General features: G+C 54.3%; 8 protein-coding genes and 1 non-coding gene across 19 annotated transcripts; 6 read left to right on the forward strand and 3 right to left on the reverse strand.

The window, feature by feature from the left end:
* Nucleotides 1-997: 997 nt before the first annotated feature.
* On the reverse strand, nucleotides 998-9,610 carry LOC100091870 (sialic acid-binding Ig-like lectin 13). 7 transcript variants are annotated; one of them, XM_029064600.2, is made up of 10 exons: nucleotides 9,513-9,596; nucleotides 9,314-9,368; nucleotides 7,007-7,188; nucleotides 6,108-6,482; nucleotides 5,653-5,952; nucleotides 5,006-5,053; nucleotides 4,538-4,816; nucleotides 2,767-2,872; nucleotides 1,977-2,088; nucleotides 998-1,311 (listed from the first exon to the last, which is right to left on the reverse strand). In XM_029064600.2, exons 3-10 carry the CDS (start codon nucleotides 7,062-7,064, stop codon nucleotides 1,114-1,116), a joined length of 1,476 nt encoding a protein of 491 aa, XP_028920433.1. In that variant the 5' UTR covers nucleotides 7,065-7,188; nucleotides 9,314-9,368; nucleotides 9,513-9,596; the 3' UTR covers nucleotides 998-1,113. The 7 variants fall into 7 exon arrangements, with proteins under 7 accessions (XP_028920433.1, XP_028920436.1, XP_028920432.1 ...); XM_029064603.2 differs by having other exon boundaries at nucleotides 998-1,308; nucleotides 9,486-9,593; XM_029064599.2 differs by having other exon boundaries at nucleotides 9,486-9,592.
* Nucleotides 9,611-20,453: 10,843 nt separating this feature from the next.
* On the reverse strand, nucleotides 20,454-34,888 carry LOC100075607 (beta-1,4-galactosyltransferase 3-like). Of its 4 annotated transcripts, XM_029066745.2 has the most exons (8): nucleotides 34,843-34,866; nucleotides 24,077-24,145; nucleotides 23,271-23,697; nucleotides 22,735-22,970; nucleotides 22,266-22,453; nucleotides 21,708-21,830; nucleotides 21,330-21,434; nucleotides 20,454-20,828 (listed from the first exon to the last, which is right to left on the reverse strand). In XM_029066745.2, exons 3-8 carry the CDS (start codon nucleotides 23,557-23,559, stop codon nucleotides 20,678-20,680), a joined length of 1,092 nt encoding a protein of 363 aa, XP_028922578.1. In that variant the 5' UTR covers nucleotides 23,560-23,697; nucleotides 24,077-24,145; nucleotides 34,843-34,866; the 3' UTR covers nucleotides 20,454-20,677. The 4 variants fall into 4 exon arrangements, with proteins under 4 accessions (XP_028922578.1, XP_028922579.1, XP_028922580.1 ...); XM_029066746.2 differs by lacking the exon at nucleotides 24,077-24,145 and having other exon boundaries at nucleotides 34,843-34,888; XM_029066747.2 differs by lacking the exons at nucleotides 24,077-24,145; nucleotides 34,843-34,866 and adding an exon at nucleotides 31,763-31,813.
* Nucleotides 34,889-37,968: 3,080 nt separating this feature from the next.
* On the forward strand, nucleotides 37,969-42,450 carry CTU1 (cytosolic thiouridylase subunit 1). Its single transcript, XM_003429483.4, has 3 exons — nucleotides 37,969-38,038; nucleotides 39,014-39,512; nucleotides 40,884-42,450. Exons 2-3 carry the CDS (start codon nucleotides 39,014-39,016, stop codon nucleotides 41,456-41,458), a joined length of 1,074 nt encoding a protein of 357 aa, XP_003429531.1. The 5' UTR covers nucleotides 37,969-38,038; the 3' UTR covers nucleotides 41,459-42,450.
* KLK14 (kallikrein related peptidase 14) lies at nucleotides 42,063-50,741 on the forward strand. The gene is made up of 6 exons (XM_039912184.1): nucleotides 42,063-42,121; nucleotides 47,928-48,004; nucleotides 48,249-48,411; nucleotides 48,921-49,174; nucleotides 49,842-49,978; nucleotides 50,511-50,741. Exons 1-6 carry the CDS (start codon nucleotides 42,063-42,065, stop codon nucleotides 50,661-50,663), a joined length of 843 nt encoding a protein of 280 aa, XP_039768118.1. The 3' UTR covers nucleotides 50,664-50,741.
* An 11,708-nt stretch (nucleotides 50,742-62,449) lies between these two features.
* LOC114812460 lies at nucleotides 62,450-62,587 on the reverse strand. The gene has a single exon (XR_003760112.1). It is a non-coding gene; the product is annotated as a small nucleolar RNA SNORA7 (small nucleolar RNA).
* A 5,765-nt stretch (nucleotides 62,588-68,352) lies between these two features.
* Nucleotides 68,353-75,261, forward strand: KLK13 (kallikrein related peptidase 13). The gene is made up of 5 exons (XM_029065918.2): nucleotides 68,353-68,392; nucleotides 69,224-69,413; nucleotides 71,374-71,645; nucleotides 73,069-73,205; nucleotides 75,056-75,261. The coding sequence occupies exons 1-5, from the start codon at nucleotides 68,353-68,355 to the stop codon at nucleotides 75,206-75,208; spliced, it is 792 nt and encodes a 263-aa protein (XP_028921751.1). The 3' UTR covers nucleotides 75,209-75,261.
* A 9,673-nt stretch (nucleotides 75,262-84,934) lies between these two features.
* On the forward strand, nucleotides 84,935-91,208 carry KLK12 (kallikrein related peptidase 12). Of its 2 annotated transcripts, none has more exons than XM_029065920.1 (6): nucleotides 84,935-85,211; nucleotides 86,463-86,527; nucleotides 86,918-87,074; nucleotides 89,208-89,467; nucleotides 90,473-90,606; nucleotides 90,885-91,208. In XM_029065920.1, exons 2-6 carry the CDS (start codon nucleotides 86,485-86,487, stop codon nucleotides 91,038-91,040), a joined length of 750 nt encoding a protein of 249 aa, XP_028921753.1. In that variant the 5' UTR covers nucleotides 84,935-85,211; nucleotides 86,463-86,484; the 3' UTR covers nucleotides 91,041-91,208. The 2 variants fall into 2 exon arrangements, with proteins under 2 accessions (XP_028921753.1, XP_028921755.1); XM_029065922.1 differs by having other exon boundaries at nucleotides 84,935-85,072.
* Nucleotides 91,209-100,084: 8,876 nt separating this feature from the next.
* Nucleotides 100,085-114,845, forward strand: KLK11 (kallikrein related peptidase 11). The gene is made up of 6 exons (XM_029066171.2): nucleotides 100,085-100,200; nucleotides 102,671-102,750; nucleotides 108,928-109,084; nucleotides 110,899-111,164; nucleotides 113,861-113,997; nucleotides 114,395-114,845. The coding sequence occupies exons 2-6, from the start codon at nucleotides 102,705-102,707 to the stop codon at nucleotides 114,545-114,547; spliced, it is 759 nt and encodes a 252-aa protein (XP_028922004.1). The 5' UTR covers nucleotides 100,085-100,200; nucleotides 102,671-102,704; the 3' UTR covers nucleotides 114,548-114,845.
* A 7,167-nt stretch (nucleotides 114,846-122,012) lies between these two features.
* Nucleotides 122,013-126,960, forward strand: KLK10 (kallikrein related peptidase 10). Its single transcript, XM_029066693.2, has 5 exons — nucleotides 122,013-122,073; nucleotides 123,043-123,193; nucleotides 124,382-124,659; nucleotides 126,319-126,452; nucleotides 126,680-126,960. The coding sequence occupies exons 1-5, from the start codon at nucleotides 122,013-122,015 to the stop codon at nucleotides 126,830-126,832; spliced, it is 777 nt and encodes a 258-aa protein (XP_028922526.1). The 3' UTR covers nucleotides 126,833-126,960.
* The last annotated feature ends 6,062 nt before the right edge of the window (nucleotides 126,961-133,022 follow it).

Here is a 133,022-nt window from a genome sequence, read left to right on the forward strand (position 1 = left end):
CTGGAAACCTCCATGACACCCCTGGCTCTTCTCTAGGCTTCTCTCTGCCATTTGAGATGTAGCTCTGGCCTTGGCCTTGCCCTGTCCTCGATCCTGGGCACAGTCTCAATCTGGGGCCTGAGCCTCTCCTGGGTAGACTGCTGTGACTGTCTTCTCTATCTCCTCCTCCTCCTCTTTTTTTTTTTTGGTGGTATTTGTTAAGGGCTTACTATGTGCCAGACGCTATTCTAAGTGCTGAGTAGATACCAGACAATCCGACTGGACACGGTCCATGTCTCACATGGGGCTCACGGTTTTAATCCCCATTTTACAGATGAGGTGACTAAGGCACAGAGAAGGGATGTAATATTCCCAAAGTCACACAGCATATAAGTGGTGGAGCAGGGATTAGAACCCAGTTCCTTCTATCTTCCAGGTCCGGCCATATCCATTAGGCCACACTCTTTCTCCTCCTATTCATCATTCTCTTTTTTCTTCTCCTCATCCTCGTCCTCTTCCTTCTCCTTCTCATCCTTTCTTCTCTCCCCGTCACCTGCCCCTCGCTACCACCAAGCCAGCCTCCAGCCTGCCTCTCCAGTGCCGATTCCTGCCTTGGCTATGGGACCACCAGCCCCTCCCCTAGGACCTTGGACGATTCACTTCATTTCTCTGTGCTTCAGTTACCTCATCTATAAAATGGGTCTTAAGACTGGGGGGAAAGCCCCATTTTATAGATGAGGTAACTGAAGCACAGAGAAATGAAGTGAATCGTCCAAGGTCACCCAGCAGACAAGTGGCAGAGCTGGGATTAGAACCCAATGTCCTCTGATTCCCAAGCCCATGCTTTTGCCACTAGGCCACGCTGCTTCTCTCCAGAACCAGGGAGTCTTCCTGCCCCTGCCCTCTGCCCCCTGGGGTCTGGGGGTGGCTGCCGGAAGCAGTAAGGAGCAGGAAGCCTGGGTGCTGGAGAAGAACCCTGACTTGGGGATGGGAGGATTCAAACAATCACAGCGACGGCTGCATCCAGTTCATTTTTATTCCTCGTCTATCCCAGCCTTGCCCGGCCTGGTCTGGCCTGGACCCCCAGCAAGCGCCCCTCCCACCACACTGCCCCATCCCCCCACCCCCGGCCCCTCATTGGAACTTAATCTCCGAGTACTCAGTTATCTCTCCAGACTGGATAGTGTCCTGGAGCTGCCGGGGCTGGAAGGTCAGGGACGCATAGTACTGCAGCTCCTCCGCCTCCTCCCCATCCCCTTCCTTAGCGGGGTCGGGCTCGGCGTAGGACGGGAGCTCCAGAGTGCCGTCCGGCCGGGACTCCTGGAACTCCTTCTGCCAAAAGAGAATCCATCAGTCAGTCAGTCCATTGTATTTATTAAGCACTTACTGCGAACGCTTGGGAGAGTACACTAGAACCATAAATAGACACATTCCCTACCCACAACAATATTACAGTCTAGAAAGGAAGACAAACGTTAATATAAATACATAAACGACAGATATGGACATAAGTGCTGTGGGGCTGGGAGGGGCATGAATAAAAGGAGCAAGTCAGGGCAGTGAAGAAGGGAGTGGAAGAAGGGGAAAGGAGGGTTTAGTCAGGGAAGGCCTCTTGGAGGAGATGTGCCTTCAAGAAGGCTTTGAAGTGGGAGAGAGTCTGTCGGATATGAAGAGGGAGGGCGTTCCAGGTAAGAGGCAGGGTGTGAGCAAAAGGTCGGCGGCAAGATAGACAAGACTGAGGTTCAGTGAGAAGGTTGGCATTAAAGGAGAGAAGTGTGCAGGCTGGGTTTGTAATAGGAAAGCATCAAGGTGAGGTAAGAGGGGGCAAGGTGACTGAGAGTTTTAGCCAGACCCAAAGGTCAGGAGCAGGGGGTCAGGAGCAGGGGGCCAGAGACGGGGATGGGGTGGGAACTGAGGGTCCTGGAGGATCTGGGCTCTGAGAAGCCTGGGCTAGTGGAGGGGGTGGGGCTGGACGAGCAGGACCCCCAGTCACTCACCGGCAGTGGGATAGTCTTGGATACCAGATTGATGCTATCGGCCTTGGCGATGCCCTGGACCTTGAAGGTCACTGGCTCTGGGGTGGCCAGCTTCGCTCTGAGAGTCTTCACACTGGGGGAAGGAGCCCTGGGTCCATCTCTCGGTCCGAGCCCGCTCCCCCGCCAGCCCCATCTCTCCCTCCCCCAGCTATTCTCTTTGCCCACCCAGCCAGCGGGGCTGGAGGTCCGGGCCCCGGCTCATGCCCCCAAGGGCCCGGAATCCGCCTGGTCTCCCAGCCATGGGAGCTCCTTTTTTTTTTTTAATGGAATTAGTTAAGCACTTACTATGTGCCAGACACTGTACTAAACGCTGGGGTAGATGCAGGCTAATTAGGCTGGACACAGTCCCTGTCCCACATGGGGCTCACAGTCTTAATCCCCATTTTACAGATGAGGTAACTGAGGCTCAGAGTGATTCGCCCAAGGTCACACTGCAGACAAATGACAGCGATGGGTTTAGAACCCAGGTCCTCTGACTCCCAGGCCATGCCTCTATCCACAGACCATGCTCCCTTTCAGTCAATCTATAATATTTAATGAGTGCTAACTGTGTGCTGAGCACTGTACTCAGTGCTTGGGAGAATACAATAAAACAGACACGTTACCTGCCCACCACAAGCCTATAATCTAGAGGGGTAGTCTCAAGCTGAGAGTCTCATCCCCTCAAATGGCGCCCCTCGTGTGGTGGGCTCGGACGATCGGACAGGCGGTTGGATGGACGGACGGACAGAGGGACGGGGTGGAGACTCACATGAGGAGGATGAGGCAGAGGAAGATGAGGGTGGTGACCCCGACTCCACCGGCGGCCCCCAGGATCAGCCCCTTGCCATAGGATCCAGAGTGGCCCAGAGACTTCCCTGCACCCAGGGGAGAAATGAGACGAGCCCTCGCCCCCTTCCACAGCCCAGATCCCTGCCCGGCCCCGACATCTCATTCATTTATTCAGTAGTATTTATTGAGTGCTTACTATGTGCAGAGCACTGTACTAAGCACTTGGAATGAACAAGTCGGCAACAGCTAGAGACAGTCCCTCCCGTTTGATGGGCTTACAGTCTAATCGAGGGAGACAGGCAGACAAGAACAGTGGCAATAAATAGACTCAAGGGGAAGAACATCTCATAAAAACAATGGCAACTAAATAGAATCAGGGTGATGCACATCTCATTAAACAAAATAAACAAAATAAATAGGGTGATAAAGATATATACAGTCGAGCGGATGAGTACGGTGCTGAGGGGGTGGGACGGGAGAGGGGGAGGAGGAGAGGGAAAGGGGGGAGAAGAGGGTTTAGCTGCGGAGAGGTGAAGGGGGGTAGAGGGAGCAGAGGGAAAAAGGGGGGAGCTCAGTCTGGGAAGACCTCTTGGAGGAGGTGAGTTTTAAGTAGGGATTTGAAGAGGGGAAGAGAATTCGATTGTCTGAGGTGAGGAGGGAGGGCATTCCAGGACCGCGGGAGGACATGGCCCAGGGGTCGACAGAGGGATAGGCGAGACCGAGGGACGGTGAGGAGATGGGCGGCGGAGGAGCGGAGCGTGCGGGGTGGGCGGTAGAAAGAGAGAAGGGAGGAGAGGTAGGAGGGGTCAAGGTGATGGAGACCCTTGAAGCCTAGTCTCTTCCTCCCACTGCCCCAAGGAACATACAAGGTAATCAGGTGGATACGAAGGGTAGAAACAAGGCAATCAGGTTGGACACAGTCCCCGTCCCATATGGCCTCCCAGGCTTAATCCTCAGAAGAGGTAACTGAGGCACAGAGAAGTGAAGTGACTTGTCCAAGGTCACACAGCAGACAGGCTGCAGAGCCTGGGTTAGAATTCAGGCCCTCTGACTCCCAGGCCCAAGCTCTTTCCACTAGACATTGTCGTTTTTCCTTCTCTTGGAGGAGATGTGACCTTAATAGGGCTTTGAAGGTGGGAAGACTGGAGGTCAGGTATATATGGAGGGGGAAGGAGTTTCAGGGCAGAGGGAGGATGTAGGCAAAGGGTTTGGGGGGCGAGATAGATGACCTCGGGGCACCATGAACAAGGTGATGCTAGAAGAGCAAAGTGAGCAGGCTGAGCTGGAATAGTAGTGAGGTGAGCTAGAAGTGGGAGAGCTGACAGTGCTTTAAAGTTGGTGGGAAAGAGTTTCTGTGTGAGGTGGAGGTGGACGGGAAACCGCTGGAGGTTCTCAAATAATAATAATGGTACTTAAGTGCTTACTATGTACTAAGCACTGTTCTAAGGGCTGGGGTAGGTATAAATTAAGCAGGTTTGACACAGTCCCTGTCCCACCTGGGACTCACGCTCTTAATCCCCATTTTCCAGATGAGGCAACCGAGGCCCAGAGAAGTGAAGTGACTTGCCAAAGTTCACACAGCAGACATGTGGTGGAGCCGGAATTAGAACCCAGGTCCTTTTGACTCCCAGGCCCGTGCTCTAACCACTACACCACGCTGCTTCTCCATTTGGGGGAGATGTGGCCTGAACGTTTTTCGTGGACTGAGGGCTTTAAGGGTCCCCGCCACCCTCCCCGATCCTAGAACCTACCTGGACTCTCACTCTGCAGCACCAAGGTGAGGGAGACGAGGCGGGTACCCCCATGCGGGTGGTGAGCTCGGCAGACGTACTCTCCTCCGTCGCCGGACCCCAGCCGGGCCAGCTCCAGCTCCAGGCCCTGGGGGCCCTGGCGTGGGGAGAGGCTTAATCCCAAACCGACCCTTGTCCAGCTCAGTGTGGCCGGGGGGTGGGCGGGCGCGGAGCAGACCAGGCGCAGGGTCCCGCCCTCCGGGACCGTCAGGGATGATGCATTGTCGGGGGAGGTGGGCACTGCAGGGAGAGACCAGCTGCAGCCAGAGCCTGGCGGGAGAGGCCCCGGTCCCACCGTTGCCCTCTGACCCCCGATCGGGGACCCGGGCCCAGTCCCCCCTCCATCCCCCTCCACCACATCCGTTCAGCCCACTCTTTCACCTGTGGGTGCGCACACACACACACACACACACACACTCATACCCCTACCTGTGCTGTTCCCCAGGTAAACGCGGATCGTCGGCGGTGCGGGGAGATCTGCAACACCACCAGGCACCCTTTTTTTTTTGGTTGTTGTTTTATGGTGTTTGTTAAGCGCTTTCTGTGTATCCTCTAGACTGTAAGTTCTTTGTGGACAGGGAATGTGTCTTGTTATACTGTTAGATTGCACTCACCCAAGCGCTTACTACGGGGCTCTGCACACAGTAAGCACCCAGTGAATATGATCGATTGACTGACTGACCAACAAAGGGCTTGGGTTGTAAGCCCGGCTTCGTCACTTGTCTGCTTTGTGACCTGGGACTAAGTCACTTAACTTCTCCTTGCCTCGGTTCCCTCATCTGTAAAATGGGGATGAAGATTCTGAGCCCTGTGTGGGACAGGAACTGTGTCCAACCAGATTATCTTGTATCTACCCCAGCACTTAGTGCCTGGCAGGTAGAAATAATAACTATGGTATTTGTTAAGCGCTTAGTATGTGCCAAGCACTGTTCTAAGTGCTGGACACTGTTCGAAAGGGTTAACAAATACCATCATTATTATTAATTAGTATTATTCCTACCTGATCTCACCTCCCCTCCCCGATCCCCCCACTGATCCACCCTCTCCGCCCCCTGCCCCCCAGGCCCCGGGCTCACACGTGACGCTGAGCCGGACGGTTGTCTGTATGGTGATATCGGTTCCGGGGAAGGTCACCCGGCAGGTGAGGTTGGAGCCGTGGTCCTTCGAGCCAGGGGTGAAGGAGAGCACAGAGGAGGGAGGGGGGCCGGGGCTGTTGGTCAGTGAGGGGTCTCTCCTGGGGGAGAGGACTGTACCCGTCCACGAGAAGGTCGGGAGCACCTCGCTTTTGCAGTTCCCCGGGGCCAAGCAGGTCATAGTCGCTGGACAGCCGGCCCGTAGGGTCTCTGTTCCCCGGACTTCGGGCTCTTGAGTCAGAGCTGGATCCGGATGGGTGCGGAGAAGGAGGAGGTGGCCAAGAAGCAGCTTAGCTCACCCTCTGGGACCCCTCCTTGCCCTTCCCTCCCCCCTGGGGGTGTCCCACCACCCACCTCCCCTTCCCCCATCCTCCAACCCCCATCCATTTGGTCCTTACCAGTCACCTCTACAGAGACCTCAGTATTTTTATAACTATACTTGATCTCTCCCTTCTGCAGCCTGAAGTAGTAGATGCCGGCGTCTTCTTTCCGGACGTTACTGATGCTCAGGGTGCACTTCTTTTTCTGCAGGTCTCCGATGAGGCGGAACCGGCCCCGGGTCTCCTCCCTCAGCTCCTTCGTGGGGTCAGTCGCTGCCACGGCGGGACTGGAGCTCTCGTCCCTGATCCGGAACCAGTAGCCATGGGCAATTTGGGAGTTCCATTTGTAGTTGGGATAGGTGAAGGTGCAAGGGATGGAGACACAGAGGGCCTCCTGCACCGTCACTGACTGCAGAACCTGCAGCGTGAACCCAGAAAACTGGGAAAGGGACCCTAATGGAAAGAGAGGGGACACTGAGGCAGAGCCCTCTCCCTACTGCTACCCAGATCCCCTCCCCTCTTCGGTTGATGTCCCCAACCTGCTCTAGACTGTCAGTTCGTTGTGGGTAGGGAATGTGACTACTGTTGAATTGTCCACTCCCGAGTGCTTAACACAGTAATGCTAGAGCCCAGGCCTGGTAGTCAGAAGGTCATGGGTTCTAATCCCACTCTGCCACTTTTCTGCTGGTTGACCTTAAGTCACTTCACTTCTCTGGACCTCAGTTCCCTCATCTGTAAAATGGGGCTTGAGACTGTGAGCCCCACTTGGGACAGGGACTGTGTCCAACTCGATTTGCTTGTACCCACCGCCAGTGCTTAGAACGGTGCTCGGCACATAGTAAGCACTTACAGAATACCATTCTCATTATTATTATTATTATTACAGTGCTCTGCACACAGTAAGTGCTCAATAAATAGGATCGAATGAATGCCATGTCTGCTCTCTGCCCCCGGGCTGGGCCCTTGTCTGCACTTACCCCTGCAGAGAAGGGACAGCAGGGACAGGAGGGGCAGCAGGGGAGGCAGCAGCATCATCCCCAGACCTCGTCCCAGCGGCAGTTCAGATGGCGACTCCCATTTCTCTGGTCTGGCCCGGCCCGGCTCAGGAAGAGGTAGCCCAGGGACGGAGCGTGGGGCAGAGCTCTGGGCTGGTCGGGGGCTGGGGGGGAATAATAATAATAATGATAATAATGATAGTATTTGTTAAGGGCTTACTATTTGCCAAGCACTGTTCTTAGCACTGGGGATAGATACAAGGTAATCGATCAGGTTGTCCCACATGGGTCTCACGGTCTTAATCTCCATTTTAAAGATAAGGTAACTGAGGCACAGAGAAGTTAAGTGACCTGCCCAAAGTCATACAGCTGATAAGTGGTGGGGAAGAGACCGGGGAAGACGGGGGCTTTGGTGAGATGGGGTGGGGGGGGGTGGGTTTGGCTTCCCCAGATCTTCCGACCCCAGCCCACCGAGCCCTGGTCGAGGGAGGACCCTGGCCGGGTTGGCACCCAGGGGCCGGGCTGGCACCCATGGGGCAGGGAGGGGGAGGGCACATCTGGCCCTGAGAGGCCCGGGGCCAGGACGGTGGACTCGGGCCCAAGGGGAGGGGGAAGGACCGGGGGAGCCGGAGGGAAAAACGCCGGGTTGGGAAAGGAGCTGGGGAGCAGGAGGGAAAGGAGAGAGGGAGCGGGAAGGGAAAGTGCGAGGCGGTGGGAAGGGAAGGCGCCGGGGAGTGGGAGGGGAAAGTGCCGGGAAACAGAAGGTGGAGGGTTGGGGGAGCGGGAGGGGAAAGTGCAGGGAAGCAGAAGAAGGATTCGGGGAGCGGGAAGGGAAAGCGCGGGGAAGCAGAAAGTAAAGGATTGAGGGAGCGGGAGGGAAAAGGGTAGGGAAGCCGAAGGTGGAGGATTGGGGGAGCGGGAGGGGAAAGCGCAGGGAGGCAGAAGAAGGATTCAGGAAGCGGGAAGGGAAAGTACGGGGAAACAGAAGGTGAAGGGTTAGGGAATGGGAGGGGAAGGATGGGAGAGCGAGGGGAAAGTGCTGGAGAACTGGAGCCAAGGGTTCGGGCAGCGGGAGGGGAAGGTGCGGGGGAACAGGAGGTGAAACATCGGGGAGCGGAAGAGGAAGGTGCGAGGAACGGGGGGAAGATGCGGGGAAGCGGGAGGAGAAAGTGAGGGGGAGTGGGAGGTGAAGGCTTGAGGAGCGGTACGGGAAGATGCGGGGGAAAGGGAGGAGGAAAAATGTGGGGGAGCGGGCCGGGAAGGGTGGGGAAAGGGAGGGGAAAGCCCAGGGGAGCGGGAGAGGAAAGATGAGGAGCGGGAGGGGAAGATGCGGGGGGAGCGGGAGGGAACGGGTGGAAGGAAAGGCGCCTGCGGGACGGATGGTGGAGGAAAGCTGTTATCCCGGGACAGGAGGGGCGGGAAGGAAACGAGACTGTCCCGGGCCAGGAGCATCCCCGGCTCACCTCGGCCCCCGGGGAGACCCCAGCCCGCTCCCACCTGAGCCCTCTGCCTCCGTCCTCACCCGAGCTCTGCCCCCACCGGCTCACCCCAACCCCCGACCCTGCCCCTCCTCCCACCTCGGGCTCCTTCTCCCTTTCTGCCCCCTTTGCCCCACCCCCGGATGCCCGGGCCCCTTCCCCATTCCTGCCCCGTTTGCCCCATCCCCGGTTGCCTGGGTCCCTTCCCCTTCCCCACCCAGGTGTCCGGATGGCCGCGGCCCCGGGGACGGAGAGGGTGACTCCATTCATTCAATCGTATTTATTGAGCGCTTACGGTGTGCAGAGCACTGTACTAAGCGCTTACCTCTGGGCTTCAGTCGCCTCATCTGCAAAATGGGACTCGAGCCCCTCGAGCCCCACGACGGACAGGGACTGTGTCCGACTCGATTCTCTTGTACCCACCCCAGAGCTCAGTTCAGTGCCTGGCACAGAGGAATCGCTTACCAAATACCATCGGAGAGGGTGACTCACTTCACTTCTCTGGACCTCACTTGCCTCATCTGCAAAATGAGGGTTGAGAGCGCGAGCCCCAAGAGGGACAGGGACTGTGTCCGACTCGATTCGTTCGTACCCACCCCAGCGCTCAGTGCAGTGCCTGGCACAGAGGAAGCGCTTACCAAATACCATCGGAGGGGGTGACTCCCTTCACTTCTCTGGACCTCACTTGCCTCATCTGCAAAATGGGGGTTGAGATCGCGAGCCCCTCGACGGACAGGGACTGTGTCCGACTCGATTCGCTCGTACCCACCCCAGCGCTCAGTACAGTGCCTCGCCCAGAGGAAGCGCTTACCAAATACCATCGGAGGAGGTGGCTCCCTTCACTTCTCCGGCCTCAGTCGCCTCATCTGCAAAATGGGGGTTGAGATCGCGAGCCCCTCGACGGACAGGGACTGTCTCCGACTCGATTCGCTCGTACCCACCCCAGCGCTCAGTACAGTGCCTGGCCCAGAGGAAGCGCTTACCAAATACCGTCGGAAGGGAAGACTCACCCGGGGCAGGACGGAGCGGCGAGGCAGCGGAGGGGACAAGAGGCAGAGGGGTCTGGAAGGGACTCACCCTTGGGCACCCAATAGAGAGGGAAGTGGACAATGTCGTAACCAGGGGATCCAGAACACGGTCTTCCCCTTTGGGGTGGGGGCGGGGGCGGCCGGGCCCAGCGCTCCCGCCCCCGTCGGGATCTTAGCCAGTGTTCACACCTTGTGCGCAGCACCACGCTGAGCTCTTGCCGTTGGACAGTTGAGTAAGGGTCATCCTAGCCGGCGTCCACACCTTGTGCGTAGCACCACGCTGAGTTCTCGCTGGTGGGCAGTTGAGTAGGGGAGACGGCGCCTGCCCTCAAGAAGCATACGGTTGCTTCGTTCGATTTATCGAGCGCTCACTGGGTGCAGAGCACTGTACTAAGCGCTTGGGAGAGGACACTACAAAAGTGGACGCATTCCCTGCCCACACAGAACAGCAGCAGAGAAGCTTAGTGGCAAGAGCACGGGCTTGGGAGTCAGAGGTCGTGGGTTCTAATCCCGGCTCCGCCACTTGTCGGCTGGGTGACTTTGGGCAAGTCACTTCACTTCTCTGTGCCTCAGTTACCTCATCTGTGAAATGGGGATTAAGACCGTGGGCCCCAAATGAGACAACCTGATTACTTTGTGTCTACCCCACTGCTTGGAACAGTGCTTGGCACATAGTAAGCGCTTAACAAATAACATCATTATTATTCTCTGTGCCTCGGTTGCCTCATCTGCAAAATGGGGATTAAGATCGTGGGCCCCAAGTGGGACAAGCTGATTACCTTGTATCTACTCCAGTGCTTAGAACAGTGCTGGGCACATAGTAAGCGCTTAAGAAATACCATCATTATTATTATTATTATTACAAGGAGCTTATGGTCTAGAGGGATCTAGACTGTAGATAGTAGATCTGGAAAGACACACACGGGCCCAAGCCACATGCTAGCGAAGAAGAAAGAAAAAGCCACTGAGAGAACATGTTTGGAAGGAGAAACAGCTGAGTAACCAAGTGTTAGCTAAAGTATTCATTCATTTGATCGTATTTATTGAGCGCTTATGGTGTGCAGAGCACTGTACTAAGCGCTTGGGGAAGTACAAAACAGTAATAAAGAGAGACAACCCCTGACCACAACAAGCTCAGAGTCTAGAGGATGTGGAAAATATCTGTGAGTGCTGATGCGGTGAGAAAATATACATGAGTGGAAGGTGATCTTTGGGTGGATTTGATATGGGAAGGTGGAGCTTAATCTGGGAAAGTTTTCCGGAGGAGGTATGATTTTAGGAGGGTTTAGCAGGGTCTCTCAGTGCTCTGCACACAGTAAGCGCTCGATACATATGATCGAATGAATGATAGAGCTCAGAATGGGCATCGGAAGGACCCGGGTTCTCCTACCGGCTCCACCACTTGTCTGCTTTGTGACCTTACACAGGTCGCCTAACTTCTCTGTGCCTCAGTTTCCTCATCTGTAAAATGGAGATTCAGACTGTGAGTCCCATGTGGAACTGTGTCCAACCTGATTAGCTTGTATCTACCTCAGTGCTTAGTACAGTGCCTGGCACATAGAAAGTGCTTAGTAAATACCACTTTTAAAAGTGGTGAGAACTTGTGCTGGTAAAACCAAGGTTGGAGAGTGTTTTTAGGAGAAGGGAGTGGGCAACAGTGTCAAAGATAGTGAGCGGTCAAGGAAGTTTAATAGGGAATAGAGCCCATTAGATTATTATTATTATTATTATTTTTGTGGTATTTGTTAAGTACTCACTATGTGCCAGGCACTGGGGTAGAAACAAAATAATCAGGTTGGACACAGTCCCTTTCCCACACGGGGCTCACGTTCTTAATCATCATTTTACGGATGAGGAAACTGAGGCCTAGAGAAGTAAAGTGGCTTGCCCAAGATCACACAGCAGACAAGTGGCAGCGCCGGCATTAAAACCCGGGTCCTCTGACTCCCAGGCCCGTGTTCCTTCCATTAGGCCATGCTGCTTCTCATCTGGCAAGAAGATTAGTGGGGACCTTGAGGATATATTTCCAGTTCAGGACGTGACGAGGTCTTCAGGGGCAAGAGAGGGAAGTGGTGAGGACAGAAGGGAATTCAAAATCTGGAACTTTCCGTCCCCCTCCCTGGGCTCCAACATGGCAGAACAGCCTGACCCCTGGCTTTCCGCTCTGCTCCCCTGCCCACGCCTCCAAATCAGCCCTCTCAGGCTGATGCTTCCAAGAGACCTTAGAACAGTGTTCTGCAAATAGTAAGCGCTTAACAAATACCAACATTATTATTAGCAAGGCGAGGAAGCTGTGGTCTGCTCAGAGGTCAATTTCCCATAACTTCTCCTTTGAATGCTATCAGATCTTCATTCGGCCAACCCCATACTCTCCTCGTTCTCCTCCTAACCTCTCCAACTGTTACTTCTCTGTTTCATTCCTCTTCCACCATTGCTTCCCTTGCTCTTCAATCAGTCAGTCAATCAATCAAGCAGTCAATCGTATTAGTGCTTACTTTGTGCAGAACACTGTATTAAGTGCTTGGGAGAGACTGTAAGCTCGTTGTGGGCAGAGAATATGTCTGTTTATTGTTATATTGTACTCTCCCAAGCGCTTAGTACAGGGCTTTGCCTACAGTAAGCACTCAATACGATTGAATTGAATTACAATACAACAGAGTTGGTAGACCCCTTCCCTGCCCCAAAGGAGCTTACAGTTTCCCCCCTCCACACTAATAATAATCATGACGGTACTTGTTAAGTGCTTACGATGTGTCAAACACTGTTCTAAGCACTGGGGAAGATACAAGTTGATCAGTTTGGACACAGTCCCTATCCCACCTGGGGCTCCCGGTCTAAGTAGAAGGTAGTAAAATTTAATCCCCATTTTACAGATGACAGAACTGAGGCACAGAGAAGTTGAGTGACTTTCCCAAGGTCACGCAACAGACATGCGGCAGAGCTGGGATTAGAACCCAGGTTTCTGACTGCCAGGCCCATGCTGCTTCTCTTCTCTTCTTTCTCTCTCTTTCTCCAGGAGTTCATTCATTCCCATGTTTCAGTTTGAACCTCTATGGGGGTGATTCATCAACAATCCATCCCTCCAGCCCTCACTTCTCTCCAGCTCTCTAATCCTCCTTCTCCTCTTGCCTTCAGGACACCTCCCCTTTGACATCCCACTGTTACCTCAAACTTTCCATCATCCCTTAACTTTCAGTGTCCCTCCTTAACTTTCCCATCTCCATCGACACCACCACCATCCTCCTTCTCCCTAAACCCAGAACACTTGGAATGTCTTCGACTCTTCATTGCAATTCTGTTCTCAAATCCAAACTACTGTTAAGACCTGCTGAACTGTCCTCAGAAATATTTCACGGCTCTTTTTTCTCCATGCAAATTAGCCACCACCCTGGCTTAAGCGCTTGTCAATTCATAACTGTACTATTGGATTGGCCTCCTCGGCGGTCTCCCTGACTCCAGACCTCTCCCCACTTCATATTCCACCATTCTGTTGCCTGGGATCATCTTCCTGAAATAATTATATGTTAAGCGCTTACTATAATAATAATAATGGTATTTGTTAAGCGCTTACTATGTGCCAGGCACTATTCATTCATTCATTTATTCAATCAATCGTGTTTATTGAGTGCTTACTGTGTGCAGAGCACTGTCTACACAGTTGGAAAGTGGAATTCGGTAACAAATAGAGACCATCCCTACCCAACAACAGGCTCACAGTTTAGAAGATATACTAAGCTCTGGGGTGGATACAAAGTAATCGGGTTGGATACAGTTCCTGTCCCACATGGGGATCACTCTTAATCCCCATTTTACAGATGAGGCAACAGAGGCCCAGAGAAGTGAAGTACCTTGCCCAAGGTCACACAGCAGACACATGGCGGAGCAGGGATTAGAACCCAGCTCCTTCTGACTTCCAGGCCCATGCTCTATCCACTAGGCCATGCTGCTTCTTAGCTCATGTCTCCTCTGCTCACAACCCTCCAATCTTTGCCCATCTCCCTCAGCCTCGATCAAAGACTCCTTTATCTTTGGCTTCAAAGCCTTCCACCAGCTTCCTCTTTTACCTATCAACTCTCCTCCCCGCCCCTCCCTGCTGGCATTCTTTACTCCTCTCAAACCTACCTTCTGGCTACCCTCTGACTCTCCCCCTATTTCCCAAACTTAAAAGTCCCTCCTCCCTCCAATCCCCCAGACCTCCTAAAATCCCCCCTTCTCCAAAAACCTTCCCAAACACATCATCAACACCATGAATCAACAACCCTTCAGCCGCCTCTTGCACTTACAAGTTGTATTTACTCCCATCCTCAGCATTTGTCTACACGTGCACATCCGATGGAACATTTCATTTTATTTATCAACCACCGACTAAATGAATATTCCCTCATATCAATAATACTAACCACTGAATGAGTGACTATCACTCAATCATATATAGTGAATGCTTACTCTGTGCAGAGCACTGTACTCAGCGCTTGTCATGCCGTCGAGTCGTGTCTGACCCATAGCGACGCCGTGGACGCATCTCTCCCGGAATGCCCCACTTCCACCTGCAATCGTTCTGATCGTGTATTCATAGAGTTTTCTTGGTTAAAATACAGAAGTGGTTTACCATCATCGCCTCCTTCCGCGCAGTAGGCTTGAATCTCCGCCCTTGTTTCTCTCCCACGCCGCTGCTGCCCAGCACGGGTGAGTTTTGATGTGGAACAGATGGCCTTCCACTCTCTAACCACTGCCCAAGCTAGGAATGGAACGGACGGGCCTCTGCTTGACTCTCCCTCCTGTAGCCGAGAATGGTAGAGGACTGGAAACTCTCCAGGGGCCACCCTGAGAGGGGAACCCGGGGCTTAGGAGAGGACAATATAAGAGAGTTGGTAGATACCTTCTCATATTTCTATGTGTCTCCCCCATTTTAGAGGAAGCACCTTATGGGCAGAAAATGTATCTTTCTTCTGCTGTACTTTCCCAAGTGCTATTACAGTGTATTTTAATACTTGTCAGCTGTGTGACTTTGGGCAAGTCACTTAACTTCTCGGTGCCTCAGTTACCTCATCTGTAAAATGGGGATAAAGACTGTGAGCCCCACCTGGGACAATCTGATTCTCCTGTGTCTACCCCAGTGCTTAGAACAGTGCTCGGCACATAGTAAGTGCTTAACAAATACCAACATTATTATTATTATTATTATTGCACCCAGTGGCGCTCAAAAATATCACTACTACTCATCCTCTTCCTACTACTACTGCTCCAGCATAACCTAGGGGACAGAGCACGTGCCTGGGAGTCAGAAGGTCATGAGTTTGAATCATGGCTCTGCCACTTGTCCGCAGCGGGAACTTGGGCAAGGCACTTAACTTCCCTTTGCCTCAGTTACCTCATCTGTAAAATGGGGATTAAGACTGTGAGCCCCATGAGGGACAAGGGCTGTGTCCAACCTGATTTGCCTGTTTCCACCCCAGGGCTTAGTACAGTGCCTGGCACATAGTAAGTACTTAAATACCACAATTATTATTTTATTATTATTACTACTACTACAAGTGCTTAGTACATTGCATTGCACTCAGGAGACCCTCAACAAATTCAATTGTTACCACTTCTAGAGGGAGATGGTCTTCTAGATCGCAAGCCCGGTGTGAGAAGGGATGGTCTGTATTACTGAATTGTACTTTCCAAGCGCTTAGTACAGTGCTCTGCACACAGTAAGTGCTCAATAAATATGATTAAATGAATGCCTGGGATAGGGGAGTCCTGGCCTCTGAGCAGTTGGCAACTTTCCCATGAGGTCTCATTCCCTGCATTCATTCATTCATTCATTCATTCATTCATTCAATAGTATTTATTGAGCGCTTACTATGTGCAGAGCACTGTACTAAGCGCTTGGGATGAACAGGTCGGCAACAGATAGAGACAGTCCCTGCCGTTTGACGGGCTTACAGTCTAATCGGGGGAGACGGACAGACAAGAACAATGGCACTAAACAGCGTCAAGGGGAAGAACATCTCGTAAAAACAATGGCAACTAAATAGAATCAAGGCGATGTACAATTCATTAACAAAATAAATAGGGTAACGAAAATATATACAGTTGAGCGGACGGGTACAGTGCTGTGGGGATGGGAAGGGAGAGGTGGAGGAGCAGAGGGAAAAGGGGAAAATGAGGCTTTAGCTGCGGAGAGGTAAAGGGGGGATGGCAGAGGGAGTAGAGGGGGAAGAGGAGCTCAGTCTGGGAAGGCCTCTTGGAGGAGGTGATTTTTAAGTAAGGTTTTGAAGAGGGAAAGAGAATCAGTTTGGCGGAGGTGAGGAGGGAGGGCGTTCCGGGACCGCGGGAGGACGTGACCCGGGGGTCGACGGCGGGATGGGCGAGACCGAGGGACGGCGAGGAGGTGGGCGGCGGAGGAGCGGAGCGTGCGGGGTGGGCGGTAGAAAGAGAGAAGGGAGGAGAGGTAGGAAGGGGCAAGGTGATGGAGAGCCTCGAAGCCTAGAGTGAGGAGTTTTTGTTTGGAGCGGAGGTCGATAGGCAACCACTGGAGTCGTTTAAGAAGGGGAGTGACATGCCCAGATCGTTTCTGCGGGAAGATGAGCCGGGCAGCGGAGTGAAGAATAGACCGGAGCGGGGCGAGAGAGGAGGAAGGGAGGTCAGAGAGAAGGCTGACACAGTAGTCTAGCCGGGATATGACGAGAGCCCGTAATAGTAAGGTAGCCGTTTGGGTGGAGAGGAAAGGGCGGATCTTGGCGATGTTGTAGAGGTGAAACCGGCAGGTCTTGGTAACGGATAGGATGTGTGGGGTGAACGAGAGGGACGAGTCAAGGATGACACCGAGATTGCGCGCCTGCGGGACGGGAAGGATGGTCGTGCCATCCACGGTGATGGAGAAGTCTGGGAGCGGACCGGGCTTGGGAGGGAAGATGAGGAGCTCAGTCTCGCTCATGTTGAGTTTTAGGTGGCGGGCCGACATCCAGGTGGAGACGTCCCGGAGGCAGGAGGAGATGCGAGCCTGAAGGGAGGGGGAGAGGACAGGGGCGGAGATGTAGATCTGCGTGTCATCTGCGTAGAGATGGTAGTCGAAGCCGTGAGAGCGGATGAGTTCACCGAGGGAGTGAGTGTAAATGGAGAACAGAAGAGGGCCAAGAACTGACCCTTGAGGAACTCCAACAGTTAAAGGATGGGAGGGGGAGGAGGCTCCAGCGTAGGAGACCGAGAATGATCGGCCAGAGAGGTAAGAGGAGAACCAGGAGAGGACAGAGTCCGTGAAGCCAAGGTGAGATAAGGTATGGAGGAGGAGGGGATGGTCGACAGTGTCAAAGGCAGCAGAGAGGTCAAGGAGGATCAGAATGGAGTAGGAGCCATTGGATTTGGCAAGAAGGAGGTCATGGGTGACCTTAGAGAGAGCAGTCTCGGTAGAGTGGCGGGGACGGAAGCGTGCATCCACCACTGAGAGGTCTCAGGGAGGTTTAATTTGCCCCTCCTCCTGTTCAGGCTAGGAAAAATGCATGCCCAAAGTCACACAGCTGGCAAGCGGCGGAGCCGGGATTAGAATCCACGACCTCTGACTCCCAAGCCCAGGCTCTTTCCATTGAGCCACACTGCTGCTCATGGTTAACCCCATCTGATCACAGGAGGGAGGGGTCAGTGCCCTCTCCCTGAGGTGGCGGGGAGGAGGGCGCATAGTGGCCTGATGTCAGCACAGGGCTCTTCCCTATTTCAAGGGGTTTAGCACAGGCTGGGCCAGTTGTGGCTAGACCATAAGCTCATTAAGGGAACAGGTCTGCTAATTCCGTTGGATTGTACTCTCCCGAGCGCTTAGTACAGTGCTCTGCACATAGTAAGTGTTCAATAAATACAATTAATTGATTTATCGCTATAGTCGAGAAGCAGTGTGACCAAGTGGATAGAGCACGGGCCCGGGAATCAAAAGGACCTGGGTTCTAATCCCATCTCTGGTACTTGTTTGCTGTGAGACCTTGGGCAAGTCACTTCACTTCATTCAATAGTATTTATTGAACGCTTACTATGTGCAGAGCACTGTACTAAGCGTTTGGAATGTACAATTCGGCAACAGAGACAATCCCTGCCCAACGACGGTCATTCTCGGTCTCCTTCGCTGGAGCCTCCTCCCCCTCCCATCCTTTAACTGTTGGAGTTCCTCAAGGGTCAGTTCTTGGCCCTCTTCTGTTCTCCATTTACACTCACTCCCTCGGTGAACTCATCCGCTCTCACGGCTTTGACTACCATCTCTACGCAGATGACACGCAGATCTACATCTCCGCCCCTGTCCTCTCCCCCTCCCTTCAGGCTCCGCCCCTGTCCTCTCCCCCTCCCTTCGGGCTCGCATCTCCTCCTGCCTCCGGGACGTCTCCACCTGGATGTCGGCCCGCCACCTAAAACTCAACATGAGCGAGACTGAGCTCCTCATCTTCCCTCCCAAACCCGGTCCTCTCCCAGACTTCTCTATCGCCGTGGATGGCACGACCATCCTTCCCGTCTCTCGGGCCCGCGATCTCGGTGTCATCCTTGACTCGTCTCTCTCGTTCACCCCACGCATCCTATCCGTTACCGAGACCTGCCGGTTTCACCTCTACGATATCGCCAAGATCCGCCCTTTCCTCTCCACCCAGACGGCTACCTTACCGCTACGGGCTCTCGTTATATCCCGGCTAGACTACTGTGTCAGCCTTCTCTCTGACCTCCCTTCCTCCTCTCTCGCCCCACTCCGGTCTATTCTTCACTCCACTGCCCGGCTCATCTTCCCGCAGAAACGATCTGGGCCTGTCACTCCCCTTCTTAAACGACTCCAGCGGTTGCCTATCGACCTCCGCTCCAAACAAAAACTCCTCACTCTAGGCTTCGAGGCTCTCCGTCACCTCGCCCCTTCCTACCTCTCCTCCCTTCTCTCTTTCCACCGCCCACCCCGCACGCTCCGCTCCTCCGCCGCCCACCTCCTCGCCGTCCCTCGGTCTCGCCTATCCCGCCGTCAACCCCCGGGCCACGTCCTCCCGCGGTCCCGGAACGCCCTCCCTCCTCACCTCTGTCAAACTGATTCTTGTCCCCTCTTCACAACCCTACTTAAAACTCACCTCCTCCAAGAGGCCTTCCCAGACTGAGCTCCTCTTCTCCCTCTACTCCCTCTGCCACCCCCCTTTACCTCTCCGCAGCTAAACCCCCTTTTTCCCCTTTTCCCTCTGCTCCTCCACCTCTCTCTTCCCATCCCCACAGCACTGTACTTGCCCGCTCGACTGTATATATTTTCATTACCCTATTTATTTTGTTAATGAATTGTACATCGCCTCGATTCTATTTAGTTGCCATCGGTTTTTACGAGATGTTCTTCCCCTCGACTCTATTTATTGCCATCGTTCTCGTCTGTCCATCTCCCCCGATTAGACCGTAAGCCCGTCAAACGGCAGGGACCGTCTCTATCTGTTGCCGACTTGTTCATCCCAAGCGCTTAGTACAGTGCTCTGCACATAGTAAGCGCTCAATAAATACTATTGAATGAATGAATGAATGAATGAATCACAGTCTAAACGGGCTCACAGTCTTCACTTCTCTGTGCCTCAATTACCTCATCTGTAAAATGCGGGACAGGGATTGCGTCCAACCCAATTTGCTTGTATCCACACAGGCGCTTAGTACAGTGCCTGACACATAGTGTTTAACAAATACCAGTTACTATTACAGTACTCTGAACTAAGCACTCAATAAATACGATTGATTGATTCACCTCCACTTCGGAATCACACGGGATCCTCCGTTTCCCCAGCTTCCAATTTGTTCGGGACGTTTTGGGGGACCGAAGCGTGCCCCAAGGCACCCAGGATGGTCGACTCGCTCGTAGATGGTTGTTGGGTCCCTTGAGGGAGGGATTGGCTGGTCTTCTCTGCCCCGGGGCTCCAGGAGGCTGGTTGAGGCCGGGATAGCAGGATAGCTTACTTCCTGCCAGGGCTAGGCCATCAGTTTGAGCACATTCCATGTCCCTTGTGGGGCACACAGCTTTAAATCCTCATATTACAGATGAATGAACTGAGGCACAGAGATGTGAAGTAACTTGCCCAAGATCACTAAGCAGACAAATGGCAATACCAGAATTACAACCCAGGTCCTCTGACTCCCAGGCCCGGGCTCTTTCCACTAGGCCATGCTGCTTCTTTATTGGATTGGGCTGGGAGGCCTGCCCTGGAGGGTGTTAGCACTTAGCTGAATTTCTCCTTTCCAGCTCCGACCTCGGCTGGGGAGAGGTGTCAGAGGTGTGTGTGGGACGTGTGTGTGTGTGTGTGGGCGCATGTATGTGGTTCGGGGGGGCAGACCTGGTCCCGTGGGGAGATGTTTCCTCTTCTTCTTGAGGAAATCTGAACACTTCAAGACTTAGTGACCCTAAGGCCTGTGCCTGGAGACCCAGGGAGGGGATGGAGAGGGGAGGACCAAATTTTCCTAGACAGTTTGCCCACTGACCCCTGTGCGCCTGATCCACCCTCACCCCCGAGACTCAGCCCCGGCTGGTTGCCTGGCGGTGGAGAATGATGGACCAAGGTGGTCAGCTAGGGTGCAATCAGAGGTTCTCTCCCACCACTTCCAGAAGGAGTCCTGCTTGCTCCTCACCCATCTCCAGGGCCACAGGAAGCCCAAAATACAGCCGTGAGATTGGAGGGGTATTGGCAGAGGAGCCCTGGCACCTCTATCTTCACCCATCTTCACCCAGCTAAGAGGCTTGGCGTTGGGAGGGAAGTGGGACAGAGTCCCCACCTGCCCCCCACCCACGTGAGGGAGCGGCCGCAGTTCAGAGTCCAACCCAATGGCTCCCAGAACGAGGCAGGGAGCAGGGTACAGAGTGGTCACCCCAGTCTTCCACCTCGCCTTGGCCGCACGTCGGGGTGGGGCTCTCTGGAACCTGGAGTGGAGTTGGGGAAGAAGCAGCAGAGGTGGCAATCGGAGAGTAAAATAAATTGCACTTTAATAAGAAACCGAATGGAAACAAAGGGAGGGCGAGGACGCTGCAGCTCAGAGCCTCCCACCTCCCAGTCCTTCCGGCCCAAGTTCCGCTGGGAGAGGAGGGGGCCACGCTTCCCCCACCCCCCGCCAACTCTGGGGAGTCTTTGGTCTGCAGGGGCCAGGAAGGGCCAGTGGAGCGGTCGCGGGGGGTGGGAGGGGAGGGGTCAGGACCGGGTCCGGGGACCACGGTCGGTGCCGATGTCCACCGTGAGGTTGGTGTACAGGGGCTGCCGCTTCTTGGTGAGCAGCGTGTACTCGAGTGTGTTCATGCCGTCCTGGCGCCACGTCCGCCGGGTCTTGGCCAGAAGGTTAAACCTGACGGAGGGAGGTCGGGTCACGGTGGCCCGCCCGGGGACGGCTTACCTGAACCTTCCTGCTCCCCCCTCCCCGCCCCCCAACAGATGTTGGTAATAAGACAGAGCTGCCAGGGAAAGGGAGAAGCCTGTTATGGGGCAGGGACTGTCTCTACCTGTTGCTGAACTGTCCATTCCAAATGCTTAGTACAGTGCTCTGCACATGGTAAGCGCTCAATAAATACTATTGAATGAATGAGAGGGACACGGGATTTGGGGTAGTGGGAAGATGATTGTATTTGGGGAGCCCCAGCCCTCTGGCTCTCTGGGGTCTGAGCTCTCTGTCCCAAAGTGAGCTCAGGCCTACTTCCAGCCTGGCAGGATCCTCCAGCCCCGGGCAGGAAAAGCAGCCAGAAGAGGGCGCTCTGGCCCCAACCGATGGGCACCAGGGAAGGGATTGGGGAGGGGGCCACAGACCCGTCCTCCTCCCCGCAACCGACCCGGGGTCCCCGGCCACACTCACCTTCTGGGGTTCTGCTCGTTGCCTTTGTCGTGCCCGTGCTTGATCATGCGGTAACGACCCAGCTGCATCGACGGCCGAGAGATCAGCATCCCGCTCAGCGCCACCCTGGGGGGGCCGGCAGGCTGAGACCCCGGCCCAATTCTCCCCCCTCCCACCCCTGGCGCCCCGCTCCCCACCATGTCCTACTTGCCGTCTCTCTCCTCTACCTCTGACTAGTTGTCACAGCCCTCCCCCTCTCCAGCTCCAATCTGACGGCAATATCATCATCCAGGCCCTTACCTCATAATCCCCTCACCTCTCCCAGCTCCCACTCGATGGCCATGTAGCGCCTCATCCCCCTCCACTACCCCGAGGGTGAGGACATCATCCGGCCCCCACCTGATGGCAATGTCGTCGTCCTCGCCCCCCCAGCCCCAGTAGTTGTTGGGGAAGCCGTTCATCCGCATGTAGTGTTCAGGGCTCAGGGCGGACACACCGCCGAAGTACGACTTGTACGGAAGCCTGGGGGGAGAGAGGAAAGGGTGGCCTTCGGACCCCAGTCACCGTCCGGGCCCCCGGGTCCCACCCCGGCTGGCTCCGGTGGGCGGGAGGAAAGGAAGGAGGAAGGGAGGGGGCCCGGTAGTTACCTCTCAGCTGCCTACCTCCAACAGGAGCCATCCCTCCCTAAGGCACACCTAGGCCGCAGTGGCCCCCACGCTATCGGTCCCCCTACCCCCATGGAAAATCCCCACCAGCTGCCCCAGGTCCTAGGGGACCCCGCCTCAGTTGCGAGTTGAGGCCCATGGACCTGGGGCGCCTCCCCCCACCTCCATCTCTGCGACCTGCAGGACCCTGGTCAACACCGGTCACCCCCATTCCCAGGAGCCCGGCAGGAGGGGTAAGCAATGGGTTCTCGGCTCCCCTCGGCCAACCCCCCAACCCTCACAGGAGCCTCACTTGTAGCCAAACTTGTCCATGGCAATGGCCACGTGCTTGGGGAAGGCGTCGCAGGTGTACAGGTTGCGGTCGTCCTCGGGGATGAGGTCGACGTCGTGGAAGAACAGACAGTCCCAGTCTTCGTCCTTCATGGCCTCCCGGAAGCCCACGTTCAGCAGTTTTGCCCGATTGAAGGTGTAGTTGGCGGCCTGGCGAGGGAGAGCAGGGGTGTTAGGTCTCCAGGCAGGGAGATGGACAAGGTGGGAGCTCGGATGGCGGGGCGGCCGGGACCCGACACTGTCACCAGCAGAGACCGCTGTAAATTGTAAGCTCCTTGAGGGTGGAGATTATCTCTCCTATCAAAGTCCCTCAAGTGCTCGGCCCTCAGTAGGTGCTCAGCCCACACTATTGCTGGGTTGACTCGGGGGGGGGACCATGGGGTGGGGGTGCAGGGGGCCCTGTGGTCGCAGGGTGGGGTGGGGCAGAGCACCTGGTGGACAATGTAGATGCCGTAGCGGAGCTGCTGGCGCTGCAGGAAGGGGTGCAGGTGGTACAGCAGCAGCTTGAGGTGCTGCTCCCGGCCGCGGTGTGGGATGATCACGGCCGTGCGGTGTCGCGGGTCGCAGTCCGGGGGCTGGTACTGGCCCCCTGGCTGCACCAGGGGGTTCCTCTGCACGATATCCTGGAGCATCAGCCCGGGGGGGAACGTCACCCGTAGGGGGCCACCTGAGGGCCCAACCGGAAGGCAAAGGGAGGTGAGGAACGGTCCAGAAGCCCCCGACCCAAAGACCAGACTGTGGGGAGGCTAGGGGGGGAAAAAGGAGGTGGGGAACGGTCAAGAAGCCCCACCCCCACTCTACCGTCTGGGGGTAAGCAAACATCAGCCCTGCCCGTGCCCTCCCTTGGCCCCACGCGGGACGATGCCCTGGGTGCAAGGCTGAGGGGGCTTCCTGGTTCTAGTCTTGTCAGGCAGCTTTCCTCTTCCCCCCGCCCCGGCCCCTCCCCCAGCAGCGGTCCCCTCCTCACTGAGGTAGGGCGAGGTCTTGGGGCAGTAGGGCAGTTGTTCTGTGGGCCTCCCGGGCGGCCGCAGGAGGACGCTGAGGTTGGCGTAGACATCTCCTGGTCTAGAGGCGTTGTGGTGGCGGCCCCTGGGCAGAGCTTCCCTGGCTCCGGCCCCGCCCCCGCCCCGGGTGAAGATGCCCAGAAAGTAGGTGACGCGACGGCGGGACCCCTCGCGGGAGAGCAGTGCCAGCAGCACCAGCTGCAGTCCCGCCAGCAGCAGCAGGATGCGGGCTCTGGCCGGGAGCATGGGCATGCCGGGGGGCCGGGGGGCAGCGCTGATAGCCTCAGCTCTGTCCCCCCTGCCCCATCACCCACCCCCCTGTGGCTGGCCCACAGACAACACGTCCTACTGGCAGATGGGGGCTCAGCTCTGGGATCTGGCCGGGAGAACCTGTGGAGAGAAGGGGGAAGGTTCGCTGGAGGACTTGCCACTCCCGGTGTACTCCTGGGGAGCCCAGGAATGACCTGCTGGCAGGTGCGGCGGCTGGAGGGGGAGGGAGGACCCAGGGATGGTGGTGGGACCCTGTGGGGCTGATCCCTGCGTCCTGGGCCCCTGCACCCAACCCTCGATAAGTGCAGCCCGGTTTCTCCAGCGCCCAAGGGGGCCCTGCTTTGAACTCACAAGGAGAAGTGGAGGTGATGGGGGGTGGCGGGGAAGCTACAGGCTCTCTGAAGAGACCACCCCTACCAGCCTGAGCTTCTGACCCATCCTGGAAGCGGTGACCCCCAACTCCCTGCCCCTCGGGGTGCCCCGTTTCCTCCCAGCTCACCCCAGCTGTTGGCAGCTCCCTCTGGACACTGGCTCTCTGGAGCTGAGTAAACTGTGAGCTCCTTGACCCCTGGAAACATGAGCACTTGAGTCTTCCCCTGAAGAACGGGACCAGGGCTGGCCAATCACAGTTGTCCCTCCGTCCTCCCCCCCTCCCTGCTTTTCTGTGCCCCACCATTCCAGTCCCTTCTCCGTTGGGGGGAGGCAGAATTGGGAGGGAGCCTGAAGGGGCGGGGAGAATTCCTTTGAGGTTGGTGTCCCTATCTCAGAGTGGCGAGGCCACCCGGGTCCTAGTTGCCCCCATCCTCCTGGGAGAAGCTGGGGATGGGCAACCAGCTGCTGCCCTGCCATAGCAGGACAGAGGGCAACCCAGGAGCAGAGGGAAGCAAGAGGGCACCTGGGAGCAGAAGGTCTGCCAACCCAGGAGGGAGCCCTGGAGAAGAGAGGCAGAGGGGCCCCTTCTCCCTACCCTCAGGGCCCCTCTGGCCCAGTGGAGGATGGAATTTACCTGGAAAACAAAGAAAGGGGAGGAACCTGCTGAGCCAGTTAAGTAGGATGAAGACAGTGGGGGTGAAGGTCAAACCCAGTTCCCCCCCACAACTCCCCAAGCAGGATGGGGTGTGTGTCTGGGTGGGGGGAGGTGGCAGGGGTGCACACATATGCACGTGTGTAAACATTCATGCACACACACACACCACATATACACAGCCTTTCACATCTCCTCCCCCCATGGCCAGCGGTTGGCACTTCTACCGTCTCTGGACCCAGGAGCCCTGCCCTCCTGGGCCCTGCCACCACCCTCCCACCCCAGGCCGGCCTATCTCCCAGACCGGCCAGTTCAGCATCCCAGCCCCCGGCTTGGCAAGCAGCCCCAGCAAGGCAGGGGGCCCCCGGAAGGACAGGGGGCTTTCCCTGCTTCAGTTCCTTCTCCTCAACTGAGGCCCTACGGGTGCAGGGAACCATGGGTGGGGCTGGGAGGTGTGGGCACAGTCCCCCATGTCCGACTATCTCGAGGCTCCAAGGGATGCCCCTCCCAAACGCCAAGGGACCTGCACCCTCACCCCAGACCGGGGAAGACTGCAGCGGTCCCGCTAAGGATTCGCTAAGGAAGTCTGCCCTCTCACCACCTCCAACTTCCCCTCGACCTGGGGCCCTGAGGACTCCAGCTCTGAACCGAACCAGAACAGGGGGCCGGTGGGCTCCCTCCCCCTCGCCTCACGGCCCCGCTCGGTAATGGGGGGCTCCCTGCTCTCTTCTCCCCTGGGCGGTCCATCCACCCACGCATCCCCTCTCCTGTACAGAAGCACAATGATTGACCCCCCACCTCCACACCCACACACGCATACCAAATCCCCCTTCCTGCAGCTCTGTTGGCCTAAAAATAAAAATGCCCAGCAACGTCGTGTGTATTTTTGGAGAGAAACAAGGCCGGGGTTACCCTGTGCCGACTTCCCCTCCAGTCACAAAGCCGCCGAGACCTGGGGGGTGTGGGGGAACGGTAGGGGCTGGGGGGAGGGAGAAGGAAGTGGTTGTTCTTGGGCAGGCCTGGGGGACAGGAGCAGATTGTTTCTCTGGGCCTCCTCGGCCTGGGGTCCCACCCACACCAGCCCGTCCCAAAACAGGAGACACCTTTGGCAGGAAACAAAAAGCTGATAATCAGATTCTCCGATGCGTTGGGCAGGTTCCTCCCTGCGCTCCAGGCTTGTTTCTAGAAGCCATGGGGGAGGGTCCGGGACCCCACAAGCACTCTGGTTGGAGGTCTTAATAGTGTCCTCGTTCTCCTTCAGGGAGGAGGACAAGGGGGTGGAAACTGAGGCTCAAAGAGGCAGAAGGAGTCACTTTGGAAGAGAATGGAAGAACCCAGTCATCTTCCCTCATTCCTGCCCACTGCCCGTCCCCACTCCCTCCACCAGAGAGGGGAGAACCGTCCTGTCCCCACCCTGCCATAGAGTTCTCCAAGGAGGCTGTGCATAGGCACCAGGGGCCTGGCTCCCATTTGTGCCCGCCCCCTTCCCTCCCATATCCCGAAGCCTGGGCTGAGTCCCTCCCACCACACCCCAGGATCTGTCCCGGTTTCTGTTGACATTTCGGCTGAGCTGGCAGCGTCTAGGTCACCACGTCAGCCCACACACGACACACGGAAATGCCCCAGGGTGGGTGGAGGTGGAGGGGGCACAGTGTTCTGGTGGCCCCAGTCCCAACACATCCGCCAGCACTACCTGATGGGGCAACAGGAAATACCACAGGGCTGGGCCACCTGGTTGGGGGACGGGAGGGGAGAGATGTGGGAGGGGAAAGGGGAAATGGGAGAAGGAGGAGGAAGAATAGAGCACATTCCCCATCCCGTGGCTTTCATCCTGCCCCTTGAAACTTGGGGCCAGGTGAGCCACTGCTAGTCTCGGGGGGGGGGGGGGGCATCTGATGCCAAGGCCCCAGGTCCCAGGTCTTCCAATTACCCTGCAGGAGCTCACGTTCCCTAACTCACAAAACTATCTATCCTCCATACCCAAACAACCTTCCCCTGATGAACAGATTGATGCTCTCAACACCATCCTCTCTACTGAACCCAACTCACACACTTCCTTATCCTTCCGTCGATCTCGTACCAGTAACCCACAGCCCTGGATCACCTCCACGGCCTGCCTCCTTCGCTGTTGTGCACCAGCCGCTGAGCGCTGCAGGCAGAAATCTAGATATCAGGCCGACCTCATCCGCTTCAAGTTTATCCTTACTTTTTTTTTTAACTCTACCCTCTCCTCTGGCTGACAAAATTATCTCTCCATTCTTATTGATATCCATTCCCATTGCCCTTAGCAGTTGTTCCAGGCGTATTTAACTCCCTCCTCAAACCCCAAGTCCCCCCCTGATTTCACCCATCCCTTGCTCCTAATGATCTGGCCACCTACTTTATTGAGAAAATTGAAACTATCAGGCATGATCTCCCTAAAATCTCCCCTGCCCCTTCTTCAATTCTCCCATCTTTCCCAGCAGTATCTCAAGATATCTTCTGTCTCCTCTCAAAATCCCCATGTGTTTCTGACCCCTTTCTCCTTCCCTAACTGCCATCTTCAACTGTTCCCTCCCCAGTGGCTTCGTCTCCACTGCTCTCAAACATGTCTATGTCTCCCCTATCCTAAAAAATCCTCCCTTGACTCCACTGCTCCCTCCAGTTATCGCCCCATCTCCCTCCTACCATTCCTCTCCAAACTCCTTGAGTGAGGTGTCTACACCCGCCATCTCAAATTCCTCTCCTCCAATTCTTTCCTTGACGCCCCCCCCTCCAATCTGGCTTCCCTCCCCTTCACTCCACAGAAACCATCCTCTCAAGGTCATCAATGATGTCCTTCTTGCCAAATCGAACGGCCTCTACTCCATTCTAATCCTCCTTGACTGCTCGGCTGCCTTCAACATTGTTGACCCTTCCCTCCTTCTGGAAACATTATCCACACTCGACTTGACTGACAAGTGTCCTCTCCTGGTTCTTCTCCCATCTCTCGGACTGCTCAGTCTCAGTCTCTTTCGCGCACTCCTCTTCTGCCTCCCACCCCCTACCTGTGGGTATCCCTCAAGTTTCAGTTCTGGGTTCCCTCCTATCCTCCATTTACATCCACTCCCTTGGAGAAATCATTCACTCACATGGCTTCAACTACCACTTCTAGGCGGATGACAAACAAATCTACATTTCCAGCCCTGATCTCTCTCCCTCTCTGCAATCTCACATTTACTCCTGCCTTCAAGATATCCTTACTTAGATGTCCTCCCATCACCTCAAACTTAACATGTCTAAAACAGAAGTCTTTATTTTCCCATCCAAACCCTGTCCTTTCCCATCACTATAGATGGCACCACCATCCTTCCTGTCCCACAGGCCGATAACCTTGGCCTTATCCTCTCTCTCACTCAACCCACATAAAACAGATCGACAACAGTGCTAAAATCCACCTTTTCCTCGCCATCCAAATTGCTACCATATTAGTCCAACCACTTATCCTATCCCGCCTTGATTACTATATCAACCTCCTTCCATCCCTGCCTCCTGTCTCTCCCCACTCTGCTGCCCAGATAATTTTTCTACAGTAATGTTCAGATCAAGTTTGCCCACTCCTCCAGAACCTCCAGTGGCTGCCCATCCACCCCCACATCATGCAGAAGCTCCTCACCATCTCCTTTAAAGCAATCACCTTGCCCCCTCCTACCTCACTGGCTACCCTTCTACTACAACCCAGCCTGCACACCTGGCTCCTTTAATGCTAACTTTCTCCCTGAGCCTCGATCTTGTCTATCTCACCACCGATCTCTCCCCCACTTCCTGCCTCTGGTCTGGAACACCCTCCCTCTTATCAGACAGATAATGACTCTCCCCCACTTCAAAGCCTTATTGAAGGCACATTTCCTCTAATAGGCCTTCCCTCTTCCCCCATTCCCTTCTTCATCACCCCACTTGCTCCTTTTAGTCATAACCCCAACCCCACAGCACTTATGTACACATCTGTAATTTTATTTATAGTAACATCTGATTCCCCCTCTAGACTGTAAGCTTGTTGTGGGTGGGGAATGTGTCTGTTATACTGCTCTCTCCCAAACACTTAGAACAGTGCTCTGCACACAGTAAGCGCTCAATAAATACAGTTCACTATTGAGTGCCTGCGTCATGCAGAGCACTGAGAACTTAGGATCCCTGCCCTCAAGGGAGCTTACACTCCCAACTTTGTTGTATTGTCCTCTCCCAAGCACTCAGTATAATGCGCTGCACACAGTAAATACTCAGTAAATATCACTGACTGACTACACTGTTGTAGACACTGATGTAAGTTGTAGTTGGTGGGATGAAAAAAATAACACCAACTTGATTTTCTAGATGAAGCACTTTCATCCCCCAAACATTTCCTCATTATTCGGGTCAGTTTTTCCCACACAACAGCCCTGTAAAGTCGGGAAAGGCAGGGATTACCCTACATCCAGGTCCGGTTGGTCAATCCAGATGCTGACCCTTCCAGGAAGGGGGAGGAGAGGGGCTTCATCGCAGCTCCATAGCGGGGGTTTGGGGGCCTGGAAGCTAAAGGGCTGGCTGATTTTATGACTGGTAATCACAGGCTTAGTAGGGAAGATAACCAGGCAGTTTAAACTGTCACTTCTTGGCCAGCTACCAACTCAGGCCGCTCAGCTATACCCCCCTCAGGCCAGCTCTCAGAGTCCTCCTGCACAGCTCTGTTCTTCGGAGCTGAGCAGCTCAGACTCTCATCGTGCCCTGGGAATCGTCTCTTCCAGACCACCTGCCATCTGCCTTCCCGGCCAAACGTTCCCTACCGGATAGGCCGGGCAGGAGGGCCTGGAAACCTGGGGCTGGGGCCTGGCGAGGGGGCAGGCACCACTCTGGCCAGGGGGCACCGTGTCACTGGGGGCTGAACCGGACAACCTGGGGACAGAGGGAGGGAGGCCTGGCCTCGGCCCTGGACTTCCTAGCTGCAGGCCCTGCCCCCAACCTAATAACGACGGTATTTGTTAAGCGCCGACTATGTGTCAAGCACTGTTCTAAGTGCTGAGGTCGATACAAGGTAATCAGGTTGTCCCACGTGGGGCTCAAGGTCTTCATCCCCATTTTACAGATGAGGGAACTGAGGCCCAGAGAAGTCAAGTGACTTGCCCAAAGTCACACAGCTGAAAAGTGGCAGAGCCAGGATTAGAACCCATGACCTCTGACTCCCAAACCTGAGCTCTTTCCACTAAGCCAAGCTGCTTCTTTGACACTCATCATGGGCAAGGGAATGAGTCTGTTTATTGTTATACTGTACTCTACCACGTGCTTAGTACAGTGCTTTCCACACAGTAAGTGCTCAATAAACATGAGTGAGTGACACCCCATCACCCTCCGCCCCCACATCTGGGAACTGACAGCAGGTCAGTTCACCTGGTACCTCAGTGGGGGTCATGGGGACCAAAATGGCCTCCTCTTAATGTGTCCCTTGCCTGCTTCCCACTCTTCCCACCTCCACCCACAGCACGGACTCCCATATGGAAGGCCAAGATGGAGGGGGATCAGGATCCCAGGACAATGAAATCCCCAAGTTCCTACCCGCACAGCGATCCCTCCTTCCCTGAGCCCTCTGGCCCCACCCTGGAAACCATCGCAGTTCAGCCTGGCTTTTCTAGGCAACTATTTTCCTCTCCCTAGGGAGAGGCCGGAGAGCACTAGCGTGTCTTTCGCCTGCTGGGAATGGCAGGCGGAGCCCTCCCCTCTCCCTCTGCTTCCTCAGATGGACTCCCCCACCCTCAACTCCTGGACTCCAGTTACCTTGGAGTCCCTTTCCCAAGGTCAGGATGTCCCATGAGGGATTTCCCGGGCGGCGACAGGCCACTGGAGGAGAAAGCATTCCCATCCTCTCCCTCTCTGACAGACTATCAGTTTCCCTGCCTTCAAAGCCCTACGAAAATCATATCTCCTCCAAGAAGTCTTCCTTGACTAGGCCATCATTTCTCCTAATCCCCTGCCTTTCCGTGTCACCTACACACTTAGATCTGTACCCCTTAAGACCTTGATATTCATCCCACCACCACAGCACTTAGAGGGATACACTCTATACCCTCCCATTTTCCCTTTCATATTTATTTTAACATGTATCTCCTCTTCTAGATTGTAAACTCCTTGTGGGTCGAGAACGTGACTACCAACTTTATTCTACTGTTCTCTCCCAAGCGCTAGTACAACACTCTGTACCCAGTAAGTGCTCAACAAATACGACGGATTGATTGATTGCTTCTCACTGTCTCACCCTTCAGCTCTTCCTCTCCAGAGGGTTCGACTCTCCACCATCTGGCAAGGGGAAGTGGGGGCGGGTGGCAAAGAGCTCCCGGAAGCATGAGCAGTTCCAGCCTTATGGGAGCTGTAGGAGCTCAGAGCAGCTGTGCCAGGTGGCGGGACTCCTGAGAGAAGCCTCGTACAGTGGAGCCCGCCCAGGCTCAGGGCACCAATCCCCTCCGGCCACAGATGGGGTCCGTGGGCTCGAGGGACAGCGGGGAGTGGGCGGATTGCAGGCTGGGGCACACCGATGTCCGGGGTGAGGGAAAACTGAGTCGCTGCCACAGACCCGGCTTCTGCCCCTTTCCCCATCCCCCTTTACTCTCTGACTTCCTGTGTTTCCTCACAGATCCTGCCCCTATTTGACAAACTGTACCCCCAACACCACGCGTCGCTCACCGCACAACACCACGCGTCGCTCACCGCACAGGCCTCCAGGACCCCTCCTCTCAACCCTCAGGACTTCTTCCCCAGCACCTGCCTCCTTCTGGACCCCCCCACCCCCCCATTCTAGGCCATTTTGAATGTGGGAGGGGAATTATCTAATTAGCTGGGGAAGTGGTCCCTGAATCTCTCCCAAGGGGCCCCCCAACTCTGCCCCCCGGACCTGACGAGGCACTAGAAAGAAGAGAAAATTGTCGGCAGAAGATCATAAGGTGAGAAAGACGCAAGACCATGCCAGAATTTGAACTCGATTCCCCCGAAGGCACAGGCCCCAGCCCCTCCCTCGCCACCATCACCATTCCATCCTTCCAGGCCGGTGCCGGAACCCAGGCGTCTTGTTTCCCCCATGGGGCCGAAGCCCACTCTCCCAGATGCTCTGGGGGCACGGATTCCTCCACCTCCTCCCTCCCCTCCGGAGCCCCAGTGTGCTCACTCTGGAACCAGTACCTGGGGTGGGTGAGGAGGTCCAGTTGCTGCTGCCTCTGGCCAGGACTGGGACCTGGATTTCTCAGAAGGGGACGGTGGAAGAAAAGGAGATGGACAGGGGAGGAAGGGGGGGGTGCCGTTCCCAAGGGGAGGGGCATCAGCTAACCAACCACGATGCCCTGAGCCCCACCCCAGGCGTGAGGGTTGCCAGGCAACAATCAAGAGACTTTCACTTGTGGGAAGGAGCAGCACAGGGATGCACTAAGGACACCCACACCACACACACACACACACACATATACACAAACATACCAGTGATGCACTGCCATAGACCCTTCAAAATAACTGTGTTGTTTGTCAAGGGCTTACTCTGTGCCAAGTGCCATACTTTGTGCCCTTTGCGCAGATATACCCACACCCACCTCAGCCTCAGCAAATGCCCCTCCGCTCTCCAACAGGGCGCTTTTTACCCTACAGTCTCTCATCTTGTCCAAGGATGAAATGGGGCACCACTACTTGGAGAGTGGGGTTTCACCTCACAACAGAGAAGGTGATGAGATATGCTGCCATCTGAGGCCCGGGATGGTGAATACTGGTGGAGTCTTCCAAAGAGGGCAGGGAGACCCTGACCATGGGGCAAACCCACACACCTGTCCGGGGCCGGCGGAGTCCCCAGGAAGTGCCATAGCTGAGTATTCCAGCACTGCCACCAAACAGGCTCCCCGGATGAAAGGAGCAGGGACAGGGAGGAGGGTCATAATCCCCCAACCAGTCACCGGTACTATTTCCTGATAGGCCACCATTAATAATAGTAATAACATAATAATTATAGTGGTACTTGTGAAGTGGGTTTTATACACCAAGCACTGTATTAAGCAGAGGGGCAGACTCACTTGGGGCTCACAGTTTATGTACGAGGAAGAACAGGTACTGAATGTCCATTTCGCAGATGAGGGAACCGAGGCCCAGAGAAGTAAAGTGCCCAAGGTCATCCAGCACACAAGTGGCGGAGCCAGGACTAGAACTTAGTTGATAGAGCACGGACTTGGGAATCAGAAGGTCATGGGTTCTAGTCCCAGCTCCGCCACTTGTCTGCTGTGTGAACTTGGGGAAGTCACTTCACTTCTCTGGGCCTTAGTTACCTCTTCTGTAAAATGGGGAACAAGGCTGTGGGCACCATGTGGGACAGGCACTGTATCCAGCCCAAACTGCTTGTATCCACCACAGTGCCTAGCATATAGTAAGTGCCTAACAAATACCATTATTGTTGTTATTATTATTAATCTGAATCTCTGGCCCGGGTTCTTTCCACTAGGCCAGGCTGCTTCTCCTCCACTGCCCTGCATGCTTGACCCCAATTCAGATTCCCATGAAGACCCTTTGCTGCCCACCCCGCTTTGCCCTGGCCTCCTTCCTCGGCCCTTTTCCCTTCCCCTCGGCTGGATCCAGTCATCGGAAGCTGAGGCTTCTCCCCCTTTCTGTGTTTCCACCCAACCGACCCTCTCTTCCCCTCGGGGGAGTTCTCCAGGGCCCCATTGCAAGGCATGTGGACCCAAACTGGGCCATTACATAAGCTGGACTGGAGGCTCAGAGGGTGGGGAGAGCTGGCAGGGAGAGAAGAAAAGGGATGGTGGGGGGGGGACAGCAAAACAGGAGTGGGAGGATAGAAACTGGTCTGATGGAGGTCGGAGAGGAGGGGCTAAGGGGAAGGGAGCCTAGGTGAAGTGGAAAGGATGGGGGGTCTTAAGTGAGGGGAGGCTGAAGGAAAGGGGACCTGGGTGGGGGGAAGCATAAGGGGGGAGACTTGAGGGAAGGGGGGGCTTGAGAGGGGAGGCCTGAGGGGGAAGGCTGGAGAGCAGGGGGGCTTGAAGGAAGAGACTTGAGGAGAGAGGGGCTTGAGGGGGGAGACCCAAGGGAAGGGGGTGTCTGGGGGGAGGGGACACTTGAAGGGGGGACTTGAGGGTGGAGACCAGGATAAAAGCTTCAGGGGGAAGGCCTGAGGGAAGGGGACCTTGAGGGGGAAGTCCTGAGCGGGGACACCTGAGGGGGGGACTTGAGCGGTGGTGTCTGGGGGGCTTGAAGGTAGGGGGGCACCTGAGGGGGGAGACTTAAGGGAAGGGGGGTTTGAGGGTGGGAGGGGGGAGACTTGAGGGGGTGCCTGGGGGGGGCTTGAAGGTGGGGGGGGGGTGCCTGAGAGGGGAGACTGGAGATGGGAGACTTTTGAGGGGGGTGTTGGGGGGCTTGAGGGTGTGAGGGTTGGAAGAGGGAGACTTGAGAGGGAGTGTCGGGGGGGGGGGGGCTTGAAGGTAGGGGGCACCTGAGGGGGGAGACTTGAAGGGGCTGTCTGGGGGGGACTTGAGGGTGGGAGGGGGGAAACTTGAGAGGGGGTGTCTGGGGGGGCTGGAAGGTAGGGGGGCACCTGAGGGGGGAGACTTGCTGGAGGGGGGAAACTTGAGGGGGGTGTTTGGGGGGGCATGAAGGTGGGGGGGGCGCCTGAGGGGAGAGACTTGAGGGTAGGGAGTTTGAGGGGGGGAGGGCTGGAGGGGGGGAGGGCTGGAGGGGGGAGACTTGAGGGGGGCTTTTGGGGGGGGCATGAAGGTGGGGGGCGCCTGAGGGGAGAGCTTTAAGGGTAGGGGGTTTGAGGGGGGAGGGCTGGAGGGGGGAGACTTAAGGGGGGCTTTGGGGGGGGCATGAAGGTAGGGGGGCGCCTGCGGGGAGAGCCTTGAGGGCAGGGGGTTTGAGGGGGGAGGGCTGGAGGGGGGAGACTTAAGGGGGGCTTTGGGGGGGGCATGAAGGTGGGGGGGCGCCTGAGGGGAGAGCCTTGAGGGCAGGGGGTTTGAGGGGGGAGGGCTGGAGGGGGAGACTTGAGGGGGGCTTTTGGGGGGCTTGAGGGTGGGAGGGCTGGAGAAGGGAGACTTGGGGGGTATCTGGGGGGGGGGCGACTTGAGGGTGGGGGGCGCCCGAACTTGAGGATGGGGGCGTTGAGAGCGGGGCGAGGCCCGGGGCGCGGGGGCTTCTGGGGGCCGCGGGGGGTTGTGGGCCCGGGTTCGGACGAGGACGGGGGGGGGGGGGAGGGGGGGAGGGGATGGCGGCTCCCTCACCTGGCGGGGGCGGCGGCGGCGACGGGGGTCTCCCCTCGCTCCGGCTCTCTCCCTCTCCCGGTTGTGACCCCGCGGGGGGGGGGGGAGGGGGAGGGTCGGGGGTCTCTACTTCCGCTTCCGGTGAGGCGGCGGCCAGGGTGGCTCCCCTCCCCCCCCCCACCGGGCGCCTAACGGACGGAGCTCGCGACCCTTCTCTTCAGTCATTCATTCATGCAGGCAGGCATGCATCCATCCATTCATTCATCCATTCATGCATCCGCACCCGCTGCTAAGAAGCAGCGTGGCTTCAGTGGAGAGAGCCCCGGGCCTGGGAGGCAGAGGCCGTGGGTTCGAATCAGTAGTACTTCTTGAGCGCCTACTCTGTGCAGAGCACTGGACTAAGCGCTTGGAATGGGCCATTCGGCAACAGAGAGTCATTCATTCATCCAGTAGTATTTATTGAGCGTTTACTTTGTGCAGAGCACTGGACCTAGCGCGGGAAATGGGCAATTCGGCAACAGATAGTCATTCAATAGGGTTTCTTGAGCGCTTACTCTGTGCAGAGCACTGGACTAAGCGCTTGGAAGGGACCATTCGGCAACAGATATTCATCCATTCATCCAGTAGTATTTATTGAGCGCTTACTCTGTGCAGAGCACTGGACTAAGCGCTCGAAATGGACAACTCGGCGACAGATAGAGACCATCCCTGCCCAATGACGGGCTCACAGTCTAATCGGGGGAGACAGACAAAAACAATAGCAATAAATAGACTCAAGGGGATGGACACCTCATTAACAAAATAAATAGGGTAATAACGATATATACAAATAAGCAAATGAGCACAGTGCTGAGGGGAGGGGAAACCCGCCTCCGCCGCTTCTCAGCTCTCTGACTTGGGGCAAGTCACTTCTCTGGGCCTCAGTTACCTCATCTGGAAAATGGGGGCGAAGACTGTGAGCCCCACGGGGGACAACCTGACCATGTAGCCCCCCAGCGCTTAAAACAGTGCTTGGCACATAAGCGCTTAACAAATACCATCATTATAATTATTGTAAACCCCCCCCTAGCGCTTAGAACAGTGCTTCGCACATAGTAAACGCTTAACAAAAGCCATTATTATTTACTGAGCGCTTACTGTGTGCAGAGCATTGAACTAAGCGTTTGGGAAAGTGCACTTGGATCACCTTGGATCCCTCTCAGCGCTTAGAACGGTGCTTCGCACATAGTAAGTGCTTAACAATGTCATTATTATTATTATTATTATTATCTACTGAGCGCTTACTGTGTGCAGAGCATTGAACTAAGCGTTTGGGAAAGTGCACTTGGATCACCTTGTATCCCTCCCAGCGCTTAGAACAGTGTTTTGCACATAGTAAATGCTTAACAAAATGCCATCATTATTATTATTACACTACATCAATAAAGACACATTTCCTGCCCACCGCGAGTTTACTGCCTAGCTACATTCATTCATTCATTCATTCGTATTTATTGAGCACTTATTGTGTGAAGAGCACTGTACTAAGCGTTTGGAAAAGTACCCTACATCAATAAACACATTCCCTGCCCACCACGAGCTTCCAGCCTAGCTACCTTAATTCAATCGTATATACTGACCGCTTACTGTGTGCAGAGAACTGAACTAAGCGCTTGGGAAAGTACAATATATGGGATCTAATCCCAGTATCTGCCACTTGTCTGCTGTGTGACCTTGAGCAAGTCACTTAACATCCCTGTGCCTCAGTTCCCTCATCTGTACAATGGGGGATTAAGACTGTGAGGACTGTGTCCAACCCAATTATCTCGTACCTTCCCCGGCGCTTAGAACAGTGCCTGGCACATAGTAAGCTCTTAAATTCGTTTAGACTGTGAGCCCGTTACTGGGCAGGGATTGTCTCTGTTGCCAAATTGTCCGCTCCAAGCGCTTGGTCCAGTGCTGTGCACATAGTAAGCGCTCAATAAATACTACTGACTGAAATACCATAATTTTATTTTTAAATTTCTTACAATAGACACATTCCCTGCCCACCACGGCTCACTGGAAAGAGCCCGGGCTTGGGAGTCAGAGGTCACGGGTTCGAATCCCGTCTCTGCCACTTGTCAGCTGTGTGACTGTGGGCAAGTCACTTCACTGGACCTCAGTTCCCTCCTCTGGAAAATGGGGATGAAGATTGTGAGCCTCACGTGGGCCAACCTGCTAGCCCTGTATCTCCCCCAGCGCTTAGAAGAGTGCTCTGCACATAGTAAGCGCTTAACAAATACCAACATTATTATCATTACATTTTAGCGACATTCATTCATTCAAATCGTACTTCCAGGAAGGAGCAAAGAAGATGCAAAATAAGGTTGCGACTCTGACCCATCTCTCAGATCTAGGGCGTCCACGGGCTCCTGGCTCCCCTCGGGGGGTGCAGACACCCGGGAGTGGACCGAGCCTGGGTGGACGGGCCTTCCTCCGAGGGTGGGGAGGGCCGGCACCCCGATGGGTGGGCAGGGACGGGGTCCACCCTCCATCTGTCCTCCGGGATCGCCGCTCCCTCCTCGGGTCCGGACCCCCGAGCTGCCCCCTTCTAGGGAGAAGAGCGAGGACATCTGCAAACGGACGGTGCACCGGCCCGGGATGGTCCAGCGCAGAGGTCGGGACGGAGCCAGCCGCTTAGCCGCAGAGCGGTCAACAGGGGGCGCCCTCGGCTCCGCCTTCGGCCCCGCCTTCCCGGGGCACGCTGGGAGTTGTAGTCCCTGGCGAGCGCTTCTCCGGATCAATACAGGGCGAGGTCCCGCAGCCGCCCCGAGGCATCCTGGGAGTTGTAGTCCCCAGAGAGCGCCTCCCTGGATGAATGCGGGGCGAAGTAGCGTCTCTCACAGCCGCCCCGTGGCATCCTGGGAGTTGTAGTCCCCGGCCGGCGCTTCCCCGGATCAATGCCGGGAGAGGTAGCGTCTCTCGCAGCCGCCCCGTGGCATCCTGGGAGTTGTAGTCCCCGGCCGGCGCTTCCCCGTGTGAATGCCGGGCGAGGTTGCGTCTCTCGCAGCCGCCCCGTGGCATCCTGGGAGTTGTAGTCCCCGGCCGGCGCTTCCCCGTGTGAATGCCGGGCGAGGTGGCGACTCCGGCAGGCGCCCCCGTGGCATCCTGGGAGTTGTAGGCGGGGGAAGGCCTCTTCCGGGTACGAGTTCCGCGTGGCCTGGGGGAGTGGAGGGCGAGGTCGAAGGCTCCCACGGTGAGTGACACGTTCTCCCCGCTGGCACCGGCGACAGGGGGAACTGAGTTCCTTCCTGCATTCATTCAGCCGTATTTATTGAGCGCTTACTATTTATTGAGAAGCAGCGTGGCCCAGTGGAAAGAGCCCGGGCTTGGGAGTCCGAGGTCATGGGTTCGAATTCCTGCTCTGCCACTTGTCAGCTGGGTGACTTTGGGCAAGTCACTTCACTTCTCTGTGCCTCAGTTTCCTCATCTGTAAAATGGGAATTAGGACTTTGAGCCCCCTGATTTCCTTGTATCTATCCCAGCGCTTAGAACAGTGCTCAGCACACAGTAAGCGCTTAACAAATACTATTATTATTATTGCCCCAGTGCTTAGTACAGTGCCTGGCACTTAGCGCGTAACAAATACCAGAATTATTAAGTGGTTGGGAGCGAGGGGTCAGGAGCGAGGGGTCAGGGGCACAGGGAGGAGATTCATTCATTCAGTCGTATTTTTTGAGCGCTTACTGTGTGCGGAGCACTGTACTAAGCGCTTGGAAAATACAGTTCGGCAACAGAGACGATCCTTACCCAACAACGGGCGTACAGTTTAGATGATGGGAGTGAGAATAGTATTTTTTTATTCAGTAGTATTTATTGAGCGCTTACTATGTGCAGAGCACTGTACTAAGCGCCTGGAATGTACAAATCGGCAAGAGATAGAGACAGTCCCTGCCTTTTGACGGGCTTACAGTCTAATCGGGGGAGGCAGGCAGACAAGAACAATGGCAATAAATAGAGTCGAGGGGAAGAACATCTCATAAAAACCGATGGCAAATAAATAGAATCAGGGTGATGTACATCTCATTAAACAAAATAAATAGGGTGATGAAGATATATCCAGTCGAGCGGACGAGTACGGCGCTGAGGGGGTGGGGCGGGAGACGGGGAGGAGAGGGAAAGGGGGGAGAAGGGGAGAAGCAACTCTGACGTCCCTTTCTTCTTGTCCTAGATGCCTCCCCCACTCTGCAAAGCCTGCGGGGCCTCCCGGGCCTCCTTGCGCCGCCCCAAGACCGGGGATGCCCTGTGCCGCACCTGCTTCTGCGCGACCTTCGAGGCTGAAGTCCTGGCCACGGTGCAAGGGGCGGGGCTGCTGCCGGCTGGGCAGCGAGTGGCCGTGGGGGCGTCTGGCGGGAAGGACTCCACCGTCCTGGCGCACGTCCTCCAGCGCCTGAACACCCAGCACGGGCTGGGGCTGGACCTGCAGCTCCTTGCAGTGGACGAGGGCATCGCCGGCTACCGCGACGCCGCGCTGGCCGCCGTGACCCGCCAGAGCGCCCGCTGGGGTCTCCCCCTGACCATCGTCTCCTACCGCCAGCTGTACGGCTGGACCCTGGACGCCATCGCCCTCCAGACCGGGCGCCGCTCCAACTGCACGTTCTGCGGAGTCCTGCGGCGGCAGGCCCTGGAGCGGGGGGCCCGGCTGCTGGGGGCTGACCGCATCGTCACAGGTAGGGGGAGGAGGTGGAGGGGGCCGACCGGTGAATGATGATAATAATTGTGGTATTTGTTAAACGCTTACTATGTACCAGGCATTGTAAGCGCTGGGGGTGGATTCAAGCAAATTGTGCTGGACACGGCCCCTGTCCCGTGTAGAGCTCACAATCCTACTCCCCATATTACAGATGAGGAAACTGAGGAATGGAGAAGTTACGTGACTTGCCAAAGGTCAACATAGACAAGTGGTAGAGCTGGGATTGGAACCCATGACCTTCTGACTCCCAGGCCCGTGCTCTACCCATTTGGCCATGCTTCTTGGGGGCTGGGGAGGTGCTTGCCAGGGGGAGGACTCAAAGAGGTTGTTGGTGGGGATTCTGTAGTGAGGCGGGGAGTCAGAAGACCTGGCCTGAGGTGTGACCTTGGGCTAGTCACTTACCACTTTGGGCCTCAGTTTCTACATCTGAAAAAGGGAATAAGATACTTGCTGTCCCTTCCTTATGGGCAGTAAGCCTCAAGTGGGACAGGGATTGGGTCTGATCTGATTCTCCTAAATCTACCCCAGATAGAGAAGCAGCGTGATCTAGTGGGCAAAGCACGGGCCTGGGAGTCAGAAGGACCTGGGTTCTAATCCCGGTTCTGCCTTTTCTCTGGTGTGTGACCTTGGGCAGGTCACTTCACTTCTATGGGCCTCATCTGTAAAATGGGGAGTAAGACTGTGAGCCCCATGTGGGAGAGGGACTTTGTCCACCCTGACTAGCTTGTGTCTACCTGTAAGCCCGTCAAACGGCAGGGACTGTCTCTATCTGTTGCCGACTTGTTCATCCCAAGCGCTTAGTACAGTGCTCTGCACATAGTAAGCGCTCAGTAAATACTATTGAATACCTCAGCGCTTAGAACAGTACTTGGCACATAGTAAGCTCTTAACAAATACCATCGTTATTATTGTTATTATTAGCTCAGCACAGTGCCTGACCCAGAGTAAGCACTTATTAAATTCTCTAGACTGTAAGCTCACTATGGGCACAGAATGTCAGTTAGTTGTATTTATTGAGCACTTGCCGTGTGCAGAGCGCTGTACTAAGCACATGGGAGAGTACTATACAACAAACCTGTCTGCCATATCTGTTGTATCGTAATCTCCCAATAACTGTGGCATTAAGCGCTTACTACATGTCCAGCACTGTAGTAAGTGCTGGGGTAGGTACAAGACGGTCAGCCCCAAGTGCCTAGTACAGTGGCTCTACACACAGTGAGCACTCAGTAAATACCATCAATGATGGTGATAACCGATCTCGTCACGTGTGACAGGGGAGCAAGATGGTGATGACCTTACTTTTCGCCTCCCACTGTCCGGTGCTAACCCTTTTCCTCCACCTCCTCAGGCCACAACGCAGACGACATGGCCGAGACGGTGCTGATGAACTTCCTGCGGGGGGACGCCGGGCGGCTGGCCCGCGGCGGGGGCCTGGGCTCATCCGGCGAGGGGGGAGCCCTCCCCCGCTGCCGTCCCCTGCAATTCGCCTACGAGAAAGAGATCGTGCTCTACGCCTATTTCCAGGGCCTGGACTACTTCTCTACCGAGTGCGTCTACGCGCCGGACGCCTTCCGGGGCCGCGCCCGCGCCCTGCTCAAGGACCTGGAGGCCGCCCGGCCCAGCGCCGTCCTGGACCTGGTCCACTCGGCCGAGCGTCTCAGCCTGCGCCCCGGCACTGGCCCGCCCCCGCCCACCGCCTGCACCCGCTGCGGGAGCCTCGCCAGCCGCCCCCTGTGCCAAGCCTGCCAGCTCCTCGACGGACTCAACCGCGGGCTCCCCCGCCTAGGCATTGGCGGGGAAGCCCGGCTAGGAGACGGGGTCCGGCCAAGAGAAGGGGAGACCCCAGGGGAGGGGCAGGAATCGGGGAAGCCTCCTGGGAAGGGTGGAGAAGGTTCTCTGCTCCCAGCCACTTTGGCCTTTTAGAGGAATGGAGAATAGACTTGAGTGGGAAGAGAACCACCCCCGGGCCTTCAGTAGCCCCTCTGACTGGTTGACCTTGAACTTATTCACCAGTCTGGGACCACTTTGGCCTGTGGCGTGAAATACCTGGGCCTTGGGAGGGGGCAAGACGTCACCTCCTGCACTAGCTGCTGGTAGGAGTCATGGAGGGAGTAGAAGTTGCCCCTGGAACTTTTCCGGAAATGCCATCGGAGCTTCCCTGATCCAAAATGGGGATGCCCCATCCTTCATCCCTGCCTCGCTTCAAGGGATGGAGGCCCCACCACGGGGAGATGGCCGGCAGCCTTTGGGGGAATCCACTTCACATGGGTAAAAAGTAAAGGGACCTCCGTCACCTGAGCCCAAGAGCTCACCACCTAATGGGAGGGCCCTCAGCAGGTTGGAACGAAGCCGCTTCCAGCAAGCATCACTGGAGGAGATTAGGGACCTCCCTGACTGAAGATGGGGAAGTCGGGAGGTCCACCACGCCGTTCCCTGGGTGGACTCATTCACTAAATCCCTCACCACCGGAAGACAAGAGGCCCACGATACAGTTCCCTGGGGGAAATTGTTCGCTAAATTCCGCACCATGGGGGACGCTCAAGGGTGCTGGACAACTGCCAACAGGAGACACTTCTGCATCCAAATGTGAGTCAGCACTGGCAGTGTGTGACCAGGCGGAGAAGGTCCTGAGCTAAATGCCATGGACCCAGACAGGTCACATAGTGAAGCATTGATAATGGCACCAGCAGTCTGGGTGACTCCCAGGACCCTCTAGATCTCCATGTTATTGGGGGGAGATGGATGAAGTCTGTCCCCGCTCTGGGACGAGAGCCCCTTTCTCCTGTGTTTGTCGTCCCCGCCCCACAGCCCTGGCAGCGAGTGGATATGAGGTGGGGTGGGTTACTGACCTGCCCCAGTCAGGCATTTCTGTCATGATCTTCCCACACAAATACACGGCCGTCTGAACGGGTGAAGCCAAGTGTCCATTCTTTCTCTGAGTCCTAGCTGTCTCTCCAAGCTGCTCCACCTAACAAGGTTTCTGTGCTTTTCCCATATGCCGCCCTGGCCTCTACCGTGCCCGGGAGAGGGGCTTTGTTCATCTTTTTGCAGTCAGCCCCGGAGGCTTCAGTTCTGGTATCTCTGTTCTCTGGGAGCTGAAGAGGGTTGGAAAAGAAAAGCCAAACGATATTTAGGGCCTATAGGGGTCATAAGGGGTGTGGGGCGTTAGCGGGAAAGGGCTGGTGAAAATAAAAATAAATACTATTGAATGAATGATCTGGAAAAGCTGCTTGAAGGAGGTGGGCTTCTAATGAAGGCTAGGGGGAAGCAGCGTGGCTTAGTGGAAAGAGCACGGGCCTGGGAGTCAGAGGCCATGGGTGCTAATCCCTGCTCCACATGACTTCTCTGTGCCTCGGTTCCCTCATTTGTAAAATGGGATTCCATGATTGTGAGCTTTCTGTGGGGCAGGGAACGTGTCCAACTTGATTCTCTTGTGTCTTCCTCAGCGCTTAGAACATTGGCACATTGTAAGCACTAAAAAAACCCCACAATTATTATTAGGAATGTGGGAAGGACCTGGGGTCCTAAAGTGAGTTCCACCACTTGTCTGCTGTGGCGCCTTGGGCAAGCCACTTCACTCCTGTGCCTCACCTCATCCATAAATGGGGATTAAGACTATGAGCCCCGTGTGCACCATGGACCGAGTCCAATCTGATTAGCTTGTGTCTACCCCAGGGCTTAGTACGGTCCCTGGCACGCAGTAAGGACTTAACAAATACCATTTAAAAAACAAAGGAGAGGGTTCTGGGTGTTGGGGGAAGTGGCTTGTACAATGGGTTGGAGAGAGGAGCGTCGGGTGTGGGGGCCCCCGGAACAGGTTGGTTTGGGTGAGGCAGAGGAAGAGGAGGGCAGTTAGATGGGGTGGGGAGGAGTAAGTGGAACATAGAAGCCCGAGAGCTAAGTGGGGGCCCCGTGCAGGGGCTGGGCTGAAAGATGGAGGGACGCGACCAGGCCCGACGCTGGACGCCTGGCTCCAAACTGGCCTCCCCTGCGGTGTGGCAGGAAGGCCGCTAGGTGGCGCCCCCTCCCCGCCCAGGCTTCTGCGCAGGCGCCCTGAGGACCTGGACTGCGCCGCCGCTGCTGCCCGGGCTTCATTCATTCATTCGCATTTCGTTCATTCATTCAATAGTATTTATTGAGCGCTTACTATGGGCAGAGCACCGTACTAAGCGCTTGGAATGTACAAATCGGTAACAGATAGAGACAGTCCCTGCCCTTTGACGGGTTCACAGTCTAATCCGGGGAGACGGACAGACAGGAACAATAGCAATAAATAGAATCAAGGGGATGAACATCTCATTAAAACAATAGCAAATAAATCGAATCAAGGCGATGTACATTTCATTAACAAAACGCGTACTATAATAATGTTGGTATTTGTTAAGCGCTTACTATGTGCAGAGCACTGTTCTAAGCGCTGGGGGAGATACAGGGTCATCAGGATGTCCCACGTGAGGCTCGCAGTTAATCCTCATTTTACAGATGAGCTCACTGAGGCACAGAGAAGTGAAGTGACTTGCCCACAGTCACACAGTGGACAAGCGGCAGAGCCGGGATTCGAACCCACCGTCTCTGACTCCCAAGCCTGGCTTCTTTCCACTGAGCCTCCTGCGCATACAGTTTGCAGAGCCCTGGACTAAGCTCGTGGGAAACTACAATGCAATAGTGAACAGTGACAATCCCTTCCCACAACGAGTTCAGAGTCGGGGGGAGACAGACATCAATACAAATAAACACATAACTACAAATAAATAAAATTACATATATATGTATATATTTATAAGTGTTGTGGGGCTGGGGGGGGGGGGGGGTGCTGCCAGGGAGAGCAAAGGGAGCAAGTCAGGCAATGCAAAGGGAGTGGGAGATGAGGAAAAGTGGGGCTTAGTCTGGAAAAACTTCTTGGGGGAGATGTGGCTTCCATAAGACTTTGAAGTGGGGGAGAGTCATTGTCTGGCAGATTTGAGGAGGGAGGATGTTCCAGACCAGAGGCAGGGGTGGGCGGCGAGACAGGCGAGATGGAGGCACAGTGAGAAGTTTAGGACCAGAGGAGGGAAGTGTGTGAGCTGGGTTGTAGAATGAGAGAAGAGAGGTGAGGTAGGTGGGGGCAAGGTGATGGAGAGTTTTAAAGTCAATGGGAAGGGGGTTTGTTTGGTATTGTCTAAGTGGGTGGGAGGCTGATCAATCCACCGGGCCCGACCTCCGGCCTCGCGTGACCACAGAGCCTCCTCCCGCGCAGCAGCATGGCCCAGTGCAAAGAGTCCGGGCCTAGGTCCTTATCCCGGCCCTGTCCTTTGCTGTGTGACCTCGGCCAAGTCACTTCACTTCCCTGGACCTTCGTTTCCTCATCGGTATAATGGGGATTCAAGACCTGTTCTCCCTCCTATTTAAACTGGGAACTCTGGGTGAGACTGGGTGTCCAACCTGATTTATCTACCCCAGTCCTTAGAACAGGCTTTGACAGATGGTAAGTGCTTAACAGATGCCATAAATAATAATTATTATGATGATATTAATAATAAAAATAATAATAAAAACCCTCCCTCCCCAACTCAGCCTGTTAGTGAGAGTGGCCGGATTCTTGGGCCCAGACTCAGTGGCTTTACAGGTGGTTGATGGCGGAGCAATTATGTTAACAAGGCTGTGGCTGGCTCCGAGGCCGAGAGAGGCTACTAGAGGCTCGGTCCCTCTGTCCCTCGGTCCCTTGGTCTCTTGGTCCCCACCGGCCGCCGGACCTGGGACCCGGGGGTGGACAGGACGCTTGAGGAGCAGCCCACGCTGCTGCCCGGTGAGGAAGATGGAGCTTTACTGCTAGGACCCAGGCGTCGGCCCCCTCTAGGACAGGCTTCAGGGTAACAACGGGCAGGGATGAAGCCCAGGCTGACCAAGCAGGGCGTGGAGGTCACCAGGGACACAGGGATGGAGAAGCACCAAGGCCTAGTGAAAGGAACCCGGGTCTGGGAATCAGAAGGACCTGGGTTCTAGTCCCGGCTCTGCCACTTGTCTGCTTTGTGACCTGGGATAAGTCACTTCAAGTCACTCTACTAATTGACTTCAAGTCACTGAACTAAATGCTCAATAAGTACAACTGAATGAACTTCACTTCTCTGTCCCTCAGTTACCTTATCTGTAAAGTGGGGATTATTCATTCAGTCATTCATTTATTCGTATTTATCGAGCGCTAACCTTGTGCAAAGCACTATTCTAAGCACTTGGGAGGGTACACTATAACAGGAAACAGTCACGTTCCCTGCTCACAACAAGCTTAAAGTCTATAGGGATAAAAACTGTGATCCCCATGTGGGACAGGGACTGTGTCCAATCTGATTTACTTGCATCCACCCCAGCGCTTAGTACAGTTTCTGGCACACATGAAGCCCTTAAGAAATACTACAGAGGCCCCAGGCAGTGACTTAACCTCTCTCCTCTACAGCCCTTTCCTTTCCCAAGCCACTGAGCTGGGGACTTTGAACCCAATCATCAGTCAATCACTGGCATTTATTGAGCACTTACTGTGTGCTGAGCACAGTTACTAAGTGCTTGGGAGAGTACAATAGGACAGAGTTGATAGACATCGATTGTATTTATTGAGTACTTACTGTGTGCAGAGAACTGTACTAAGCGCCATTGAATGAATGAACTAAGCACTTAGGGAGAGAGAAGCAGCCTGGCCTAGTGGAAAGAGCACGGCCCGGGAGAGGTCATAGATTCTGCTACATGTCAGCTGGGTGACCTTGGGCCAGTCACTTAACTTCTCTGTGCCTAAGTTCCCTCATCTGTAAAATGGGGATCAAGACTGTGAGGCCCATGAGAAACATGGACTGTGTCCAACCTGATTACCTTGTATCTACTCCAGGGCTTAGAACAGTGCTTGGCACATAGCAAGCACTTAATAAATGCCACTATTATTGTTATTATTACTGTATGACAGAGTTGGTAGACACTTCCCCTGTCCACAAGGAGTTTACAGTCTAGAGGATAGGAACAGCTTGGGGCTGGGGAGATCAAGTCTGAGACCCTCTTGAGGGCAGGCCCACCCACCCCCCAACCCCTTGCTACTGAACTTTATGAACCCCGGTACCCCCACGCCCTCTCACTGTGGTGCCTTGCCCCTGGTTTTAATGTTAATGTTGGTATTTGTTAAGCGCTTACTATGTGCCAAGCACTGTTCTAAGCGCTGGAGGCTCAGCTCGTTCTAGCCATGCTTGCCTGACGGTGTCTAGCCTAGCATCTAGACTGTAAGCTCCTTTTTCTTTTTAATGCTATTTGTTGAGCGCTTCCTATGTGTCAGACACTGTACTAAGCCCTGGGATAGACACACACTAATCAGGTTGATCACAGTCCCTGTCCCACGGGGGTTTCAGAGTCTTAATCCCCATTTTACAGATGAAAGAACTGAGACACAGACAAGTGAAGTGACTTGCCCAACGTCAGACAGCAGACAAGCATCGGAGCCGGCAACAGAGCCCAGGTCTTTCTGACTCCCAGGCCCTTGCTCTATTCACTAGGCCAAGCTGCTTCTTTTGGTGAACAGGGTAGGTTTCTACTAACTTTGATGTATCGTACTCTCCTAAGCGCTCAGTATAGGGCTCTGCACACCAATTGATTGGTGGGGTCACCTCCGGCCAGCACGGGAAGGGGCCAAACCGATCTGATGGTTCCTGGGGGAATCGACCTCAATTTCCTCTCTGGAGACCCTGTGACCTCCTCCCCAGATCCACTCCAGGGGCTGCTGCTCCCCTCGTTCGCTTTCCGCCTCGGTCTCTACTCAACCAGGCCCCTCCCTTCACCCCAAGATCCCAGCCTGGACTGTGTAGTCCCTCCCCTGACTCTTCCCTTTGTCCAGTTAATCTCCCTTTAATTTCACGAGGCGGCGAGGGTGACGCGTCCCAAAAGGCCCGGCATTCCTCCCCGCTCCCTTACTCCTGAGCCCCCTCCACTTCCCAACCTAGTTTGGTCACCCTCACCCCCCAAAACCTTTCCCTCTAGGCCTTGGGCTGGGACCCTACTCTTATTAACCTGGGTTCCTTCCCAACCTCCGGTCCCCACTCCCCCAGATAGCCATCTAATAACCCCATGCTCCCTGGCTCCTGGGGAGCAGGCAAGGGACTGGAGGGCGGAGGGGAGGTGGCATTAACGAGGCGGTGGGGGTGGTGCCCTGGGCCCCATAAACGCTCTGGCGTCCCCGGCGACAGATTAAAAGCAGGGGGGGGGTGAGGGCTGGACCGGGAGGAAACACCAAGCCCTTGGACACTCTGGGAGCAGACGGGGCCACGCGGAGAGACCCACCTTCCCGAAACAGCCCCGCCACAGAAGACACCCGGGACCCCAGTGTTCTCGGCCCCCAGCCATCCCACTCTGTCTCTGTGACCCTCTCTCTGTGTCTCTGTCGTAGTTGTTTCTTCCTCTCGTGCCCCCTCCCTCTCCCCACCATGCTATCTGGGGTCTTTGCCCTCTTCCTGTTGGCCTCCGGTAAGGTCGGGGCTGAGCTGGGGAGGGCAGGAAGGGACGGGCAGAGGGTCCGCGGCTCAGGGTGGAGGGCTAGGGAGGAAGCAGGTCTTTTTGGAGAAACCTCAACACCAGTGGAAGGTGTGGGGGGCGGGGCGGGAGGGGGTTCGGATCTGGTGCTAATGCAGGGTGCGAGGTGATCTGGCGGGCCAGGGGAGAGTCGGGTCAGTCCCCCTCTCTCCCCTCGCCCTCCCGACCCTCCCCATAGCCTGGGCCCAAGAGGACGAAAACAAGATCATCGGAGGTTATGACTGCGCTCCCCACTCACAGCCCTGGCAGGCGGCTGTGCAGACCACCCTCGGCCAGCTGCGCTGCGGGGGCACCTTGCTGAGTGACCGTTGGGTCCTCACCGCCGCCCACTGCGCCTATCCGTGAGCCGGGGAGGACGGGCCAGGCGTTGGGAGGGACCCCGAGGGCCGGGGAGGGTCCCGAAATGTGGAAAGAAGGTTGGTGGTAGGGGGAGAAGGCTGGAAAGGGGGTCGGAAGGACTGTTGGGGGTGGACGGTGGGAGTTGGGACAAGAGGGCCGGGAATTAAAGGAAAATCCCCGGGGAGTCTGAGTACAAGTCCTTAGTACAGTCCTCTGAGCACAGTAAGCGCTCAGTAAATATGGCTGAATGAAATGAATGAAGGTGGGGCTCCCTAAATCAGAGGCCGGAAGGAGGGGATAGGTCTCCCCAGGGAAGATGCAGCAGCTGGAGGGAGGGAGGACAGACTCCCAGCAGGACTTCCAGTTGGGGAAAGGGTGGGAGACCCAAGGCAGTGTGGAAGGTAGGGAGGCTGGGTGGGAAGACCCCCAAGTAGGGGGAGCAGGGGCCCCGAAGCAGGGGGCAGACTGGAATGCCTCGGGGCAGACAAAGTGTTGTGCGGTGGGGATGCAGGTTTCTGCGCGTGAGCCTGGGAAAGCATGACCTTCGGTGGTGGGAGCCAACGGAGCAGCGGCGCTTGGTGGTCCGTCAGATCCCCCACCCCAGCTACAACCCCCGCACTCAGGACAGCGACCTCATGCTGCTGCGGCTGGACAGGCCCGTCCAGCTGACCCCGGCCGTGCAGCCCCTGGGCCTCTCCCCGGACTGCGCCGCGCCCGGGACCCCCTGCCGCGTGTCCGGCTGGGGCACCATCTCCTCACCCTTAGGTCAGGGTGGCCGCCGGGGCTGGATGAAAGGGGGCGGGGGGCGGCCCGGCCCGGATCCCAGGGTCTGGGGGAGCTTGGGGTATTCAGGTCCCCAGAGGAGCAGGCTTGGAGAAGCAGCACGGCCTAGTTGATCGACCGCGGACCTGAGAGTCAGAAGGACTTGGATCCTAATTCTGGCTCCTCCTCTTGTCTTCTGTGTGACCTTGAACGAGTCACTTCACTTCTCTGGACCTCAATTCCCTCATCTATAAAATGAGGATTAAGACTGTGAGCCCTCTGTGGGACAGGGACTCTGTCCAACCAAATGACCTTGGGTCAACCCCCGCGTTTAAAACACTGCCTGGTATGTAGCAAGCCCTTACTGAATACCATATATTATTATTCATTCAATCATATTTATTAAGTGCTTACTGTATGCAGAGCACTGTACTAAATGCTATTATTATTAAGTGGGCGAGGATTTGTATGTGGAGGGAGCACAGCCCCCCTGCACTGCCTTTCATGCCTCAGTTTCCCCCTTTACCCATTCCCCCACCCGGGATGGGAATCCGGAATCAGAGGAATGAGTGGGTGAAGCCGGGGTCATGCGGCCCGAGGTAGGGGTCGCCCCTCTCGGTGCCAGTCCCTGCCCCTTCCCCAGCCTCACCCGGTCCCTCCCCCTCCCCAGTCCGCTACCCTGACATCCTCCAGTGCGTCAACATCCAAATCGTGTCTGACAAGGCTTGCCAAGGGGCCTACCCCGGGGGCATCACGCCCAGCATGGTGTGCGCAGGCGACTGGCAGGGTGGCAAAGACTCTTGCCAGGTGAGAGCCGAGAGGGCGCAGCCGGGGAGAAGGCTCTTGCATCTGAGGGAGGAGACGAGGGATTGGGGGTGGGGATCGGGGGGTGTTACATTTCTCCCCTGCCCCCGCCACCCACTTTCTCTCTTTCCCTGTATGGGTGTAACCTCCCACTTTATCCCTTTTTCTCTGTGTTTGTCTCTGTCTCTGCCCCAACTTCTCTCTTTCTTTCTGTGTGTCTCTTTCCCCACATTCTCTCTTTCTCTGTATGTGTGTCTCCCCACCTTCTCTTTCTTGTGTGTCTCTTTCCCCTCCTCTCTTTCTCTGTATGTATGTCTCTGTGCGTCTCTCCCCCACTTTCTCTCTTTCTCTCTGTATGTCTCCCCACCTTCTCTCTTTTCTCCGTGTGTCTCTGGGTGTGTCTTTCCCCCCACTTTCTCTCTGTGTGTCTCTGTGTCTCTCCCTCCACCTTTTGTCTTTCTCTCTGAGTGTCTCTGTGTGTCTCCCCCCACCCCCCTACCATCTCTCTTTCTCTGTGTGCATCTCTCCCATCCAGGGTGATTCGGGAGGTCCCCTGGTGTGCAGGGGCAAACTGCAGGGGCTCGTGTCCTGGGGCTTGGAGCAGTGTGGACTCTCTAACCACCCCGGCGTCTACACCAACCTCTGTAAATTCACCCGCTGGATCCAGAACACTATGAGGGGCAAATGAATCCCCCTCCAAGCCCCGAGGGGGCCAAACTGGAGCAGAGGGTCTCCCCCGTCTCTCCCACCACCGCCCCCCTTTAAGTAAAAGGTGAGAAACCAAATTTCCGTCTCATTTTTGGGGGAGACTCAGGCCGGGGAGGTCCCACGTGGGTGGACCCAGGACTCTGGTTCCCAGCAGAGAAGAGGGGAAAGGATGTGGGGAGGGGGACAGACCCTCACTAAAACTGAAGTGGAAGATGACCCTCCAGCCTGGTCCCCCTCTCCCAGTGTCCCCCCAGCGGCTCCCCCATGACCTCCCCGTGTCCCGGCCTCTGTGGGAGGGTTCCTGGAGAGGGGGAGTTGAACTAGGGCTGGGTGGAGCCACCCAGTATAGACCAGTCCACCCAGTTCCCCATCTGGTTGAATGCTTGTTTTGGCAAAGGGAACCCAATTAGCCGTCAGACTAATTAGGCCTGTCACCCTGGCGTGAAGTGGGGTTGGGGGTGGGGGTCTTCCAGCGGGAAATTGGGGGGAAGGGGGACAGCAGGCTGATCCTGAAGTCTGGGGACCTGTCCCCCACCTACGATGGGGCGAGGAGTTGGGGGGGAGGGAGAGGAAAGGGGTGCAGTCACCTCCTCTGGAGTGCTGAGGCAGAGACAAGCCACCTGAGCCTCAGGCATGTTTCTCCATCTGTCTCTGAGCCTCACCGATCTCCCTGTCTCTTTATCTCTCTATCTCTGTGTGTCACTGAGCCTCTTTTAAAAAAAACACACAAAACTGCACTTGAGTGCTTATCGTGTGCCAAGCCCTGGGGTAGATACAAGATAATCAGGTCCATACGGTCCCTGTCCCACCTGGGGCTCCCGGTCTAATTGTGAGCTCGTTGTGGGCAGAGAATGTGTAAGAGCTCAATAAATACGATGAATATCAGTAAGTAGGAAGGAGTAAACTCACTGTGGGCAGGGAACCTGTCTACCAACTCTGTTACATTGTTCTCTCCCAAGCGCTTACTACAGTGCTCTGCACACCGTACGTGTTCAGTAAATATGACTGATAGATTGAGTAGGATTGAACCCTCATTTTACAGATGAGGAAACGGAGGCAAAGAGAAGTGAAGTGACTTACCCAAGATCACACAGCAGACAAGTGGCGTAGTCAGAATTAGAACCCAGATCCTCTGAACTGACTCCCAGGCTTTTGCTCTTCCTCTAGGCCATGCTGTTTTCATGTTTCTCGCTTTTTCTACATTTTTCTGTCTCTGGGTGGAGCTAAGTCTCAAGCTTCCAGTCTTTTTATCTATGTGCACCTGGCTCTCGTGATGGCGCAGCGGATAGAGCCCGGGCCTGGTAGTCAAGATCATGGGTTCTAATCCTAGCTCCACCACTTGTCTGCTGTGTGATCTTGGGCAAGTCACTTCGCTTCTCTGTGCCTCAGTGACCTCATCTGTAAAATGGGGATTGATGATGATGGTGATTTAGACTGTGAGCCCCATGTGGGACAGGGGACTATGTCCAACCAAATTAGCTTGTATCCACCCCAACGCTGAGTACAGTGTCTGGCACATAGTAAGCACTTAACAAATGCCATTATTATTATCATTATTATTATTTCCCTATCTCTTTATCTATCTCTGTGTGTTTCTGAGCTTCTCTTTCTTCTCTCAAGCTCCCTGTCTCTTTATGTCTCTGTCTATATGCCCCCAAGCTTCTCGGTCTCCCTGCCTCTTTATCTGTCTCTAAGCCTCTTGATCTCTCTGCCCCTTTGCCTCTGTCTCTGAGTTTCTCTGAGCCTCTTGCCCTCATTGTCTATTTATCTCTCTGTCTCCAAGCCCTCTGGATCTTTCTGCTTCTTTATTTCTGTCTCTGCATGTCTTTAAGTGTCTCCGCTTTTTTATCTCTCTATCTCTGTGGGCCTCTGAAGTTCTCTGTCTCTCTCCAACCGTTTCTCTGTCACTACATCTCCTTTTGGAGTCTATCACTAGCTCTGCAGCAGTTTCTCTGAGGCATCTTTCTGTTCCTAGCTCTCTGCAAGGTTAGTGTCCCAGTTGCTGTAGCTCGTTTCCTGGGGTCCCTTCCCCACACACAGCCCCCAGCCTCTAGGCCTGGGGCTCCCCCCCACACCAGCCCTGCTTCAAATTTAGGACAAACCCCAGGACAATATCTCTCCAGGAATCTTCTCTGGCTTCTCCGAGAGGCAGATTTATCCTCTAAAGGCGATCACCTTGGGACTTTGGGATTGGTGGGGAGTGGAGAGGGCCTTGTCTGCTTTGTGACACTGGGCGAGTCATTTCACTACTCTGTGCCTCAATTACCTCATCTGTAAAATGGTGATTAAGACCGTGAGCCCCATGCGGAACATGGACATGGGACACGTCCAACCTGATTATCTCGTATCTACCCCAGCGCTCCTTGCACATAGTAAGCACTTACCAAATACCTTTTTTAAAAAAAAAGAGAGAGAAAAAATGAAAAAAAAAAAAACCCCAATTCTTTAATCACCCTTTCCGGCAACCAGCTCAGCTCTGGTCCAACTTTGGTTGTCTCTATGCATGAGTGAGTGAGTGAGTGAGTGAGTGAGTGTGTGTGTGTGTGTGTGTGTGTGTGTGTGTGTGTGTGTGTGTCTGGCTCTGTCCTACCCCGACTCTGCCTCAAATCTCCAGCAGTACCTGGAAGACAGGTCTCGAGTGAGAGACACGGAACTGGGACCTGTGAACCAGAAAGAGGGATCGTTGGCACAGAGGAAGGAGGGTGACCCCTCTAAGGAGGGAAATTGGGTTAGGGGTCCCAGAATGGGGTCTCAGAGAAAAACAGGGGGGAGATGAGATGGGAGCTCTCTAACCCCTCTCCCTTTCCTCCCCCCTCCCACTTTCAGGTCCCCTTCCTCAGGGTCTCCTCAATTAGTGGCGATGGAGGCGGAGGTGGGGGGAAGGTGATGAAGTGAGGTGAAAGGGGGGGGTCTGCTCAGGGCAAGTGTGTGTGTGTGTGTGTGTGTGTGTGTGTGTGTGTGTGTGTGAGCTGGAAGAAGTCTGTGATTGTGATGGTCTATGAGAGGGCAGTGGGCCGTGGGGAGGGGAGGCTTGGAGGGCTGGGGGGCTGGTGGGCTGGGGGACCCGAGGGTTGGACGCCCATGTTCCAAATCCTGTCCCTTCACAATCTCTCTCCTTCCCCCTGCCCTGACCCCCGCCATCACAAGGCCTGCCCGAGCCTCCGGGGTTTCCCCTCTGGGAGAGCCCAGCTCCAGCTTGGGGGAGGAGAAGGGAAGGAGAGAAGAAGAGGGAAGGGAGAAACTGAGACCCAGAGCGGGGGTGGGGGTGGGCGAAAGCGCTCCACCCAGCCCCTCCCTATCATCACCCTGCCCATTGCTCCTGTGGGAGGGACAGGAGCGACGGTCAGTCCTGGGGGGAAGATGGAGCCGGGTGGGGCAGGGATGGGAGGGGCAGGGAAGGAGCCAGCCAGCCCCCCACCCCACCCCCTCCACACCCCGCACCCCCCAGCACCCCGCTTCAGCTCAGCCAGAAGCTTCCGGGAGCCAAGGTGGCAGGACAGGCCTCCTCACACCTCCCACCCTGGGGGACCATGAACCCCAACATCTTCCTCGCCCTCGGGCTGGCACTCCTGCTGTCTGCCGGTGAGAGATAGAGGCTGCCTGTGACTTTGTGGGTGCGTGGGTGGGTGTGTATGAGTGTGTGACTGTGTGCGCGTGTGTGTGTATGTGTGCCAGGAGGTGGGTGACGGTGTACGAGAGACATGGAGACAGAGACTGTGTGTGTGGCTGTGGGTCTCTGAGTGTGTGACTCTGTGTGTGTCTTTGCCCGCGTGGGTGACGGTGTGTAAGAGAGACGGAGAGGGGGATGTGACCGGGTGTGCGAGAGAGATGGAGACAGCAACCGTGTGTGTGTGAGCGTGTGTCTATGAGTGTGTGACTCTGTGTGTGTCTTTGCCTGAGTGGGTGATGGTGTGTGAGAGAGACAGAGAGGGGAATGTGACCGTGTGTGGGTGAGAGAGATGGAGACCGCCACTGTGTGAGTATATGTGTGTCTTTGAGCTTGTGACTGTGTGCGTGTGTATGGGTGGCGGTGTGTGAGAGAGTTGGAGAGTGTGACACTGTGTGTCTGTGTGAGAGACAGAGTGACAGAAAGAGACTGCAACTTGTGTGTGTGAGAGAGATGGAGATGGGGACTATGTGTGTGTGTCTGTGTGGGTGACTGTGTGTTTGTGGGTGACGGTGTGAGAGAGATGAAAACAGAATGTTACTCTGTGGGTGTGAGAGAGAGATGGAGAGAACGCAACTTGTGTGTGTGAGAGAGACGGAGACTGCGACTGGGTGTGTGACTGTGTGGGTGTGGGTGTGAGTGTATGAGTGTGTGACTGTGCGTGTGTCTCTGTGTGGGGGCGGTAACACTGTGTGAGAGAGATGGACAGATGTGAAAGAGAGAGAGTTGGAGATACTGCAACTATGTGTTTGAGAGAGATGGAGACTCACTGGGAGGGGGGGGTGAGTGTGTGACTGTGTGTGTGGGGGGGTGATGGTGTGTGAGAGATGGAGACTGCAACTTTATGTGTGTGTGTGAGACAGAGAGACTGCGTGTGTGACAGAGATGGAGACTGCAACTGTGTGAGAAATGGAGCGAGATTGCAACTGTGTGTGGGTGCATGTGTGTGTGTGATGGAGGAAGACTGTGAGTCTGTGTTTGCTGCTGGAAAATGTGTGTGTCTGATGGAAAGAGAATAAGACTGTGTGCATGTGTGGTGGAGGGAGACTCTAAATCGTGCACGTGCCTGTTGTGTGAGTGATGGAGAGAGACGGCGATTGTGTGTGGACGTGGTGAAGGGAGACTGTAACACACGTGTTTGTGTGTGTGTGACTGAGAGAGAATTGTGAGAGACTGCGGCTCTGTGTGTGTGTGTGATGGAGGAAGGCTGACTTGTGTATGTGTGTGTGAGAGAGAGGTGGAGACTGCATGGATGTGATGGAAGAAGACTGTGATTTTGTGTGGTTGGAGAAGGAGTGTGTGTGTGATGGAGACTACGATTGCATGTGTGGTGGAGGGAGGCTGTGACTCTTTTGTGTGTTGTGGGAGAATGTGTGTGTGATGGAGACTTTGGCTGTTTGTGATGGAGGGAGTCCACGATATTGTGTGCGTGTATGTCATTGGAGAGAGAATAATAATGTTGGTATTTGTTAAGCACTTACTATGTGCAGAGCACTGTTCTAAGTGCTGGGGTAGACACAGGGGAATCAGGTTGTCCCACGTGGGGCTCACAGTCTTAATCCCCATTTTCCAGATGAGGTAACTGAGGCCCAGAGAAGTTAAGTGACTTGCCCACAGTCACACAGCTGACAAGTGGCAGAGCGGGGATTCGAACCCATGACCACTGACTCCAAAGCCCGTGCTCTTTCCACTGAGCCACGCTGCTTCTCCACGCTGGAATGTGTATGTGTGATAATAATAATAATAATGGTATTTGTTAAGTGCTTACTATGTGCCAAGCACTGTTCTAAGCACTGGTAATAATGATATCTGTTAAGTGCTTACTATGTGCCAAGCACTGTTCTAAGCGCTGGGGTCCAAACAAGGTTATCAGGTTGTCTCATTTGGGGCTCACAGTCTTAGTCCCCATTTTACAGATGCTGTAACTGAGGCACAGAGAAGTGAAGTGACTTGCTCAAAGTCACACAGTTGACAAGTGGCAGAGCCGGGATTTGAACCCACGACCTCTGACTCCCAAGCCAGTGCTCTTTCCACGCTGAGAGACTGTGACTATAATTCTGTATGTGTGTGTGTGTGTGTGTGTGAGACAGAGACATGTTGTGCCGCTACTGAGGAAATAGGGTGACCCTGAGTGTGTGATACTGTGTGTTTGTGTGTCATCATTTGTCTATATGGCTGTATCTACACCAGGGGCTTGTGAATGGGAGTAAGGAGATGCCTGGTTCTATACTATGTGCATTTGTGTGTATGTTTAAATGCGTCACTAGGAGTATATGGCAGTAACTCCACGTGTACTGCAGTCCGGGAGACGTGGCACATGCACGTCTGTTTGTGGCCTGGTATAGAGCCCAGCCTCTGAGTCCATGTGGATGTTTTTGGGGGCCAAGGCTGTGTGCAGAGCTGAGACTCAGTGTATACTGTGTCAGTGTGCGTGCCAGTGTGTTCCAGTATATTGGTGACGGTGTCTCTGTGGGTGTGTGGCCGCGTGGGAGAATTTGTGTATTTGTGAATGCATGTGTTTTCTTACCTGTGGGTGTCTCTGGATTGGTGTGATTGTGTGTGTTTGTCTCCGTGCGTTCCCCTCCCTGGCTCAGAACAGGGAGGAGTCGGGCAACAGGATGGAGGGGACTGAGAGGCTGGCGGGAAGGGATGGGGGGCGAGGAGTGGCCAGATCCCAGCCCAAACTCTCACATTCTCACGATTGGCTTCACGGCTCTCCGTCACTCTCCCTCCTCCTACCTCACATCGCTTCTCTCCTTCTACAACCCAGCCCGCCCACATCACTCCTCTAGTGCTAACCTTCTCACTGTGCCCTGATCTCACCTGCCTCACCACCCACCCCTGTCCCACGTTCTGCCTCTGGTCCTCAAATCCTTCCTCCTCAAATCCACCAATGAGTCTCCCCCGCCCTCAAAACCTCATTGAAGGCCCATCTCTTCCAAGAGGCCTTCCCAGATTAATTCCCACTTTTCCTCTTCTCCCACTCCCTTCTGCATCACCCTGACTTGCTCCCTTTGCTGTCCCCCCGGACCCAGGTTCACAGCATTTATGTATATATCTGTAATTTTGTTTATTTGTATCGATGTCTGCCTCCCCTCCTCTAGATCGTGAGTTCCTTGTGGGCAGGGAACGTCACTGTTGATTGTTGTACCGTACTTTCCCAAGTTCTTAGTACAGTGCTCCGCACACAGTAAGCGCTTAATAAATATGACTGACCGAATGAATGAATCCTTAGAGAAGCAGCGTGGCTCAGTGGAAAGAGCCCGTGCTTGGGAGTCGGAGGTCATGGGCTCGAATCCCGGCTCTGCCGCGTGTCAGCTGTGTGGTCAAGTCACTTCTCTGAGTCTCAGTTCCCTCATCTGTCAAATGGGGATTAAGACTGTGAGCCTCACGTGGGACAACCTGTAATCACCTTGTATCTCCCCCAGAGCTTAGAACAATGCTCTGCACATAGTAAGCGCTTAAGAAATACCAACATTATTATTATTATTATTAGCCCTCTGCCATAGGGCTCCCTGTCTGCCCCATCACCGCTTGCCACCTTCTAAGGAGGGCCTTGTCTTTGAGTCCTACAGCCCTCTCTCCGGAGGCCAAGCCGTGGGAGGGAGAGGTCAAGGAGGAAGAGGAGGCTGCAGACGAGGGGTGCTCGGACAACTCTCCCCCCAGTGCCCCCGCCCTGCCCGCTGCCCTCTTCTTCCGCACCAAGTACCAGTGCTCCGCCGTGATGGTCAATGAGCGCTGGGTGCTGACCGCCGCCCACTGTCGTCGCCCGTGAGTGTGTGTGTAGGGTGGTCGGGGGGGAAGCTGGGGACTGGGATGGAGGGAGGAGCTGGAGGCTGGGGAACTGGAAGTTGAGGGGGGGGATCTGTGTGGCATAGTGGAGAGAGAGCACAGGCATGGGAGTCAGAAGGTCACGGGTTCTAATCCCGGCTCGGCCACTTGTCTTCTGGGTGACCTTGGGCAAGTCACTTCGCTTCTCTAGGCCTCAGTTACCTCATCTGCAAAATGGGGATTGAGACTGTGAGCCCCACGTGGGACAGGGACTGTGTCCAACCCCGTTGGATTGGATCCGCCCCTGCCCTTAGTACAGTGGCTGGCACATAGTAAGCGCTTAACAAATACCATAATTCTTATTATTTTTATCTAGGGGGCTGGGGTGGAGGGGGGATCTGGGGATTGGGTTGAAGGGGAAGCTGGGGCTTGGGATGGAGGGGGAACAGGGGGTTGGGATGGAGGGGAAATGGGGAGCTGGATGGAGGGGGAGCATGGGACTGGGATGACGGGGAGTGGGGGGATGAGCTTGGGCGAGCAGGGGCGGAGGGGTGAGGGGAACCAGTGGGTCGTTTTGGGGGGCCCGGGACAAGGACCCTGATCCGCGTCCCCCTCCCCCGCCCCCGCAGCCGGTTCTGGGTGCGAGCCGGATCCCAGCTGCGGTTCTCGGGCCGCCTCTTCCCCCACCCCAACTTCACTTCGGCCGGTCCGAACGGCCCCCACGACAACGACCTGATGCTGCTGCGGCTGTGGAGGCCCCTGTCGGGGGTCGGCCGGCAGCCCCTCGCCCTGCCCTCCGTCTGCCCGGGCCCCTGGACCCGCTGCAGCCTCGCCACTTGGACCCCCGGCCCCGGGGGGCACAGTAAGGGGGGCGGGCCTGGGGGGGGGCGGGTCCTGCGGCGGGGGGCAGGGGGGAGGTCTGGGAAGGGGGATGGGGTGGCTGGGCCTCTCGGGACCCCCGGACTTCCCTCCCCCTTGCCCCCCAGGAGCTCTGCGCTCTACCCCGAGCTCCCTGATCTGCAACAACGACTGCCGGTCCTTGCTGGGGATGGGGGTCACCGAGAACATGCTGTGTGCGGCGCCCCCTTCTGGAAGCCGGGAGGAGTGCCAGGTGGGGGGGCCTCGGGCCGGGGTCACTTGGGAGGTGGGGGGGCCTCCGGGCTGGAGTCTCTCGGGAGGGGGGCCGGGACGTCTCCCTCCCCAAACCCCAAGTCTCTATATTTGGAGAACACGCTGAAATTGATCTCTCTCTCTCTCCCTTCCTCTGTCCCCCTCCGGACCCCAGGGGAATTCCCCAGGGGGACCCCTTCTCTGTGACGGGCAGCTGTATGGACTCGTTTCTTGGGGTGGGCAGCCCTGTCCCTCTGCGGAGAGCCCCGGCGTCTTCACCAGCATCTGCAAATACCTGGACTGGATCCAGGAGACCATGAGGAACAACTGATCCTCCAGGGGTCCACGGCCCAGACCCTCCCCCGGCCCTCCAACTCCCTCTCCCTTGCTCTATCTCTATCTCTGGAGATGAGGGTCCGCTGACTCCACCTAAAACCCACCACCGAGACCCTTCCCCGGGGGCCCCCATCTCTGGCCTCACCCTCCCGCCATCCCTGCTCCGCCACTTGTCTGCTGCGTGACCTCGGGCAAGTGGTTTCGTTTCTCTGCGCCTCAGTTAGCTCCCCTGTAAACGGGGATTGAGACTGTGAGCCCCATGTGGGAGAGGAACCGCATCCAACTCAGTTTGCTTTTATCCAACCCCAGCGCTCAGTACAGTGCCCGGCACGTAGTAAGCGCTGAACAAATGCCATCGTCATCATCATCCCGAACCCATTCCTTACTCAACCACAGCCCTACCCACCCTGAACCTTGGGCCTCATTCTAACCACAACCCCACCCCATCCCCCATCCTCTCCCAAAACCAACATCCCCACCCCAGCCCACGCTCCAGCCTCAATCCAAATAAACCACAATCCCAAACTATCCCCAACATAACCCTGGCCCCACCCTAATCCCCAGCCCCATTCCTAACTCCATCATTAACCCCGTCCCCACATCTTCACCCCATTCCCCAGCCCCAACCCCAACGTGAACCCCAACCCTGTCCCCAACTCTAACCCTGACCCCAACCTTAATACTGCCCTTGATCCCAAACCTAACCATTGCCCCAACCAGGAGCCCAGGAGCACCCCAATCTCCATTCTGCTTCCATCCCTAACCTCAGTCTCAACCCCAGGCCAAAGGTTCCCCAGTCTTCCTCTCCAGCTTTCTCTCAGTTGACTGGGATCAGTGGGGTTTCCAATGCTCCCATTTTTTCTGCCTGTGGTGTTACTGTCTAATGATCTTCGGGGACGTCCATTGGCATCCTGTACATTCCTCTTCTGCTACTGGTGGGTTGCTTTATCACAGAATGAAGCCAGATCCCTCTGATTGGAGGGTCAAGACGTGAGTGTGGGGTGTTGGGTTCGGGGAGGATTTGAAGTTCTGCTGACTACAGTACCCTGCACGTAATAAGTGTTCAATAAATATGATTGATTGATCGATTGCTGCCCCGAAATCTTTCCTGCACTCCACCCCAAGCCTAACGCTACTTCTCTCCCCACACCTAACGTTCACTCCAACCCTTCCTGTTGTCTGATTCCAAAACTAAAATCAATTTTGGCCCCCCAACCCCTCCCACTAAGAGCGGAAAAGATTTTGGGCCTAGGAGTGAGACAATCCAGGTTCTAGTCCCAGGTCTGCCACTGGCCTGCTCTGTGTCCTTAGGGAAAGCCGCTCACACAATCTGTGCTTCAGTTCTCTCACGTAAAATGGGGGTAAAATGCCTGCTCTCTCACCCCCTTTGATCGTGGGACAGGAACTGCGTTGTCTCATCCGATTACCTTGTAGCTACCCCAGCGCTTAGCACGTAAGTAAGATAAATGTTTGTCGGTAAACCTATTCCTAATCAAAGCCAATCTCCAACACCACCCTCAGCTCCCTAATCCTAACCCTAATCTTAACTCTATCCCCAAACATATCCATAAAAAAATTCCTAAAACGGCAAGTTTCCATAAACCAAACGCCATTTCCCCAATACCACATTGAACCCATTCTCCTTCTCTCTTAGACCGTGACCCCCAAGTAAGACAGGGACTGAATTTGATCGAATGATCCCAGATCTATTACCCCAGAGTTTAGCACAGTGCTTGGCATTTAGTAGTCTCCCAATGAGAATGAAGGGTGGATGCTTGTTCCTGAAACTTGGGTCTACCCAGGAAATGATTCTAGTGCCTTTGCGTAATGCCATTTGCACCAGCGGCAGTTCGGCTGGGGCACTGAGGACAACGTTCAGGTAGGCGGGCAGGGTGTAGCCAATTGCGAAGTGCCCATGAATGTTTTTTTTTCTTTGCGGTCAGCAAAGTGCTGGCGCCCGGCCATCGCTAACTTGGCTGCCCAGATTGGTCAGCAATTTTTTCAGGCCTTCCTGTTGGGCCTGCTACCCTGCAGAATACCCTGTAGTAATTATGGTCCTTGTTAAGCGCTTACTATGTGCTAAGCACTATTCTAAGCTCTGGGGTAGATACAAGTTAATCAGGTTGGACACAGTCCCTGTCCCACATTGGCCTCGCCGTCTTCATCCCCATTTTACAGATGAGGGAACTGAGGCCCAGGGAAGTGAAGTGACTTGCCCAAGGTCACCCAGCAGATATGTGGCAAAGCCAGAATTAGAAATTAGGTCCTTCTGACTCCCAGGCCCACGCTCTATCCACTCAGCCACACATAATGGTTCTTCAGTTAAAACCTTCTCCCCGAAAGGCATGGCCCCAACAGGAGTAATTCATTTATTTATATTAATGTCTGTCTCCCCCTCTAGACCACAAGCTTGTTGTGAGCAGGGAATGTGTTTGTTCTACTGTTATATTGTATTCTCCCAAGTGTTTAGTACAGTGCTCTGTCCACATAAGCGCTCAATTAATACGATTGACTGACAGGTGTTCGCCTACTTGCTGGGCTGGAATGAGGACTCTGCTATCCTGGTTTCAATAGGGCCAGAAGTTCTTTTCCCAGGACCAATGGCAGGGCTAAAAGCTCATCACGAGCCTTTAATTATGCTAGAATTTTAAATTTAGCACAATCTGATCTTTTTCTTGTCTTATCAAGTCGTCTCCAACCCATAGCGATGCCACGGACACATCACCCCCAGAACGCCCCATCTCCATCTGCAGTCATTCTGGTAGTGTATCCATAGAGTTTTCTTGGTAAAAATATGCAAGCGATTTACCACTGCCTCCTTCTGCTCAGTAAACCTGAGTCTCCACCCTTGACTCTCTTCCATGCCGCTGCTGTGAGTTTTGACGTGTAGCAGATGGCCTTCCACTCGCTAGCTACTGCCCAAGCTAGGCATGGAATGGATATGCCTCTGCTTGACTCTCCCGCCCATGGTCGAGACTGGTAGAGTACTGGAAACTCTCCAGGTGCAACCCCAAGAGGGGAATCCAATCTTTATCCTACCTATAAACCTGGCAATAAATCTCAGACTGTAAATATATCACGAACGGGGAACGTAAATGCTAATTCTGTTGTGCTCTCCCAAGCATTTAGTACAGTGCTCTGGACATAGTAAGCCCTCGATAAATATGAATGATTGAAATTAACCCTAATCTGAACTATACTCAATGCCCTTACCCTAGCCTTAACCCCAATCCTAATTTTAACCCTAATATTTATCAAGCTATAATTATTAGATTAACCTCTAGCCTAACTGTATTTCTGTTATGGTAAAATTGCCTAATTCCAATCTCATCCCTAAGTAACACTAATCCAAACCTTAACCCTAGTCTAGCCTTAATAGCACCTTCACCCTAAACTAATCAAAATCTAACTCCAATCCCTATCCCTAATGGAACCCAAACCACAATCCAGAGTTACTCAACAGACACTCAAACCCCAAACCAATCCCTAACGCAAACCAAATTCCCAGTTACTACGCAAATCTCAGCTTTCACCCAAAAAACATTTGCTCCCCAAAAACCTTAACAATACCCACAATCCAACACTCTAAACCCAATCCAAACCCTAAACTAACCCTGAATTTTAAGCCTAACCCTTAACCAAACCCAATCCGAAAACCAACCTCCAATTCTAACCTTAGATTTACCGCTAACCTCTTCCCAAATCTCATGCTTAATCCAAACCAAAATCATGATCTTCATTTGTACCAAACCAAAATTCTAATCCTGATCAGAAGCAGAGGAACCTGGGGACGGACAGGATGCAGGCTCCTTTCGGGGACTCTGGGTTTGTTCCAGAAGCACACTGAAGCTTCCATCAGATCTGGTTTGGGAAAGAGGTTTCCAATATTGTGTTCACTCCAGGGGAAGTGGCAGGGCAAGGGTGTGAATAATAATGATAATAATAATAATAATGATAATAATTGCAAAAAAAGTATTTAAGTGCTTACTTTGTGCCAAGCACTGTTCTAAGCACAGGGTAAATATAAAATAATCAGGTTGGACACTGTCCCTGTTCCACATGGGGCTCACTGTCTCAATCCCCATTTTACAGATGTGGGTACAGAAACCTAGGGAAGTAAAGCAACTTGCCCAAGGTCACACAGTAGACATGTGCCAGAGGGGGATTAGAATCCGGGTCCTTCTGATTCCCAGGCTTTTGCTCTATCTACTTGTCCACGCTACTCCCATTTCCAGCAGCCACACCAAACATTAGCAACAGAGTATCGGAAATATCGGAGACAATTCCATTCTCCCATACCCTCCTGGCATAGACGGGCCGAGATATTCCCCCATATTATCCTATACACACCTCCTCATTGGCCTAGAAACTCCTTTATTATCATAGCTCCACCTCCTGCCCATCAATCAGTTTCTGCAGCCCTTCACCTCTCATGCCCTCTGTGGCTCCAGGCCCACGTTCTCACCCTCCCAGGCCTTGAACCCCACTCCAGGTCATAGCTCGATCCCCCTGTTGGGAGTGTTTCCTGGGGCCGGTCTCTGCCCCCCTGTGAGTCCTGAACTACCAGCCCCCTTTTGGGGAGGGGTTTCCACCATTAAGGGTGGCCCCACTCCCTCATCCTCTGGCTTCTGCCTCTCTCCCAGATGGACAGACAGAATCCAGATGGCAGGTGCTGTGGGACTGGAGAGTCCCGGGAGCAGAGCCTGAGGGGTTAGCAGGGGAAGGGAGTTGGAATTAAGGGGGTAGGGAGGGGAAGTGGAGATGGAGAGAGAGAGAGAAATGACGCAGAGGGGAAGAAGGGTGAAAGGAGGACAGGAAGGAATGGGAGCAGAGGAGGGCAGAGGGCAGGAGGAAGCAGGAATAGGCGTTGGCACAGAAGGGCGGGCAGCTGTTCCAGGAATAATGCCGCCACCGCTGGGCGGGGAAGAAGCCAGACGTGGGGGGAAGACCGATTGATGGGAGGTGGACTGAGGAACAGGCCTGGGGTCCACAAAGGGGTCAGACTGGGGACCAGGAAGAGATCAGGGTCAGAGAAAGGGCTGGGGCGCTGTAGCATGGGAGCGGGCATCAGAGCTGGAGCAGGATTGGGGACACGGTCAAGGAGGGGATTGGAGTCGGTGCCAGGACTGAGCTCTCTGCTGGAGTCTGGGCTGGGATTAGGGTTGGGGTCAGAGAGTAAGAGTTTCATCCTGAGAGTTGAGGTGAAAAAGGTGTGGGGTTTCTAGGGAAGGGACAGGATATGGGAAGGGTCTTGGGAGTGGCGGAAATCTTTGGAGAGCTAACGGATCAGAGCAACATGACTTTTGAATCTTTCCAGCCCCTCTTGGAAGCTCTGAGGTCTTGCTGGAGACCCGGGTGAATGAGGCTGAGAGCCCGGGCCAAGCGTCACCCTGACTTGCTCCCTTTATTCATCTCCTCCTCTGAGCCCCACAGCACTTACATCCATATCTGTAATTGATTTATTTCTACTAATGTCTGTCTCCTCCTCTAGACTATAAACTCATTGTGGGCAGGGAACGTGTGTGTTTTTTGTTATACTGTTCTATCCCAAGTGCTTAGTACAGCGCTCTGCACCCAGTAAGCACTTAATAATTAAGATTGATTGACTGACTTCGGGTGAAACAGCTTTGCTGCTCCCTCTTAGCTGGAAACCTGGGGGCCAACAGGTCTCATTATCCCCATGGATGGATGTCTATAGACCGGCTAGTTAGTTTGTTGTGTTATTTATTGAGCACCTACTGTGAGACAAGGACTCCGCTAGGCTTTGAAATGGATACAATATAATCAGATCCAACTCCAGCCTCCGTTCCACATGGGGTTCACAGTCTAAGAGGAAAGCTGGCATCGTATCCCCATTTTACAGATGGGGAAACTGTGGCACAGTGAGGTCAAGTGATCTGCCCAAGGCCACAGATCAGGGGCCATCTCTCCCAGGGTTTGAAGTCAAACCAGGATCAGAGGTGGGGGTGGGCCTGGGTTGGAATTTGAGAGGGCCAATTTAGGCCAAGGAAAGACTGGCTGACTCCCTTGAATCTAGGACTCTCTGGAGGAAGGGATTTTCTAGAAGCTGACGGCAGGGGAGGGAGGGGCCGCTGGGCAGGGAGTCCAACTGGACTCAGCGGGGACGATCCTTCTGTCATCCAAAGGTAGAGCTGGGGGAGCAGGGCAGGGGTAGGAGTAGGAGCAGGAGAACTCCACCAGCCAGGGAAAGAGAGGAGATGGCAGAGGAAGGGGCAGGGGCCAACCTAAACATTCTAGAGGAGAGGTCTTGAGGCCAGAGACAGCTGGGGAGGAAAGAAAGAGAGGGGAAGGGGAGAGGGAAGACAGGGGGTTAGGTCAAAGGAAAGACCTGAGGATTGTGATGACCTCAGCGGGAGAGGAGGGATAACACAAGTGAAGGGTTCCTGGACCTTTGAGATTTTGTTGGAGGGGAAATCAGTCAGTCAGTCAGTCAGTCAGTCAGTCAGTCCTATTTATTGAGCACTGTGTGCAGAGCACTGTACTAAATACTTGGGAGAGTACAAGATAACAGAGAACAGATGTGAACCCCAATCCTGTCTCAGTTCTAGCCCCCTCCCCTTTTCCCATCCACTTTCAGGTCCCCTCCTCCCTCCATCCCCATACGTGGTTTCCATCTCCCACTCCTAACGACACCCCCGCTCCAGTTCCACTCGGGGGTAAGGGCCGTGGTACGGAGAGTCCGACTTTTAGTCAAACTCCCCACCGTTGCTCTGTTCTTTCTCTCTTTCATTTATTTATTCAATCGTATTTATTGAGCTCTTACTGTGTGCAGAGCACTGTTCTAAGCGCTTGGGAAAGTACAATATAACAATAAACAGACACATTCCCTGCCCACAAGGAGCCTCCAGCCCCATTCTTTCATTCAGTGGTACTTATTGAGAGCTTACCGTGTGCAGAGCACTGTAGTAAAGCTCTTGGGAAAGTACCACACAATAAACAGGGACATCCCCTGCCCACAAGGAGCTTACAGTCTAAAGGGGGTTGAGACAGACATCAGTACAAATAAATAAAATGACAGACATTAAGTGCTGTGGGGCTGGGAGGGGGGGGACCAGCAAAGGGAGCAAGTCAGGGCAACGCAGAAGGGAGTGGGAGATGAGGAAAAGTGTGGCTTAGCCCGGGAAGGCCTCTTGGAGGGGATGGGCCCCCCCGGACCTCTCAGGACCCCGGACTGTGGGTGGGCGGCTGGGGGGAAAGAGGAGCCCAAGGGAAAGTAAGCGTCTCCCCCTCTTCCCTCCTGGCCTGGGGAGGGGGAGAGAGGGCTGCGATGATGATAGAAGCTGTTCCCGGAGGGTCTAGGAAGGGGCTGCGGGGGCGGGGGTCAGATGGGGTTCCTTTCCCCGCGGCGGGGGACAGGGCAAGCGGGTTTGGCTCTGGAGGAGGAGAGGAGGGAGAAGGAAGGGTGGGAGGAAGCTGGGATGAGCCGGGCTCCAGCCGGACAGGCCGGCCCATCCCGGCCCATCCCGGCCCTGCCCGGCCCTGCTAGGCCTCGTCGGCCGGTCTGCGGGGGCCGCTCCCTCCCCCCCGGGCCGGGCGCGGGATTAGCGCGGGAGGAGAGAGGAGGGCTCAGGAGGGGGAGGAGAAGGAGGAGGAAAAGGAGGAGAAGGAGGCAGAGCCCTCGGAGGCTCTGGGGTTCGGGGCTCCCCGCGATGGGGCAGGGGAGAAGTTAAAAGCCGCGGGCGGCGGAGGGGCTAGGAGCAGAGCGACGGAAAGACGGACGGGAGGGCGGACGGGCGGGGGGGCTGAGGGACTGGACGGCTTTAAGCGCCCCCCACCCCGACTGCTGTTTGGGCTGGGCAGGACCCGGGCCCGTTGGATTCCCGGTTCCCGCAGGTGAGCGCCCCCGACCCCGTCACCTCAATCAGGAGGGAGCGGACCCAGGAGTCCTGGAAGTCCAGGCCAGCCCCTCCGCCCGGGGACGGGAGGGAGTTGGACCCAAGATCCTTCCCTCCCCGCGATTTGAATCCCAGCGAGGGGCTAAACGGGGTTCGGATCGGGGTCCCTCCGGGGGCGGGGCAGATGTGGGAGATTCCCCCGAGAGAAAGAGTATGAGCTAATAAATAGAGCCTGGGAGTCAGAAGGTCATGGGTTCTAATCCCGGCTCCGCCACTAATCTGCTGTGCGGCCTCGGGCGAGTCAATTCACTTTTCTGGGCCTCAGTTTCCTCATCTGTAAAGTGGGGACTAAGACGGTGAGCCCTGGGTGGGACAGGGACTGTGTCCGGCCTGACTAGCTTGCATGCTGGCGCTTAGAACAGTGCTGGGCACATAGTGATAATAATGTTGGTATTTATTAAGCGCTTACTATGTGCCGAGCACTGTTCTAAGCGCTGGGGTAGATACAGGGCGATCAGGTTGTCCCCCATGAGGCTCACAGTCTTCATCCCCATTTTACAGATGAGGTAACTGAGGCACAGAGAAGTTAAGTGACTTGCCCACCGTCACCCAGCTGACGAGCGGCAGAGCAGGGATTCGAACCCATGAACTCTGATTCCCAAGCCTGTGCTCTTTAGTAGTGGCTTAACCAACGCCATCAGCATTATCATTATCCTCCCCAGCGCTTAGAACAGTGCCTGGCACATAGTAAGAGCTTAACAGAATATTATCATTATTATTATCTGGGGGGGGGGGCGGGAGGAGGGGTCTGGGGGTCGCACAATCAGGCCTCGACGGATCCCTCGCTTCTGCCCTTCCAGTTCCTGGACAGTCGGATCCCGGGGGCGGAGGGCTCGGCCCCCTCCCGCCTCGTCCCCCCCGCAGCTGCCATGTGGCTGGCTCTGGCACTGACGCTGGCAGCCTCCGCGGGTAAGAATGGGGGCGGGGTGGCATCTCCATACAATGGGTCCCCGTCGGGTGGACCCCCCACCCCCCACCCCCACCCCGGGGCGCGGGGAGGGACCCGGAGGGACGGAAGGCGGGGCGGCAGACCCCGGGGTGCGGGCGGATCCCGGCCCGCCGCCCCCACGTCCCGCTCCCACTTCAGCCCCCTTCCGGGGGGTCTTCCTTCGTTCATTCAGTCGTATTTATTGAGCGCTTACCGTGTGCAGAGCACTGTACGAAGCGCTTGGAGAGTCCGACCGAGCGATAGAGACTTCATTCACTCCATCGTATTTATTGAGCGCTTACCGTGTGCAGAGCACTGAACGAAGCGCTTGGAAAGTCCGACCGAGCAGTAGAGAGAGACTTCATTCACGCCATCGTATTTATTGAGCGCTTACCGTGTGCAGAGCACTGTACTAAGCGCTTAGAAAGTCCAACTGAGCAATAGAGGCACTTCATTCACTCCATCGTATTTATTGAGCGCTTACTGTGTGCAGAGCACTGTACGGAGCGCTTGGAAAGTCCATCCGAGCAATGGAGAGAGACATTTCATTCACTCCATCGTATTTATTGAGCGCTTACTGTGTGCAGAGCATTGTACGGAGCGCTTGGAAAGACCAACTGAGCAATAGAGATCATTTATTCAATTCTATTTATTGAGCGCTTACTATGTACAGAGCACTGTACTAAGGCGCTTGAAAAGTCCGATTCAGCAACGGTCTTGGAGGGCCGGGTCTGGGGGCGCGAGGGGGAAGCCCGGGACCCTTCCCGGTCCTTCCCGACCCCCCCTCACCGCCCACTTGGGTCTCCCCGCAGCCGCCAGCCAGGAGTTCCCGAAAATCCTCAACGGCTCCTCGGGGGGCGGCAGGCCCCTGCCGGGGGGCTACACCTGCGCCCCCCACTCGCAGCCGTGGCAGGCAGCGTTGATGGATGGGGACACTCTGCGCTGCGGGGCCACGGTCATCCACCGCCTCTGGGTGCTGACCGCAGCGCACTGCTATCGGAAGTACGTGCGGGGGTCCGGGAGGGTCCGGGGGGGCGGAATTGGGGGAGGCCTAGCCACGGGGAGCCAGAGGTGGCCCAGGGCTACCAAGGGGGCCATCCCAGGGAGGACCTGAATGGGGGGGGTGGATCGTGGCCAAGGGAGGAAGGGTCCTCCCAGGGGTGGGGATGGGCGGATTCATTCATTCAATCGTATTTATTGAGCTCTTACTGTGTGCAGAGCGCTGTACTGAGGGTCGCCCCAGGGGCTGGAAGGGGAGGTCTGGGGGCGGGGGGGGTCGCTCGAAGGGGGTGGCCAGGTTGAAGTCAGGGCGGCTCGAGGACTGACTTGGGGACCGGGGAGGGGGCGTAGGCATGGGCGTAAATACAACGACAGGGGACTGGGAAAGGGACCAGTCCATTCATTCATTCGGTCGTATTTATTGAGCGCTTACTGCGTGCAGACCACTGTACTAAGCGCTTAGAAAGTACAATGCAGCAATGAAGAGAGACAATCCCTGCCCACTACGGGCTTACACTCTAGAGTCCAGGAAAGGCCGGGGCCAGGGAGAGGAAGGGGAAGACCCCGGCGGTGGTCCGCAGGGTGTGTAGCCAGCGCTTAGATCAGTGCTTGACACATAGTAAGCGCTTAAATCGTCAGTCAGTCAAGCACATTTATTGAGCGCTTACTGTGCGCAGAGTACTCTACTAAAGAGCATGGGAGAACAACCTAACAGACATATTCCCGGCCTCAGAGGAGTTGCCAGTCTAGAGGGAGAGATAGGTATTAATGGAAATAAATAAATGACAGATATGGACATGGGTGCTGTGGGGCTGGGAGGCGGGATGAATAAAGGGAGCAAGTCAGGGCAAAGCAGAAGGGAGTGGGTGGGAGAGGAAGAGAGGAGGGCTTAGTCAGGGAGGGCCTCTTGGAGGGGATGTGCCTTCGATAAGGTTTTGGACGGGGGAGAGTCATTGTGGAATTTGAAGAAGGAGGCATGTTCAGGGGGAGAAGAGGGCAGTTTGGGGGGCTTTGTTGGGGAAGCGGGGGACGAGCAGCTGCCGGGGAACAGAAGAGTCATTCATTCATTCATTCAATCGTATTTATGGAGCTCTTACTGTGTGCAGAGCACTTTACTAAGTGCTTGAGAAAATATAATACAGCAGTAAAGAGAGACAATCCCTGCCCAACGAGCTCACAGTCTAGAGTTGGGGGGACACACATCATTACAAATAGGCATCAGTATAAACAAATGAAATGACAGATATCCCATCTCTGCCACTTGTTTATGTGATAATAATTATTATTATGATTATGGTACTTGTTAAGCACTTACTATCTGCCAAGCACTGTTCTAAACGCTGGGGTAGATACGAGGTACTCAGGTTGGATACAGTCCCTGTCCCGCGTAGGGCTCGCGCTCTGAATCCCCATTTTACTGATGAGGCAACTGAGCCCGGAGAAGTGAAATGACTTGCCCAAAGTCACACAGCAGACCTTGGGCAAGCCACTTAACTTCTCTGTACCTCAGTTAACTCATCTGTAAAATGGGGATTAAAACCCTAAACCCCACACGGGACAACTTGATAACCTCTTATCAACCTCAGCACTTAACAGTGCTTGGCACATAGTAAGTGCTTAACAGATACCATAATTAATTAATGAGGGCTGTGGAGCAGGGAGAAGGGGGAAAGAGCAAAGGGAGCAAGTCAGGGCGACACAGAAAGGAGAGGGCCAGGTCTGGGGAGCATGGTCATGGGGAGGAGGGGGCTGTCCTGGGGGTGTGGTCAGAGATTTTGAGACCCCCCCAGGGAGGGCTAGGCCTTTTCTGGTAGGAGAGGTCACAGCCCAGGTTGGGGATGAGATGATGGGGGCCGCTGACCAGTGTGAGTCTGGGGGCGGGGAGCACATTCCCCTGCTGAAGGGTTGGAGGGGAGGGGTGGGAGGGTCTAGGCCTAGCCCCTTCTCTCTCTTTCTCCCCCAGGAACTACACTGTTCTCCTGGGCAAACACAACCTGACGGAGGAGTGGGAGCCCGGCCAGCAGAGCCGCTGGGTCCAGCGCTCCGTGCCGCATCCCTCCTATCAGAGCAGTCCTACCCACCACAACCACGACCACGACATCATGCTACTGCGCCTCAGCAGGCCTCTCCACTTCTCCGACACCATCCGCCCACTGAACCTGGCCACCAACAACTGCCTGCCCCCTGGGACCTCCTGCCTCGTCTCAGGCTGGGGCAGCACCACCAGCCCTGAGAGTGCGCATGGACCCCTCCCTCCCCCCACCTCACTGCCCAGGCCCACTCCCCACCCAGACCTCCCCATCCTCATACCCGCTTCCTCCGCATCCCCGCCAAGACTCCAGAACCCTTGTCTAGACCCCCATCCTGTCCAGGCCCCCTCTCTGCCCACCCCTCCCCACTCCCGACCTCTTCCTTTTCCTGACCCACGCCCCCCATCCAGACTTCCACCTCCTTGCTCAGACCCCCGACACTTCCTGAGACTTCCCTGCACCCAAACACCTCCTTCCCCAGACCCGCTTATATATAATGGTATTTTGTTAAGTGTTTTTACTATGTGTCTCGCTCTGCACTAAGTGCTGGGGTGGATACAAGCAAATTGGCCTGGACACAGTCCCTGTCCCACGTAGGGCTCACAGTCTCAATCCCCATTTTATAGTTGAGGTAACAGAAGCTCAGAGAAGTGAAGTGACTTGCCCTAGGTCACATAGCAGACAAGTAGCAGAGCTGGGATTAGAACCCATGACTTTCTGACTCCCAGGTCCGGGCTCTATCCACTATGCCATGTTGCTTTGCTTCCTGCCTCCTTGCCCAGGCACCCCATCCAGGTTCTCCACTCTGTCCAACTTCCCCACCCCAACACTCCTCCCAAGCCCCCTTCCCCTCGCTCCCCTTCCTAGCCAGATGTCCTTCTGGCCCTGAGTTCCCCATGTTCATGTTTGTTATTATTATTATTATTAATAATAATGGTATTCATGAGGCACTTACTATGTGTCACGCACTGTTCTAAGCACTAGGATAGGTGCCAGGTAATCAGGTTGTCCCACGTGGGGCTCACAGGCTTAATCCCCATTTTACTGATGTGGTAACTGAGGCACAGAGAAATTAAGCAGGTTGCCCGAGGTCACAAAGCATACAAATGGTGGATCCAGGATTAGAACCTATGTCCTCTGACTCCCAAGTCCATGATCTTTCCACTAAGCCTAGAACAGTGCTTGGCCCATAGTAAGTGCTTAACAAATACCAACATTATTATTATTATTATTATTATTATTATTAAGCCATGCTGCATTTCCTCCCCTCTGAGATTCCCTCCCCACCCAGTCTTCCCAGCCCAGTTCCTCTGCTCTGCTAAAACCTCTCCCCACCATGTCTCCCCTCATCCAGACCCCCCAACTTCCCATTCAGTTCCCCTCCCCACCCCGAACCCCCAGCCCCCAGCTCTACTGATCCTGCTCTTTCCCTCCTGGGCCCCAGGTCCTGGGAGAAGTTAGAATGAGATTTTGGGGGGGTAGGAGCTCAAAGAGTTGGGAAGTGGAGGGCGTGGGATGGTGGGGGGCGGATATGGAGGAGGCCCTTTCCCGTGGGGGAGGGTGGGCCTGAGAAGGAAGCTCTGGAGGCAACATGACCCCCTTCTTTCCTCATCCCCCCAACCCCGCAGTTAACTTCCCAAACAGCCTGCAATGTGCAGACATCCAGCTGCGCTCCGACGCGGAGTGCCACCAGGTCTACCCGGGCAAGGTCACCCCCAACATGCTGTGTGCGGGCACTCAGGAGGGCGGCAAGGATTCTTGTGAGGTAAGAGAACCTTCTCCTGGGCAGCCCCCCGGAGGGGGCAAGGGAGCTGGGATCACTGATGGGATGGGAGAAGGGTCAAGAGAGGAGCCTGGAGACCTCACCCCACTGCATTTTACCCAATTCTAAGTGCTTAACTAGGAAAAGAGAGAGAAAGCAAATGGGGTGGGAGGGTGGTCAGGGGTCAGGATAGGGTTAGATGGGCTGCCAAATTGAGGTTAGGGTCAGGTTTATGAAGTTTAGGGTAAGGAAGAGCAGAATAAAGTTTTCAACCTCCCAGTCGAGGTTGGGATTGGGGGTTGGAGAGGGAATTGGGGTAGAGGTTAAGGTTGGCATCGATGTTAGGATTCGACTTTCTGGATCAGGTTAGAGTTTAGACTAAGGTTACTAATTAGGTTTAGGGTGAGGCTTTTGGTGAGGTTTGGGGAAGGAGGTTAGATTTGGGGCTGGAGTTGAGGTGTTGGTTGTTGGGGATAGATTCCAGGTTAGATTTTTGTCTAATAGTACTTGTTAAGTGCTTACTATATGTCAAGCACTGTTCTGAGCCCTGGGCTAGGTACAAGTTAATTAGACCGGACACAGTCCCTGTCCCACATGGGACTCGCAGTCTAAGTAAGAGGGAAAACAAGTATTGAATCCCCGTTTTACAGCTGAGAAAACTGAGGCTCAGAAAAGTAAAGTGACTTGCCCAAGGTCACACAGCGAGCAAGTGGCAGAGTTGGCGTTAGAACCCAGATCCTCTGGCTCCTGGATTTGGGCTATTTCCACTAAGCCACACTGCTTCCCAGTGGGAAGAGAATGCTGGGAGAGAATACATAGGTGGGAATTAGAAATAGTCCCTGTCCCTCAGAGGCCTCATCATGTAAGAATGTAATAATGTAATGTAAGAATCTAAACTAGGGTTAAGGCAGGGATTGGGATTACAGCGAATGTGGAGATTTAGGGATTAGGGTTGGAAGTTAGGCTTGAGTGGGGAAACTGAGTCCATAGTCCTCCCAAGACATGCTCTCCCCTCAGCCCCCAGCCTTTCATGCTCCCTCTTTGCTACCCCCCGCCTCTAGCTGGTGTATGTAATTGGGAAGTGTGTGTTTATATTGGTGACTGGGAAATAGTACTATTAGGATTTATCTAGCAAGTAGTAAAAATGATAATAGTGGTATCTGTTAAATGCTACTATGTGCCAGGCAGTGTACTAAATGCTGGAGTGGATACAAGCAAATAGGGTTGGACTCAGTCCTGTTCCACATGGGGTTCCTAGCCTCAAATCCCCATTTTACAGATGAGGCAACTGAGGCCTCGAGAAGTGAAGTGACTTGCTCAAGGTCACAGAAGATAAGTGACGGAGCCGGGATTAGAACCCATGACTTTCTGACTCCCAGTCCCGGGCTGTATCCACTATGCCAGGCTGCTTCTGTGTGCAGAGGCGTTGTACTAACGTGGGAATATCCAGGAAGGAATTAGATATGGTCGTTGTCCCTCGGGGAAGTGTCCCAGTGGGGTTTATATGGGGGAGGGGGGCAAGAATCTAATCTAATTCCCCCCTCTAGACTCTAAGATCGTTATGTGCAGGGAATGTGTCTGTTAATTATTGTATTTGTACCCGCCCAAGCACTTAATACAGTGCTGTGCACATAGTAAGGTGCTCAATAAATACGATTGAATGAATTGAATCAGTGAGTGTTCTGCACACAGTAAGTGCTCAATAAATGCCACTGAGTGATTGATTTGGTGTGAGGGCCGTTATGCATGTGGGGACTGGTGTGTTTGTGTGTGTGTGTGTGTGTGTGTGTGTGTGTGTGTGTGTGTGCGTTCGTTGGACTCCTCACCTTGTGGTCTTCTCCCTCTCTCTACAGGGAGACTCGGGTGGTCCCCTGGTCTGCCAGCAGCGACTCCAGGGCATCATCTCATGGGGAGATTTCCCCTGTGGCCAGCCCAACCGGCCCGGCGTCTACACCCGCGTCCCCCGCTACTTGAAGTGGATTCGGGACACGATCCGCAGAGACTGATCCCGGTGGGGGGCCGGGCATGGGGGATGGGAATTAAACCAGGGACCCGCCAGCCACCATCTCCTTTCATCCCTCGCAAGCCCGGATTGACTCGAGCAGAGGAGAAGCGACTGGGTGCTGACCCCCAGCCCCTGTGTCCCTGGGGGTGTGGGCAGAGGAGCTCAGAAACTCCTCCTCAGGCCCTGACTAACCCCCAGCCCATCCTACTCTCTGATCCCTGGGCCTGGTCCTCCAAGACCCTGGGGCCCTTGGCACCCAACCCATCTGGGAACTTTCCAATGTGAGGGCAGGGGCAGGGGATGGAAGTGTGGAAGCAAGTGGGATGGGGCTGGGAGTGGCCTGGGCTTCGAAGACCCCTGCCCGGAAGTGATCGGGCCAAGACCGAGTGCCCTGGGTTGAAAACCAAGACTTGGCAGGACCCAAGGACCTCGATGGACCCAACATCTAAATGGCTCTTTCCAAGACCCCTTCTCCCCCAGCCGTTCAATAATAATATTTGTTAAGTGCTTACTATGTACCAAGCAGTGCTCTACGTGCTGGTGTAGATACAAGGTAATCAGGTTGTCCCACATGGGGCCCGTGGACTTTATCCCCATTTTACGGATGAGGTAACAGGCACAGAGAAGTGAAGTGTCTTGCCCAAGGTCACACAGCAGACAAGTGGCAGAGCTGAGATAATAATAATGATGGTGGTATTTGTTAAGTGCTTACTATGTGCAAAGCACTGTTCTAAGCGCCGGGGGGATACAAAGTGATCAGGTTGTCCCACGTGAGGCTCACAGTCTTCATCCCCATTTTACAGATGAGGTAACTGAGGCCCAGAGAAGTGAAGTGACTTGCCCAAAGTCACACAGCATGACAAGCAGAAGAGCCGGGATTAGAACCCATGACCTCTGACTCCCAAGCCCGGACTGTTGCTACTGAACCACGTTGCTTCTCTAATTAGAACCCAAGTCCTCTGACTGCCAAGCCCTTGCTCTCACTTACTGGGGGTGCATGCATGTAGTCGGGGGGGGGGGGGTATTTTACCTGGGGTGCCAAGGTGAGGGTTTTGTGGGAGTGGCTAGGACCCCACCCCTGGAGAAATGGGACTGCAGCTCTCAGCTCCTCCCCTCGTTGAACCCTCTCCTCCCCATCCTCATATTCCCCTCCCCTCACTCCAGTCAAGCCATCCTAGGTCCATGTGTTGGTCTCAGTCTCCCTCCTCCACCCTCTCTCGCTTCCGAGCTGGTCCCTGGGGCTTGGGTCCATAATAGTAATAATAATTGTGGTATTTCATAAGCGGTTCCTCTGTGCCAGGCCCCGTACTAAGCGTTAAGGTAGATACAAGTGAATCGGGTTGGATTCAGTCGCTGTCCCGCATGGGGCTCACAGTCTTAATCCCTATTTGACAGATTAGGGCAACAAGGCACAGAGAAGATAAGTGACTTGCCCAAGGTCACACAGCAGACAAGTGGGGGAGCAAGGATTAGAACCCAGGACCTTCTGACTCCCAGGCCCATGCTTTATCCACTAGGGAGCTTTCCAGCCAGCCCAGGGTTCAGTGTTCAATGGGCAGGGGCTCCAGGACCCTTGCAGGCTCCCGGAGTCACCCCCTGGACACCACTCCAGTTAGGGATGGACCGTTTCCCCAAGCACTGCCATCCCCGACTATCCCTCCCTTGACTCAAACAGGAACCCCCAAATCTTCCCCACCCCATCCCTTTCCCCTGAAGAAGCCGGTTCTAGCCAGACCTCAGTCCCCTCCCCGCCCAAATATCTGCTTCATCCACCCCCAGAGCCCACCCCACCCGACCTGCAGCCACCATAGAGATCCCAGGCCCAGTGGTCGGGGGGCTGGAAGGGATCTGGACTCGGGCTGGGATGTGATCCCCGAGGGTTCAGGCTGGGCGGTTTTGGGGATCCAGCCTGAGGTGGAGGGGGCTTCTCAAACAGGGCTGCGGGGACTCATTCAGTCTCCCAAGAACCCCAACATTCCTAGCCTGGGTGCTGCTGATTCACCACAACGGGCACATGGTGTGGGGGGCAGGGCACGTTTGGATCGATGGGTGGTCCCGAGACAGCCTCCATCTCCCACCCTGTCCCCCCACCCCACATCTCCACCATCTTTTCTGCTAATCTCTTTCCAAACCTCGTTTCCCGGCTCCATCCTCGTCTCCATCATCATCAACAACATCGTCATCATCATCAAATCAATTAAACAATAGTATCGATTGACCTTCATCATCACTACTATCCCCAGAACTGAAGGACTGTGCTCTGGGCAGAGCCAGTATCGATCCCGGGTTGGGGATGAAGAAAGAAGTCCCTCCTTGATCTCTCTCTTCCCCCCCCCCCAAATTAACACAGTACCCCCCCCCCCGTAATTTACCCACTCCCTCCCGACCAGCTCAACCTTCCCGAGCCGGCTCCGAGCCGTGCCCGGCCGGGTTGGGTGTCAGAGGCCCGAGGTCTAGGGGCGGCTCCCAGTGTCTGGCCCTGTCACAGTCACAGTTCGTCACGGTCCCGGTGATATTCTCGTCAGAGATGTTGGACAGCGCCCTGTCGGAACAAAGCTCAAAACACAAACCCATCAACAAGGTCATTTCGGGATCAGGTCCACAGCCCAGCCAGCCCAGTCTGTCTCCTGCGGGCAAGGGTCCCGAGACGCTTGCAGGCCTCATCTCCCAGTTAAGGGTGGACCATCTCCCCCGACTGTCCATACTCGACTATCCCTCCCTTAACCCACCCGGGGGCTCGACCATAGTCCCTCTAGCCCCTCTAGTCCATAGTCATTTTCACCAGCTGGGTGAAAAAATGTTTCTTTTCTTTGGTTTGACTTAACACTGTCAAGCTTCACGGGACCCCCTGCCCTGGTGCTGTGGGATTTGGGGAACAATAATTCAATTTTGCCCCTTTCCCCGTTCTGTAAACTTCACACTGACCCCTCTGAGCCTTCTCATCTCCTATCAAGAGTCCTAATCTTTCTTGATGATCACAGCCCTCGCCCCCAAGCTCAGGACAGACAACCTCCCATTCCCATCCTCAGCCCCCTATCTCTACGCCCTAAACCCCATCCCATCTCTCTGTTTTCCACCGAGTCTACCTGTTTCCCTCCCTATTTATCAAAACCCACTCACTCCTTTCAGAATCTGCTAAATATCACCCTTTCAGGAAGCTTACCCAGATTAACCTTGTTTACCCTCACTGCCCTCCAGCCCCCGCGCCGAATCCCCACCCTGCCCTGTCCCGACCTGACCCGTTTCCCTCACCTCCCTATGAGTAGGGAGGGCTCTAAAACTGTGAAATTTGTGTTAGGGTAAACTTTGATTCTTGGCCTTTGTCAACGCTGTGCTTTGTTTTATTCCTTGTCTGGATTGTCTTGCCTGAGGGCAGCCCCCACTAACTGTCTCCTTTCTAACTCTAATCCTACTCTTGCTCTATCCCTAATTCCAATCACTCATTCTTTCAATATTATTTAATAAGTGCTTTCTGTGTACAGATCACTGTACTAAGCGTTTGGGAGAGAACATTATAAACAATAAACAGCAATATCATCCCCATCCCCAACTCCTACCCAATCCCTGTCCCTAACCCTACTCTAACCCCATCCCCAACTCCGATCCCAACCCCAAGACCAAATCCAACCCCAGTCTCATTCAATCCATCAATCAATTAATGATCAACCATATTTACTGGGTGCTTACTCCGTGCAGAGCACTGCACTAAGCATTTGGGAGAGTACAAAAGAAGAAACAGCTTCGTCTAGTGGATAGAGCACAGGTCTGGGAGTCCGAAGGACCTGGGTTCTAATCCCGGCTCCACCACTTGGCTGCTATGTGACCTTGGGCAAATCACTTCCCTTTTCTGGGCCTCAGGTGTCTCATCTACAAAATGGGAATGAAGACTGTGAGCCCCATGTGGGAAAGGGACTGTGACAAACCTAATGAGCCTGTATCTACCCCAGCGTTTATTACGGGCCCGGCATATAGTAAGCACTTAAAAAAATACTATCGGGAAAAAAGTGCACTGGAATTATTCATTCATTTATTCAATCATTTACTGAGTGCTTACTGTGTGCAAAGCACTGTACTAATACAGTGTACAATACAACAAAAAACAGACACATTCTCTGCCCACAAGGAGCTCACAGCCTAGGGGGGAAGACAGACATTAATATATATAAATACATGTATAAATAAATAAATAAATTGCAGGTATATGCATATGTGCTGTGGGGCTGGGAAGGAGGATGAATGAACGGAAGAAGTCAGGGTAACACAGAAGGGATGGGACAAGACGAGAGGAGGGCTTAGTCAGGGAAGGCTTCATGGAGAAGATGTGCCTTCAATAAGGCTTTGAAGTTGGGGAGAGAAATTATCTGTCTGCTATGAGGAGGGAGGACATTCCAGGCCAGAGGCAGGTTGTGGGCGAGAGGTCGGCGGCGAGATAGACGAGATCGAAGTACAGTGAGTTAATAGACACGATCTACAGGGAGTTTTCAACCAAACGAAGGCAGCCACTTAAATAAATGACAAGTAGTGAGGAGCAACAGGGTTTAACAATATGCACATAAGTGCTACTGGGAAGGGCGGGTCAGTATATGAGTACTTCGGTTCTTAAATGTTTAAATGCTATTTAATATTAAGGATGGTATTTCTAGTTGTGGGCAGGGATTGTCCCTCTTTATTGCTGTATCGTACTTTCCCAAGCGCTTAGTACAGTGCTCTGCATACAGTAAGCGCTCAATAAATGCGATTGAATGAATGAATGAATTTGTTAAACACTTACAGTGTGTCAAGCACTGTTCTAAAAGCTGGAGTAGGTACAGGTTAACCAGGATGGACACAGTTCTTGTCCCACATTGGGCTCATAGTCTTAATCCCCATTTTGCAGATGAGGTAACTGAGGCCCAGAGAAGTGAAGTGATTTGCCCAAGGTCACATAGCAGACAAGTGGCGGAGCCGATATTAGAACCCAGGTCTTTCTGACTCCCAGGCCCGTGCTTTATCCTCTATGCCATGGATAGAGGCTGAGGGGCAGGAGAGCCGGAGTTACTAATGGAGGGCGGAAAAGAGAGACTCTAGTGAGACTCTAGTAATTACTTAACCTCATTAAAAGGCTATCCGCTAATTCGTTTCTCAGATAATTAGGAGGCGAGGCCATCCTATGCTCTCTCTCCCACCCCAGTCCTATAATCTGCCAAGCAGCGGTCTCGGGGTCAGGGCTCCTGGGTTCCCCCTACACCTCCTTAGCCCCATCCCTTCACGCTGTGACCCAGGACTGCCATCGGCCCTCTCTGTGCTTCTGTTTCTCGGTCTGGGGGTGGGGAAGTATCTTTTCTGTCCCCTTTGGGGTGGTATACCCAGGGAGAGGGGCTGGGAGGGGCCCCGGGATGGAGGGTAAATTGAGGCAGGGATTGGAGAAGGAGCCTGGCCCTCGGTACAGGGAGGGTGCGTAATTGAGGTAGAGATAGTGTCGAGGATGGGGATGAGATTGGGATTGGGGATGGAGGAGAAGCAGCATGGCCTAGTAGGTAGAGCACGGGCCTGGGAGTGAGAAGCTCATGGGTTCTAATCCCGCCTCCACCACTTGCTGCTGTGTGGCCTTGGGCAAGTCACGTCACTTCTCTGTGCCTCAGTTACCTCATCTGTAAAATGGGGATTCTGAATATGAGCCCCACATGGGACAGGGACTGTGTCCAACCTGATTTGCTTGTATCCACCCCAACGTTTGCACAAAGTAAGCGCTTAACAAATACCCCAATTATTATTATTATCCCTTTACAATTCCTTCTCCTCACCCCCTCCCTCCCTGGACCCTTCCCCTCCACCTTCTCTCAGAATCCTCTCTGCCATTCTGTCTTTCCCTGTCTCTATCTCTGTCTCTGCCGTTGTGTCTCTGACTTTGTGTTTCTGTCTCTGTCTCTCAGATCACTCCCTCACCCCCCCCCCCCCCGCTTTATCTTGTTCTGGTGATCACGTTTTCCTTCTCTCTCCGATGGAGCTGCCCGGGTCCTTCCCCACCAATGTGGGCCCCTGCGTGGATTCGGCTGCGGGCTTCGTGTGTGGGCTCTGTGTGCAGGCTCCGTGTGCGGGCTTCGTGTGCGGGCGGGGTGGCGGGCGTAGTGTGAGCCCCGGATGACTCAGGGGAGATTCCAGGATCTATTACCGACTCGGCCGCTGACGCAGGAGGGGTTGGGGCCCCGGGCGGAGAACCGGGACACCAAGATTCGGTTCTTTACCGGCACACAGCCGGTTCCGACCGCCCAAAAGGAGGTAAACCATCCCGGGATTACGCTCTTCAGATGGGACCCTCCCCACCCTCTTGCTTTGCCCAATTCCTCCAGGTAACTAAAGGCCCGGGCTGCGAACCCCCAACATATCTGCCCCAGACCTCCCCTGAATTTGCACAGGAGTTTGTCCGTTCCTGGGAAAATGCTTAAGAGGTTTGGGCAAAATTCCAGCCTTACCCTAAAACCGATCCTAAAGGTAGATCGGATCCAAACGCCAATCCCAAACCTAACCCTAGTCTTTATCCTAGAAACCAATTTGAAAGGAAGTAACCCGAATCCAAACTCCAACCCCAATGCGAACCCCAGCTTTTAACCTAAAAAACAGTCATGAAAATAGTCCAAATCTAAATTCCAGCCCCAATCCTAACCCACCCCTTACCCTAAAAACCAGTCATAAAGGTAGCCTGAATCCAAACTCCAACTCCAATCCTAACCTTTACTTTAAAAAACAATCACAAAAGGAGCCCGAATCCAAACTCCAACACATTCCTAGTCTCAGCCCTAACCCAAACCTCTATCTTCATTCTAAATTCTACCCTCACCTTAACCCAAATTTTAGTCCCAGCCCCAACCCTCATTCTAGCCCCAACTCTGATCCTAGTTTTGACACTATTCCTCAATTTTAAAACCAGACCCAACCTTAACCCAACTCTATCCCTAACCAGCACTCCTATCCCTAACCGCAATTCCAGCCCAAACCCTAACCCCAACCTTTAAACTAACTCCAGCCCAAATCCTCACCCCTATTCTAACCCTAACCCCAACCTTACAACCCCTTCCCAAAATCTAACCCCAACCTTACAACTAACTGCTTCCCAAAGCCTAACCCCAACCTTAAAACAAACTCTATCCCAAACCCTAACCCTTACCCTAACCCTAACACCAACCTTAAAATGAACTCCCATCCAAACCACAACCACAACCCTAACTCTAACCCCAACCTTAAAGCAAACCCCAGCCCAAACCCTAACCCCTATCCTAACCCTAATCCCAAACTTAAAATGAACTCCAGCCCCCGGCCTAATCATAGCTCTAACCCCAGCCCCGACCCTAACTCCCACCCTAACACAAATTCAATCAAACCTTAAAACTAACCCTAGCCCTAACCCCAACCCCAGCAATAATTCTAACCCCAGCCCAGACTCCAGCCCTAATCCCATTCCAAAATCTGTTAATAGGACTCCTAACGCTGACCCCAACCCCTACCACATCCCGAACCCCTAATCTAATCCCAGTGCCCACACCAACCCCTAGGCCACGTCCTACCTCTTCCCGTTCTCTGGCCCTCTCCAGCCCTCCTGGAGGCTTCCCGAGGGACTCCCATCCCGAAATCTAGAGGGCGGAGGGACCCAGGGTCCAACCAGGAGTGGTCCTGAGGCGTCCGCGGCTCATTCATTCAACTGTATTTATTGAGTGCTTACTACGCACAGAGCACTGTACTAAGCAGTTGGGAGAATACACTAGAACAATAAACAGACACATGGGAAGCAGCGTGGAGTAGTGGCTAGAGCACGGACCTGGGAGTCAGAAGGTCATGGATTCTAATCCCGACTCAGACACTTGTCTGCTGTGTGACCTTGGGTAAGTCACCTCTCTGTGTCTTAGTTCCCTCATCTGTAAAATGGGGATTGAGACTGTGAGCCCCACATGAGACAGAAACTGTGTCCAACTCAATTAACCTGTATCTGCCCCAGAATTTAGTACAGTGCCTGGCACATAGTAAGCTGCTTGAGAAGCAGCGTGGCTCAGTGGAAAGAGCACGGGCTCTGGAGTCAGAGGTCATGGGTTCGAATCCCGGCTCGGCCACTTGTCAGCTGTGTGACTTTGGGTAAGTCACTTAACTTCTCGGTGCCTCACTTACCTCATCTGTAAAATGGGGATTAAGACTGTGAGCCCCACGTGGGACAACCTGATTCCCCTGTGTCTACCCCAGCGCTTAGAACAGTGCTTGGCACATAGCGCTTAACAAATACCAACATTATTATTATTATTATTAAATACCACAATTATTAATTATTATTATTCCCCGCCCACAACGAGTTTACAGTCTAAAGGGGGAAGTCTACCAAGTGGCCAGCAGCACCTCCCCCCACCCCCCCTCCGTGCCACTTCCCCTGACCCCCCGACCCCTGATGCCGGGCTGCCCCGGGGACCTGCTCGGGCCTGAGCCCGCGGCTCGCCATCCCCACCCCCGATTTCTTCCGCCGGCCCGGGGCCTGGCCCCTCCCGCTGACACATCGCTGTCCTCAGCTCCCTGGAAGCGGCGAAGCTTGGAGGAAACCAGGTGTCCCGGCTCCCAGTTCCCGGTGTCGCCCGTCCCGGCCGGGCTGGGGGAGGGACAGGGGGAAGAGGAAGGAGACGACCTTTTGCTCCCCGGCTCCATACTCATTCAGTCGTATTTTCTTGAGCGCTTACTGTGAGCAGAGCACTGTACTAAGCGCTTGGGAAAGGACAATACAGCAATAAAAAGAGACAGTCCCTGCCCACAACAAGGTCACAGTCTAGGGAGGAGGAGGAGAAGAAATAATTCAGGATTCAGGAACTTTTGTTTGCTGTTTTGTTGTCCGCCTCCCCCGTTTAGCCTGTGAGCCCGTTGTAGGGCAGGGATGCTCTCTATCTTTTGCCTAATTGTACATTCCAAGCGCTTAGTACAGTGCTCTGCACATAATGAGCGCTCAATAAATACGATTGAATGAATGGAGGGCACTGTACTTAGCGCTTGGGAAAGGACAATACAACAATAAAGAGAGACAGTCCCTGCCCACAAGGTCACAGTCTAGAGAGGAGGAGGAGAAGGAATAATTCACGATTCAGGAACTTTTGTTTTGTTCTGTTTTGTTTTGTTGTCTGTCTCCCCCGTTTAGACTGTGAGCCCGTTGTTGGGCAGGGATGGTCTCTGTTTCCCAATTGTCCATTCCAAGAGTTTAGTACAGTGATCTGCACATAGTGAGCGCTCAATAAATACGATTGAACGAATGAATAGAGGGCACTGTACTAAGCCCTTGGGAAAGGACAGTACTGCAATAAAGAATGACAATCTCTGCCCTAGAGGGCTTCGGGGATGGGGCTTGGGGGAAGGGGGGAACCGGCTGTGAGGGGCGGACACCGTCTCCTCCGGCCTCCGTTTCCCTCCTGATCCCCTCTTCTGCCTCGATCCGGAGACTCAGAGACGAAGAGACAGAGAGGGGCAGAGTGAGGGGCTCGAGGGGGGCGGAGGGGGAGGGGGAGGGATTGGATTATTTCCCTTCCCCTCCCCTCCCTCTCTTCCTCCTACCCTCGGACGCCGGGCCCTGCAGCCTAATTAAGAGTCATTAGGGAAGAGGCGGGGCGGGAAGGACAGGAGGCCGGGCGCTGCGGGATTATCAAGACCGGCGGGGTGGGGAGGGGGGCCGGGGCACCTCCCCCTCCCCGCCTGGGACACCCCACCCTCCTTCCCTCCCTCCTCACCCCGAAACCCTCCGCCCGGGGCAGGGGGAGGTTAAAAGGGGAGAGAGGAGGAGAAAGCGGGGATCGAAGAAACCGGGTGGACCTCAGGACAGTGGGACAGACAGCCGGGCGGATCCCTGGACGCTGGAACGGATAACCGGACGGTGGGACAGACAGCCGGACAGACCCCACCCCACCCGGGACGCTGGAAGGGATAACCGGATAGTGGGGCAGACAGCCGGACACACCTCCCTGGACGGTGGAAGGGATAGCCGGACAGTGGGACCGACGGCCGGACAGAAAGTAGGCCCCCATCCGGAAAGCGGATCCCTACCGGTGTCGTCCGCAGCCGGGATCGGTGTCCCCCCGCCCCTCTCGCCTCTCCTCCCGGTGTGACCAGGGGCTCCAGGATGGGCCCGGGGGCGGGGGGCGTCGCACTGGGGTGACCTCTCCTTCTCCAGACCCGGGAGGCCTCTGGAGGTGACCCCGGGAGCGGCCCCGTGCTCTAAAAGGGGAGCCGGGGGCGGGCGATTAGGGTCAGAGAGAAGGACCCTGAGGATCCCCACCCCAGTGGACGTGGGGTGGGAGTGGGGTGGACACTTGGGTGGGGAGGGGGCGGGAATCGGCGAAGGGTGAGGAGGGAAGAGGGGGAAGGGAACGGAGAAATCAGGGTAGGAAACTGCAGAGGAGGGAGGAGGAGAATGAATAATAATAATAATGATAATAATTCTGGTATTTAAGCGCTTACTATGTCCCAGGCGCAGTACTAAGCTCTGGGGTGGGAACACACAAATTGGGTTGGACACAGTGCCTGTCCCACCTGGGGCTCCCAGTCTCGATCCCCATTTTCCAGTTGAGGTCACTGCCAGAGACGTGAAGTGACTTGTCCAAGGTCACACAGCACGTAGCCGGGATTAAGAAGAAGAAAGAAGGAAGAAGAAGGAAGAGGGGAGGGCCGAGGGAGGGACGGGGACGGAAGAGGTTAATGAGAGGTTAATGCAGGATGAAGGACGGGAGTCGCGGGGGGTGGGGGTGGGGAGCCGGGGAGGAGGAAGGGGGGGAACAAAAGACGAGGGAATTAGCATGGCATAGTAGATAGAGCCCGGGTTTGGGAGTCAGAGGGTCGTGGGTTCTAATCCCAGATCCGCCACTAGTCTGCTGTGTGACCTTGGGTAAGTCACATCCCTTCTCTGGGCCTCAGTGACCTCATCTGTAAAACGGGAATCGAGACTGTGAGCTCCATGTGGGACAGGGACTGTGTCCAACCCGATTTGCTTGTAACCGCCCCAGCGCTTAGTACAGTGTTTAGCACATAGTAAGCGCTTAACAAATACCATAATTATTATTATTGTAACTGCAAGGTGACTGGAGGGGAGAGGAGGAAGGCGACAGGATGGGAGCCGGTGGAGGAGGAGAGGGAGGATGGGGTAGGGCCGAGGGGGAAGAGGTTAAGGCGAGGTAAAGTGGGGAGGGGCGTCGGGAGGAGCCGAGGAGGAGGGAGAGGGGGAGGTGGGCTCTTTCGAGCTTCGAAACCATCTTCTCCCTGAAAATCAGGGTCTGGACTCCCGCAGCCAGTATGACCTCTTCAATCTTCCTCCTCCTTCTCTTCAGCCTGGCAGGTAAGCGTCGACCGGAGGGGGCGGGGGGGGGGGGGGGGGGCAGGGGGCAGCATGTGGGGCTTGGGCTGGTGGGTTCCTCCGACACCTCTTTTCTATGACCGAACCCCACAAACCTCAATTCCTCCCCACCACCGCAGCTCCCCACACCCTTGAATCTCCCAGTTCCCTCATCCGTAAAACAGGATTGAAGACTGTGAGCCCCACATGGGACATGGACTGGACATGGATAAACTCGGATGCCCTCCCCAGCACTTAGTACAATGCCCGACACATAGAAAGCCCTTAAATACCATTAAAAAAACCCTCCCTCCGGACCCCCATTCTGGGCTCTCCCTCTCTGCTCTCCCTTCAGCCCCCTAAACTCAGTCTCTCTTCACCTTCCACTCCCAGTGCAGGCCCAGTTCGAACCCAAAATTGGCAACGGGACCGAATGTCCCCGCAACTCTCAGCCGTGGCAAGTTGCCCTGTTCGAGGGGCTGAATCTACGCTGCGGGGGAGTCCTGATACACCCGCGCTGGGTCCTGACCGCAGCTCACTGCACTCGCGGGTATGGCTCTGGGCAGACCAGGCCTGACCCAGGTGGCATCGTCTAGGGGTCTTCCGAAAAAGGGGGGATCGTGGTGGAGGAGGGTACAGATCTCTGGGCCAGGGGCTCTGAAGGGGGATTATAGAGTTATACTGAAGCAAGGAGAACCTAGCCAGAGAAAAGGGTGTGAGAAGCAGTGGAGAGATGGAGGTCATTTCAGGAAGGATGTCCCATCACTTGGCCTTGTGAGAGCTAGAAAGGACTGGGAAGTTCCACACCTTTCTCCATGAGGAGTTGGGGTTCCTGCCCACCTCCCTTGGGGAAACTGAGGCATAAAGAGTTGGGACCAGCCTAGGGACCTACAGAGGGCAAGGGGCTGGGGCTGGGCTGCTCTAAAAACCGGTTCCTGCTGGGTACTTATCTGCTCTGGCCTTTCCTCCTGACTGGCCGGGAGTTCATTCCTTGATACTCCCTGAAGGAAATGCACCCTCATCTCTGACCCCTGACCTTCCCTCATGTCGTGGACCCCAGAGTCCTCAGCTTCTCCACATGCTGCTATTCTAAGGGAGGGGATTTAGAACCCACCCCCAATGTCCCCTCGTCCCCACTATTCTGAGCTTAGTGGTCAATATTACTGAGGTCACCTGGCCTGCCCCCTGGTCTCCTCCCTATCAATCAGTGGTATTTATTGAACGCTAACAAAAGCAGTGTGGCCTAGTGAATAGATCACAGATCTGGGCGTCGGAAGGACCTGGGTTCTGATCCCACCTCCGCCACTCGTCTGCTATGTGGCCTTGAGGAAGTCATTTCATTTCTCTGTGCCTCAGTTACCTCATCTGTAAAATGGGGATTAAGATGATGAGTCCCATGTAGGACTTGAACTGTGTCCCACCTGATTACCTTGTATCCATCCCAGTGCTTAGTAGAGCGTCTGGCACATAGTAAGAGCTTAATAAATGCCGCTGTTATTATTATTATTACTGTGTACAAAGCACTGTATTAAGCGCTTGGGAGAATACAGTTCAACAGAATAAGCAAACACACTCCCTGCCCTTGACAGGCTCAGGGTCTACAGAGTCCAGTGCTCTGCACCCACCTGTCAGCCTGGGCTAGATCCCTTCCCCTTCTCTCAGCTATGGCATGAAGGCAGGGGGAGGGATCAATTGGTGTTTCTAGGTCTCAGACAGATTGGACACTGATGGAGTGAAGAGATACCCTCAGGTCTGGAAATAATGCTTCTCTAGACCTCGCTGTCGAAATTAGGTCCTCTCCCCACCAACACACTCTGGGAGGCCCCTCCTCTCCCTGCAGGTCTGGAGAGGCCAGACAGAGAGAGATAATAATAACAATAACAATAATATTTGTTAAGCGCTTATTATGGGTCAAGCACCATTTTAAACATTAGGGTAGATACAAGATAATCAGGTTCGACACAGTCCCTGTCTCACATGGGGCTCATTGTCTTAATCCCCCTTTTCCAGATGAGGGAACGGAGGCCCAGAGAAGAGAAGCAACTTGCCCAAGGTCACACGGCAGACAAGGGGCAGAGCCGGGATTAGAACCCAAGTCCTTCTGATTCCCAGGCTTGGGCTCTATCTGCTAGGCCATGCTGAGACCTGGGGGTTAGGTCTGGTGAGAGGATGGGATGGGATGGGGGCTGGGAGGGAGAGGAAGGTAGAAGGGGGGAATTTGGGTGGATTTGGGGAAGAGGGGAAAGGATCCGGGGAGGGAAAGGGAGGGCAGGTGGGAGGGTCTGAGTTGCCCTGGAAGCAACTGTCTCTGACTGACTCATTCATTCAACCAAATTTAATGAGTGCTTCCTGTGTGTAGAGCACTGTACTAAGTGCTGGGGAGACTATAACATAATAAACAGACACACTCCACAATGAGCTTACAGTCTGGAGGGGGAAACAGACATTAATAGAAATAAATAAATTACGGACATATGTGCTCTGGGGCTGGGAGGGAGGACGAATAAAGGGAGCAAGTCAGGGCGACGCAGAAGGAAGTGGGAGAAGTGGAAGGCTTAGTCAGGGAAGGCCTCTTGAAGGAGATGTGCCTTTGATAAGGCTTTGGAATGGGGGGAGAGTAATTGTCAGATTTGAGGAAGGAGGGCGTTCCTGACCCTCCTTCCCCCTTCTGTGGTCCACCCAGGCAGTACTGGGTGCGTCTTGGGGAGCACAACCTACGGTCCCTGGACTGGACGGAGCAGATCCGTTTGAGTGACCGCTCCATCACCCACCCTGCCTACATGCGGGCCTCCGGCAACCACGACAATGACATCAAGCTGCTGAGGCTGGCCACCAGGGCTCGGATCACCAACAGCGTCCGGCCCCTGACGCTGCCCACCTCCTGCCCAGAGCCCGGCACCCGCTGTAACGTCTCGGGCTGGGGCACCACCAACAGGCCCGGCGGTACCTACCGGGGACAGGGAAGGGGTCGGCGGGGGGGCGTGGAAAGGGGGCGCAACAAGTCGGTGGAAGGGGGATGGAGGCATATCCGGGATCATCACCTCCACTGACCTCGGAGTCCGGGGTCACAGGGGGACGGGGGTCTGGAGGGCAGGGAGCCTTATGACGCAGAGAAGCAATGTGGCCAAGTAGATAGAGCTCAGGCCTGGGAGTCAGAAGGATCTGGGTTCTTATCCCTGCTCTACCACTTGTCTGTTGTATGACCTTGTGTCAAACACTGTTCTAAACACTGGGGCAGATTACAAGTTAATTAGGTTGGACACAGTCCCTGTCTCACATCGGGCTCTAAATAGAGGGAGAGTAGGAGAACTGAGGCATAGAGAAGTTGTGACTTACCCACGGTCACACAGCAAGCATTTGGTAGAGCCGGAATTACAACCAAGGTCCTCTAACTCCCAGGCCTGGGCTCTTTTCATTAGACCAAGCAGCGTGGATCTGGGTTCTAATAATAATAATAATAATTGTGGTATTTAAGTGCTTACTATATGCCAGGCACTGTACTAAGCACTGGGGCGGCTACAAGCTAATTGGGTTGGACACAGTGTCTGACCCACGTGGGGCTCACAGTCTCAATCCCGTTTTACAGATGAGGTAACTGAGGACCAAGGTCACACAGCAGACAAGTGGCAGAGCCGGAATTAGAACCCACAACCTTACGACTCCCAAGCCCGGGGTCTACCCACTACGTCATGCTGTTTCTTACGCTGCGCTAATCCCACAACCGCCACATGTCTACTGTGTAACTTTGAGCAAGTCATTCAACTTTTCTGAGCTTCAGTTACCTCATCTGTAAAATAGGGACTAAGAGTGTGAGCTCCATTTAGGACAGGGACTGTGTCCAACCTGATTATCTTCTATCTACCCCAGTGCTTAGAACAGTGCTTGGCACACAGTAAGGGCTTAACAAGTACTGTTATTATTGTCATCTGTAACATGACTGTCTCTCAGGAGCCTACCCGGACCGACTCCAATGCATCAACATCCAAATCACGCCGGATAGCGAATGCCGCGCAGCATTCCCAGGACGGATCACGGAAAACATGGTGTGTGCTGGAGGACAGGGGGGCCAGGATGCCTGCCAGGTGAGACAACGGGTTCTTCTGGGCTGCCTTTGGGTTGAGTGGGAAGGATCCTGGTTGGGGGGTGGGGTCTCCTCTTCTCAGAGACCCTGGGTCTGCCCAGGCCCTGGGGAAGGAGGGGGGCAAGGAGGGGGAGAATCAGAGAAATTTTGTCAGTCAATTGTATTTATTAAGTACTTATTGTGTGCATAGCACTATACTGAGCCTCGGGAAAGTACAGTACAATATAGCAGACACATTCGCTGCCCACAACGAGCAAATTTCTCTCTCCCTCTCTCCAGGGAGACTCTGGGGGACCCTTGGTCTGCAATGGGGTGTTGAGGGGGCTGGTGTCCTGGGGGTCAGTTGGCCCCTGTGGTCAGCTCGGGATCCCGGGGGTCTACACCAACGTCTGCAAGTACTTGGACTGGATCCGGGAGACCATAAGGAAGAACTGAGAAATGACCCTTCTCCCTGCCCCGCCTACACCCTCCCCCCTACTCCCACTCCCATGTTTCACGAGTGGATCCATGACCCCTCCCCCCAACCCCCGAGCTGGTCCAGGGGGCTGATCCTGTCTTGTCCCGATGTCTTTCCTAAAATAAACAGTTTGTCCGGAAACAGAAGGGGTGTTTGTGTATTCATCTGTCCGAGTGCCGAAGGAGTGAGAAGGGTGCGAGGCTCTGGGGGAGAGGGGCCTGGCAGGGGGTCAGTCAGTCAGTCAATCATATTTATTGAGCTCTTACTGTGTGCAGAGCACTGTACTAAGCTTTGGGGAGAATACAATATAACAATAAACAGACACTTTCCCTACCCACACTGAGCTTGCAGTCTAGAGGGGGAGACAGACATTAGTTTAAATAAATCAATTACAGATATGTACTTAAGTGCTATGGGGCTGGGGAGGGGGGATTAAATAAAGGGAAAAAGTCAGGGCGATGCAGAAGGGAGTGGGAGAAGAGGAAAGGAGGGCTTAGTCATGGAGGGCCTCTTGGAGGAGATATGCCTTCACTGAGGCTTTGAAGGGGAGGAGAGTCAATTTCTGTTGGATTTGAAGAGGTCTTGCAGGGACATGGCTGAGGTGAGGAGTTTGCCTTTTGGGTTTTATTTGGGATCATCTCCTAGATGAATCCCGGGAAAGGTCAAGCACAGCTTGGGGGGAGGGTCGTGTTCCGAATAATGATAAAAATAATTATAACTTTTGTTAAGCACTTACGATGTGGCGAGCACTGAACCAAGCCCTGGGGTAGATACAAATAACCAGATAGGACACTGACCCTATCTCACATACAGCTCACAGTCTAAGTAGAAGTATTTCATTCCCATTTTCCAGATGAGGAAACTGAGGGCCAGAGAAATTAAGTGACCTCAATGATTCATTCATTCAATTGTATTTACTGAGCGCTTACTGACTTACCCAAGGTCACACAGCAGGCAAATGGCAGAGCCAGGATTAGAATAAAAATAATAATAATTATGCTACTTGTTAAGCACTTATTATGTACCAAACACTGTTCTAAGTGCTGGGGTAGGTACAAATTAATCTGGTTACACACACACAAGCCCTGCCCTACATGGGGGCTCACAGTCTTAAATTCTAAACCCAGTTCTGCCACTTGTCTGCTGTGTGGCCTTGGGTAAGGCATTTAACTTCTCTGTGCCTCAGTTACCTCATCTGTAAAATGAGGATTAAGACTGAGAATCCTTGTGAGACATGAACCGTGTCTAGCCTGATTATTTTAAATCTACCCCAGCGCTTAGTACAATGTCTGGCACATATAAAGAGCTTAATACATACCATTAAAAAAAAATGACAGTAGGGTACCCTTCAGGGAGGTGGAGAGAAGCTGTGTGACCTAGTGGAAAGATCACAAGACTGGGAATCAGAAGACCTGGGTTCTAGTCTAGGCTCTGCCACTTGCCTGCTGTGTGACCCTGGGCAAATCACTTAACTTCTCTGGGCATCAGTTTCATCACCTGTGAAATGGTGATTAAATGCCTGTTCTCCCTCCCGCTTAGGCAGCGAGCCTCATTTAGGACAGGGACCGAGTCCGATTTGATTGGATGGTGCTAAGCACTGCTTAGCACAGTGCTTGTCACCTAGGAAGCACTTTAGAATAAATACTGTGTTTATTATCCATTAGGCAGAGCCCTGAGCCAAGGCAGGATGCACCTCATATAGGTGGAAGAGTTGAGAGCAGATTGGCTTGGAAGATCTTAAATCTGGGCATGGAAGAGCTGGAATTCCACCTAAGGGTAAGGGAAATACCCATTGACCCGGGGGCGGTGGAAAGAGACACCAGGAACTTGTTCTCCATTAGACTTGGGAAAGTCTGGGATGGCAGAGGAGGGGAGAGAAGGAGAGAAGCAGTGTGGCCTAGTGGATCGAGCAAATGCCTGGGGATCAGAAGGATCTGGGTCCTAATCCCAATTTTGCCACTTGTCTGCTGGGTGACCTTGGGCTAGTCACTTCACTTCTCTGTGCCTCTGTTACTCGTTGGCATAATGGGGATTAAGTCTGTGAGCCCTATGTGGGATAGGGACTGTGTCCATCCCGATTACCTTTTATTTACCCCAGCACTTAGAATAGTGCTTGTCATATAGTAAGCACTTAAATACCATTAATATAAAAGAGACACTAAAAGTGTGGAAAGGGTACTTGTACTTTTATTCATGCTCCTATCTTTACGGAAATGCTCAAGCATGATTGGTTGACCAGAGCAAGTTTTTTTTATTATTATAATTAGGAGAACAATAATAATAATAGTAGTGATATTTGTTAAGCACTTACTATATATCAAGCATTGTTCTAAGTACTGGGGTAGATATAAGCTAATCAGGTTGAACATAGTCCCTGACCCACATGGGAATCACAGTATTAATCCCCATTTTACAGATGAGATAAATGAGGCTCAGATCTTACAGTCAAATGGGGAAGACAAGTACACAGTCATTTTCAGATAGGGAGACATGCTGAATTAGGACAGTATGGAAATTGGTATGTACAAAAATGCTGAACCCTGGGGAGAAAATAAATGAAGGAGATCGGATTGCAGAAGGGTTTTGAAGATGGGAAGAGCTGTGTTGGGCAGATTTGAAATGGGAGGGAATATCGATCAATCAATCAACTGTATTTATTGAGCGCTTCCTGTGTGCAGATCACTTGGGAGAGTACAATATAACAGAATCAGTAAACATGTTCCCTGCCCTCAGGGAGCAGTGTCAGGCAGGAAGAAGGATGTGAACTAGGGGTCAGAGGCAGGGGAATAATAATAATAATTGTGGTATTTGTTAAGCGCTTACTGTGTGCCAGGCACTATACTAAGCCCTGGGGTGGATACAAGCAAATTGGGTTGGACACAGTTTCTGTCCCATGTGGGGCTGGCTCACAGTCTCAATCCTCATTTTACAGATGAGGTAACTGAGGACCAGAAAAGTGAAGTGGCTTCCCCAAGGTCACACAGCAGACAAGTGGCAGAGCTGAGAATAGAACCCACGACCTTCTGACTCCCAAGCCCATGTTCTATCCACTCCGCCATACCGCACATTTTAAACGAGGCACGGTGGGTTTGGGTTTGAGATTAGAATTTAGAATTGTGATTATCGTTAAGTTTTAGTTAGAGTTAGCAATACTTTCAAGGTTATAATTATGAGCTGGTTATGCTAATGGGGAGGGACTAGGATAGACTCAGTGACAGAAGGAGTGTTAGGGTTGGTGTGGGCTTGGGATTAGGTTGTAGGTCAAGGCTAGGGTCAGGTTCAATTTTAGGGTTTAGGATTGGGGCTAGTTGCAGGGTTGGGGCTAAGAATAATAATGATTGTAGTCCCTGTTAAAGCCTATTTGCCAAGCCCTGAACTAAATGCTGGGGATGGGACAAGCTATCAGGTTGGATAGGGTTCCCACACAGGGCTAACAGACCAAGTAGAAGGGAAAACAGGCATTGGATCCCCATTTTACAGATGAGGAAACTGAGGTACGAAGAAGTTAAGTGATTTGATCATAGAGCAGGCAAGGGGTGAAAGCTGGGATAAGAACCCAGTCTTCTGACTTCCAGTCCCATGCTTTTTCCACTTGATCTCGCCCCTTCTCTGGTTAGTCATTAGGGTTAAGGTTGGGGAAAGAAGGAAGCTTTAGATTTGAGGTTAAGGATAGAATTATAGTCAGTTTGAGTTTAATGTTTTGTTTCTGATTACTGTTGAGGCTAGAATCGGGGTTAGGTTTGCAAAGGAAAAGGGATGAAGTAGGGGTTAGGGTGGCATTTTTAAGGGTGGCACTCCTGGTTGGTTGTTGATACTGAGTTGGAAAAAGATTAGGATTTTGTTTAGGGGCTAAAGACAAAATTAGGATTTGGGGCAGGGGTTAGGGTTGGGGTTGAGGTTGAGCTGGGATTGGGAATTAAGGCTCTTAAGGATTTGGGGCAGGGGTTAGGGTTGTAGTTACTTGATTAGTTGAGCTGGGGTTAGGAGTCAAGGCTGATATTGGGTTTGGGGATGGGGTCGTGGTTAGTTGATCGGTTGAGCAGGAGTTGGGGGTTGAGGCTGATATCGGGATTTGGGGCAGGGGATGTGGTTAGTTGATCATCTGAATTGAGGTTAGAGGGTAAGGCCGAAATCGTCAAGGATTGTGTCTAATTGATCGGCTGAGCTGAGGTTAAGGGTTAAGGCCGATATTGAGATTTGGAGCAAGGATAGTGGTTAGTTGATCGGTTGAGCAGGGGTTGGGGGAGCAGGGTGATATTGGGATTTAGGGTCAGGTTTGGAGCTGGGGTTGGGGTTGAGATTGTCTCAGGGAGGAGTGAGTGCTGACAACAGAGAGACAGCAGCCGTCAGCAGTGCCAGAACGGGCGGAGTTCCAGGGGTTCCTGTCTACAATGGGATTAGGAGGGTGTTGGCTCCCTGAAAGAGGGAGCGGGAGGGGTTGGGAACGCCTCCATGCCGGGTGGGGAGGCCGGAAGTTTTGGGACTTTCAAAAGGTGGCTAGGTTGGGCCCACCTGCTTCCTCTCTTTCTCCCCAACCCCCCACTTCTGCCTCATCCGTGGTCAACCCCCCACTTCTCCAACCCCAAATCTGCACCTTCAAGGTCTTCTACCCTCCTGCCTCCTCCGAGAAGTAGTGTGGCCTAATGGATAGAGACCAGACCTGGGAGTGAGAAGGACCTGGGTTCTATTCCCAGTTCTTCCACTTGTCTACTGTGGGACATTGGGCAAGTGCCTTAACTTCACTGTGCCTTAGTTCCCTCATCTGTAACATGGGGATTAAGACTCTGAGCCCTCTGTGTCCAACCCGATTATTTTGTACCTACCCCAGCACTTAGAGCAGTGACTGGCACATAGTAAGTGCTTAACAAATTCTATTATTATTAACCCGGCACCTTTACCCTCCTGATCCCAGCTAGCCCTTTCCCTCCTCCCAGTTCTGACCCCCCATCTCAATCAATCGATGGTATTTATTGAGCACTTATTATGTGTGGAGCACTGTACTAAGCATTTGGGAGAGTGTGATGCAACAGAATTAGTGGACACGTTCCCTGCCCATAATGAGCTTACAGTCCGGGGGCGTGGGGGAAGACATTCATATAAATCATTTGTAATGTATAATTTAAAGATATGTACACAGTGCTGTGGGGTTGAGGGCGGGACCAATTTCAAGTACCCAAAGGTCACAGATCCGAGGCAAGGTCCTTCAGGGTCTATCCCAGCTCCTTCCACCTCCAAACAACCCTGCTGCCTCTCCTCCCAGCCTCCCCCTCCATAGCTCCCACCTCGCCTCTGCCCTAATTCCTTTCCCCATCTCCTTCCCACTCCCCCACTCCAGACTTGTCTCCTCCTCCTCCTCTCCCTTCCTGTTCTTCCAACACCTGCCAAAACATGGAGTCTCCAGCCCAGGGCTGAGCACTAAACCTCACTACAACAACAAACTCATCAGAAGACAATTAGCTGCAGCTTGTTAGGTGGAGGAGAGGATGGGATTAAGCCGGTGAGGTCACTGGGGTGGCCCCGGATCTGGAGAGGAGGGATAGACTGAATGAGGGAGAGAAGGCAGACAGAGGAAGGAGAGAGTAATAATAATTGTGGTTTTGTTAAGTGCTTACTATGTGCCAGGCACTGTACTAGCACTGGGCTGCTTACATGCAAATCAGATTGGACACAGTCCTTGTCCCACGTGGGCTCGCCGTCTCAATCCCTCTTTACAGATGAGGTAACTGAGGCAGAGAGAAGTGAAGTGACTTTCCCAAAGTCATTCAGCAGACAAGTGGGGGAGCCATGATTAGAATCCATGACCTTCTGACTCGCAGGCCCAAGTTCTATCCACTACGTCGTGCTGGGAGAGATGAGAGTAGAGACTGGTAAGAGCTGCTAGGTCCCACGGGGGTTGTGGGATTGTCTAAGAAGGGAGGATTAGTGTCAGAATCCAACCCCTCTCGGGATGTGGGGAGAATGAGCCGGTCTACAGGTCTGTCCTTACTTCTTTTTCCTAAATACCCATGAGGCCAGTCAATGGGCTTCTCTCTACCGGGAAGGGATGAGGTGCCTTGGTTTGATGGTTTTGGGGGGAGGGTTGGTGAGAGTGACGGGTGACTGTAAGCTCACTGTGGGCAGGGAATGTGTCTGTTTATGGTTATAGTGTACTCTCCCAAGCTCTTAGTTCAGTGGTCTGCACACAGTAACTGCTCGATAACTATGATTGCATGAAAGAAAGAATGACATGGGAGATTCCCTGTTGAGGTTGAGTCTAGGGGACTCTAGACTTGATGGGTTGGGGGAGGCGGGGGCCTAACCACAGCTTCTCTTGCTTATCTGTCCTCCAGGTCAGACGTCCAGGATCCCTCTCTCCCTCTACAGTGGAAGGACCCCTTGCAATCGCAGGAAGGAGTGTCGCCTAATGGATAGAGCACAGGGAGGCAGAGGACTTGGGTTCTAATCCCAACTCTGCCACTTGTCTGCTGTGAAACGTTGGGTGATTCACTTCACTTCTCGGTGCCTCATCTGTAAAATAAGGGTGAAGACTGTGATCCCCATGTGGGTCATGACTGGGTCAGGCTGTGTCCAACCTGATTATCCTGTATCTACCCCAGCGCTTAGAACAGCGCCTGGCACATACACTAAGGCACGGTGTAGTGGATAGAGCACAGGCCTGGGAGTCAGAAGGTCATGGGTTCTAGTCCTAGCTCTGCCACCTGTCTGCTGTGTGACTTTGGACAAGTCATTTCATTTCTCTGGGCCTCACTTACCTCATCTGAAAATGGGGATGGAGACTGTGATCCCCATGTGGGACAGGGACTGTGTCTAACCTGATTAGCTTGTAACCACCCCAGCGTTTAGTACAATGCCTGGAACATAGTGAGTTTTTAACAAATATCATCATCATCATCATTCCTAAATACCATAAAAAATCGCTCCTCGACAGCCATAGCCCTGGCAGCTCGGCTGTTTACTGTGCCGCCCCTGCTCAGCTCGGTGGCACTAGTGAAGATGCCCACGATGCCAGCTTGGGCCCAGGGAGAAGGGGAAGAATTTGTGGGGGAGAAGGGGAGAAAAAGGGGGTGTCCGGAGGGAGCTGGGCACGGACACCCCAGCCAGACCCAGCCGGAACCGGGTCAAGGGGAGAAAATGGATTAGGATGCCCCTTCCTAGCCGGTCCTTTCTTTAGCCCCCAGGGGCCCTCTCTTGACTTCGCCGCTGACCTGTCCCCCTGACGCTAAGAATCATGTCTGCCTTGTGTGTGAGTGTGTTTGTGTATGTGTGTGTGGGGGTGGGGGGAGCCCCCTGCCCTTCTCAAGGTGCCGAGGCAGCTGAGCGGCCATCGGTGCTGAGCACTGACCAGTGCACGGCCTCCCCGACCTAGGGAGGAGAGAGGAGAGGCCTGGGGGATCATGAAGGAGATTCAGAGCCCCAGAAACCCCTGCCTCAATTTCTCTGGCAGTCTGGCAGCTTGCTGGAGAACAGGTCATAGGTTTCCGGGTCCCTCTAACAATGATAATGATAATAATGATATTTGTTAAACGCTTACTACGTGCCAAGCACTGTTCTAAGCACTGGTGTAGACACAGGGTTATCAGGTTGTCCCACGTGGGGCTCACAGTCTTCATCCCCATTTTACAGATGAGGTAACTGAGGCCCAGAGAAGTTAAGCGTCTTGCCCAGGGTCACACACTAGACAAGTGGCGGAGTCGGGATTAGAACCCACGACCTTCTGACTTCCAAGGCCCTGCTCTTGCCACCAAGCCAGGCTGCTTCTTCCTCTGTCCAGCCCCCTCCCCTCGGGGATCCGGAGAAGGAGGTTCAGCGCATCTCTCCCCGCCCCGCATCGTCCGGGCAGCCCCCCACTCAGGGAGGGGGCGCCCGGCTCGGCCCCGCCTGACCCCTCCGGCGTCCCTGACTCACCCCCCACCCCCGGCTCCGTCTCCGCCCTCGAGGCCGGTTTTTCCGGTCCCGCCGCCGGAGCTCCCGGGATCCGGTCACCCCGAAGGCCACCGGGCCCGGGAGGGAGGCTGGGAAAGCGGGAGCGGCCCCGGCCCGAATCCCGGAGACCCCTCCTCTCCGGCCCGGGACCGGTCGCAGGGTCTGTGCAGGAATTCGTGCACTGTGGGGAGGTGGGCGGGGGGCTGCCACTTGCAGGGAAGGCTGGAGGGGGTAGGTGGGAGGGGGCTGCATCCTGCAGTGGGAAGGCCGGAGAGTGGTAGGTTGGAGGGGGCTGCATTCTGCAAGGGGAAGGCTGGAGAGGGGTAGATGGGAGGGGGCTGCATCCTGCAGGGGGAAGGCTGGAGAGGGGTGGGGATGTGGGGGGGAGGTTGCAACCTGTAGGGGAAGGCTGGAGAGGGGTCGAAGATGGGGGTCCACGAAGACTGTGGCCGAGGGGGTGGGGAGAGCCGAGGTCGCAGACCCTGGCTGCCCGGGGCGGCCGGTGAAGGCCACATTGGCCTTCCCATCCTGCCGGGCTTGGCCACCCCCGGGCGGGGAGGGGAGGGGGCGAGGAGGGAGGCCGGGCCCTGGACCTCCTGCCGGCGTCAGCCTTTCCCGTCCAGATCGCCCGGGGCCTGTCCTGGAGGGCCTTGGGGGGCGAGGTCGGGGTGGGGGGTGACCCTCAGAGAGGTTGGGGGACTGCGGGAAGCCTCGCCCAGCCTTTGGATCCGAAACAAGACGAAAAAGGCGGGACCTCGCTGGGGCCTCAGGACCAGCCCCAAGAAACCACGGCCTGAGCCCCTCTTCTGGGGTTCGCCCCCTCTCTGTCACAGACACACAGGGACCCCCCAGACCCCCCCGGTTGGGGCAGCTCCGCTGGGATGGAGGGCGGGCTGGGCCCGGCCCGGGTGTCCCGGTGGGCGAGGGGGCGGGAGGAGGAGCCGGGCTTCCAGGTCGCTCGCCCGGTGGCCCAATCAACACCCGAAGCCTCCCGGGTGGGGGGGGCGGGGGGCGGGGAGCCGGGCCGAGATAAGGCCCCGGGAAGGAGTCACGTCAGCTGGGCGAGGCGCCCCCCACGCCCCCAGTCCCTGCCCCCTCTTCCCCTGGCACGGCCCAGCCGGGTTTATCCGAGGGAAGCCAGCCGGCCGGACCCCGGCTCCCACCGACGACAGACGACAGACGACAGACGACCCTGCCGGGCCCGACACGGGCCGGGTGAGCCGGGCGGGACCGGGGAGACGAAGGGTCGGGTGGCCCAGGGCCTGCAGAGGCCGGCCCTCCTGCCCTTCCCTCCTTATGGGCTTCCCCCATCTCTCCTCGGGCTCCCCAGGCCTCTTCTCCCCCCTGTCACGCCCCTGGTCTCTGTCCCTCGGTCTCTCAATCAATAATAATCATAATAATGTTGGTATTTGTTAAGCGCTTACTATGTGCAGAGCACTGTTCTAAGCGCTGGGGTAGATACAGGATAATCAGGTTGTCCCACGTGAGGCTCACAGTCTTAATCCCCATTTTCCAGATGAAGTAACTGAGGCACGGAGAAGTGACTTGCCCACAGTCACACAGCTATAATAGTCTGCTCGGTGACCTGGGGCAAGTCACTTAACTTCTTTGGGCCTCAATTACCTCTTCTGGAAAACAGGGATTAAAAATGTGAGCCCCACGTGGGATAAACTGATTACCCTGTATCTACCTCAGCGCTTAGAACTGTGCTTGGCACATCGTAAGCACTTAACAAATACCATTATTATTATTACTAAGCGCTTACTCCGTGCGAAGCACTGTTCTAAGCTCTGAGCACTGTTCTAATCAATCAATGGTATTGATTCAGCCCTTAGAACAGTGCTTGCCACATAGTAAGCGCTTAACGAATACCGTTATTATTATTATCGAGCGCTTACTATGTGCACAGTACTGTACTAAGCGCTTGGACAACAGAATTAGTTGACGCGTTCTTTGCCCGAAGTCTCTTCTCGGTTCCCTGTTCCTGTGTCTCCTCAGGTCTCTGCTCGTGCTCGTCTCTCTCAGGTTCCCCTCGGGTCTCTGTCTCTGAAGTCTTTCCTCATCTCTTCCAGTGCCTCCTTCCATCTCTGTCTCGTTCTGTGTCTCTCCCAGTGTCTCCTCGGGTCTCTGCCCTGGGTCTCCCCAGGTTTCTTCTCGCACCTTTCTCTCCCACTCTCTCCTTGGGTCTTTGTCCCTGTATCTCTCCCACTCTCTCTTCATATCTTTTCCAGCGTCTCCTTGCAACTGTGTCTCTTTCTATTCCTCTCTCAATCTTTCCTCGTGTTTCTGCCCCTGTGTCTCTCCCAGCCTCTTCTCGTACTTATCTCTCCTAGCGTCTCAAAGTGTCTTCTTGTACTTAATAATAATGGTATTCGTTAAGCACTTGCTATGTGCCAAGCACTGTTCTAAGCATTGGGGGGGGGGGAATACAAGGTAATCAGGTTGCCCTACATGGGGTTCACAGTCTTAATCCCCATCTTACATGGGGTAAATGAGGCACAGAGAAGTTAAGTGATTTGCCCAAAGTCACACAGCTGACAAGTGGTTGAGTCAGGATTAGAACCCATGCCCTCTAACTCCCAAGCCCTCTCTTTCTACTGAGCCATGCTGCTGACTCTCTGCATTCTCCCCCAGTCTCTCCTCGTGTCTCTTCTAGTGTCTCGGTGTTGCCGCCCCCTCCCCCCCCCCCCCAGTTTCTCGTTGCATCTTTGTCTCTTTCTGTCTCTCCCACTCTCTGTCACTTTTTCCTTGTGCCGTGGTCTCAGCCTCCCATGGTATCTCTCAGTCTCTCCTCAACTCTAGAAGATATCTCATATCTCTCCTAGTGTCTCTGTGTCTCCCTGCTGGGTAGCCCCCCTCCTGGCCCCCTTCCAGATCCCAAGCTGGGGAGGGGGGCGTGAAGGAGACCACCTATATACCTTCACACTACTCTCCGAGTCCTGGAGCTCCAGAGGGTTCAGGTCCGGCTTCGGGAGACCTGCCAGGGATGATGGCTTTATCACCTCCTCTGACCTCCGACCCCACCCCCGCCCCCTCCCCTGGCCTCCCTTCACCCTGGTTGGGGCCAGAGCTGCTCAGTCTATAATCGGTTGTATTTATTGAGCTCTCACTGCCTGCAGAGCACTGTTCTAGGCACTTGGGAGAGTACAGTATAACAGAGGTGGTGACGTTCCCTGCCCACGAGGAGTTTACAGTCTAGAGGGGTAGACTAGAGGTAACTGAACACCAAGGATCACCCCCTCCCCTCCCGCCAAAACCCTTTCATCCCTCACCCTCCTCACAAGCTCAACTCACCCCTCTGCACAAACAGCCCACATCCCACGCCAACAGGCACACGCACAAACTCACATCCCCCCCACCCCCAAACAAACTTGCACAGACAGGAACCAGCCCAAGGAGAACCGGGCAGAAAAGCCGGGTTTCCCGTCCCCCAGCCGCCCGGCTTCCCTCCCACCGCCCCCACCACTCTCTGAATCCGTGGCAGGAAAGCAGGACAAACTAAAGGAGCATCTGAGCGTGCCAGGAGACTCCGGCCCTCCTCTCAGGACCCAAGTGCTCAGAGAAATGGAGTTTGACCCTTTCGGAGGCGGTGTAGGCCGGTGGTAGTGAGGGGCGGTATAGGCTGGTGGCAGTGAGGGGTGTTGTAGACCGGTGGCAATGAGTGGTAACTGTGCCCACCTGACAGGTCCCCACCCGCAGCCTGACCCCCGGCTTCTGTCATGCTGCTCTTGTCGCTCCTTGGCCTCGTCCTCACCTTGATGGCAGGTAAGAGGGGTGCGTGGCCCCGGGATTAGGGGAGGGGACGATCCACCCTCAGAAAGCCTGCAGCCTCCCCCTGCCCGGCTCCAAGGCCTTGTCCCGGATCCTGACCCTCTCGTCTGCCCCATTTAACCCACCCGAGCTCCCCTCTTTTAATATTAATTATGGTATTTGTTAAGAGCTTACCATGTGCCAAGCACTGTTCTAAACCCTGGGGTAGATACAAGGTAATGAGATTGTCCCACGTGGGGCTCACAGTCTTAATCCCCATTTTACAGATGAGGTAACTGAGGCACAGGGAAGTGAAGTGACTAGCCCAAAATCACACAGCTGACAAGTGGCAGAGCCGGGATTAGAACCGCATCCTCTGACTCCCAAGCCCATGCTCTTTCCACTAAGACACGCTGTGCTCGCCCTGACCTTGGGCCGGGGAGCTCTGGGCCTACATTGGACCCTGCTGACCCTCGAGGGCAAAGTTGTGGGGGGCGGCTGATGGCCCTGGAGGAAGGGGAGGAGGCACCCCAGCGTGGCTCAGTGGAAAGAGCACAGGCTTAGGAGTCAGAGGTCATGGATTCTAATCCCGGCTCTGCCACCTGTCAGCTCTGTGACCGTGGGCAAGTCACTTCACTTCTCTGTGCCTCAGTTACCTCATCTGTAAAATGGGGATTAACTGTGACCCTCACGTGGGACAACCTGATGACCCTGTATCTACCCCAGCGCTTAGAACAGTGCTGGGCACATAGAAAGCGCTTAACAAATACCAACATTATTATTATTACAATGTGAGCCTCATGGGGGACAACCTGTGTATCTACCCCAGCGCTTAAAACAGTGCTCGGCACATAGTAAGCGCTTAACAAATACCAACATTATCATTATTATTATGATATCGGCCTGGAGAGGCTCCAGGTTTGTGCAACCCTGCTCCGCTGGAGGGGCGACACCCCCCGGCCCACCCAGGTCCGCTCCGAGTCCACCGGGACCGCGGGGCCAGGCCCGGCCGTGCCCGAGATGGGCCACTAGGGGGCGAGAGTGGGCTGGGGAAAAGCTTCACTTCCGGTCGTCCGTCCCGGGGGCTGCTGGGATTTGTAGTTCCAGCCCATCGCGAATCCACCCACGCGGAAAACCGCGCCTCTCTGTTTCCCCGCCCCGGCCTCAATCAATCCATCAAACCTATTCATTAGGGCCGTGCAGAGGGCTGTACTAATAACAATAGTTATTATTCTTAGGGTATTTGTTAAGCTCTATTATTCAATTAATTAATGATAGTATTTGTTAAGCGCTTACTATGTGCCAAGCGCTGTTAATAATTTTGGTATTTTTTAAGCGCTTACTATGTGCCAAGCACTTTTCTAAGCGCTGGGCAGATACAAGGTAATTATGGTATTTGTTAAGCCCTATTATTCAATTAATTAATGAATGATAGTATTTGCTAAGCGCTTACTCTGTGCCAAACACTGTTAATAATAATAATAATTTGGGTATTTTTTAAGCACTTACTATGTGGCAAGCACTGTTCTAAGCGCTGGGCAGATACAAGGTAATTAGGTTGTCCCACCTAGTGCTCACAGTCTTAATCCCCATTTTACAGATGAGGTAACTGAGGAACAGAGAAGTGAAGTGACTTGCCCAAAGTCACACAGCTGATAAGTGGTAGAGCCGGGATTAGAACCCATGCTCTCTTACTCCCAAACCCGTGCTCTTTCCACTGAGCCACACTGCCTCTCCCCTGGGGTAGATACGAGATAATCAGGTTGTCCCACATGGGGCTCACAGTCCCCCCTTTTACAGATGAGGTCACTGAGGCACACTTTTGGGTTCGCCCAAAGTCACATAGCTTACAAATGGAGGAGGCAGGATTAGAACCCAAGACCTCTGACTCCCCAGTCCAGGCACTTTCTACTGAGCCATGTTGCTTCTCATTCTATGTGCCAAGCACTGTTCTAAGCGCTGGGGTAGAGACGACGTAATGAGGTTGGACCCAGTCCCTGGCCCACGTGGGATGCACAGTCTAAGTAGGAGGGAAAACGGGGATTTAATCCCCATTTTACGGTTCAGGGGAGACACTAAGATTTGCACCCTTTACTCGTTCATTCATTGTCGTATTTACTGAGCTCTTACTGAATGCCGAGCACTGTACTAAGCGCTTAGAAAGTACAATTCGGAAATAGAGCCAATCCCTACCCAATATTCACTTTCAGTCCCATAACACTTGAGTACGTATATGTAATTTAACTTATTTATGGAAATGTCTGTCTCCCCCTTTAGACTGCAAGCCTGTTTTGGGCAGGAACGTGTCTACCAACTCTGTTGTATTGTAGTCTCCCAAGAGTTTAGAACAGGGCTCTACACCCTGTTCCCTCAATAAATAAGACTGATTGATTGAGACACAAATGTGAACAAATTTACAGTTAGGGAGAAAGAGAACGTTTAAGGGGTAGAGAAGCAGAGTGCATGATAGAGCACAGGCCGGGGAGTCAGAAGGACCCTGCATTCTCATCCTGGCTCCGTCACTTGTCTGCTGTGTGACCTTGGGCAAATCACTTCACTTCTCTGGTCCTCAGTTACCTCATATATAAAATGGGGATTGAGGCTGTGATCCCCACATGGGACAGGGACTATGTCCAACCCGATTATCTTGTAGCCACCCCAGCACTTAGTGCCTGGCACACAGTAAGTGCTTAACAAATACCACAATTATTATTACAGATTAAAGTGCATAGGCACTGAGCCACCCAAACCTAGCCTCAGTCCAGCCAGGACTGGCTTACCCTGGCACCTTCTAGTTCGGAAGTTTCGGTCCCTATGACGTCCATGGGCCAGGGCCAAATTTCCTATGAAAACTCTGGGGTGTTGGCAGGTGTGGTAGTCTTTGAATGGGTGATGTACAGGGAGTAAGGGGCCATAGGACACACTGAAATTCTCAGCCAGTCAGACACGGACCAGACTGGGGATTCATCCCCTTCCCCCGCACATCCCCCGTTGCCTCCACAAAATAGACTGTAAGCTCAATGTGGGCAAGGAATGTATCTGTTTACTGTTGTATTGTACTCTCCGGTACTTAATACTATGCTCTGCACACAGTAAGTGCTCAATAAATACGATTGAAAATAGAAATAACAGCAATGAGGGCATTTATTAAGCCCTTATTAGGTGCCAAGGATTGTACTATGGGCTGGGGGTAGAAAGAAGATAGAACGAACACAGTAGAAATGAGAAATTCTTAAGAAATTGCTCCGCGAGGCAAACAGGGGCCTTTCCGTGGTCCACCACGTTGTGATTTTCCCACTCCTTTGTGTCACCCCGCATATTTGCCCCAGGAGGTAATCAGAAGCCAAAGCTCTGCCACCCTCGGCTGGACGAACCAGACCCGCAGGCCCGGAGCGGCCTCTTCCGATGGAACAGCTCCCTGACTAGTCTCCCCTCTGCCCGGAACACGGCCCGAAGTGTTCATTCAATTGTATTTATTGAGTGCTTACTATGTGCAGAGCACTGTACTAAATGCTTGGGAGAGTACAATACAACAATCAACACACAGACTTACAGAAGTGTAAGCTGCCCACAACGAGCTCACCGTCTAGAGGGGGAGACAGACATTAATAAAAATAAACAAACTGTAGATATGGACCTAAGTGCTGGGGGGCTGGGTGGGGAGGAATAGCCGTCAATGGGTAGGGATTGGCTCTGTTGCCGAATTGTTCATTCAAAGCGCTTAGTACAGTGCTCTGCACATAGTAAGCACTCAATAAATACTATTGAATGAATGAGGAATAAAGAGAGCAAATCAGAGCATGTGTAATGGGGTCACCGTGCAGTAGAGAAAAATGGTCCTTCTGGCACCCTAAATGGATAAAAACACGAATCGCTGTTCTTTCCTGGAAATGCTCTTTCTGGCCCGGCATCCGGCAATGAATGTTCCACCAGGGCGGGATCCTCTGTCACATCCCTTCTTAGCCCAAAGTGTGGGCCCTGGAGAGGAGTGTGAAGCAGGAATGGGAATGGGAAGCAGCAAGGCCTAGTGGATAGAATCCAGGCCTGGGAGTCAGAAGGACCTGGGTTCTAATCCCAGCTCCTCCATTTGTTTGCTGTGTGACCTTGAGCCAGTCTCTTCACTTTGCGCTTCAGTTACGTCATCTGTAAAATGGGAATTTAAACTGTGAGTCCCACCCAATTAGGACAGTGTCCAACCTGACTAGTTTGTGTCTACCCCAGAGCTTCATAGAGTGCATGGCACATAATAAGAGCTTAACAAATACCTTTAAAAAAGTGGAAGGAGAAAAGGACAAAGAAAGGAGTTTTATTTGGAGGGTTTAGTATTGGATTTCAGGACAGTTCATAGTAGTACTTATACTTGGAGAAGCAGTGTGGCTCAGTGAAAGGAGCCCGGGCTTGGGAGTCAGAGGTCGTGGATTCAAATCCCAGCTCAGCTCCTTGGCAGCTGTGTGACTTTGGGCCAGTCACTTCACTTCTCTGTGCCTCAGTTACCCCATCTGTAAAATGGGGATGAAGACTGTGAGCCCACATGGGACAACCTGATCACCTTGTATCCTTCCCAACGCTTAAAACAGCACTTGGCACATAGTAAGCGCATAACAAATGTCATCATTATTATTACTTAGATTTGGCCCCTTTATATCCCTCTCCCTCAGCCCCACAGCACTTGTGTTCATATCTATAATTTATTTATGTTAATGTCTTTCTCTCACTCTAGACTGTAAGCATGTTGTGGACAGGGACCCTCTCTCCCAACTCTGTTATATTGTACTTTCCCAAGCGCTTAGACGATGTTCTGCACATAATATGAGCTCAATAAGTGCGATTGGTAGTAGAAGTAATAATGATAGAAGTAGGGGATGTGGTCCTAATAGCAACAGACATGTTAGGAGAGGCAAGCAAAAATACAATCAGTCAATCACTACTATTGAGTGCTTACGGTGTGCATAGCATTGTAATAAATGCTCGGGAGAGGACAATACAAGGGAACAGGGGGACGATAGACCCGAAATAAGCAGCTGGACTTCAGGGTCCTCCAGGCTTGCGAACAGAAAGCAGAGAGGTGGTGCCGTGAGAGGGGATGCTGAAGAAGGCCCAGGTTGGGATGGGCTGGATCTGGCTTTGATTTAGATCTAAATTTCCATGGGAAGTGGGGAAGGAGGGCGAAGAACAGCTCAGCAGCTTTATCAGTGGCAGGGAGATGGCAGCGCGTGGCTATGGGAAAAGAGAGGTTCATTCATTCAATCGTATTTATTGAGCGCTTAGTGTATGTAGAGCACTGTACTAAGCGATTGGAAAGTACAATTTAGCAATAAAGAGAGACAGAGTGGGGTAGGACAGAAGCCCAACATTCCTTCTCCTAAAACTGGCCCCTCCAGGCCCCGCCCCACAGCTTTACTGGGATTTTGCTCCAATAGGGGGGTGCAATTCTTCCACCCTCCAAGCTTCACCCCACAGCTTTAACATGGTTTTGCTGTCATGGGCGGGAGGGTGCAATCCTTGGGCCCTCCCCTCTTCTTCAATAATAATAATAATAATGTTGGTATTTGTTAAGCGCTTACTGCGTGCAGAGAGAGCACTGTTCTAAGCGCTGGGATAGAGACAGGGGAATGAGGTTGTCCCACGTGAAGCTCACAGTCTTCATCCCCATTTTACAGGTGAGGTAACTGAGGCACGGAGAAGTGAAGTGACTTGCCCAAGGTCACACAGCTGACAGGTGGCAGAGCCGGCATTAGAACCCATGACCTCTGACTCCCAAGCCCGGGGTCTTTCCCCTAAGCCACACTGCTTCTTAAGTGAAGCGACTTGCCCAAGGTCACACAGCAGACAAGTGGAGGAGTCGGGATTAGAACCCAGGTCCTCTGACTCCCTAGCCTGTGCTCTTTCCACTAGGCCACGCTGCTTCTCAACTGAAGTGACTTGCCCAGGGTCATACAGCAGACAAGTGGCGGAGTCGGGATCAGAACCCACGACCTCTGACTCCCAAGCCCGGCTCTTTCCACCAGGCCACGCCGCTTCTGCAATCCTTCCTTCCCTCCCTCTCGCCCCTCGCCCTCCCCCAACTCCCCATCCCTCCTTTCCCCATCAAGGTGCAGCTGGTCCAAGACCTCGGGCCGTCCAGGATTCCGAGGTCCCTGCCCGGCTGACCCGGCCCGGCTGACCCCCGCCCCCACCTGTCTGTCCCCGCAGGATGGATCCGGCCGGAGACGCGGGTGATTAAGGGTTACGAGTGCCCGCCGCACTCCCAGCCGTGGCAGGTGGCCTTGTTCCTCAAGTCCCGGCTGCACTGTGGCGCCTCGCTCATCGACCCGCGCTGGCTGGTCACCGCCGCTCACTGCCGCAAGCCGTGGGTCTCTGTGCGTCGTGGGGCGGGGACCGGGGGACACGGCCCGGGCCGGGCCGGGGGGCTCAGGGGGGCTCGGGAGGGCTCTTGGGATGTGGGCAGAGGGAGGGGAGGCTGCCAGGGAAGGATAGGATTGGGAAGGCCTTTACCTCCTCTCCCACCCTCCCCAAAACAGGATGGACAGAACCCACTCACCCTCTGCCCGCTCCCCCATCTCTCACACACCTGGCACAGGTCCCCTTTCCCCACACCCATCAGAGCCCCCAACCCATCCTCACACACCTGGCAGAGTTTCCTTTCCTCCCCTCCACACTCATCAGAGACCTCCACCCTTTTCACATACTTGGCAGAACTCCCTCCTCCTCACACCCGAAAGAGACCCCCAGCCCTCCTCACACACCTGGCTGAACTCCCCTCCCTCCCTTGACACCCCTCAGAGCCCATCCATCTGACACAAGTCCCCTTCCTTCCCCCCATACCCATCAGAGACCCCCCCTACCCATCCTCACACACCTGGCAGAACTCCCCTCCCTCTTTGCCTCCCACACACACCTGGTGGAAAACTCCGGCTGCTCCCCAGGGTCTGACCTGCAGCCGGACGTAAGAGTCAGGCGGACATGGAGTCACCGGGTCCCTCCCTGAGGGGAAGGTTCTCGTTGGGCCTAATTCCAAGATTTGGATTGGAACTGGGCCAGCCCCCGGCTTCCCAGAATCCACCTTCCTGGGCCCCAGGCCCCCCAAGACAGGCCCGGAACAAATTCCAGAGACCCGGGGACCCAGGGAGGCCAGATCAAAGTCACCCCCCAGAACCATGACGCAGTATATCCTGGGGTCTGCTCCGAGGTCCCAGACTCCTCAAGGCCACTGCTGGCCCAAAGTCAAGACTAGCCATCAGGCCCAAACGTCCAGACCGACTCTGCCTCCCTGTGATGCCCTCCGACCTTCTTGAGGTCTTCCTTCTCTGGAAGCCCTGACACCTATGAGCAAATTCCTGGTCCCCTCTCAGATCCACACCCAGGCCCACCCCATCCATCCGGTTTTCTCCCCATTCAGGGACTCGGGGATCCTGCCTTCCAGCTCTTGGTTCTCTCTCCCAGCCTCCACCCCCCTTGCCAGCCCTCAGTTCCCACCTCACCTCCAAGAGCCTCTCCCTTTTCCTCCTCCTCCTCTTCCTCTCCTCTTCCTCCTCCAAATCTTCAAAGCAACTGGCCGGCCCCTTCCTAGCCTACAGATATTGGGTCTCTCCTGTACCTTGAGTTCTAAAAATAATAATTGTAATTGTGGAATTTGTTAAGCCCTTATTATGTGCCAAACACTACACTAAGAGCTGGGGTAGGTAGAAGATAATTGGGTTGGCCTCAGTCCCTGTCCCACATGGGGCATCATTTTATAGATGAGGAAACTGAGGCCCAGACAAGCAAAGTGTCTTGCCCAAGATCACAGAGCAGGCAAACTGGAATTAGAATCCAAATCCTCTGACTCCTAGGGCCTTGCTCTTTCCACTTCCATTCTGTTTCCCTTCTCTTGCCACCCCTTCCCATCCTAACTCCCGCCCCAGTCAATCAATCGTATTTATCGAGCACTTACTGTGTGCAGAGCACTGTACTAGGCACTTGGGAGAGTACAGTACAACAATAAACAGACACATTCCCTGCCCACAGCGAATTTACAATCTAGAGGGCGAGACAGACATGAATAGAAATAGATAAAGTGCAGTGGGGCGGGGAGGGGGGATGAAGAAAAGTCCAGGCCTGCAATCCCTGTCCCCTCCCAACTCTGACCTTGCCTCCCTCCCCTCCCCATCTCTCCCGCTCCAGACGCTACCAGGCCCGCCTGGGAGTCCACAACATCCAGCAGCATGAGGGGACAGAGCAGGTGCGGCTGGCCACCCGCTCCTTCCCCCACCCCGGCTTCAACAGCAGCTACCCCAACAAAGACCACCGCAATGACATCATGCTGGTGAAACTGGACATGCCCGCCTATCTGACCGCCGCCGTCCAGCCCATAGCCCTGCCCCAGGCCTGCGTCTCCGCCGACACCTGCTGCCTCATCTCCGGCTGGGGCACCATCACCAGCCCGCAAAGTAAGGAGTCGTCAATCAGTCACACTTACCGAGCGCCTCCACGGCCCTGTATTGAGTACTTGGGAGCTGCCCTCAAGGAGCTTATCCTCCGATAATAATAATAGTGGTGGTATTTGTCGAGCGCTTACTTTGTGCCAAGCACTGTGGGGTAGACACAAAGTAATCGGGTGGGATGCAATCCCTGTCCCTCATGGGGCTCACAGGTATAAATGCCCCATTTTACAGATGAGGAAAGTGAGGCCTTGAGAGGTTGAGTGACTCGTTCAAGGTCACACAGCAGACAAGTGGCGGAAGTGGGATTAGAACCCAGGTTCCCTGACTCCTAGACCCAGGTTCTTTCCACCAAGCCCTGCTGCTTCCCTATTGGAGCCAGGGCCCAGCCGGAGGAGAGAAAGAAGGTGTGGGAGAGGCCGGGCTGGATGGTGGTGGGCTGACGATCCATTACCCCGGGGCCCCAGGGGCAGGGGAGGGTGGGGCAGCGAAGGGAGAAGAAGGAAGAAGGGGAGAGTGGAGGCAGGCCAAGATTTGAGCCCAATCTACCTCCAATGACCCAGAGCTAGGGGTGGTTGGTTGGTGATCCTGGTTCCCAGACAGAGCTTGGAGCTGGGCTGAGGGTGGTGCCAAGTGGTTTGATTCCATTGGGCACTTGGGAACACCAGAAACTGCTTTGGAATAGGCCTGATGGAAAATCAGGCAATGAGCCTAATGGAAATTAGGTAGAGGGGACAGTAGAAGTGAGTCAGTTCATTCCATTCTGAATAGAGTATTTGAAGCCAAAGGGATGCGGTGAAATGATGTCTTAGGTCACAGTCTAATTGGGGCCTTGGGTCATGGTCAAGGGTGTTACACCAAAGGTCAGGCTGAGGCCGGGTGGATCAGGGTAAAGGTTGACGGGGTAGACCTGGGCATGGCCAGCAGCCGATCAGAAGGGTGCAGAGGGGACAGGGCCATAAGGTTGGGCAGTGGACCATCCAGAGGTGGGACACTTGAGGGCTGGGGAGGCAGAAGGGCACGGGGTATTGTCGGATGGAGGGCCTGGGGGTCACACCGGTGGTTCTTTTCAGGATAGGGAGGGAAAGAATGAGACCCATAAGGGATCTGCCGCTGGGGCTGTGGCCCTGGCAAATTGGGGGCGGGGGTCTAGGTTATGTGGTGAAGGTGTGGTGTAATCTTTGGGGAGACCCTAGCAGTGGAAACCCAGCCCTCTGCCCCCCATGGCCCAGCCCCTCTGTCCCAGTCCCGCAGGGGCCTCACAGTCCAACTGTGGAGCACGGGCCTGGGAGTCAGAAGGTCATGGGATCTAATCCCGGCTCTGCCACTTGTCTGCTGTGTGACCTTGGGAAAGTCACTTCATTTCTCTGGGTCTATTACCTCATTTGTAAAGTGGGAGTTTAGACTGTGAGCCCCACATGGGACAGGGACTCTGTCCAACTCAATTTGCTTGTATCCACCTCAGGGCTTAGTAAAGTGCTTGGCACATAGTAAGCGCTTAACAAATACCATCATTATTATTATTATTAATAAATAGGATGGGAGTGTGTTTGGTGGGGCAGGTTGGGGGTTGGAAGAAAGTAGAGGGAAGTGACAGGGCTAGAAAAGATTCAGGGCAAAGGGAGGGTCTGGAAAAAGTTGGAATTTGGGTGTAGAAGTAGAGTTTGGAGGTGAGGCAGGGTTAAGGTTTTGTTTTTTGGTTTCTGATGGTATTTGTTTAGTACTTAACGATGTACCAGGCACTGTACTGAGTGCTGGGAGAGGTACAAGATAATCAGGTTGGACCGAATCCATATCTCAAATGGGGCTCAGAGTCTTAATCCCATTTTACAGTTGAGGTAACTGAGGTGCAGAGAAGTGAAGTGACTTGTGCAAGGTCACGCAGCAGACAAGTGGCACAACAGGGATTAGAAACCACGTCCTTTGACTCCCAGGCCTGGGCTCTTTCCCCTATTCATTTATTCATCCGTTCGTATTTACTGAGCGCTTACTGTGTGCAGAGCACTGTACTAAGCACTTGGGAAAGTACAATACAAAGATAAGCAGTGACAATGCCTGCCCACAGTGCTTACAGTCTAGAGTGGGGGAGACAGACATTAATAGAGATAAATTATGGATACGGACTTACGTGCCGTGGGGCTGGGAAGGGGGAAAAGCAATGGGAGTAAGTCAGGGTGACGCAGAAGGGAGTGGGAGATGAGGAAAAGTGGGACTTAATCAGGGAAGGCCTCTTGGAAGAGTTGAGCCTTCAATAAGGCTGTGAAGGGGAGAGAGTCATTGTCTGGGGAATTTGAAGAGGGAGGGCAGCTGTCCTGTCCTGCCTGCCCTCCCCAGCCATGACCTCTCCTACTGGACTCCGGTGCCTTTCCCCGACTGTCCAGCCCTGTCCCGCCTGTCTTTCCGGTCCTGGCCAGACCTGCCTCTCCTCCTCTCCCCTCCTGCCCTGTTCTGCCCAACCCTCTTATCCTTGGCACTCCCTCCCCACCCCTCTGTCTCCCGGTCCCGGCCCAGGTCCCACCTCGGCTCCTGCGAGTGACCCCGTGGTCAGAACAGGGCGTGGTCCCAAGTCGATGATGGATGAGAAGGGAAACTGAAGCCGGGAGAGTGGAGGAGCAGGGTGGGGCCCCCCTTCAGGGGAGGGACCCAGCCCCCCAGTTCCCAATCCTTGTTGTGGGGTGGGGGGGGTCTTCTCTGTGTCCCTACAGTCCACCTCCCCGCTACGCTGCGCTGTGCCAACATCCGCATCATCCCCCACAAGGACTGCGAGGCCTCCTACCCTGGCAACGTCACCAGCACCATGGTCTGTGCCAGTGTCCGGGACAAGGGCCGGGACTCCTGCCAGGTCAGTGACCAGCCCCCCAACCCGCTCCCCCCTCAGGCTCTGCCCCCCTCAAACTCCTTCCAGATCTCTGACCTCAGCTTTGACTCCTCATGTCCCCGACAAGGGGAAATCCTTTCCATCCATGACCTTCCCCTCCCCCAACTCTGTCCCTCAGGCCCCTTCCAGATCTGTGATCCCCCCACCCCCTTTGGCCCCTGATCCCGCCTCATGTTCATGCCAAGGAAAAATCCTGACAGGTCATCCCTTCATCCCCTTTCTTCCACCCCCAACCTCCCTTGACCTCTAACCCCCATCCCTTCAGTTCTGGACACCACCTCTGACTCAGAGATCCTGGGTCATGGGTGAGGGTCTCTGAGGCTCAGAGTGGGGTCTCCTCTCTTCCCTCCGACCCCACCAGGGAGACTCCGGGGGTCCCCTGGTCTGTAACGGGACCCTACAGGGAATCATCTCATGGGGCCAGAACCCTTGTGCCACCACCTCCAAGCCGGGCGTCTACACACGAGTCTGCAAATATGTCGACTGGATCCGTCAGACCATGAGGGACAACTAATCTCGTTCTTGGGGTGCCCAGACCCCGACTCTGCCATCCCCCCCAACACCCGCCCCAAACCTGGCCCGGACACCCCCCGGGACCCCTTGCCAGAGCGCTCTCCCCTAAGCGAAGCCCAGGTTCTTCCCTATGTTCACTCCGCTCCCCAGCCTAGCCCCCAGACTCATTTACCCTCCACGTCCCTGGGACCCTCAGATCCCAGGCCCCCCCCTTCCCCAAACCCTATCCATCGGGGGCTCAGCTACAGGGAAGCACCCCAGGGAAAGTTCTCAATAAACTGGCCACCAGGAGAATCTGACTCTGGGTGAGTGTTTGGTCACCTACATGGTTGGGTGTGTTTATCTGTGAGGATTACCTTGTACCTATGCCAGTGCTTAGCGCAGTGCCTGGCACATAGTAAGCACTTAATAGATACCACAATTATTGTTATTATTGTTTGTGCCTGAGGAGTAGATCTGTGTGTGTGTGTCTATTTGTCCAAGTACCTGTGAACAGCCATGTATCTGAATCTGTAATATTGATAAGGCGTCACTCCATTTCATTTTACCCTCCAATAGCTACCCATTTTTCTCTGAATGAAACAGACACTCCTAACCGTCAGATTTCAGTTTCTGTCCTAGCTGCCTGTCTCAGTCAGTCAGTCGTATTTGTTGAGTGCTTACTGTGTACTAAGCGCTAGGGAGAGTACAGGATAATAATATAACAGATACATTCCCTGCCCACACTGAGCTTACAGTTGTTACCTATCTTACAGCTTACCTGTCTCCCTGTAAGAATGTAAGACCTTTGTGGACAGGGAGCATACCACTCTTTTTTTATTTCTTTCCCTAAACCTGGGGTCTAAACCCTTCTTGGCCCCTTACCTGCTGTGTGACCTTAGGACAGTCATTTAACATCTCTCTTCCCTCATCTGTAAAAGGAATTCAATAATAATAATAATAATTATGGTATTTAAGTGCTTACTATATGCCAGGCACTCTTCTAAGCACTGGGGTAGAAACTGGGTAATCGGGTTGGACGCAGGCCCTGTCCCACATAGGGCTCACAGTATTAATCCCTATTTTACAGATGACGGAAATGAAACACAGAGAAGTGAAATGACTTGCCTAAGGTCACACTGCAGACAAGTGGCACAGCAGGATTAGAACCCATGACCTTCTGACCTGTTCACCCTCCCCTTAGACTGTGAGCCTCATGTGGGAGAGGGACCGTGTGTCATCTGATTTTCTTGTATCTATGTCAGTGCTTAGTACAGTGCTTGGCACGTAGTAAGTGCTTAACCAATACAAATGTTATCACTACACCTCCTACTGTAGTAATTATAATAATAATTGTGGTGTTTGTAGCATTTACTATGTGCCAAGCACTGTGCTAAACTCTGGATAATAATCAGGTTGGACACAGTCCCCGTCCCACATGGGGCTCACAGTAACCACTTTTTTTTATAGTATTTGTTATGTGCTTACTCTGTGTCACCCACTGTTCTAAGCGCTGGGGTAGAATCAAAGAAATCAAGTTGGACACAGTCCCTTTCCCACTTAGGGCACACAATCTTAATCCCTATTTTACATATGAGGTAACTGAGGCACAGAGAGGTGACCCAAGGTCACACAGCAGATAAGTAGCTCTCTTCTTCCGCTACATTCCAACCTTCCCACTTTACTCCTCTCACACTCCTCTTATCTGCACCTAGTTCCCAACTCTTGATTCCTATAAAAATAATAATGTTGGTATTTGTTAAGCGCTTATTATGTGCAGAGCACTGTTCTAAGCGTTGGGGTAGATACAGGGTAATCAGATTGCCCCACGTGAGGCTCACAGTCTTAATCCCCATTTTACAGATGAGGGAACTGAGGCACAGAGAAGTGAAGTGACTTGCCCACAGTCACACAGCTGACTATCCATTTTGCACTCTCTTCTCCCTACTTGGAACTCTTTTCTCCCCTCAGATCTGCCAAACCACATCCTTTCCCAACCTTCTCCATGTGGAATTTCCGCAGTTAATCCCCCCTGCTTCCTGGTCACGTCAACGCATCACTCACCTTAATATTTCTGGATCTACCTCATGATTTATTTGCGACATCATTGGCTGGAATAATTTCTATCTGTGCTCTTTCTCTTTCACCTCTTGCATAATGGCATTTTATATCCTCTTGGCTTCCCCCTTTAGAATATAAACCCCGTGAGAGCGGGGCCGCGGTAAGGGATGTTCCCAAGAATTTAGGACAATGATTTGCACCCCGTAGACACTCAGTAAGTCTAGAGAAGTAGTGTGGCAAGAGAACGGGCTTGGGAGTCAGAGAACGTGGGTTCTAATTCCAGCTCCTCCACTTGTCTCCTGGGTGACCTTGAGCAAGTCACTTCACTTCTCTGTGCCCCAGTTAACTCATCTGTAAAATGAGGAGTAAGACTATGAGCCCCACGTGGAACAGCCTGATTACCTTGTATCTACCCCAGCGCTTAGAACAGTGCTTGGCACATGCTAAGTGCTTAACAAATACTATCACAATTATTAAACGCTGCAGACACTCAGTAAATGCTTATGTTGTATATCTGTGGGTGGGAGCATCTATGAATATATGAGGGTTGTCTGTATATGTGTATCTGTGTGGGTGAGTGAAACGGCGCATATCTGAGAGCCTGTTTGTGTCTCGGGGTGAGCGTATTTGTGTGGGTTTCCACAAACGCATCTACGTGGATATCATCATCATCAGTGGCATTTATTGAGCATTTACTGTGTGCAGAACACTGCATTAAGCGCTTAAGAGAGTACAACAGAGTTGAGTATTTTAGTGCCTATATAAAGGGCCTATTTGTGTGTACATGAGTGTATCTGTGGGGGTATCCAAAAGTTTGTCTGGGTGAGTTTACCCGTATTCATTCATTCATTCAATCGTATTCTTGAGCACTTACTACATGCAGAGCAAGTCCTAAGCGCTTGGAATGGACAATTTGGCAGCGGATCGAGACAATCCCTGCCCAACAATGGGCTCACAGTCTAAACAGGGGTCTCCAGACAACAAAACGAAACAAATAATAGTAATAGTGCTTATTAAGTGCTTACTATGTGCAGAGCACTGTCCTAAGCCCTGGGAAAAAGTACACAGGTGGGAATTAGACAAGGAACCTTTAGAAAAAAGATCTGGACATCATGAACGTATCCTCACTGCCGTCATTATCAACCGTATTTATAAAGGCAGTCCCTGTCTTCAAAGAGTTTATTATTACTATTACTAACATGGATTAGTCAGTCACAGTGTGCGAAGCTCTGTGGTGACGAGCAGAAAATCAGTTAGGACCTATCACTGGCCCTCCAGGATCTGAGTCTAAGTGGGAATCTAGACACTTAAAACAAGAAGACCATGCCGAGAAGTTACAACTTAAAAATAAAAGAATCAATCAATTAGTAATTGTATTTATTTTTATTTTTTATGGTATTTGTTAAGCACTTACTCTGTGCCAGGCACCATATTAAGTGCTGCAGTAGATACAAGTGGATCAGGTTGGACACAGTCCCCGTCCCATATAGAGCTCGCAGTCTTAATCACTATTTTACAGATGAAGGAACTGATGCACAGAGAAGTCAAGTGACTTGCCTAGGGTCACGCAACAGATAATTGACAGAGTCGGGATTGAAACCTAGGTCCTTCTGGCTCCCAGGCCCGTGGTCTATCCCCTAGACCGCGCTGCTTCTTTTTTATTGAGTGCTTACTGTGTGAAGAGCACTGGACTAAGCATTTGGGAGAGTACAATAGAACAGAGTCGGCAGACATGTTCCCTGCCACAAGGAGCTTACAGTCTAGAATCAGCAATAAAAGTTGAGCAGTGTAACAGGATTTTGAGGAGGGGGTGGTCTTCAGGGACCACACCACGGCTCCAGGCTAGCAGGCTTTGCTATCTGATGCAGCTGCGATCTTCCTGATGTGGAAAAGTTGGGAGGGGGCATCTGGACCCCCCCGGGTTGGGGGGTTGTCTTGTTCTGCCAGGTCATAGGGAGTGGAGAGAGCCTACTTTTTAATGGTTTTTTTTATGGTATGGTCCTTTTCTTTAACGTTTTTTGTTAAGTGCTTATTATATGCCAGGCGCTGTAGACTGGTAGATGTGAGCTAACCAGGTTGGACACCCACGTAGGGTTCACAGTCTTACTCCCCATTTTCCAGATGAGGTAAATGAGGCACAGAGCAGTTAAGCGACTTGCCCAAGGTCACACCACAGACAAGATGGAGCCGGGATTAGAACCCAAGGTCCTTTCATAGTGAGCCTCAGGAGGGACAGAACCTTGATTAAATTCCACCCATGTATCTCTCCCAACTCTCAGTTCAGTGCTTTGCCCAGAGTAAGCGCTTAATACATACTATTATAACTACGCTCCCCTCCTCTTCCGCGGACCCCCGACTTCCCCACGACTCCCCTAGCAGCCCCCGGGAGGAGACTCCCACTCATCCTCCGCTCCCCGGACCAAGACGGTGGAAGAGACAAGCACACGAGGTGACGATCGGGGTCAGAACTCCAGTTTGCTGCCCGGATCATCTTTCTTCAGAGACGCTCAGGACTTGTCACCACCCTCCTCAAAAAACTCCAGTGGTGGTCTATTCACCTCTGCATCAAACAAAAACTCCTCACCATTGGCTTTAAAGCCCCCCATTTTCCTCATCTCCCACTCCCTTCTGCGTCACCCTGACTTGCTCCCTTTGCTCTTCCCCCTATCCAGCCCCACAGCACTTATGTCTACAACTGTAATTTTATTTATTTATATTGATGTCTGTTTATTTGTATTGATGTCTGCCTCTCCCCCCTTTAGACTTTGAGCTCGTTTGGGGCAGGGATTGTGACTCTTTGTTGCTGTATCGTACTATCCCAAGGCTTAGTCCAGTGCTCTGCACACAGTAAATGCTCAGTAAATACGATTGATTGAATGAATGAATGAAAGAAGGTGGGCAGAGAGAAACCGAACCCAGGCGAAGACCCGCAGACACCCCACAGAATAAACACACACACACAGATACGGTGCTTCGGGAAGGCGGAGGCGGCCAAGAGTGGGATGACATCACAGAGTTCACACACATACACACACACACATTCACAGATGCATAAACACAAACACAGAAAATGACCTGGAGTCTCTGAGTCTGGGGTGGAAATTTACCAGGAAAGGGGAGGGGGAGGAGGTTGGGGTGGGGACAGAGTTAGGGTTCATTCATTCAATAGTATTTATTGAGCGCTTACTGTGTGCACAGCACTTTATTAACCGCTTGGGAGAGGACTATACAACAATAACAGACACATTCCTTGCCCGCAACACACAAGTACAATATAACAGAATTGGAAGGGGTTCCCTGCCCACAAGGAGAGTGCAGTCCAGAGGGGGAGACAGACATTGATATAAACAAATACATTACGGATGTGCACATTAAGTGCTGGGGGGCTGATAAGACAATCCAAATTCAAGGGCAGCGCAGAAAGGAGGATTAGAGGAAATGAGGGCTTAGTCTGGAAAGATGTCTTGAAGGAGATGGGATTTTAATAAGGCTTTGATTAATAATAATAATGGTATTTGTTAAGCGCTTACTATGTGCCAGGCACTGTACTAAACACTGGGGTGGATACAAGCAAATTAGGTTAGATACAGTCCCTGTCCCATGTGAGGCTCACAGTCTCAATCCCCATTTTACGGGTGAGGGAACCGAGGCACAGGGAAGAGAAGTGACTTGTCCAAGGTCACACAGCAGACAAGTGGCAGAGCCAGAATTAGAATCCATGACCTTCTGACTTGCAGGTCCATGCTTTATCCACTCCATCATGCTGAAGGCTGGGAGAGTGATGATCTGACGGATATGAAGAGGGAGGTTCACAAAAGCCCCGACCCCTGCCTCTCTGGCAACGCCTCAGGCCCTCTCCAGGACCCCTGTCCCTCCCCAGTTCCCCACCCCCCCCCTTCCCAGCACCCCCATCCTCCCCAGACCCCCTGCCATTCATTCATTCAGTCGTATTTATTGAGCGCTTACTGTGTGCAGAGCACTGTGCTAAGCTCTTGGGAAAGTACAGCAATAAAGAGAGACAATCCCTGCCCCCAACAAGCTCTCAGTCTAGACGGAGAAAGACACCAGTCCAAGTAGGGGAGCAACGTGGCTTAATGGCAAGAGCACGGGTTTGGGAGTCAGAGGATGTGGGTTCTAATCCCGGCCCCGCCAGTGTGACCTTGGGCAAGTCTTTTCACTTCTCTGTGCCTCAATTCCCTCATCTGTAAAACGGGGATTAAGGCTGTGAGCCCCACACGGGACAACCCGATTACTCTGTACCTCCCCAGCTCTTAGAACAGTGCTTGGCATCTAATAAGCGCTTAACAAATACCATAATTATTGTTATTATTACAAATAAACAGGCCTCAGGACATCAATACGAGTAAATAGGCATCAATATAAATAAAGAAAATTGCTGATATTTCCCTCCCCGGGGCCTGTGGCCAGCGATGGCGCTATGCGTCCCCCGCCCTCCCGCGGGGCCGGGGCATCCTGTCCTTCCAGGAGCCGGACCCGGGGGTCGGGAGCGGCAGGGAGAGGCTGGCAGTCGGGTGAGTCGTCACCGTCACTGTCGCCCAGGAAGACGCATTAGAAGGGCGAGTCCTGGCCCCGCACCCGGCCTGGCCCAGCGCTAATCCCGGGGCAGGACCGGCCAACTGCCCGCGTGGCGCTGCGGGTTATAAATGCAGGCCACAGAGGAGCGGCGCAGCCTGACGTCGAGGCACCGTCCGGCAGTCGGTGGACCGATTGGAGGGAACGACGCAGAGACCCCCAGCTCTTCAGTGCCCCCAAAGTGAGATCGAGAGCTTTTCCGCCCCGGCTCCGGAGGACCCCGTGGGGGGCAGGCCTGGGAGCCGGGGGCCGACCTGAAGTCGTGGGCAGGCCTAGGGTCGAGGGGCGGGCCTGGGGCAGAGGGTCAGGCTTCGGGTCGAGGGTCAGGCCTAGGGTCGGGGGGCAGGCCTAGGGTCAGGGGGGCAGGCCTAGGGTCGGGGACCTGACGTGGGGGTCGCAGGCAGGCCGACGGTGGGGGGCAGGCCTAGGGTTGGGGGGCAGGTCTGGGATGGGTGGGCAGGCGTGGGGTCAGGGGACAGGCCTGGGGGCCTGGGCTCAGGGTGCAGGCCAAGGATCAGGGGTCAGAGTTGGGGGTCAGGCCTGGGGTCGGGGGTACAGGCCTGGGGACGGGGGTCAGGCTCTTGCTGGGCCGTCCAAAGTTCCCCGGGGCCCCCGGAACCGGTTGGGCACGGATCCTCATTAGCTAATTAGTGGCTTATCCGTTCCCATCAGGGGGAGAGGGGGAAGAAGGGGCGGGGGCGAGGGGTGCGGGGGACCCACACAAAAGCCTCAGTGTCCCAAGCCGGGGAGTCCCGCGGGTGGGGCGGGTCCGGACGTGTAGGTTGGGCACCGCGGGAGCTGACCGCTCACTTCGTCACCGACAGCTGGCAGAGATGGGTGCCGCGCTGCTCGCCCTCCACCTGCTGCTCCTCGCCCTCCAGCTGAGCGCCTCAAGTGAGCGAGGGGTCGGGGGCGGATGTCGGCTGCCCCGGGGGGCGGCGGGGAGAGTCCCCCACAGGTCCCCCGCTGCCCTGGCAGCCCCTGACCCCGATCCGGCCTCTCCCTCTCCTACCCCGTCCTCTTGCCTCGCTCCTTCTCTCCAACCCCAACCCTCTGCTTCTGGCCCCTGCACGTTCCTCCATCTCCATCCCCCTGCCTCCGGCCTCCCTCTCCATCCCCATCCCCCTGCCTCTGGCCTCCCTCTCCATCCCTCTGCCTCTGGCCTTCCTTTCCTCCCCCCATCTCCCTGCCTCCGGCCTCCCTCTCCATCCCCATCCTCCTGCCTCCGGCCTCCCTCTCCCTCCCCATCCTCCTGCCTCCGGCCTCCCTCTCCCTCCCCATCCTCCTGCCTCCGGCCTCCCTCTCCCTCCCCATCCTCCTGCTTCCGGCCTCCCTCTCCCTCTCCACCCCCCTGCCTCCGGCCTCCCTCTCCCTCTCCACCCCCCTGCCTCCGGCCCTTCCGATGCATCCCTCTACCCCTTCCTATGCATCCCCCTACCCCCGGCCCGGCCTGCCTCTCCATCTCCATCCCCCTGCCTCCAGTCCGGCCCCCCTCTCCATCTTCCAACCCCGGCCCCGGTTCTCCTGTCCATAGATCATGGGTTCTAATCCCGACTCCGCCACACGTCCGTTGGGTGACCTCGGCAAGTCACTTCACTTCTCTGGACCTCAGTTCCTTTTGCAAAATGGGGATCGGGACTGTGAGCTCCATGTGGGACAGGGGCAACCTGATTAGCTTGCATCCACCCCAGCGCTTAGTTCAGTGCCTGGCACATAGTAAGCGCTTAACAAATACCATAATTATTATTATTAATATCTCTATTCCCCTACCCCCGACCAGGTCGCCCTCCCCACTCCCTCCAGGCCCCGAGTTTAGGCCCGGCCTCCCACCTATCCCCCAGTGACGGCGCTGCCTCCCCTCAGGGCCCCAAATCGAGGAGTCTCTGGAAGTGAGTCCCTGCGGGCGGGATTCGCACCCGTGGCAAGTCTCTCTGTTCCGGAACCTGAAGTTTCGCTGCGCTGGGGTCCTGGTGGATCGCTCCTGGGTGCTCACGTCCGCCACCTGCATCGACAGGTCAGGGCCGCCAGGAAGGGGAGGGGAGAGGGGGACACTGGGGTGACAGACAGGGGAGGGGTCAGCAGGAGGGGAGGGGTCAGGCCCAGGGGAAGGGGTCAGCAGGGTCGGTCTGGGTTGTGGGACGCCGAGGGCTCGTAGGGAAGCAGCATGGCCTAGTGGCTAGAGCCCGGAGCTGGGAGTCAGGTCACGGGTTCTAATCCCGGCTCCGCCACCTGTCTGCTGGGTGACCTTGGGCCGGTCACTTCACTTCTCTGGGCCTCAGTCCCCTCATCTGGAAAATAGGGTTTGAGACTTTGAGCCCCATGGGGGACCGATTTGCTTGTCATTCGTTCCTTCACTCGAGTTTATTGAGCGCTGACAATGTGCAGAGCACTGTACTAAGCGCTTGGAATGTACAGTTCGGCAACAAAGACAACACCTTCCCAACAACGGGCTCACAGTCTAAAGGGGGGCGACAGACAACAAAACCAAACCAAACGAGTCGTCTGGCGTCAACATCAAGAAGATAAATAGAACAATAGATAGATATACACATCATCGGCACCCCAGCGCTCAGAACAGAAGCAGCATGGCTCAGTGGAAAGAGCACGGGTTTAGGAGCCAGAGGTCGTGGGTCCTAATCCCGGCTCCGCCACTTGTCATCTGTGTGACTTTGGGCAAGTCACTTCACTTCTCAGTGCCTCAGTTGCCCCAACTGTAAAATGGGGATTAAGACTGTGAGCCTCCCGGGGGACAATCTGATGACCCTGTGTCTATCCCAGCGCTTAGAACAGTGCTTGGCCCAGAGTAAGCACTTAACAAATACCAACATTATTATTATTATTATTATTATTAACAGTGCCTGGCACAAAGTAAACGCTTAACAAATATCGTGTATTATTATTGTGGGAAGGGAATGGGTGTGTTTAGGGTTAGACTGTATTCTCCCAAGCGCTCAGTCCAGTGCTCTGCACACAGTAAGCGCTCGGTAAATAGGACCGATGGATTGCATGAATGCATTAAGACTGTGAGCCTCACGTGGGACAGTCCGATGACCCTGGGTCTACCGCAGCGCTTAGAACAGTGCTCGGCCCCTAGTAAGCGCTTAACAAATACCATCACGATTATTATTACGAGAGATGAAGGTGAGGGAGGGGGATCCCGAGCCACCGAATGAGCTCGCTTCCCCCTGCCCGACCCCCGCAGTTGGCTGTGGGTCCGCCTGGGCGACTACAACCTGCTGCTGGTGGACGGCGGGGAGCAGCTGCGCCTGACCGACCGCTTCGTCACCCACCCGAACTACCGTCCCAACGCCAGCCCCACGCTGCCCCGTCGCGAACACGACAACGACCTGATGCTCATCAAGCTGCGGCGGCCCGCCACGTTGGGGGCCCGGGTCCGGACCCTGCCCTGGCCCGCCGTCTGCCCGCCGCCCGGGACCCTCTGCACCACCGTCGGCTGGGCCACCACCGTCCAGCCGCAAGGTGGCGCCGGCGCCAGCGCACGGAGGGGGCGGGGCCTGGGCCGTTCAGGGGCGGGGCTTGGGGCGGGGGCGGGGCCTGGAGGGGGCGTGGCCTGTATATGGGGCCTGGAGATAGGGTGGGACAGGAGATGGGAGGGTCCGGGAGGAAAGGGGCGTGGCCTAGAGGTGGGCGGGGCTCGGAGAGGGATTTGGACAGGGGGTGGGCGGGGCCTGGATGAAATGGGCGGGGTCTGGAAAGGGGCGTGGCCTAGAGACGGGCGTGGCCTGGAGAGGGATTGGACCGGAGGTGGGCGGGGCCTGGAGGGTGTGGGCGTGGGTCTGGAAAGGGGCGTGACCTGGATATGGGCGGGGTCAGGAGAGGGATTGGACAGGAGGTGGGCGGGGCCTGGAGGGTGTGGGCGTGGTCTGGAGGGGGCGTGGCCTAGAGATGGACGGGGTCTGGAGAGGGATGGACAGGAGGTGGGCGGGGCCTGGAGGACGGGGGCGTGGCCTGGAGAGGGGCAGGGTCTGGAGAGGGATGGGCAGGAGGTGGGCGGGGCCTGTATGAGGGTGGGGGCCTCGTGGGCAGGGGCGGGGCCTGGAGATGGGCGAGGCTTGATGAGGGGCGGGGCCTGAGGGAGGGGCCTAAAGAGAGGGGTGGGGCCGGGCGCCCTAGAGAGAGGAAATTAACAAATTAATAATAATGTTGGTATTTGTTAAGCACTTACTATGTGCAGAGCTCTGTTCTAAGCGCTGGGGGAGATACAGGATCTTCTAAGCGCTGGGGGAGATACAGGGTCATCAGATTGTCCCATGTGAGGCTCACCGTCTTAATCCCCATTTTACAGATGAGGGAACTGAGGCACAGAGAAGTGAAGTGACTTGCCCACAGTCACACAGGTGGCAGAGATGGGATTCGAACCCATGACCTCTGTCTCCCAAGCCCGGGCTCTTTCCACTGAGCCACGCTGCTTCATTAAGCACACTGCTTCATGCTAAATTGACGGTGCAAATGAACAAATACCATAATAATAATTATTATATATTGTTATTACTGTTAGAATAATAATAATAATTGTTGTTATTATTATTATTGGAAGGGAATGTTCTGTTTACTGTTGCACTGTAACTCTCTCAAGCACTCAGTACAGTTCTCAGCACAGAGTAAGCATGGGGCCTGGAAGGCCCGGGGCTGGGCCTGGAGAGAGGGGTGGGGCCTGGAGAAGGGCAAGGCAAATGAACAAATATTATTATTATCATTTTATGGGAAGGGAATGGTTTGCTTACTGTTACACCATACTCTCCCAAGCCCTCAGTACAGTGCTCTGCACACAGTAAACACGGGGCCTGGAGAGAGGTGTGGGACCTGGACGGCGGGGGCGGGGTTTGGAGAGCAGGGGCTTGGAAGAGTCTGGAAGGCAGGGAGAGGGTGTTGGAGAGTTGGGATGGACCCTGGAGGATGGGTGTGGGGCCTGAGGAGAGGGGGCTCAACCTGTAAAGTGGGGGTGGGGCCTGAAGGTGAGGGCAGGGTTAAGGGGAGCAAGGGGCTGAGTTTAGGGCTACTGGGTTTGCACCGAAGGTCACCTGGGCTGCCCTCTCCGACGATAATAACAGCAATTATATAAACAATAACAAGAGTAGTAATAATGATAGTAACGATGATGATGATAACCGTCCACAGTGAAATACGCCAAGAACCTTTCCTGCGCGCCGGTCAAGGTCCTGTCCCATGAGGAGTGCAGCCAGTCTTACCCCGGGGTCGTGACCCGAAACATGCTGTGCGCCGGGCAGGCCGGAGGCCGTGACCCCTGCCAGGTCAGAGGGGCAGGGGAGAAGGCTGGCGCTTCCTCGAGGTCGGGGGCAGGGGGCGGGAAGGCAGGACTCCAGGCTCCAGCTGGAGGGGAGTCTGGTTAATAGTCCTTGCACCTACCTGGAAGCCCGGTGGTCTCGGTCAGGGGGGGAGATGGCCCCGATGGGTTCGGGGGTACGGAGGTTTCAGGTAAACTAATGGATGTCTCTCTCTCCCTGGCTCGTCTCTCCAGGGGGACTCAGGAGGCCCGCTGGTGTGTAATGGGACCCTGCAGGGAATCCTCTCTTGGGGTGACTATCCTTGTGGCGCAGGTCCGCACCCGGCCGTCTACACCAAAATCTGCAGGTATTCCTCCTGGATCAACAAAATCATCAAGAACAACTGAACCTCCCCCGGACTGCCCTCCATCCAGAGGGCGAAGATTCCAGAAAAATCCTCAAGATTCTCACTGGTTCTTCCCCTTGTCTCCTTTTAATAATAATAATAATAATTGTGGTATTTGTTAAACGCTTACTCTGTGTCAGGCATCGTATTCATTCAGTAGTATTTATTGAGTGCTTACTATGTGCAGAGCACTGTACCAAGCACTTGGAGTGTGCGATCCGGCCACAGAGTGAAGCTCTGAGGTAGATACAAGATAATCGGGTCGACACAGTCCCCGTCCTATGTAGGACTCACCGTCTTAATCCCTATTTTACAGCTAAGGTAACTGAGCCACAGAGAAGTTAAGTGAGCTGCCCGAGGTTATACAGCGGAAATGTGGTGGAGAGGGGATTATGAACCCAGGTCCTCTGACTTCCAAGTGTGTCCCCTTTCCACTAGGCTATGCTCCTTCCTTCCCGGACTGCTCCGTCCCACTCCCATTTCTCTCCCACCACATTGCTTTGCCTAATCTCTCCCGAGGAGTCGGCCAGGGAAACTGAGGCCTAGACAGTGACGGGGGAAGAGGCTCCCTGGTTCAAGGTCTCAAACCCGAGTGTCCAGACCTCCCCCCCCCCCCCCCCCCCCACTGCACCATCTGAGCTTTTTTTTATGGTATTTCGTGCCAGGCACTGTACTAAGCCCTGGGGTGGATACAAGCAAATCAAGTTGGACACAGTCCCTGTCCCGTGTGGGGTTCACAGTCTCAATCCCCGTTTATAGGTGAGGTAACAGAGGCGAGTTGCCCATACCTCTCTCCCGCTGGCCTTTGACCGTATTGTACTTTCCAAGCGCTTAGTACAGTGCTCTGCATACGGTAAACCCTCAATGAATACGATTGAATGAATGAATGATGCCCCCTCCCCAGCCCCCTTTTCTCTTTAGAGTCATGGTCAAAATCTGGGGAGGGGATCACCCCTATCCCCATCTGATTTAAGACCAGCCTCTCCAAGTCCAACCCCAATCCTGTCTAGCCTGTCCCCCGTTGCCATGACAACACCAGGGCCTAACCAGGGCCGGGCATCTCCTCCTGCCCCACCCTCTCCTTCCTCATCCCTGGTTCTGGCTGTTTCCTGGGGCCGCCCAGTCCCTGCCTCTCCCAGTCCGTCCTAGAAGAAGCAGGAAGCCTGGCTGTTCTCGGGCTGAGTCAAGTGGGCCTGAGGAGAGGGGGGGTCTCGGCCCTGACCCTGCGTCCCGTGGAGGAGTCCTGGACTGGGGGAGGCCCCATTCCCTGCTCCAATCAATCAATCGTATTTATTGGGCACTAACAGTCGGTCAATCGTATTTACTGAGTGCTTACTGTGTGCGGAGCACTGTAGTAAGCTCTTAGGAGAACACAAAACAATAATAGATACCTTCCCTGCCCACAACGGGCTTACAATCTAGAGGGGGAGAGGGGCATTAATATAGATCAATATATTACAGATCTATAAGTGATGTGGGGCTGGGAGGAGGGGTGAATAAAGGGAGCAAGTCAGGGTGACGCAGAAGGGAGTGGGAGAAGAGGAAATGAGGACTTAGTCAGGGAAGGCCTCTTGGAGGGGGTGTGCCTTCAAAAAGGCTTTGAAGCAGGGGGAGTCATGGATATGAGGCAGGAAGAAGGCTTACTGTGTGCAGAACACTGTACTAAATGCTTGGGAGAGTTACAGAAGGGACACAAGGAGCACCCTCTCTCCCCTGACGGTCTGGCTCACTCGATCTCTGCCTAGGGGCCCCGGTTTGGGGGGGGGGGGCTGGGTGCCCCGGAAAAGAGCTGGGCCAACACTGGTTTACCATGGGGAAGGGTTGGGGGGCGGGGAGAATGACGAAGAATGGGCTGACCTAAGACCCCATTCAGTGCCTCCCCAAGCCCCTGGCCAGGTCAGAGGGAAGGAAAGGTGGAGGTCAGTCCCCAGCAGCATCCACATTCAGCCGACCAATGAGGGAAGGGGGCACGAAGAGGAAAAGCAGCAAGTTAATCCTGTATCATCGCCTCCCACTCCCCACCTCTGAGCCTTCTCTCCAGGAAGGCCGCCTGACAGGTGAAGATTTGAGGCGGGGGTTGCGGGGACTTGAGGAAAGGGGCTTTGTTTACCACCTGGTCGGTTGGGACCAGGTCGGCGCTGGATTTGAGCTTGGCCTCAGTGTCCACGCTCCTGACAGGCACACAGATACAGTCACACGGGCACACACACCAGACACCTAGACAGACATTGGACAGGCACACAGACAGATATATAGACGCAGAGCCTGGTACGGGCACATACGAGTATTCAGACTGGCACACACTCAATCAAAAGATCGTATTTATTGGGTGCTTACTGTGTGCAGAGCACTGTACTAAATGCTTGCAAAATTACAACATAACAATATAATAATTGTGGTGTTTATTATTAATAATATGATTAATAATAATAATGATAGTATTTGTTAAGTGCTTACTAGGTGCCAGACACTCTAAAAAGCGCTGGGGTAGATACTGTTGGACACAGTCCCTGTCCCACATGGGGCTCACAGTCTCAACCTCCATTTTACAGATGGGGGAACTGAGGCACAGAGAAGTTAAGTGACTTGTCCAAGATCACACAGCAGACAAGCCGCGGAATTGGAATTAGAACTTAGGTCCTTTCGACTCCCAGGCTCATGCTCTATCCATTAGACCACACTGCTGTATAACAGACACATTCCTTGCACATCTCCTCCAAGAGGCCTTCCCTGACTAAGCCCTCCTTTCTTCTTCTCCCCCCTCTCCATTCTGGGTCTCCCTGACTTGCTCCCTTTATTCATCCCCGCCTTCCGCCCCCAAGCACTTATGTTCTTATCTTCCATTTATTGATTTCTATTAATGTCTGCCAACCACTCTAGACTATCAGCTCATTGTGGGTAGGGAATGTATCTGTTTATTGTTATATTGTACTCTCCCAAGTGCTTAGTACAGTGCTCTGCACACAGTAAGCGCTCAATAAATACGATTGACTGACTGACTTTCTCTAACTGCTCTCTCCCTCCTCCAACCCGGGTAGAAAGACTCTTGGGGGCAAGAAGCATGTCCACTGTACTCTCCAAAGGGCTTAGTACAGTGCTCAACACATAGTGAGTGCTCGATAAATACCACCGATTGATTCATCCTGGCCATTTCCTTGCCTCCCAGCAGATAGAAGCCCCTTCCTAGTCCCCTCTGCCAAGGGAATTGCTAGTGCCTCACATCAGAAGTCATGGGTTTGAATCCTGGCTCTTCCATTTGTCAGCTCTGTGACTGTGGGCAAGTCATTTAACTTCTCTGTACCTCAGTTCCCTCATCTGTAAAATGGGGATTAAAACTGTGAGCCCCACATGGGACAACCTGATCACCTTGTATCCCCCAGTGCTTAGTGCTTTGCACATAGTAAGCGCTAAACAAATACCACCATTTTTTTTTAATTTTATTTTTTCCTAGGGAGAGCAGCAAGTTTATCCTGTATCTTTGCTTCCCCTGTCCCCAGTCCATCCCCACCCTGATCACTAGGAAGTCCTGCCTGAGGTCTAACTTCCATGCCTCCTGGTTTGCCTCAGCATATTTTCTCAGCGGAACTAAAGAACAGCGTCTCGCTCGCCCCCAAGTCTTCACGCTCCTTGCCACGCCACCCACCTTCCCATTGCTCCTCCCCACCCATCACTGCCTCCCACCCACCGATCCTGTATCTCTGCATCTCTGCTCTTGACACATCTCTGGAGGTCAGCTTCTCTGGTTGTTGGCGTCTCTGGATGTCGGGGTCTCTGGATGTTGGTGTTTCTGGTTGTCGGAGGCTCCTGTTCCTGTCCTTTCTCCCCCACCCCGAGTTCAGTCAGAGGCTGGTCTCCCCCTCACTTGGCTCCTGTATCTCTCCACCTGCCTTAAAGGCTCCATGGAGAGGGTATCTCCCATTTCAACGTGGAGGCAGGGAGGGGCCCCCTGATCTGATGTCTCTTTCCCTAAACACCCACCCCCAGCCTTCACCCAACCCCAGAGTCAGGCAGAGACACGCAGGGACAGGAAGAGACAGGGAGATAAGACCGACACGGCAAAAATCAGAGACCTACAGCAAAAACAGGTGAACTCTGAGACACAGAGACAGAGACAGGCAGTGCCATTAGAAATGGAGGGACAGACAGAGACAGGGAGACAGAGAGGGAAGAAAAGATGATGATGATGTTATTTCTTAGGCACTTATAGTGTTGCCAAGCAGTGTTCTAAGAACTGGGGTTAGATACAAGGTAATCAAGTTGAAGACAGACCCTGCCCCACGCGGGACCACAGTCTTAATCCCCATTTTACAGATGAGGTAACTGAGGCACAGAGAGGTTAAGTGACTTACCCAAGGTCACACAGCAGGCAAATGGCAGAACCCCCCGGTCCTGCTGGCTCCCAGGCCTGTGGACAGGCAGGCAGACAGAGAAGGAGGCAGACAGAGACGGGGACATAAAGCTAGAGACAGCAAAAGGCAGGTAGAGACAGCAATATACAGAGGGAGACCTCAACTTGCAGAGACAGAGACAGGCAGTGACAATAGAGACAGAGGGACAGATAGGAAGAGGGAGACAGGCAGAGAGGGAGGCAGACAGAGACATAAAGATAGAGATAGAAAAAGGCAGAGACAGACAGGAGTACACAGAGGGAGTCCCCAAAATGCAGAGATCGAGACAGGCAGAGTCAGAGACACCTAGACAGGCAGCAATTCACCGAACCGGCACCGACTCACAGAGAAACAGAGACATGGAGAGAGGGAATTAGGCAGAGACAGAGACACACAGTGGCAGAGACAGGGAGATAGGCAGAGACAGAGATACTTGGTGATGGAGAGAATGGAGAGATGGAGGCAGGGATTTAGAGACAGGGAGTTAGACAAAAATTTGGAGATAAACAGGCAGACATCCAGTGAAGGACAGAGACAAGGTGATAGAGTTAGGGAGACAGAGACAGGGAGATAGAGTCAGACAGAGACAGATCGTGACAGAGACAGGGAGATAAGTCAGAGAGACAGAGACAGGGAGCTAAAGACAGGAAGATAGGCAGAGACAGACAGAGACACACAGTGACAGAGGCAGGGAGACAGAGTCATGGCAATTAGATAGAGACAGAAAAAGGCAGAAACAGACAGCAATCCACAGAGACAGACTGACAGAGACTGAGAGACAGAAAAGGGCAGGGACATAAAGAGAGAGACAGAGAAGGGCAGAGACAGACATGGATGACGGGTGCCTTCAAATCCGCTCCATCCTTCCCCGCCCCCAGGCTACCCCGAGATGACAGTTCACATATCCCCACCTCCTGCTTAATAATTATGGTATTTATGAAATGCTTAATATGTGCCAGGCACTGTTCTAAGCGCTGGGGTAGATACAAGTTAGTCAGGTTAGACACAGTCCCTCTCCCACAGTGGGCTCACAATCTTAGTCCCCATTTTACAGGTGAGGGAACTAAGGTCCAGAGAAGGGAAGTGACTTGTCCAAGATCACACAGCAGTCAAGTGGCGGAGTCGGGATTAGAACCCAGGACCTTCTAACTCCCAGGCCCGTGCTCTAGCCAGTAAGTCATGCTGCTTCCCCGAGGATGACCTCCATGTTTTGGGGAGGTGAGGTTGCAAGCTGAACTGGGCACAAGGAAGTCATGCCCTCCCGGCTGAGCTGGCAGAGGGGTGGGGGTGGGGGGTTCCCCTCTGATATCCGGTCCTGGTGTTCCCACCCATCTCCTCAGTTTGAGGTCACACTGCTTCCCACTCTTAATTCAGGGGGTCCTGAGGGATTCGAGGGAGGGGCTGTCGTCCACCTGTGTCTCCTTGTCTCTCGCTGTTTGTCTCTGTCTCTGAACTGGGGCCCAGGAGACGTCGTAGAGATCTGGAGTGGTTGATGGGGCCTTTACGGGATGAACTTCCCGCTTTTGCTAGCCCTTGAGAGGAGGAAGGGAGAGGATTGGGCTGGGAAGATCTATGCGGAAGGGAGAGGATTGGAGCCTGGGAATTCAGCTTCAACCATTCCCCCCCAACCCCCGATTCCAGCGAGGGCTCGTGGCGGGATGGGGCAGGAGGCCTGGAGAGTCGGGTAGGGAGAGAAGGAGTCAGTAACCCTGGCTCTGTCAGTTGCTTACTGCGTGACCTTGGGCACGTCACTTTGCTTCTCTATGCCTCAGTTTCCTCAACGGTAAAATGGGGGTACCTGTT

The sequence above is a fragment of the Ornithorhynchus anatinus genome, chromosome 5 (genome assembly GCF_004115215.2).
Source record: "Ornithorhynchus anatinus isolate Pmale09 chromosome 5, mOrnAna1.pri.v4, whole genome shotgun sequence".
Taxonomy (NCBI): Eukaryota; Metazoa; Chordata; class Mammalia; order Monotremata; family Ornithorhynchidae; genus Ornithorhynchus; species Ornithorhynchus anatinus.

Bases quoted from the DNA above. Each gene is read 5' to 3' on its own strand.
- KLK10 (XM_029066693.2), top strand. From the start codon at position 122,013: ATGGGTGCCGCGCTGCTCGCCCTCCACCTGCTGCTCCTCGCCCTCCAG. The intron at 124,660-126,318 runs GTGGCGCCGGCG...AACCGTCCACAG, and splicing joins CACCACCGTCCAGCCGCAAG to TGAAATACGCCAAGAACCTT. The intron at 126,453-126,679 runs GTCAGAGGGGCA...TCGTCTCTCCAG, and splicing joins GAGGCCGTGACCCCTGCCAG to GGGGACTCAGGAGGCCCGCT.
- KLK13 (XM_029065918.2), top strand. From the start codon at position 68,353: ATGTGGCTGGCTCTGGCACTGACGCTGGCAGCCTCCGCGG. The intron at 69,414-71,373 runs GTACGTGCGGGG...TTTCTCCCCCAG, and splicing joins GCAGCGCACTGCTATCGGAA to GAACTACACTGTTCTCCTGG. The intron at 73,206-75,055 runs GTAAGAGAACCT...CTCTCTCTACAG, and splicing joins GCGGCAAGGATTCTTGTGAG to GGAGACTCGGGTGGTCCCCT.
- KLK11 (XM_029066171.2), top strand. From the start codon at position 102,705: ATGCTGCTCTTGTCGCTCCTTGGCCTCGTCCTCACCTTGATGGCAG. The intron at 109,085-110,898 runs GTGGGTCTCTGT...CTCCCGCTCCAG, and splicing joins GCCGCTCACTGCCGCAAGCC to ACGCTACCAGGCCCGCCTGG. The intron at 113,998-114,394 runs GTCAGTGACCAG...CGACCCCACCAG, and splicing joins AGGGCCGGGACTCCTGCCAG to GGAGACTCCGGGGGTCCCCT.
- LOC100075607 (XM_029066746.2), bottom strand. From the start codon at position 23,559: ATGCCCATGCTCCCGGCCAGAGCCCGCATCCTGCTGCTGCTGGCGGGA. The intron at 22,971-23,270 runs GTGAGGAGGGGA...TTGGGCCCTCAG, and splicing joins CAAGACCTCGCCCTACCTCA to GTGGCCCCCTACGGGTGACG. The intron at 20,829-21,329 runs GTGAGTGTGGCC...TCCCTCCGTCAG, and splicing joins AACGAGCAGAACCCCAGAAG to GTTTAACCTTCTGGCCAAGA.
- LOC100091870 (XM_029064601.2), bottom strand. From the start codon at position 7,064: ATGATGCTGCTGCCTCCCCTGCTGCCCCTCCTGTCCCTGCTGTCCCTT. The intron at 4,817-5,005 runs GTAGGGGTATGA...CTCTCCCTGCAG, and splicing joins TTACCTGGGGAACAGCACAG to TGCCCACCTCCCCCGACAAT. The intron at 1,312-1,976 runs GTGAGTGACTGG...CTCTTTTGGCAG, and splicing joins CCAAGACTATCCCACTGCCG to AAGGAGTTCCAGGAGTCCCG.
- KLK12 (XM_029065920.1), top strand. From the start codon at position 86,485: ATGACCTCTTCAATCTTCCTCCTCCTTCTCTTCAGCCTGGCAG. The intron at 86,528-86,917 runs GTAAGCGTCGAC...TTCCACTCCCAG, and splicing joins CCTTCTCTTCAGCCTGGCAG to TGCAGGCCCAGTTCGAACCC. The intron at 89,468-90,472 runs GTACCTACCGGG...ACTGTCTCTCAG, and splicing joins CACCACCAACAGGCCCGGCG to GAGCCTACCCGGACCGACTC.
- CTU1 (XM_003429483.4), top strand. From the start codon at position 39,014: ATGCCTCCCCCACTCTGCAAAGCCTGCGGGGCCTCCCGGGCCTCCTTG. The intron at 39,513-40,883 runs GTAGGGGGAGGA...CCACCTCCTCAG, and splicing joins GGCTGACCGCATCGTCACAG to GCCACAACGCAGACGACATG.
- KLK14 (XM_039912184.1), top strand. From the start codon at position 42,063: ATGGGGGACGCTCAAGGGTGCTGGACAACTGCCAACAGGAGACACTTC. The intron at 42,122-47,927 runs GTGAGTCAGCAC...TCTCTGTCGTAG, and splicing joins AGACACTTCTGCATCCAAAT to TTGTTTCTTCCTCTCGTGCC. The intron at 48,412-48,920 runs GTGAGCCGGGGA...GTGGGGATGCAG, and splicing joins GCCGCCCACTGCGCCTATCC to GTTTCTGCGCGTGAGCCTGG.